The 121,922-nt window shown below is 40.5% G+C and overlaps 3 protein-coding genes and 1 pseudogene across 9 annotated transcripts; 2 read left to right on the forward strand and 2 right to left on the reverse strand.

Annotated features, from left to right (window-relative positions):
• The first annotated feature begins 6,358 nt into the window (after window positions 1–6,358).
• YES1 (YES proto-oncogene 1, Src family tyrosine kinase) lies at window positions 6,359–67,498 on the forward strand. Of its 2 annotated transcripts, none has more exons than XM_082667610.1 (12): window positions 6,359–6,407; window positions 41,175–41,447; window positions 45,824–45,923; window positions 49,573–49,671; window positions 51,708–51,811; window positions 51,899–52,048; window positions 53,015–53,170; window positions 53,339–53,518; window positions 59,373–59,449; window positions 60,613–60,766; window positions 63,942–64,073; window positions 64,911–67,498. In XM_082667610.1, the coding sequence occupies exons 2-12, from the start codon at window positions 41,183–41,185 to the stop codon at window positions 65,117–65,119; spliced, it is 1,626 nt and encodes a 541-aa protein (XP_082523736.1). In that variant the 5' UTR covers window positions 6,359–6,407; window positions 41,175–41,182; the 3' UTR covers window positions 65,120–67,498. The 2 variants fall into 2 exon arrangements, with proteins under 2 accessions (XP_082523736.1, XP_082523737.1); XM_082667611.1 differs by lacking the exon at window positions 6,359–6,407 and adding an exon at window positions 29,257–29,357.
• On the reverse strand, window positions 54,785–55,133 carry LOC309830801 (small ribosomal subunit protein eS26-like; annotated as a pseudogene). Its single transcript has one exon. The product of its transcript is annotated as a small ribosomal subunit protein eS26-like (transcript).
• Window positions 67,499–79,420: 11,922 nt separating the features above from the next.
• ENOSF1 (enolase superfamily member 1) lies at window positions 79,421–101,479 on the forward strand. 3 transcript variants are annotated; one of them, XM_082667525.1, is made up of 16 exons: window positions 79,421–79,545; window positions 83,026–83,134; window positions 87,029–87,144; window positions 89,055–89,141; window positions 89,470–89,496; window positions 91,538–91,610; window positions 91,720–91,758; window positions 92,188–92,270; window positions 93,051–93,085; window positions 94,987–95,074; window positions 96,522–96,656; window positions 97,480–97,521; window positions 98,330–98,459; window positions 98,700–98,799; window positions 100,385–100,466; window positions 101,081–101,479. In XM_082667525.1, the coding sequence occupies exons 1-16, from the start codon at window positions 79,462–79,464 to the stop codon at window positions 101,180–101,182; spliced, it is 1,332 nt and encodes a 443-aa protein (XP_082523651.1). In that variant the 5' UTR covers window positions 79,421–79,461; the 3' UTR covers window positions 101,183–101,479. The 3 variants fall into 3 exon arrangements, with proteins under 3 accessions (XP_082523651.1, XP_082523652.1, XP_082523653.1); XM_082667526.1 differs by lacking the exons at window positions 79,421–79,545; window positions 83,026–83,134; window positions 87,029–87,144 and adding an exon at window positions 87,200–87,685; XM_082667527.1 differs by lacking the exons at window positions 79,421–79,545; window positions 83,026–83,134; window positions 87,029–87,144 and having other exon boundaries at window positions 89,140–89,268.
• An 898-nt stretch (window positions 101,480–102,377) lies between these two features.
• On the reverse strand, window positions 102,378–113,443 carry TYMS (thymidylate synthetase; the record flags this gene model as incomplete). 3 transcript variants are annotated; one of them, XM_082667528.1, is made up of 7 exons in its annotated part: window positions 102,378–102,515; window positions 104,729–104,800; window positions 105,555–105,730; window positions 106,428–106,529; window positions 108,770–108,944; window positions 111,340–111,413; window positions 113,233–113,443. In XM_082667528.1, 7 exons carry the CDS (start codon window positions 113,441–113,443, stop codon window positions 102,378–102,380), a joined length of 948 nt encoding a protein of 315 aa, XP_082523654.1. The 3 variants fall into 3 exon arrangements, with proteins under 3 accessions (XP_082523654.1, XP_082523655.1, XP_082523656.1); XM_082667529.1 differs by lacking the exon at window positions 106,428–106,529; XM_082667530.1 differs by lacking the exons at window positions 108,770–108,944; window positions 111,340–111,413.
• Window positions 113,444–121,922: the final 8,479 nt, after the last annotated feature.

A 121,922-nucleotide genomic window follows, 5' to 3' on the forward strand; every position in this document is an offset into this window, starting at 1 on the left:
TTTAAGGACAGAAGCTTCCCTAGTTCCTCCCACCTGCTTGCTAGGCACTGTGAAACTTGCTTCCTACCCTGACCCGGTGTGAGAAATGGAAACAGGTCAAAAGATTGGGAATGAGAAACAAAAATGAGGGGAGTAGAAGAGGAGAAATGAGAAGTGGATGTAGTATGAAGTTTATAATTTTCTTTTTTGTGTCCTTTTTTCTTTTTCCCACTCCTTCTGTTAGGTATTGGGTAAAGACGGAAGAAAACCTGTTTTATCTTTTATTTTTAGATTTTATTTATTTTCTTTTAAACAATATTTTGGCTGCATCGGGTCTTAGTTGCGGCATGCAGGATCTTTCATTGTGGCGCGGGCTCTTTGTTTTGGCACGTGGGCTTCGCTCTAGTTGTGGCGTGTGGGCTTTAGAGCACGTGGGCTCTGTGGTTTGCGGCACATGGGCTCTCTCGTTGAGGCGCGCGAGCTCAGTAGTTGTGGTGTGGGGACTTAGTTGCCCTGCAGCTTGTGGGATCTTAGTTCCCCGACCAGGGATCGAACCCCGTCCCCTGCATTGGAAGGCGGATTCTTTACCACTGGACCACCAGGGAAGTCCCAAGAAAGCCTGTTTTATGTCAGATGCTTTGCTATACATTCATATACATTTTCACGTTTAACTTAAATCTTTGAAAAGGCATTCCCAAAACACAGAGGAATCATGCATAAGATAGGCTTTTACTACACACAAAGAAACTGAGGACCAGTAAGTATATGTAATTTGCTAAGGTCACATGACTCGTTGATGTGACTGAATAATTGACAGCAAGACTGCTTCCTATAAGACACCTTCCTTAGGGATAAGGAGCAATGATGGAAAGGGAGATTTTTTATCTTTTTCCTTCTTCCTTAAACTGTACATTTGTATCGGGCTGAGAATTTTCAACACTTACACTTTTCTTTTTAATGGAATTAGCTTTGTGGTGCATCTTTCATAATGGGTGTTGAGGTCAACTATTGTATGAGCTAAAAAATTGGGTTATTGCACTAACTAAACTGTAGCTACAGCCCACATTACAGAGACAGTGTTTGCATGTTTTTCCAATCAAGTTTTTTTCCTATCTAAATTTAATTCATCAGGGAATTCCCTGGCAGTCCAGTGGTTAGGAGTCTACGCTTTCACTGTGGAGGGCCTGGGTTCAATCCCTGGTCGGGGAACCAAGATCCCACAAGGCTCCCACAAGCTGTGTGGCGTGGCCAAAAAGAAAAAAATTCATCAAAGGAGCAAAGGAGCATGCAGAAGTGGGTTATTACTCTAACTCAACTGGAGTAAATGTGGTTCATTTGTAAGTTTGGGTTTGTAAAGTATATATATAGTCTGTATGTATATAGTCAGCCTCCCCCCATATATATTTATATATATATATATAGTTTATGGTCAAATCAGTTTTCCTTCTACTGTGCAATATTGCCTTCTTTTCTACTAAGTATATGATTTATTCCTAGATGAGTTAGTAGAAATAGATGGAAGCTCTGTATTGTCTAAATTGTCCTCCATCATGTTTCAGGCACATGCTGCAGAAAGAGAGCACACTTTCTGATTTGTTCTGTCAGTAGGATGGTGGTTTCCTGCACCTTGGTACAAACTTACCAACATTCAAAGCTGCACTTCCTTTTTAAGGAAATCCAGTAGAATTCTTCCAAATTGGCTTGTTCTTTTATTTATTTAAAATTTTTATTATTTTATTTTTTTGGCTGCGTTGGGTCTTCGTTGCTGCGCGCGGGCTTTTCTCTGGTTGCGGCCAGCGGGGGACTCCTCTTCGTTGCGGTGCGCAGGCTTCTCATTGTGGTGGCTTCTCGTTGCAGAGCACGGGCTCTAGGCGTGTGGGCTTCAGTAGTTGTGGCGCGCAGGCTCAGTAGTTGTGGCGCACGGGCCTAGTTGCTCCGTGGCATGTGGGATCTTCCCGGACCAGGGCTCAAACCCTTGTTCCCTGCATTGGCAGGTGGATTCTTAACCACTGCACCACCAGGGAAGCCCTGGCTTGTTCCTTTAAATCTTATTGTTCCATGAATTCCTCACTCTCTGCATGAAGAGTCTCATCTAAAGCTCTAAATGGAAATTTTGTTTGCTACTCTTTTGCCACTGTGTCAAGTTCCATTGACAGTGATTTCCTTCACCACCTTAGAAGCCTTTTCTTCTTTGGCTCCCTTTTATTTCTTCCGTTGTATCTAAGAATGTACCCTTTGTCCTCTCTTATAAGCTGGAGCATTGTTTTCTATGGGAATACAGCTTGATTTTGTTGCATTATTATCCCACATAGAATATCCGCAGTACAACTCCACACATCACTGCCAACAGTTCCATCACTGCCTGTGTTTATTGAGTCTACATAAGGATTAGCAGATAGGTTTAAACTGTTGTGCTAGGGACTCCCCAGTGGTCCAGTGGTGAAGAGTCCACGCTCTCACTGCAGGGAGCACGGGTTCCATCCCTGGTTGGGGGAACTAGAATCCCACATGCCACGCAGCGCAGTCAAAAAATAAATATATAAAATACCCTGTTGTGCCAACTCTATGAGCTTAGAATGGCTTCCACTAGGTAAGCTCCACGAGGGTAGGATCTTTATTTTGTTTACTGAAGTTATCCCAAGTATCTAGAACAACAGCACATAGTAGGCACGTATTAAATAGTTTTAAAATATGGGCAAGTACAGCAGTTCGCTGGCCATATTTGCTTGCCATGGGCATAGGAGAAAGGAGTGTCAGCAGCCAGCTTCTCACTGAAAACTCATGCAGTAAGTAACCTCAAGACTCCTTGGAGTGGCAGGCCCAGTGCTAAACAATGGCATTAATGCTCAGGATGAATTCAGATAAACACTCTACTTGAGTCTGATGAAGAAACTGAGATTTGATTTAGCAGTGACTTGTAAATGTTAAGGAGAAGTAAGAATAAGTGGGTTTCTTTTCTTTATATCATAGTCTCTAACTATATCTCTAGCAGCCATGCTTCTTAAAAACTGTAGCACACATCGGTTCCCCATACACTGATTGAGTCATATGCTTGTATCTGGTTGTAGGTAGAACTGAGACAAATAGTCCTTGGCAGGGCCGCTACCTTCCAGTGACAACTTTACACCATAGAAGGGGAGAAGGCATTTTTAGTGGAAACGTAGCTGTCTCTATCACAGAAGGGAACAGGAAGTAACCTAGTAGTTGAATGAGTTAGGTATATGGAAATACACTATCTAGTTGTATAAACATGATTAGAATATTTATTTGAAAGGTGTGGGCACAGATGGTATTTTCTTAATTTGGGCAACAATATTAGTACAGGAGCGAACTAACGGTGATGGTTTAAGATTCTAGTGGGCAATATACCACCTAAAGGAATGAATTTCCCAGGCTTTTTTATTTTTTATTTTTTTTGCGGTACGCGGGCCTCTCACTGTTGTGGCCTCTCCCGTTGCGGAGCACAGGCTCCGGACGCGCAGGCTCAGCGGCCATGGCTCACGGGCCCAGCCGCTCCACGGCATGTGGGATCTTCCCGGACCGGGGCACGAACCCGTGTCCCCTGCATCGGCAGGCAGACTCTCAACCACTGCGCCACCAGGGAAGCCCCTCCCAGGCTTTTTTATATGAAAAGTTTGAGAAGCACCCTGGTAAGGAAGGGGGTCAGAGTAGAATGGGGCTTTTATCTAAATATATTTAGATAGCACTTTTAGTGATTGAGAAAAGACAGTAATTAGCCGTATCAAAGAATTTGGTGGGGAATAGTGGCAGGTGGAAATTATGATGGAGCTAAACCTCCCTTTCCCCAGTCTCACCTCACACTTCCCCTTCCCCCCACCCCCTTAAGCCACTCCTACTGGGGCTTAGCTTTTGATTTTTTTTTTTTTAATGAATAGAACTTAAGTCAGAAGGAGGAACTCGTAATAAAGGTCAAGTAGAAGAGAGGGTCAAGAACCTCTTAGGTTGTCAGAGGATGAATAGGATTTTTAGGATGATTGATGCTTAGAAGAGGGAAAAACTAATGACAACGTAGACGATTCTTCGAGATAATCACAGCCAGCAGTAAGAAGCCACAGATCCACAACTTCAGAAAGTCGAAATGATAGATCGTAAGAAACAACTAGCACGTCTTCTTTTTAATCTCCTAACTTCTGTAACAAGAGGATGCTCTTTAATGGAAAAGCTAGAAAAAAAGTATAAGAAACTAGATAGCAGATAGTAAGAGGGTATCTAGCTTTGACTGATTTCAGGCTTCTAGGTCCAGAAGAATTCCATCTGAAGGTTCTAAAAGACATTTCTGATATTCCCAGGACCCCACTGATAATAGAAAGAAATCATGGTGGACTTCCCTGGTGACACAGTGGTTAAGAATCTGCCTGCCAGTGCAGGGAACACAGGTTTGATCCCTGGTCTGGGAAGATCCCACATGCCACGGAGCAGCTAAGCCTGTGCGCCACAACTACTGAGCTGCGCTCTAGAGCCTGCAAGCCACAGCTATTGACCCCATGTACTGCAACTACTGAAGCCCGCACGCCTAGAGCCCGTGCTCTGCAACAAAGAGAAGCCACCGCAGTGAGAAGCACGTGCACCGCAACGAAGAGTAGTCCCTGCTTGCCGCAACCAGAGAAAGCCTGCGTGCAGCAACGAAGACCCAACGCAGCCAAAAATAAAAACAAAATTAAAAAGAAAAAGAAAGAAATCATAGAGACAGACATCTCAGAAAGAAAGAAAAATGATTAAATGATGCCTTAAAAGGTGAATTTTAATAAATGCAGACACTGAAAGTTGCCTTTAAATCTGGACAAGATTCTGTAACAGTTTATTAAACAGTTACCATTTATAAACAATTGGAATGTTACAGAGAAGTAATTCTTAACAGTTAGTTGTCCAGCAGTGCTTTCTTGAATTGTTGAACCACCTCTTTGTAGTCTGAGTAAATACTGGCTCTAGATCATCTGTCAGTGGTACTTTCCTGTGTTGGTGAGTGGTCGGACCTGATAAAGCTTAGTTTCCTTCTAACAGCAAGGGTCAGTGATTCCTTTTCCAATTTATTTATTTTTTGGTCTGTTTTATTTTCCCCTTTCTGTAATTAAGTCTTCTAATGGCACTATAGACTTTGCTTTATCTTTTTGATATTCAGTCAGGGATATTAACAGGTTTAAAGCTCTTTTTATGTATTTCTGGATTTTTCTTTTTTAAGGAAAATTAAACTGGAGTATGGGATAAGCATGTGTGTTTATCCCGTAATATCTGTGAACATTGTTTTATTTTTATTATATATATGAACAAAGATACCTCAGAGTTATTTTTATTTGCTTTTTCAGTTGAAGTCTCCTGTGCATTTTTCTGTGCTTGCTCATAACCATTGCCAATCTTGCTCTTGGGTTGTCTTTTTCTTATAGATTTTTACAGATTCTTCGTGTACAATGGATATTAATCCTTTATGTTGCAAACACTTCATATCTCTGCTTGTCTTTGTTTAATGTTTTTCTTTTATCTTAAAGTATTACAAGTAATTTTCCTTTTGTAACTTCTGAATTTTGTGTTCTAAGAATACTTTCCACAGTTGACAATAATTTAAAAAATTCTATTTATAGGTTTTTGTTTTGTTTTATGTTACAAATAATTTAGCTGTTTACTCTGAAACTTATATATGTTGTAAGATAAGGATCCAGTTCCTTTTTTCTTTCCTCAGATGATAGAGCTCACCAATGCTGTTTATTAAATCTAAATCTCTCCTTTTACCACAGATTCAAAATGCCACATTTAGCATTTACAAATTCTTTTACTCTCAGGCTTGTTTTGGGGCACTCTTTGTTTTCCCGATATTTACTTGTTTATTCCTATGCCAGTACCACATAGCTTGATGATGAGGATGATCATGACCCTGATAACAACAGCAGGAGCAGCAGCTAATGCGTATTGAGTATTACCTGTGTACCAGTCACAGTGGTAAATACTTTAACATATTTTACCTGATTCATTTCTCACAAAACCCAGAGTTAGGTATTCTTTTTTCTTTTGAAAATCTGGCTTAAATGTTCTGACCGGTAGCCATCTTATTTAATGAAAGGATTTTCTTTCTTTAAATATGGAACACTTCACAAATGTGCCTGTCCTTGCACAGATGCCATGCTAATCTCTGTATCGTTCAAATTTTAGTTTATGTGCTGCCAAAGCAAGCAATTGAGTTAAGTATTTTCAATATCTTTATTTTTACAGGTGAAGAAGTAGGTTTTGAGAAGTTATATTTATTTAGGTTACAAGCTAGGACTGTCACCAACTCTGACTCTAGAGCCTATACTCTTAACCATGAGATTGTGATTACTAGTGGGACAAATTTCCTCATTTTTCTTTTTTTAAAAATTTCTCAGGCTTCCCTGGTGGCGCAGTGGTTGAGAGTCCGCCTGCCGATGGAGGGGACCCAGGTTCGTGTCCTGGTCCGGGAAGATCCGACATGCCGCCGGAGCGGCTAGGCCCGTGAGCCATGGCCACTGAGCCTGCGCGTCTGGAGCCTGTGCTCCGTAACGGGAGAGGCCACAACAGTGAGAGGCCCGCGTAATGCAAAAAAAAAAAAAAAAAAAAAATTTTCTCAGCTATTCTTATGCATTTACTTTTCCATATGAACATTGTGCTTTTGATCTAGATAATGTTAATTATTTAGATTTATTTAGGGAAGAATGGACACCTTTATAATAATGGATCTTATTATCTAAAAATAAATGGTTTGTTTCATTTATTAAGGTTCTTTATATCCCCCAGTTTTATTTTTTTAATATAGACTCTGAACATTTGTTGTTAAGCTTATTCATAGGTATTATTTCATGTGTGGTTTTAGAAAAACTTGTTATTTGGAAATAATTTCAAAGTTACAGAAGAGTTGCTAACATTTTGGCCACATTTGATTTTGTCATTCCTTTCTTGTATATGTGTGTGGGTATCCTCCCCACATCCCCACCTTGAAAGTTAGTTGCAGACATCATTCTCATCACCCTTAATTACTTCGGTGTACATTTTCTAAATCAGGGACATTTTCTTATACACCGACAGTACAGTCAATCAAATTCAGGAATTTTAACATCACTATGACACAGTTATCTAATAGATAATTGTTGTAGGTTGAATTGTGTTTCCCCCAAAAGTTCTAATCCCCAGTATCTGTGAATGTGACCTTATTTGGAAATAGGGTCTTTGCAGATGTAATCAAGTTAAAATGAAGTCATACTGAATTAGGGTGGGCCCTAATCCAGTATGACTGGTGTACTGATAAGAAGAGGAAAATGCCATGTGACGATAGAGGCAGAGATGGGAGCGACACAGCTGCAAGCCAAGGAGTCCAAGGATTGCCAGCCACAACCAGAAGTTAGCAGGAGGCAAGAAAGATTCTATCCAGAGTTTCAGAGGGAGCGTGGTCCCGCTGGCACCTTGATTTTGGACTTGTGGCCTCCATTACTGTGAGAGAATACATTTCTGTTGTTTTAAGCCTTTTTAAAAAAAAATATTTATTTATTTTTAATTAATTAATTTATTTATTTATTTTGGCTGTGTTGGGTCTTTGTTGCTGTGTGCGGGCTTTCTCTAGTTGCGGCGAGCGGGGGGCTACTCTTCGTTGCGGTGCGCTGGCTTCTCTTGTTGCAGAGCACGGGCTCTAGGCGTGCGGGGTTCAGTAGTTGTGGCACGTGGGCTTAGTAGTTGTGGCTCGCGAGCTCTAGAGTGCAGGCTCAGTAGTTGTGGCGCACAGGCTTAGTTGCTCTGCGGCATGTGGGATCTTCCCGGGCCAGGGCTCGAACCCGTGTCCCCTGCATTGGCAGGCGGATTCTTAACCACTGTGCCACCAGGGAAGCCCATATTTACTTATTTTTAAACAGCAGCCCTAAGGAGTTAATGTCGCAGTCCATAATCAAAATTTTTCTAGTTGTCCTAATAGTGTCCTTTATAACAAAAATCCAGAATGTAACCCACTGCATCTAGTTATGGCTCTTTAGTCTCCTTTAATCTGAATAGTTCTTTAGCCTTTATCTTTCATGATGTTGATATTTTTGAAAAGTCAGAATGCTTGTTTTGTACAGGGTACCTTATTGAGGATTTGTCTGTGCTTTCTCGTGATTAGATTTAGATTATGAATTAGGGCAGGAATACTACTGATATATCAGGGGTATTGTGTCGTTCCTGGTATAGCCCATCAGGAGGCACACCTTGTTAGTCCCATTATTAGCAGTATTAATTCTGCTTAGGTAAGGTGATATCTGTCAGGTTTCTCCACTGTATAGTTAACATTTTTCTCTTTTTCATTAATAAGTGATTTGTAGGAAAATAGTTTTAGATTCCATGAATGAGTCTTGCCTGAATTGATTATTGAAATGATGGCTGCAAAGTAATACTTTTCTAACTGTGTAATTCCTTCTATGTTTATTAGTTGGGATTCTGAAAGAAAATCTTCCCTTCTCACTCATTTATATCAGAGTGATTTTTGGATTTTCTTTTTAGTCAACAGGTTATAATCTATTAGTGTCATTCATTTTGATGCTCAAATTCATCCTGTATTTAGCCAGCAAGAGCCTCTTCAAGATGGTTCCTGTACACTTTCGATATATCCACATCATGTTTTGAGTAGTACTTAATTTTCTTGGTGTAAGATGTCCCAGGCTCTGAAACTGAGCAGAGGGCTTGTGTGTCTGCAGTGCAGAAAGCCAAACTCTGACAGCAGGAGTTTGTAGCAAAGTAAGGATTTGTTACAGGGTGCCATGCAGGGGAGTGGAAGACAAGCCTCAGGCCCACTCCAACTTGGTCTTTGAGTTAGGGATATTCTTAAAGGGGAAGAACAAAGAGGCTGGGATTAACAAAAGAGACATGGTCTTGTGACATTTTTCAGTCATAGTTTTGGGAGTCAGGATGTTTCTGGTTTATGATTCTCCTAGCCAGGTGGTCCATGGCTCGGGGGTCTGTTAGCTCATCTTGCCCTGGAGAAATGACCTGAGTTTGTATATTACTGATGATATCTACATCAGCAGCTTTAGGCATCTGACTCTGGTTGATTAGTGTTCAGTTAGCACGGCATTGAGGTCAGAGGGGACAAGAAAGGGGATAAAGTTTTGGATAGACATATTAACCATAAACTTTGTAATGGAACTTGGTTTCAGTCCCCACTCCTGTTTTAACTTTCCCCAAATCTTTCAGGGAATGGGGCGACAGCTGCTCTGGCTACTTCTTGTTGAAACAGGGTGTATTCTTGCCTCAATTTGGGGAATGGAAATGTTGCATACCAACTTTCAAAACACTTGGTCAAATAGATCATAGGTCACCATGAAACAATACTTATTCACTTAACAAAGTGACAATAAAAGATTTCAAAAGCAAATATATAGAGTTAGAACAAATTACTTAAAAGGTAAAGAAAGTTAGCCGCTCAGTATTCCCCACAAAAAAAATTTGTTTTCTTAACAAAGAAAACATATTCAAGTTTTGTACCATATTGCCTTTAATCTTAAAATTCATTGACTCAATTAAATTCATCCTGATCTTAATCCTGACCACACATAGAATTCCTTTTTTTTTTTGATTTTAATTTTTGTCTGCGTTGGGTCTTCGTTGCTGCATGCAGGCTTTCTCTTGTTGCGGCGAGTGGGAGCTACTCTTCGTTGTGGTGTGCGGGCTTCTCATTGTGGTGGCTTCTCTTGTGGCACGTGGGCTTCAGTAGTTGCAGCACACAGGCTCAGTAGTTGCAGCACATGGGCCCTAGAGCATGTGGGCTTCAGTAGTTGCAGTGCGTGGGCTCAGTAGTTGTGGCACACGGCTTAGTTGCTCCACGGCATGTGGGATCTTCCCGGACCAGGGATCAAACCCGTGTCCCCTGCATTGGCAGGTGGGTTCTTAACCACTTTGCCACCAGGGAAGTCCCATAGAATTCCTTTCTATGGATTCTTTATTTTCTCTTGCAAATCTTCTGCAACTTTCTGTATCCATATTAATTTGTCCCCTACTTTCTTTCCCTTAACAAAATGCATTTCCATTCCTTATACCTTCTTTTTCCTTGCATACAAAGATGTTTTCCATATTAATTTTTAGTTTTAATTACATTAATTAAAATTCTCAACTCTTAAAAACCTTAATTTCTGATGAAAACTAAGAAGTAAGTAATTGTGGACTGTTTGTCATACCACCATTTCCCCATTGGCAAATTTTATGAACATATTCTATAACCTCTAGAAACATACATTTCCTCAGAGCATAATTTTTTAAATTGAAGTATAGTTGATTTACAATATTATGTTAGTTTCTCATAACATAGTTTCTTTCCTCAACGTGGTACAGGATGTGTCTTATAAACCCAAACGTCTTTAGTTTTTCTCTCGTAAGAAGACAAAAGTAGATAGACTTGTTTAGCAGTTAATGTTTCAGTATTTTATCTTATTTGAAATGACCTGGATATTCAATGAATTCCCATCATTTAACTTTATTTAGCAAAACTTTAAAGTTTCAAGTTACCAAAAGTCTGGAGAAACTATTTTTACTTGAAATTTTAATTTATTTTTTTCATTTTTGGCCACGCCACGTGGCATGTGGGATCTTAGTTCCCTGACCAGGGATGGAACCCGGGCCCCCTGCGTTGGAAGCGTGGAGTCTTAACCACGGGGCCACCAGGGAAGTCCTTGGAGAATCTAGTTTTAAATAGACATACCTAAAACATAATTATGCCTTAGGAGTTCACCTAAAATTTCCTATCTCATTTATCTCTATTTCATTACTTATGAAAATACCAAGGTTGCAAATAGTGAGTCTACACATTACCCACAACTTCTGTCCAACTGCTGTAAATTGGGATTTCCCATGACACCTCCTTGGGTTTGATAATTTGCTGTAATGGCTAACAACTCAGGAAAAGTTTATTTACTTGGTTACTGGTTTATTATAAAAGGATACAACTCGGAAACAGGCAATGGAAGAGATGCACAGGGTAATGTATGTGGGAAGGGGTGTGGGGCTTCCAGGTAAGCCACCCTCCCAGAACCTCCAGGTCTCTTCAGCACCTGGAAGGTCTCTGAACCCCTTCAGTTAGGATTTTTATGGAGGCCTCTTTACAGAGGCTTCACTGATTAAACCATTGACTGTTGGTGTTTAGTTCAAGCTCCAGCTCCTCTTCCCTCCCCTGAGGTGGGAGTGTGTGGTGGGGCTGAAAGTTCCAGCCACTGAGTCCACTGGTGGGTTCACCCTAGGGGCTTTCTACTAGTTACCACTAACACAAACTCAGGGACTTGTGAATAACAAAAGGTGTTCCTTCACCTTTATTGCTCTTATCCGTCAGGAAATTCCAAGGGTTTTAGGAGCTCTGGGCTAGGGATAGGGAGGAAAACCAAATACATATTTCTTATTGTTAATCACAATGTGTCAAGTAGCTCCTGGCCACATGGGACAGTTGAGCAGTTGAAATGTGCTGTAAGTGTGAAATACATCCAGATTTTGAAGACTTAATATGATAAAAAGAATGTAAAATAATTCAACTTTTTTGGTTGATACATGTTGAAATTATAATATTTTGGATATATTAGGTTAAGTAAGATATTATTAAAGTTAATCTCACCTGTTTATTTTTCACCTTTTTTTTTTTTCCTGCTATGCAGCTTGTGGGATCCTTGTTCCCCCACCAGGGATCGAACCCCGGTCCTCTGCAGTGAAAGCGCGGAGTCCCAACCGCTGGACCTCCAGGAAATTCCCCTATTTTTAATGCGGCTACTAGAAAATTTAAAGTTATATATGTGACTCACATCATATTTTTGTTGGATAGCATTGCTCTAGATCCAGGCTGCCTGGGAGTTATCTTTGATTTGGAGCAAGTTACATAATCTCTGTGCCTCAGTTTTCTCACCTTAAAAGGAAAAGTAAAAAGAAAAAGCCTTTAACTCACAAGGTTGTTTTAAAGATTGAGTAGGTTGATGTGTGCAAGAGTACTTAGAACAGTGCTTGGCACATAGTAAGTGCCTAATGTTGTCTGTTACTATTCCCAATATGAGTGCAAACTGCATGAGGGCTGGGACTTTGTTTTGTTCACTACTATATCTCCACTTCTTAGATTCTCAGTAATTTTTGAATGAATAAATGAATATGGAGAGTTTTTGAGTAACGTAGGTAGTGATTGGGAAGGTTTCTTGATTATCCAGAATGTCTGTTGAAAAAATATTACAACCAAGAAAATTGCATCCCTAAAAGACAGGTGGCGTGGACTTCTCTCTTAGGAAAAATCTATATCAAAAGGTTAGAAAAATCAAAAGACAAATTAGATATATTTTGAGATTAAAAAGTAGAAAATATATATTATTTGCACTGCATTTTCCAGGCTGTCCGAGACTCTCAATAAAAATTCTCTAAGCCTGCAAAAAAAACCCTAAAAAACAATACTAAGTCAGTGATCAAATATCTGGTGGTGGGCTAGAAGAGCATGCTGCTGCTGGTCCTTGGTGTCTGTGGTATTTTAAGGGCTTTTCAGTGCTGTTGTTTCCTCAGAAAAACTCTTAATTTGCTAGGGACTGATATTTGCTAGCAGTCCAAGAGAGTGCGAAGATTCCCCTGACTTAGGAACTCTTCACTAGATCTTTCCCTTGTTTCCCCACTTCTTGGCTCTGTAGAGACCCCAAACCAACTGTCAGGATTCGGCTGTCAGTAAAAAAATAAGGAAACTTTTTTCTGTATGTTTTGGAAGAGATTAAAGGGCATAGAACTAGTTTATTCTTGACAGGTGTCAGATAATTTACCCATAAAATATTTAACAATTTTTGATGGAATTTTTGACAAGGTTTAAACCCTTTTCATGCTTATTGATTTATTTAGGTCTCCTATCTTTTAACTGAGTTAATTTTATTAACTTCCATTTGCTTAGATAGTCATCCTTTTCATCTGATTGTTAAAACTTTTTTAAAGTTCCCGTTTATAGTTTTTTCAAATCTTCTGTTGCTCTAGCATTCTTTTCACACCTAAAACTGTGTACTCGCCCTTTTCATTTCTTGATTAAGATTAAATCTAGTGATTTATCTATTTCATTGATTTTTATTTGTAAATCACATTGGAAGTTTTTCCATTATAATAATGAAATAAAAGAAAATTAAAAGAAAAATTAATTAGAAACAACAGGAAAAGAAATCTCAGTATGATTTACAAGTAAAAATCCTCTTTTTGAGTTTTTGTTTTTTTCCCTAAATTTTATTTGTATTAATTTCTTTTTAGTAATAGGTGTGTAAGACTATGAATTTTGCTCTGAATACAACCTTTGCTATAGCTCATTGATGTGGTAGGAAGTTGTTATTCTTTTTATTTTATAATTTCAGTTTGCATTTCCTCCTTGACACAAGAGTATTGGATCATGAAAAATCTTATGTATTCATGTTATTTAGGAAAACTTGAAAAAACACTCGTGTGCCATTTCTTTAGGTTTTATAGCATATAGTATTCTGTTGTCAATACTCAAAAATGATAAATAGGAGAAAATTGTTTCCAGTCAGAAATAGTTTATGCATGTATAGGTAACTTGTCTCATGGAATTTTAAATACCCATTCCTCAAATAAATAATACTATAAAATGTGGGCCTAATAATACAACCCACCTTTTTTATATACTTGCTGTAAGCAAGCAAATACTGCTAATACTACTGTAATATTCTGGTAAGAGCACAAAATAGTATCAGTATTGCAAAAAATCTTAACCAATTCTAATACAGTTTTTGTGGCTCTTGTTGGAAACTTGTACTCCTTTATATGATAAACCGTAAAAATCAAATGCAGTCTTTTAACTTTTTAATAAGATGTTTTAAATGTTGACATATATTCACATAGTTATTACATACATGTTTTTAAAAAATGACTTCAGGATTGAAATAGTATAGCACAGAAGTAAGGAACAGTTCAGAAATATTGTACCAAGGTTCTGGCTTTGATTCTTAGGTCATGCTAAGGAACTAAAGACTGTGATCGTTTATAGCCTAGGGTAAAAGGCTTCTCATGTAATATGAAAGTAGAAAGAAAGAAAACATCAACTCTTCTTTGATTAAAAATTTCATGTCTCCCTTTTTTTTTTTTTAAATGAAAGAAGGTTTAATTAGGGAGATACACGCTCCATAGACAGTGTGTGGGCCATCTCGGAAGGTGAGAGGCCAAAAACTTCATGTCTCCTTTTAATATGACAGCTCCATTGGACTATGATAAAACCATTCACACTACTTCCACATTAATTTTTTACTCCCAAGAGCCAAAGCAGGCAAATTGATATTCTTTGGCAATTCAAATGTAAATGGAATGAAGTCCTTCAGAAAATATGTCATGTAGATCTGTTTGATTTTATGATATAGATATGGTCCTTGGAGCTTGACTATATAAAAATTTGATAAGTACCAAATCTTATTTTCCTATAAGTTTTCATTTACTCGTGTCTATAACATTCCTACCTATTTCTAAGTGGAGTAATAGCAGTGGCTAAATAATAATGCAGAAAACCGATATTATCAATTGTTGTTGCCACCTTGAATTGATAAGATGATGTCAGAAATGTCTGGAAATGGTGAACATGCATTTTACCTTTCTCATATAGCTGCTGTTTTCTTGTCACCTACCTTATACTGACATTTTGAGGCTAGAGCAGTTGTTGAGGTCATAAGCATTATCAGTCTTGACAGATTAAAGGAGATGTAGATAACTAGTAAATTAATCTTGTTAATTATTATGGATTAAGTTTATTTTTATTTATTCTTGGCTGCGGTGGGTCTTTGTTGCTGAGCACGGGCTTTCTCTAGTTGTGGTGAGCGGGGGCTACTCCTCGTTGTAGTGCCTGGGCTTCTCATTGCGGTGGCTTCTCTTGTTGCGGAGCACAGGCTCTAGGCGTGCGGGCTTCAGTAGTTGTGGCTCGTGGGCTCTAGAGTGCAGGCTTAGTAGTTGTAGCGCATGGACTTAGTTGCTTCGCGACATGTGGGATCTTCCCAGACCAGGGCTCGAACCCGTGTCCCCTGCATTGGCAGGTGGATTCTTAACCACTGCGCCACCAGGGAAGCCCTAAATTTATTTTTACTTAGGGTGATGTTTTTTTTTTTTTGTGCTACAGTCTTTTTATCTCCATTCCCTTTGGTTAAAGAAGCCAGATTCAAACATTAATTTGTTGACTAATATTTATCTTTTGGGTCACGTCCTAAACATTGATGGGGAAAAGAATCTGTAATTCAATTCAACAAACTTAAAAAAAATTTACATCTACTCCAGGCGAGGCACCATATTAATAAGGCTTTTTAGGAGGTAAAAAGGAAACTCTCCTTTCTGTTTATCAATTAAGTATTCCACTTCTTTAGATAACCTAAGAGAAATATTGTATTGGAGTCTTAAAGTTCAATGGCAGATCAAGAGAAAGGCCCATTCAGGAGACGCCAGGTGAAGGTAAGATTTGAGAAGGTTTTGAAGGATAAATAAAATGGACATTCCATAGGAAGCTGGTAATAGGAACAAAGACACAGAGAAGATGGACAAAGCAAGGTGCTTTCTGGTTATAGTAAATAGGTATGCTTGGAGCATAGGAATAAGGGGTCAATCATATACTTAAAAATGGTGGCTCTCATCATTACTTAAAAATGAGTGCCTGCTCATCACCTGGGATGTCTGTTAATGTGTAGCCTCCTGAGTTCTACTTCCAGAAATTCGAATTCAGTAAACCTGGACTGAGAGCCAGGAATCTTCATTTGTAATAAGTACCTCAGACCCTTATCACGCAGGTGGTATGGAAAAATTGAAAATAGAGACCCATTTATACAACTTGAAGCTTTAAAGATGTTCAGTTTGACAGTGGTAGACCACTGGAGGTCTGGAGTCTTACTGTCTCACTTGCCGTGTGACCTTGGACAAGTTACTTAATCCTCTGTGTATCAGGTTCTGCATCTGTAAATGAGGAAAGTAACAGTAATTATTTTTCAGAGTGTTTTGAGAATTAAATGAGATAATTCATTTTAAGTGGTAAGCACAGTGGCTATAACACACTAACTGTTCAGTAAGTGTTAGCTCTTTTTGAAATCATTGTCATCTAATTAAGAGAAATATATTTGTTACTAGGTTATGATTAAATTCATTAGTTATTTTACCCTACATGCTTAATCAGACTACTTTTTGGTATATTACCTTGTGTATATTACTTTTGCTCATTCATTTATTCAGAAAAACATTTTGAAATGTAGTGGGTGTGCACAATATTAGATATACAAAAAAAAGAATGTCTTAACTACTTGTTCTTGATTTGCTAAATTATTGATTTTTGTTTTAGTAATTGATGACTAAATACATGCCTAGCAAATTCAATACTTTTCTATTTGGAGCAAAACAATATAATGTAACAATTCATTTGAATGAATTTTAATTCACTTAAAAATGCAAAAGTGGCAAAGAAATTGTTGGAGGGCTTTAGTACATTTAAAGATATAATTTTAAAGCAGAACAAAAAGCTATACATTTTAAAAGTACAGCAGTTTAGATTTTTCCTTTAAAAAATTTATTAGAGGGAAATTTAGCAGTATGTAATCAGTTTTCAAAAAGCACAACTTTTGACTCGCTTATGGAAGTCTTTTCTATCAAAGTATTTATATACAGTCAGTTTACATTATTTGCAGTAGTTATGTTCTAGAAAGTCACCTTGAACACTGATTTAGTGAATACTGAACCATTGCTTCTAGAGGAAATACAAGGTTAGGTCCCTGTGAGCCTCTGATTACAACGTTTTGTCAGCTGATAAATGTATAATCTGTTTTATGTGTGCTTCTATTTAAAAACACACCTTATTTATATTTTCTTTTGGAGGAGGCAAATAGTTTATCTAGCAAAACAGAGAAATACAATTAGATTTCACCAAGTTTACAGTTATCTAGCCTTCTTTTTGAGCTCTCCTGAAAGAACTAAGATTCCTTCCAGTAATACATCTTAAGTCTGCCCTAGAAGGCTCAACAAGTAGGGAGAAAACTACTAAAAACACACCTTATTTAATGTGTATTGTTGATTCAATAACACTGAACTAACAAATAGCACTATAACTTGTGTCTGAATGAAGCTTATCCAGCACACATTTTCTCTATAAGGTGCACCACAGCCTTCTTGTGTTTAGAGAGAGGACAGCGCTTCAGCAGCAACACCTGGGATACTATTTTAAACAGTAACATCACCAACAAAAACACAAAAAGAAAAAAGAAAAGAAAGTGGCACTAGTTTACAGTATGAGAGCCTTGCTTGCCCTGAGCTGGGTACGTGTGGATCTCGCAACTCATTTTTCATGGCTCTGCTCATGTCTGCAAGTGTCTGCTAAAACACCATAAATTATCATTGGTTTGGGAGTTACAAATAAATCTTAACAAGCAGGCTATTTTGCAAATATGGAATCCATGATAATGAGGATTTATTAATGATGACATTTTTATAGTAGTGTATGTTGCAGAATATCTTCTGGGCTAACCACAAGAGACAAAGGTCCTATTTCAGATTTCCTTAGCTCTCCTGCATGTGTCACCCAAATTCAGTACTCCTATATTAAGCACCCCTCCCTCTCACTCCATAGAGGGGAAAAAAGGAAAATGCCTCCGTGTTTGGTGTTGTGCTGTCAAGGAAGTCACCCACCCACTTAGTCTCCCGTCTTTGAGTCCTTGTGATTTTGGTAATTGCTATGCTGAGACCAGCTTCCTAACGAATTCCCATTCAGGGGACACTGAAAGAACAGTTGGGTCCAGAGTGTCATCCAGACAGGCTGCTCGTAATGCCAACCACAGCCCTGTTACCAGGACTCGGACCTTCTACAGTGCTTCTCTCTCCTCCAGCCACTTAGAGCCAGGCCAGCTCTGCCCGTTCTTATTTCTTCCACCAAGGCTAGTACTTACTTCCCTTTGTAAGGGAAGAGGCCCGTGGTACTCTTACTGGCTTATTTCCCTTTAAAACCTAGTTAAATGAATGAGTTGTTCATTTGATTGTTTCAACTACTTTGTTCTACTTGGTTAAATTAAACCATTCTCCTAATTTAGCAAAGTTATGTTGCTTAGTACAGAATTAGCTTTAAATCATAATAAACTCTGAACCCTAACAGACCAGTGTGTTTTTTTTTTTTTTTTGGCTGTGTTGGGTCTTCGTTGCTGTGCGTGGGCTTTCTCTGGTTACGGCGAGTGGGGGCTACTCTTCGTTGCAGTGCGCAGGCTTCTCATTGCAGTGGCTTCTCTTGTTGCGGAGCACGGGCTCTAGCTGTGCAGGCTTCAGTAGTTGTGGCACACGGGCTCAGTAGTTGTGGCACGGTCTCTAGCGCGCAGGCTCAGTAGTTTTAGCACACGGGCTTAGTTGCTCCGCGGCACATGAGATCTTCCCAGACCAGGGCTCGAACCCTTTTCCCCTGCATTGTCAGGTGGATTCTTTTTTTTTTTAATAATATTGATGTATTTATTAGTCAAGTACTAATAGTGATTATACAGTTTTTACTCTTCTTTGTACGCGGGCCTCTCACTGTTGTGGCCTCTCCCGCTGCGGAGCACAGGCTCCGGATGCGCAGGCTCAGCGGCCATGGCTCACGGGCCCAGCCGCTCCGCAGCATGTGGGATCTTCCCAGACCGGGGCACGAACCCGTGTCCCCTGCATCGGCAGGCGGACTCTCAACCACTGCGCCACCAGGGAAGCCCTATAATCCTTTTTATATATGCTGTTATCAAGTTTTCCATTCATATAAAATTTAAAATCAAAGAAGTATAACTTAAAACATGACTAATTACTAATATATTCTTATTGTAGCTAATTCACTCGAGTAAAATAATTCTCTCTAAATGTTAATAGCTTTCACTTGGTGGAACAGTAAATGCCAAGTGTTTTGATTGCTCAGACTCCCTTATTTTCTAGGACCTTCTCCACCATCTCATGGTTAAAGTGGGATCTGCCATTTCCGGTGGTGATCCCACCTCTTGGCTTAGAGAGACAGACCCAGAAGCAGGTAGCTGACCCAATATGGGCCAGAGTCCTTTAGGAATTTGGAATTGATACTTAGAATCCTCTGTCTGGCTCTAAAATGAAGATCATAGCTCTGGAACTGTTGATAGCCATAACTCTGGAACTGTTCTACCATGTGACGTCAAGAGCCAAAAAGCCATTCTTCCACAGGAGAAAAGAATAAGACAGATGAACAGAGTAGCAGAGATGAAAGATGGAGAGGGACTGAGACAAATATAGGAAGGGAATGGAGAAGAGAAGGGGATTAAATAGGCAGGGAGACAAGGAGGAAAGAAGAGGGGGTTGGGGAGGGAGTGAGCAGAGAGAGGAGGACTCAGGAGGAAGAGAGAAAAATAAACAAACTAACTTTTTATGGCTTGGGCTCCTGATTCTGGTTTTTTCTTATGACCTTGGATTGGATTCCATGAGACACTGCTGTAACCATTATTTAAAATGCTCTTTTTGCTTAATCTACCTCTAGTTAGTTCTGTCCTTGTAGCCAGAATAGTCTTAACTAAAGCAAACACTTGTTTTTGTTACGGTACTGCTAGCTGCTCTACATACAATATTAGTTAATTCTCACAACCTTTCATGATAGATACCATTCCTCCAGAAAAATGAGGGAACCTGGATTTAGGAGAGATTAACTAATTTGATCAAGAATCCCAGTAGCTATTAAGAAACAAAACCAGAATTGAAATGTGGTCTAATTCCAAGTCAGTTCTTATTCATTCACTCTAAAGACATTTATTGACCATCTTCTGTGGGCTAGCACCGGGCCAAGGTACAACAGAGACCAACAGGCAGTGACAATTTAGTAAATGCTGTGGGGAAGGAATAAAATGGGCTATAAGAGCACGTGAGAGGTCAGGGAAGATGCCTTGAACATTTAAGCTAAGAGCTGAAGATTGAGTAGTCATAAGCCAAGCATAAGGAAAGAGGTAGGTTGTGGTGAGCATTTATGAAAAGAAAATGGTGCAATTGAGAATCTAAAAAAAATTCATATGCGGGGAGCAAGGAGATGGAAGGAAAGAGGTGAGCCAGGAGAGGTAAATAAAGCAAATCATGCAGGGACTCCTATTTCATATTAAGGAATTTAGACCTTATATTGGGAGCAGTATATGGACAGGGCCATTGAAGGCTCCTAATCAGATTTTCTCTTTAGAAAACAAACATCCTTCACACTACACCCAGAAAAGACTGGAGAAATTCTTAACACTAGAGACAGTGAGGGTCAGCGAAGGAAGCTTTTGCAGTAATCCAGACAGTAAATGGTTAGTACCGAGGGAAGTAGTAATTAGTTGAGGGAAAAGTGGAAGAATGTTGGAGATTACAGGGTAGTATTGTCAGTTCCTGTTGACTGACTGGATGTGTGGGAGCGTGGGAGGAGTATGAGTTAAGAATGACTCTCAGGTTTCTGACTGAGACAGCGGGGTGGACTGGAACAGTGTACTCGCCATTCACTGACATCTGGGTGACAGAGAAGGAAGAGTGGATTTTGGTGGGAAAGATGGCAGATTCTATTTCAGACGTGATGAATTTGAGTTCTTGGAAGATAGCTGTCCCAGCTAACAAAGTCTCCTGCAGAGAGTGGATATATTGACAAAATGAGAACTAGTCTTTCATCTTCACCCTTCATGTTTCTGGAGGGCAGTGCCTATAGGTGTCTAATGAATTTTGATATTTTAGAGGATCTGAAAGACTTTTTCCATTAATTTTAAAAAAGTAAAATCACGGTCTCTTCCAGCAAATCGCTAGAAAGTCATTGATTGTCTTTGTCATTCTACTGTGTAATTACCATTATTCTGTAGACTTTTATGTTTAGAAGAAAAAAAAAACCTATTTAAAGGCAAAATTGGTACTCCACGTATCCTTTTACCTAGTAGATATCCAGAGAATTACATTAGCTTTTATTTCCTTCAAAATCAGTGCCAGGAAAGAGAAAAATAAACATTTATTGAGTACATATTGTATGACAAAACCACAGTTTAAAAAAAAAATTATTGCTGACAGGACAGAACTTTCTTCGTGGAAGTTAAAAATTAAAATATCTTTTAACATACTTGGTAATTCAAATTTTGAAGCAAGCATTTTAAAACACTGTATTAACCTCTGACAAAACCAAAGTAAACTGTTTACTTCATGTAGTAATGTAACATCTTGTTTGAGAAGTTGGCAAAGTAAGCTAAAAAGGACAGTGTTTTAAAAAGAAGGTTATAATTCTTCCATACATCTAAAATTATTTCACAATAGTTTTTAAATAAATGATGGTTTTAAACCTATATAATATGCACAAGTTACAATTAAATTCCTGGATACCAATCAAAATGTATTATTGATTGATTGGCTGCGTTGGGTCTTGGTTGCAGTGCGCGGGCTTTCTCTAGTTGCGGCAGGCGGGGGCTACTCGTTGCGTTGCGCGGGCTTCTCATCACGGTGGCTTCTCTTGTCGCAAAGCACGGGCTGTGTAGGCACGTGGGCTTAGTTCCCCCACAGCATGTGGGATCTTCCCGGACCAGGGATTGAACCTGTGTCCCGTGCATTGGCAGGTGGCATCTAAACCACTGCGCCACCAGGGAACTCCCCAAAATGTGTTTTTAAAAACTTCTTTCGTACTAGTAGAAATACTAGCCTGAGTTCGAGAGGCGAGGATACAGTTTCTGCTTATTCCTGATAAAAGGCTAGTGATTTTACAGAATATAAGACCTGCACCAAATGGTATCAAAGGTCCGAAAGGTTCCTGGTCTGTGAGAGTGGTAACAGATTAAACTGATTCGCTTCTTGCCTTGCTTCCCTAAACTCATCTCCAGCCGTGCCCCTCGTCATGTGATTTATTTTGATTTTTGAAATACATCTGACTATTCCTTGCTGTTGCTTCTGTTCCTAAAGCTCCCTTTCCTCAGATCTGCATTAATTTCATGTTTACAGTTGTATATTTTATTTACCAAATAGATGTCTCAGTTTTAAATCTATGGACTAAAACATGCATTGAAACTCAAAATATTGTTACAGCAAAAGCACAGTGGAAAAAAAATATTACAGGAATTTGGAGAAAGCTAAAGAGTTCTGGGTCAGTTTTATAAACTGATGTTTCTAAAATCGTGTGTGTATCTAATTTCTTCTCTTTAGTCTTAAAAAGATAAACAGAAGGGATATATACATTATTATAGAAATAGTTGAATGATATATATATATATATTTTTTTTGCGCGGTACGCGGGCCTCTCACTGTTGTGGCCTCTCCCGTTGCGGAGCACAGGCTCCGGACGCGCAGGCCCAGCGGCCATGGCTCATGGGCGCAGCCACTCCGCGGCATGTGGGATCTTCCCGGACCAGGGCACGAACCCATGTCCCCTGCATCGGCAGGCGGACTCTCAACCACTGCGCTACCAGGGAAGCCCTGAACGATATATTTTTAAGGCTTAAAACTACGACTAAAGAAGAATCCATACAGTGTCTGAGGAGCATTTAATTTCCATAAGGACTTGAAAGTATTAACTAATTGTTTACTATAATTTCTAGGTCAAAAATTTTGACAAAGAACGATAAAAAAATCTTAAGATAGGTATAAAATCAGCTTATTTTTTCAAGAGTTGACTGAATTTGTAGAGAGAATGATGCTTATAAATACTTACAAGTAATAAATATCTTGGGGCTTTACATTAATTTGTAATTTGTTACTATATTTCCTAACACAATAAATTTTAAGTGTTCTTTACAGTTCTTTACATCAGGTCCTTATGGCTGATCCTGTGCCAGACTTCATTAAAGAAACCATGCGGAACAGCCCAGAATTTAGAATGAGTTGGCTTTTTCTTTAAGTTCACTTGTTTGCACATCTAAAGTGCAAAAAAAGAAAAAATTGGTGGTAGAAAATTGCTGTCAGTGAGACTGCAAGCTCAGTTTTCCATTGCTCACATTTTCTATTCTCCTTTGACTCTTGGGAAATTAAGTTCTTTGTTTGCTTTTACTAGACAAAGTGCACGCCCTTTAGTCGTGTGATGTTTCCTCCTCTCCGTCTGTTTTCTATTCTTTCATGGTCCTGCTTATTTTTGTGCTTTATGCTAAAGGGAAGGGATTTAAAAATGAAAGTAAGAGAAAAAATCGTTGACTATGTTTATGATCCATAGAGCACTGTGTCAAACTAGGGCTTTTTACCCCCTTACTGGATACAGCATATAATGTCACAGTTGGTTAACTTGCTAGAGTTAGTTTATAGAAATAATGTACATTTAAATTTTTTTAAGAGTTCAAAAATGTGTTAAGTCATCTGAGAATTTTTAATCACTATTACTAATAATAAAACAACACGGTTATGGTGGAGAGGGGCGGGATGCTGTTTTCAGAGTTAGTAGATTTGTGTTGTGGGTAGAGCAGTGAGGCTGACTGCCAATAGTATTATCATGTTTGTAACATTTTCTAAAGGGCTGATGTTCAGTAACTTATCAAAGAACAGAAAATGTTATACACAAGCTTCCCCAGAGGCTGTATGGGTAGTGGAAAGAGGGCAGCCTAGAACTCAGACCCAGTTCCCCAGTTGTGCTTACTTTTAGCTTCATCTCCTTGAGCAAATGACTTCACCCACCCAGATGTCAGGTTCTTCAAATAAAAGATGTAGAGGTTATACCTACTTTCTTTTTTCCCTAGTAATATTAGGATTATTATGGGGTCAAATTAAATAATAAAAAATACTTTGGAGACATAAAACACTGTTAAAGTGTAAAATATTATTAAGACAGAATACCTTAACATAGAGTACAATGTGAAGTGTTACTTGCTAATGATTGAGCCAGGTGCATTTTAAAAATTATTTCAAATCTGTTCCAGCTCTACTAAACATACTGTTACAAAGCAGGTTCTGATATAGTATAGGCAGTTCTGATATATGACTGCCTGATGGAAATTTGAAAAACTTTTATCTGACTTATGGAATTGATAAGTTAAGGAAATAGTTGAAGAACCTACAAGTATTTCTAGAATGCTTGCTATGCTTGGCCTTTTGGGGAGAAACAAATGTTAGGCAGGTTGTTGGAAAGAATAAGTCAGAATCAAGTTACAATTCAGTGATTTATTCTTTCTTTTTCTAACTATTTATTTGTTTGGCTCCACCAGGGCTTAGTTGCAGCATGTGGGATCTTTAGTTGCAACATGCAGCCTTTTTTAGTTGCGGTGTATGTAGGATCTAGTTCCCTGACCAGGGATCAAACCCAGGCCCCCTGCATTGGGAGCACAGAGTCTTAACCACTGGACCACCAGGGAAGTCCCTGATTTATTCTTTCAACAAAAATTAAATGAATACCCATGCATCTAAAGCAATTTGTATTAAGCAGAAGAAGATCCTTGTAGTATAGGCTCTGTTCCCTGTTGCTGTCTCTTCTGGCCTCATCTTTCCCCTTATTACTCTTCCACATTGTACTTCAGCACCAAACTACTTACGGTTTCAAAATCCCACTTTGTTCTGTCTTGTCTGTGGGCTTTTGTACATCCTGCTAGCTCTGCCTCTAAAAGACAGTCTCTGCTCCCTGATTTACATACTTAAAGTCTAATTGGCTTTTTTGTCTCCCCCAACCCCAGGTCTGTGTTTGGGAAGATTAGCAGGTGGTAGGGAAAGCAGGTTGGGAAGGTAAATTGGGGAAGTAAACGTGGAATACCAGGTTAAGGAGTTGGGTTCTTATTCTGTAGGTACTAGGAAGCCATTGAAAGATTTAATCCTGGATGGTGTTCTAGACAAGGTCTCCTTTATAAAAATTATTAAGCAGTTCACAAGTTAGAACCTCCTTGGATTGGATTAGAGGTTGAGAATCACTATAAATTATCCAATTATGTAGCATAGTTGCAGAAACAGAGATGATTAGGATCTGAAGAAAAACAGAGCAGGCATTCATTCATTTAAAAAATATTATTGATGCTTACTATGTTCCAGGCTCTGTTCTAGGTTCTGGGAATACTACAGAGAATGCCTTATAGATCAATAAGAAAAAGAGACAACCCTATAAGAAACTGAGTGTTTTGAATAGACATTTCACAAAAGAGAATGGCCAATAAACATATGAAAAGGTGCTCACTTCATCAATAATTATGAACATAAAATTTAAAGCACAGTGAGAGACCACTACATACCCACCAGAACAGATAAATTTTAAAAGATTGAAAATGCCAAGTATTGATGAACATGTGAAGCAATGGCAACTCTCATAATCTGCTGATGGGATTATATACTGGTGCAGCCACCCTGGAAAACTGTTCGGCACTGTGTACTCTGTGACCCAGCAATCTCCTGCAAGGTATATTTCCAGTAGGGTGGTTGCTGGCAGTTAAGTATGTTTCTTAATCTGGGTGGTGAGTACATTGGTGTTTGGTTTGTGCTAATTCGTCTAGCTGTACATTTGTTATATTTACTTTTCTGCATATATGTTATACTTCAATAAAATTTAAAAACAAAATTTGCCATTAGATTCTGGAGAGGAGAGCCATCATTATCCTCAAAGTCATTACCATTATAGCAAACATTAGTGGTTATTATATGCTAGGCACTGTTGTAGGCGCATTACATGTATTAACTCATTTAATCCTCACAATAACTCTTGAGTCTTAACTTTTATTTTTCCCATTTTACAGATGAGGAAACAGGCACAGAAAGGTTGAGTAACTTGCCAAAGCTCACGAAGCTGCTGAGCGGTGGACTCAGACTTTTTTTATTTTTTGCGGTACGTGGGCCTCTCACTGTTGTGGCCTCTCCCGTTGCGGAGCGCAGGCTCCGGACGCGCAGGCCCAGCGGCCATGGCTCATGGGCGCAGCCACTCCGCGGCATGTGGGATCTTCCCGGACCGGGGCACGAACCCGTATCCCCTGCATCGGCAGGCAGACTCTCAACCACTGCGCCTCCAGGGAAGCCCTGGACTCAGACTTTGAACCCAGACATTCTGTTTCTAAAATCTGTTCTTAAGTACTGTGCTGTACATCCAATAAGCAAATAACAGAACAGTCTGTGCTGTCAACGCTTATGTTTTATATAGTGATAAGTGCTATCAAGAAAAATAAAGCAGGTTAAAGGGGAATAGGCAGTACTCTAGGGAATGTTGTACTGCTGCTTTATATAGGGTGGTCAGAGAAGTTCTTATTGAGAAGGTGGTAATAGTGCAAAGACCCGAAGAAGCTGAGGGTATGAGCCATGCCAGTATGTAGCAGAAGAGCTTTCCAGGCAGAGAAAAGAAGGGGCAGTGGCCTGAGATGGGAGTTACTTGGCCTGTCTGAAGGACAGCAAGAAGGCCATGGGGCAAATAAGGACACAGTAGTAGGAGATGAGGTAAGAGAAGTAATGGGGGCTCCGTAGTAGGATCTCGAAGGCGATTGTAAGAACTTCGGCTTTTACTCTGAGTGCAGTGAAAGTCTTGGACGGATTGTGGCACAGAGTGATGTGAAATGACTCGTGATTTATTTATTTATTTAATAAATTTATTTATTTATGGCTGCGTTGGGTCTTTGTGGCTGCGCATGGGCTTTTCACTAGTTGTGGCGAGCGGGTGCTACTCTTTGTTGCGGTGCGTGGACTTCTCATTGCAGTGGCTTCTCTTGTTGCAGAGCACAGGCTCTAGGCGCACGGGCTTCAGTAGTTGTGGCATGTGGCCTCAGTAGTTGTGGCACTCGGGCTGTAGAGTGCAGGCTTAGTAGTTGTGGCACAAGGGCTTAGTTGCTCCGTGGCATGTGGGTTCTTTCCAGACCAGGAATCGAACCCATGTCCCCTGCTTTGGCAGGCGGATTCTTAACCACTGCGCCACCAGGGAAGTCCCTGATTCATGTTTTAAAAGGATAGCTCTATTACTTTGAGAAAAGCCCGTGAGGGGGTGCAAAAGCAGGAACAGGGAGACCATCTAGGCTGTTGGGAGTAATTCCATGTTGTGGAATTAGTGAGAGATGGTGTGACTTGGACCAGATTAGCAGTGGAGGTGGAGAAAAGTTTTCAGATTCTGGATATATTTGTAAAATAAAGCCTAGGAATTTGCTGTAGAGTTGGATATAGGATGTGAAATAAAGAGATTAAAGGATACTTCAGAGTTTTTGTCCTGAACAACTGGAGGAACAGCATTAACATTTACTGATATGGGGAAGATTGCAGGAGCTGGTTTGGGGAAAAAGATTAGGAGTCTTGGAAATGTTAAATTTGAGGTGCTTTTAGACATGCAAGTTGGGGATATTGAGTAGATATTTAGAAAACTAATCTGGAGTTCAAGTGAGGAGACTTTGGTAACCGTTGATGTATACTGTTGTACAGGTATTTAAAGATATGAGACTGGGTGTACCAGCAAAGGAGTGAGTGTAGATGGAGAAGGCCTGTGTTTAGATGTCAGGAGGTGAGGAGGGTGTGTCCTAGAAACTAGGTGGAAAAGGGAGGGATCCCTTGTATGGACTGTGGCTGACTGGTTAGGTGAGATGAGGACTGGATTGATTTATCAATGTGCAGTTAATTGGGGACCTTAGTGAGCAGTTTTAATGTAGTGGAAGCAGCAAGCATGGGCAGAAATCAAGAAAATTGCGATTATATTTTAAGTGAGTATGAGAAACATAGGAAAGTTAGAAAAAATTTTTGCCAAAATAAGTGGGATGTGTAGAGAGAAGAGGGAAAGTTGAAATGGACAGGATTATGAAGGCCTGAGGTTTGAAAAGAGAATGCCTGACCATCTTAAATATCTGGTAGCATTTCTTCTTGTTGTCACTACCTTATCAATGCTTTATTTCCTATAGCATTTTGAAACAAAAGGTTTTCGAGTACTATAATTTATGTTCTTTTGGGGGATGACAGGACAGCCATAAGAGAAATAGAAAGGGGCCATTTTACTTCTCTGCTTTTGAGAATTTGCCCCATCAGCAAAGCTCTGTTGATGTTTTTAGTTCCACTCTACCTTCTCTTGCCCTTTATCCAGGGAAGATGAGAAAGTACAATAGTTTAGGTGTGATGAGGGATCAAAGTAAAACTTTGCATTTGTTAACCTGCCTGACTCTACCCTCTGGTAATGGCTGGTGACTTAGTGGGGCTAGATCAGCATTACACATTAATCTTCCATATCTCTGACTTCCTTTCCACTAAAGAAAAAAAATCTAACACAGAAATTTGTTTCAGTTGGAAAAGTTTTTACTTTTAGTACATTTCGCTAAAATATATGTATTTTTAATAGGTACTAAAGCAAGAGCTTATGCGGAACAGACTAATCATCATGGTAACTTCTAGGCCCACAATCTTGTAAGGAGACCATGGGGTGAGCACCTGACGGACAAATCTGGTCAGCAGGTTAGGGCAATGAGATAGCAACTTACATTCTTTTGCTTTTACTCTTCTTCATGCTAGTGCAAACTCAAATAAGTGAATTAGGCAGTGGCTGGGGGAGTTTGAGGAAACCTGGAATAGACCATAAATGAATCAAAATTATGAGTAAATAGGGGTTAGAAGTAGGGAACTGTTATCCCAGTAGAGAGTGAAATAGTTGGTTGAAGCATCGGGGGTATGGAAATAGAGATGCTGAATCCACATTATAGAAGGGAAGCAGTAAGCTCCTAACAATAAAGCAATGATTACCCAGTATCAAGACCTGCATTCAAACTTGAACACTATCAGCTTTTTGGGATTAATCTATATGATTAGATTGTTCTGTAGTTTATGGTTTTTATGAGACTCTTGCCTCTTCCCTATTACCATTTTTATGTTTAGAATAAAAACTTTCTGGAGTCCAAAAGAGCCTAACTCATTAAGCTGAGTATAAATTTTAGACTTAGCAAGTGGGTACATAAATGCTACCTTAAAAATTATTTCTTGAAATTAAAAATACTACAGAGCACTTCAATTATAGTAAAACATTTAAAATGTTAATTTGTTTGAAAGTGATGATGATGATGATTTTTTTGGCCATGTGGAGTGACATGTGGGATCTTAGTTTCCCGACCAGGGATCGAACCCACACCCCCTGCAGTGGAAGCGCAGCGTCTCAACCACTGGACCGCCAGGGAAGTCCCTGAAAGTGGTTATTGTTAAGGAATAAGTCCATTATCTGTTATATAAACTGACTTAATTTTATTTAGAAATAATACTCTCTGCACGTTAATGATATTAAAACCAAGGAATGAAATGTTTTTTTAGGGATTAAATTTAAGAACTTTTTTTTCTTTTTGGCCGTGCCTTGCAGCATGTGGGACCCTAGTTTCCCAACCAGGGATCGAACCCATGCTCCCTGCATTGGAAGCGTGGAGTCTTAACCACTGGACTGCCAGGGAAGTCCCCTTTAAGAACATTTAAAGTGGCCATGATGGATTTACCACTCCGCCCAAAACCAAAAACCGAAAATCTGGACAAAGTATATGAAACAATTGTTTTCAGACATTGAACAACAGCAATACAGGACTGTGATCCCTGAAAGACAGGAAACAAATGAGGTAAGCTGGACAGTCACCTAATCACCCCAGCTTTCTCTAGAGGCATAATTGCAGAGCAGGGATAGGGATCTTGGGCAAAGGAGGGTGGTTCTTTTTTTTTTCTTTTCTTTTTTAAAAAATTAACTTTACTTATTTATTTTTGGCTGCATTGGGTCTTCATTGCTGTGCGTGGGCTTTCTCTAGTTGTGGCGAGCGGGGCGGGGGCTGCTCTTTGTTACGGTGTGCAGGCTTCTCATTGCAGTGGCTTGTCTTGTTTCGGAGCACGGGCTCTAGGCGTGTGGGCTTCAGTAGTTGTGGCACGTGGGCTCAGTAGTTGTGGCTCACAGGCTCTAGAGCGCAGGCTCAGTAGTTGTGGCGCACAGGCTTAGTTGCTCCACAGCACGTGGGATCTTCCCGGACCAGGGCTTGAACCCGTGTCCCCTGCATTGGCAGGCGGTTACTTAACTACTGCGCCACAGGGAAGCCTGAGAGTGGTCTTAATAAGTCGAGGAGATCAGAATTCATGGAGGCCAAGGCAGCTGGAAATTGCAGGGGAGAATTCCAGCAGAAAGACCACTATTTAGAAAAATAACGCTAACAGTCTGCAAAGGAGTCTCTCTGATTTTTTTGCTGAATTCTGGAAGGTACCTGCAGAGTGTGAAACTGTAAAGCCAGGCAAAGAGCAGTTTGTTGTGAGCTGGTGGCCCTTTGAGATCACGGAGGGTTGGGAGGCATTTGAGGTTTTACCAACTGGAGGGGAAAAAGTCCTTGTTGATTACTCTGGACTTCTAATAGAAACCTTGAAAGGGCTGTGGTGCTAGACTAGATTAACAAAGGAATATTATGAACAACTTCATGCTAATATAAATTTAATAACTTGGGTGAATTGGACAAATCTTGAAAAAGTTACCAAAGTAACACAAGAAAAATCAAATATGAGTAGCCCTGTATGTTAAATTTGTAATTGAAAACTCAAGGCCCAGATGGCTTCACTGGTGAATTCTTTTGAATATTTTAGAAGTAATACTAATTTTAACTCTTTAAAATAATAGAGGAGGAAGGGAACATTTCCCAACTTATTTCATGAGGCCAAAATTATCCTGATACCAAACACAGACAAATTACAAGAGAACAAAAGAGCAATATCTCTTTGATTATAGACATAAAAATATTGAACAAAATATTAGCCTTTAGGAATATATTAAAAGGGTAATATATCATAACCAAATGGGTTTTATTCCAAGAATGCAGAGGTGCCAAGGTGGGGTTAACACTCAAAAATCAATTAGTTTAATCCACCATATCAGTTGAGTAAAGGAGAAAACCCATGTGATCATCTGATTAGATATATAAAAATAACTGACAAAATTTAACACCCATTCATGACAAAAACTCTAGGCAAACACAGAATTAGAAGAGAATGTCCCTTAGCCTAATGAAGGTCAGCTACAGTCTTACAGCTAATATACTTAATGGTGATAGACTAAATGCTTTTCCCTTAAGATCAGGAACGAGGCAAAGATGTTCTCTCTCCTCACTTCTATTCAGCATTGTACTAGAGGTGCTAAGGGAGAGTAAAAGTGTTTATTTGTACACATGACCTTTAATATAGAAAATCCTATGGAACTAAAAAAAAAGCTATTAGAATTAAGATGTGAACTTATTATTATTAGGGTCACAGGATATGAGGTCAATATATAAGTATCAAGTATATATATTATTAATATATGTTTATATAAGTGATGAACAATTAGAAATAGAAATAAAGTAATACCATTTATAGTAATAACCAAAAACCATGAAATGCTTAGAGATAAGTTTAACAAAAATTGAAGAAGACCTATCTATCTATACACTGAAAATTGCAGAACATTGCTGAGAGAAATTTTTAAAGTTCTAAATAAATGGAGTACTGTATTCTTGGATCAGGAGATCAATATTTTCAAGATGCCGGTTCTCCCCAAATTGATCTGTAGGTTCAATATCATCTCAGTCAACATTCCAGCAGGCATTTTTTCTAGAGATTGACAAGCTGACTCTACAGTTTGTATGGAAATGAAAGACCCTAGTGCACAGGCAAACTGCAACTTCCAGGCCAAATCTGACCCGCTGCTTGTTTTTGGAAATAGTTTTATTACAACATTGCCACACTTAGCACTTATGTATTGTCTATGCACTAACATGCTTTTGCACTAACATGGTGGAGTCAGGTAGTTGTGACAGAGACCATTTGGTTTGCAAAGTTTAAAATGTCTATTCTTTGACCCCTTCCAGAAAAAGTTTGTTGACCCCCTTCCATAGAGTATCCAAAATAATTTTGGAGAAGATAAAAAAAACCCTGGAGGACTTATTTTATCTAATTTCAAGACTTACTGTAAAGCTATAGTGATGAAGACAGTGTGATAATTGACACTAGCATAGACATATAATATAAAACAATGGAACTAATAGTATAGAAACAGACCCTTGCATTTATGATTAATTGATTTTTTTTTTGTGGTATGCGGGCCTCTCACTGCCGCGGCCTCTCCCACTGCGGAGCACAGGCTCCGGATGTGCAGGCCCAGAGGCCATGGCTCACGGGCCCAGCTGCTCCGTGGCATGCGGGATCCTCCTGGACCGGGGCACGAACCTGTGTCCCCCGCATCGGCAGGCGGACTCTCAACCACTGCGCCACCAGGGAAGCTGTATATGATTAATTGATTTTTGACAAAGGTATCAAGATAATTCAATGGGAAATGGATAGTCTTTTCAACAAATGGCAGTTGAAGAACTGTATATCCAATTTAAAAATATGGGATCGCAGACTTCACAACATACACAAAAATCCACTTAAAATGGCTCAGTAGGCCTGATATAAAGAGCTAAAACTTATGGTGAAAACAGGAGAAATTCTTCTGGTGAAGAATCCTCAATTAGGACACAGCACAAACCATAAAATTAAAACTTCTTAATTGAGCATCAGAATTAAAAATCATGTTCAAGGATACTGCTATAAAAATGCAAAGGCAACCTATAGGCTGGGAAAAAATATTTGACAAAGAACTTGATTCTGGAATATTAAATAATATAATAAATAGTATTATATTAGTAAATATTCTTGTTTCCAGAATATATTAGAAGACAACCCAATTAAAAAATTGAGTTGAACAGATACTTCACCAAAGTAGATATGAGTAGCAAATAAGCACATGAAAAGATGCTTAATATCAGGTGCTTAGTCGTTAGGAAAATATAAATTAAAACCTTAACAATAGCACTACACACCTAAAAAAATCAACTGACCAATAACAAGTGTTGATGAGGATGTAGAGCAACTGGAATTCTCATTTTGATCGGGAGAATGCAGAATGTTAAAGCTGCTTTGGAAAAGTGTTTGCAGTTTTTTATAAAGTTATTCTTCCAATACAGCCCAGCAGTTTCCCTCCTAAGTATTTACTCAAATGAAATGAAAACTTGTGTTCACAGAAAAACCTATGTGTATGTGGTCATAGTGGCTCTATTTGTGATTTTCAAAAACTGGAAACAACCCAGATCAACTGGGGAATGAATAAACAAACTGTGGTATATGCATACCACTCAGCGATAAAAAGGAATGAACTAAAAAAAGGGGGGTGGGGGAGGGGAATGAACTGATACCTGCAAAAACATGGGTGGATCTCAGATGGATTATGCTAACTGAAAAAAGCCAGAATCAAAAAGCTACATGCCGTATGGTATCTGGGGAAAAAAAGGTGAAACTGTAAGAACAGAAAACAGATTAATGGTTGCCTGGGGTTGGAGGGGGAGGTTGACTACAAAAAGTGCATGGAGGTGTCATGGAATGGGGGTGGGGATGGAACTGTTCTTTATCTTCATTGAGGGGGCAGTTGCACGACTGTATGCATGTGTCAAAACTTGCAGACCTGTATACTAATATGAGTGGATTTTACACATTTATGCCTTAATTTTTAAAGATAGGGTTTTAAAAGTGAGAAACTGACCTATTGATGTAGTAAGGTATGAAGGAATCATCATTGCATCTTAGTAACCATGCAGTCTTAGATTGCCATTGGATCTAATCTGAGTGTAGAAATAATACTGGATTTTAGAGGGCAGGCTTGAGATTGAAATGCTCTTGATAGCATTGGCAAATTAAATGGTGGTAAAGGTGTTTGGCAGTTACCTAAGTCCTGACCATTGTTTATATCAGTGAACTAAAATCAGTGGTTAATCAACAGTTCTAATGATTTTGGTAATGCTCATGTTGTAAATGTGTGTAACATCAATTCAGCCATATGCATTTTATATTGTCAGCTACCTTTGGTATCAGTAGATTTCAATTGTCAAAGCTCTTTAGATAGAATAAAAAGTCAAAGAGCTGTGTAGACTATTTGGATCATATCCAAACCCAAGTAAACATGTGATGGGTTTCTGAGAGGGGAAAGAAAGACTTAGAAGTGTTGTTGAGAATGTGGAGAATGGATTCACATTCACTGCTGGTGGGGATGCAAAATGGTACAGTCACTATGGAAACCAGTTTAGCAGCTTATTACAGTAACTTAACTTTATATGACCAAGCAGTTCCATTCCTTAGGTATTTATGGGGAGAGGGGGGAGAGGCACATATCTACCCACCCGAAGACTTGTATGGGGATGTTTGTAGCTGTTTTATTTATAATAGCCCCAAACTGGAACAACCCAAATACCCATCAACAAGTGAATGGCTAAATAATTATGGTATATGATGGGGTTCTACTTAGCAATACAAATTAATGAACTACCTATATATGCAGCAATATGGAAGTATCTCAGGTACACAATGCCTAATTTAAAAATATGGCAGACACGAAAAAGACTATAGTATTATTCTATTTATATGAAACTCTAGAAAAGATAAATGTATAGTTAGAGAAAACAAATCAGTGACTGCTTAGGGCTGGGGTTGGGGATTTTCCCTATTGGGAAAAGGGTACAACAGAATCTTCTGGGGGTGATTGGAATCTTCTATATTGTAATTATAGTATTGGTTGCACAGTTACAGACATTTGCCGAAACTCATTGAACTGTACACTTTAAATGGTGCATTTTATTGTATGTAAATTACACCTCAAAGTTGTGTTTTTGTTTTTGTTTTTTGCGGTACGCGAGCCTCTCACTGTTGTGGCCTCTCCCGTTGTGGAGCACAGGCTCCGGACGCGCAGGCCCAGCGGCCATGGCTCTCGGGCCCAGCCGCTCTGCGGCATGTGGGATCCTCCCGGACCAGGGCACGAACCCATGTCCCCTGCATCGGCAGGTGGACTCTCAACCACTGCGCCACCAGGGAAGCCCAAAGTTGATTTTTTTTTTTCTTTTTTTGGCTGCGTTGGGTCTTCGTTGCTGCATGCAGGCTTTCTCTAGATACAACGCACGTGCTTCTCATTGCGGTGGCTTCTCTTGTTGCCGAGCAGGGGCTCCAGGTGTGCGGGCTTCAGTAGTCGTGGCTCGTGGGCTCTAGAGCGCAGGCTCGGTAGTTGTGGCGCACGAGCTTAGTTGCCTCACGGCATGCAGGATCTTCCTGGGCCAGGGATCGAACCTGTGTCCTCTGTATTGGCAGGCGGATTCTTAACCACTGTGCCACCAGGGAAGTCCCGAAGCTAATTTTGTTAAAAAAGAACATTTTAGGAAAGAATATCTGGTAGTGTCTAAGGGAAGAAGTTTCTGTAATCTAAATTTTAAATTCATATTTCTCAGAAAATCTTAAAGTAACAGTAATATTCAAATTGAGGTAAAGCCTGTTTTTCAGCAAATATTCATGCACCTTATACTCAAGCAAATATCTATGAAATCATTTGCTTAAAAATTGAATTTTACTTTTATAGACTATAAATTTTACAGTCTTAAGGATAGCTCAGATTTATGTAAATACTTTGAGAGAAGATCTATTTTTGTTAAGCTATTGATTCTTGATATGTTGAAAGGGATTTAATATATTAACCATTGTCATGTGATTTGAGTAGTTTATTATTTAAGATCCTTTCAGCTGCAAGTAACTGAAAACCAAACAAGAAAATTGACTTTTACAGTAGATATTTATCTCACATAGTAAGATTTCTGGAGCTAAATTGTGTTCTCGGGTTATTATAGGGTTATATAGTTCAGTAACTGAGCAGCAGCATCAGGGACCCAAGTTCCTTTCATCTTTCTGCCCTCCCCTTTTCAGTATGTTTGTGTCCTCCTTTCACATGGGTGCTTTGTGGTCTCAGATTTAGGCATCAACAACAATAACATCTAGGGAGTGAAATGGAATATTTCTGTCTTGTATTCCTTTTTACAAGTGAGGATAAACTTCCTAGAAGCCCATGCTCATGGCTTACACAGTTAATGGCAAAGGGATAGGACCAAGAGTGGCTTAAATCAGTCATTATTTATTACCTGGGGCTGGACAAATGAAGGAAGGTGAACAAAATCAGGGTTCTTTTATCAAAGCAGGATGGCTGTTGAGTAACCCAAGTGTCTGCCGAATTAGATTACGCCAAGACTGCGAAGGAAAGGATCTGTGAAGTAGACAAAGAAATCATATAAAACGTTTTGATACAAAGTGTATGTTCCCAGCTTATGAAGATGTTGCATTCCAGATTTCACCATATTTTCATGGCCTAGTCATTAATTTATTATTCAACTTAACTGTGCTCTAACTTTTACCTTCATGATGCTAAGAAATGCTCTTGTGAAAGTCATCAGTGAGCTCCTAATTACTAATCAGCTGGCCTTTTAAAATCAGTTTAAATGCCACTTGATTTCATGTTGGTCTTTACCATTATTAGTCATTTTCTTCTTGAAAGTCTATTTCTCTATTCCCACTGTATTATTCTGCTTGTTAAAAATGTATTAAATACTCCAAACTAACAAAAAGAATTATATCTATTACCTACATTTAACACATTAACATTTTTCTCTATTTGCTTCATTTATCTTTTAAGAAAAAAGAAAAAGTGCCACAGATACAGTTGAAACTCTTCCCCAACCCTTTCCACTACCTTGAAGTTAATGATTATCCTTTCCAATTGTGTTTTTGTATTTATGAAAGCACTCCCAACTCTTAATTGCTGCTTCCTAATTTCCTTGCCCGTCTGTCCCTTATCTGTAGGTGTCTTGCAACACTGTATTAATTTTTCACACCTCTCCAAGTCTGTGCCTTGGGTGAGTTTTATTATCTCCAAAAGGTGTGGTAACACTGAAAAAAAATTTAACTTTTCTCTGGTTTCTACCTCTTTCTGAGTTTTACACTTACTGTCATTCCCCACTAGACTTCTTAACATCATGCCCCACAGACCCCTAAAACTAACATCTGAAACTGAACTGGTTGGTCCAGAAAAACCTGTTTCTCTTTTCTCTACCTCATGGTGTTACTTTCCACTCAGTTCAAACTAGAAACTCTTGGCGTCATCCAGCCCCTAGCATGCACATAGTAACTACTTTTAAAGTGTTTGGTAAATTGTAGGGACTGAGTAAATGACTCCTTTTTCATGTCTCCTCCACCCATACTCAGCCGATCACCTAGAGTTGATTATTTTACTTATTTTCATTTCCCCTCATCTTTGGCCCCAGTAATCGTGCTTTTGTCCTGCCTCACATGGGTCATGGCAGTAGTTTTGTAACTTGACTAACTGCCGCCATTTTCTTTCCACTCTATAATTTGTCCTTTTACCACAGTTATTCTAAAACATATTTTCTGCGATTCACCTTTTTTTTTTTTTTTTGCGGTACGCGGGCCTCTCACTCTTGTGGCCTCTCCCGTTGTGGAGCACAGGCTCCGGACACTCAGGCTCAGCGGCCATGGCTCACGGGCCCAGCCACTCCGTGGCATGTGGGATCTTCCCAGACCGGGGCACCAACCCGTGTCCCCTGCATCGGCAGGCGGACTCTCAGCCACTGCACCACCAGGGAAGCCCTATTCATCTTTTTAAGAATCTTAACTTTCCAGTGCTCCCTGGATAAATCTAAAAGTTATTGCTTAGCAAATAATCCTCTTTGTGTGTAAATTCTCCTCGAACAGTAGCCATCTGTCCCACCATTCTCAAAAACACCCCCTTATACTCCTGCCACAGGGTTTTCTGTTCCCCAAATACACCATGCTGTTCCAAACATCTGAACCATTCTTCCCACTTCATTCTTCCTGGAATATCCTAGTGCTTCTTCCCTAAGTCTCCAACTCTTCAAGACCTAGCTCAGATGCCATTGTCTGCAAAATTTTCTTTCCCAAGCACTCAAGGCAGAGCTCATAACTTCTGTTGTATTCCCATGATGTTCTGTATGTACCTCTGCTCTAGTGTTTTTTTTTTCACTCTGGCATTTTTCAAATTTTACAATACTGTGTTTTTTTCCTTCACTTATGTGTGACCTTTTTAAAGAAAAAGAACCATTCTTGCCATCCTTAGCTCCCTTTATAGTGTCTCATAAATATATGTTGTTAATAAATATGTATCTGTAAGTTAGTAGCTTGGAACTTGAAAGAGGCTTTTCCCATGTAAATATTTTAAATAATGTTATGTTTCTAAGACAGTCCATTAAAATCTGTATAACTCATTGCACCTGAAGTTTACTTAAAAATGTAAATCACATCCTACATTTATAATAATGTTTCTAGGGAATTCCCTGGCAGTCCAGTGGTTAGGACTCAGCACTCTCACTGCCAGGGGCCCGGGTTCAATCCCTGGTCGGGGAACTAAGATCCTACAAGCAACGCAGTGTGGCCAATATATATATATTATATATATATATACGCACACACTTATATACATATATACATATATATATATATATAAATGTTTCTAAAGGAGATGGGCAGCCGTGATGGCTCCTGTGTATTGATACTGGGTGCTATTGGAACTGTCCTGGAGCTATTGAAAAGAATAAGTGGGTAGATGTGAGGAGCTGGACCAAAGACTCTATTTAAGAAAAAGAGACTGGAGGACAGTAGTAATGAAAAACTGGTAGAGTGAGGGAAAAAAGATGATACGACTTTTGAAGGAAGAGGAGTTAAGTTAGGAGTGATGTCTTACGGGGCGAAAAGACCTTAGCAAAGATCCTGAGTGAAGAAAAAGGTGAAAATGAGGAATTAAGGAAGCTGGAAATAGAAATGAGGGTGGGTAAATAGTTATAGTAACCTTGGTTATGAATTGATGTATTTCAGTTGGTCTGTTATCAAATTTAAAATGTTAGCACCGTTACTGGCTTTCATAATTTTTTCTCTGTCATACAACTACTGTTCTTTCAAAGTCTATGTAATCGTTAAAATTTTTTTTAATATTTAGACTTTGGATATAGGTAATAGTGAAAGTCTTGTATAGATTTTAAAATATTTTTGCAATTTAACATATTTTGTGGGTATATATTGATTGTTGATTAAAATTCACCCTTCAGCCTTGAGTATTGAGCCAAAATTTGCCAATCTCATAAGCAAAAAGGATACCTTTAAAAATTTGCATTTATTGATTGATTGTCGTGCCGTGCGGCTTTTGGGATTTTACTTCTCCGACCAGGGATCAAACCCAGGCCCTCAGCAGTGAGAGTGTGGAGTCCTAACCACTGGACCCCCAGGGAATTCCCTAAAAATTTGCATTTATTAGAAGACTGGGATGGTTGGACATATCTTCATATGCTAATTGGCCTTTCATATTTCCTTCGTGAATTGCCTGTTGATAGGCTTTCCTATTTTTCTAAGGGGCTTATATATATGTTTTTTAACGTGTAAGAGTTGTCTGTATTAAGAACGTCAACCAGTTTTCATATGAGTACATGTATGTGTTGAGAGAGCAAGTAAGAGCATGAGCAAGTGCAAAGATATTCTCCCTACTTCTCACGTCTTTAGTTTCACTTAAGAGTTTCTGTGTCCACACCTGCCCCCCCAACTTAATCATATATCTCTTAGTCTTTTCCTTTAAGGTTTCTACTTTTACGCTTTAAAGGCTTTTCCAACTCCTAGATTATGAAACAGCTTACCTTTAGTTTTTTCTAACACATTTAGAAGACTGCCTTTTATATATTTAGCTTATTATTCTCTCATAGTGTTTTCAGTAGATATTGTAAGTTTCCAGTCCCAGTCATGTTCCAATCCTGTGCTTTATTGTCACGTCTTCAGAATATACCTGTTTTAAGATAGATGTGAAAACCTTCCAACTTTGAGTTTCTGAGACTGTTTCTCTTTTAATATTTATAGCTACATTTTAAATCAATATTATGTAGTTGAGTTTGTAAAAATGTTCAGTCTTTCAGAATTGATGAAGCAGTCATCTTATCACTCACCTACTTCCTTTTGAATGCTGTAAAAGAAGGGAAATACTGTAAAAAGTAAGTGAATTAGGGGAATTCCCTGGCAGTTCAGTGGTTAGAACTCTGCACTTCCACTGAAGGGGGTGCGGGTTCAGTCCCTGGTTGGGAAACTAAGATCCCGCATGCCACGCGTCACAGCCAGGAAAAAAACAAAGTGAATTAATGAAATCACCATTAGTTCTTCTGCAGGAAGTGAATGGAATAATGCAGATTTTGTCATATCAGTAAACATACTATATGCAAGTCATGTTGGTAGGCTGTACAGTATATAAGAGGTGAGAAACTGTTGCTTTTTAAGAAATGTGTTGCCAGTGACTTGAGGGTAGGCTGGGAATTAGCAGAAAACAAGATGCAAGTGAGTCTCGTACAAAAATCTCTCCAAAAGTACATTAGAAGTTTTAAGGAAGAAGGTATTTTACCAGTTATGGAGACAGCCTGAATGGTAAAGTAACATTTGTAATAACCCTCAGTGAATGGATAAATTTTAGCAGGTAGAGATGTGAGGAGAGTATTAACCGACAGAGGCACTTTTAGGAGGGAAAACACAAAAATGGGAAAGCACAGGGCATGTGTATTGGAGAAACAGGAATTTATTTTTTCTCCATGTGTGCATAAGGTAAGTGAGGAAATGATAAAGTGGGAAAGATAAATTGAAGTCCAATTTGGCAAGCATTGGGAGTGCGTCCATTGGTAGGGAAGGGAAAAGATATAGAGCTGCATTGTCCTGTGTAGTAGCTACTAGCCACATACAGCTGTTGAGCACTTAAAATGTGCTTGGTCCAAATTGAGATGTACTGTAAGTTTAAAATGCACACCAGATTTCTAAGATTTAGTACAGGAGAATATAAAACATCTCATTAAATTTTTTCATATTGATGACATGTTGAAATAATTATATTTTAGATTTATTGAGTCAAATCAAATATATTATTAAAATTAATTTTACCTGTTTTTATTTTTTAAATGTATTTACTAGAAAATTTAGAATTATATGCATGGCTCAGATTATATTTCTGTTACACAGTGCTGGTATAGGTAGAAGGAAAGCAACCAGAATTTGCTAGTACCCACTGTGTAGAACCAGAGATTGTCTAGAAGTTGTAAGAAATTTAATCCTTATAGAAAACCTTACGAAGTAGGTGATATTATTGTTCTCCTTTTTCAAATAACTGAAGTGCAGAGAAGTTAAGCAACATACCTGCAGTCACTGCACTAGGAAGTAAGAAGCTAGGATTCAAACTCTTGCCTCTGGCATCAGAGCCCATGGTTTTCCCAATACACTGTGGCATGTTGGCATTGAACCATTAAAGGAGATTGAGCTGGAGAATGACATGATTGGAATGATACATTAGCAGAATTGTAATAAAGATAAATGATGTGGAGAGACTTTATTTGCAGCTGTCTAGGTTCTTTTTGGTTTGTTTTGTTATTGTTAACTTATTTGCAGGGGAAAAATGCCTCGTTTAAAGTCAACTATTGAATTGCACCTTTTGAAGTATGTTTTATGTTAACTGCTTCTCAAAATTTGTCTTATCACCTTTCTAGATTTGATAATGGGCTGCATTAAAAGTAAAGAGAACAAAAGTCCAGTCGTTAAATACAGACCAGAAAACACTCCAGAACCGGTCAGTACAAGTGTCAGCCATTATGGAGCAGAGCACACTGCAGTGGCACCAACATCCTCCACGAAGAGCACATCTGTTAATTTCAGCAACCTTTCCATGACACCATTTGGAGGATCCTCAGGGGTGACACCTTTTGGAGGAGCATCTTCCTCATTTTCAGTGGTGCCAAGTTCATATCCTGCTGGTTTAACAGGTGAGATTTAAATGGACAATCCTGTTGTTGGTTTGAGAATGTGACCTTGGGCAATACATAAAGTTTGCCTGCTATAACAGAAATAACTTACTGGGGGACTATTAAAATAAGTTTATGTAAAAATTAAAGTCTCCAACATAAATTCAAGTCTTATTGTGTACATCTGGGAAATTTGGTAGTAATCTGATGGTGATTTTATATATATATATATATATATATATATATATATATATATATATATGTACTGGGTTATATAATTATTTCACTAATTCATTTTTCAAATAATTATTGAGTGCTGACTGGCAGGCACTGGAAATATAAAGACTAAAAACGTATACCCCAAAGAGAACCCTCCTGCACTGTTGGTGGGAATGTAAATTGATACAGCCACTATGGAGAACAGTATGGAGGGTCCTTAAAAAACTAAAAATAGAACTACCATATGACCCAGCAATCCCACTGCTGGGCATATACCCTGAGAAAACCATAATTCAAAAAGAGTCATGTACCACAGTGTTCATTGCAGCTCTATTTACAATAGCCAGGACATGGAAGCAACCTAAGTGTCCATCGACAGATGACTGGATAAAGAAGATGTGGCATATATATACAATGGAATATTACTCAGCCATAAAAAGAAATGAAATTGAGTTATTTGTAGTGAGGGGGATGGACCTAGATTCTGTCATATGCAGTGAAGTAGGTCAGAAAGAGAAAAATACTGTATGCTAACGTATATATGGAATCTTAAAGAGAAAAAAATGGTACTGATGAACCTACTTGCAGGGCAGGAATAAAGACATAGACATAGAGAATGGACTTGGGGACCGGTGGGGGAGGGGGAAGCTGGGTCGAGGTGAGAGTAGCATGGACATATATACACTACCAAATGTAAAATAGATAGCTAGTGGGAAGCAGCCTCATAGCACAGGGAGATCAGCTTGGTGCTTTGCAATGACCTAGAGGGGTGGGATAGGGAGGGTGGGAGGGAGGCTCAAGAGGGAGGGGATATGGGGATATATGTATATGTATAGCTGATTCACTTTGTTGTACAACAGAAACGGAGACAGTATTGTGAAGCAGTTATACTCCAATAAAGATCTATTTTAAAAAAAAGTATACCCCTCCCTCCTGTGGACTTCCCTGGCAGTCCAGTGGGCGCAGGTTCGATCCCTGGTTGGGGAACTTAGGATCCCACATGCCGTGCAGCACGGCCAAAAAACAACCACCCTGAAAAATGTATACCCCTCCCTCTAGAATATTACAACTTCTGAGGATTGTAAAGTGCTAGCCATTATTAAAGTATTATAGTAGTTACTTGATAAATGTTAGGTAAGTGGCAGTTTCGTGATAATACAGTTTTTTCGATTAGACACTACTGACTGAAAAAAGAAAAATCCTGAGGCTCAGTGTTTAAATGATTTTTTTTTCAGAGTCACAGATAATAAGCAGGAGGGCACAGATTTAATGCCCTATTCTAGAACTTCATTTTTTACCCTACAGTATCCTTTCAGAGAACAGCAAGAAGTGATGGCCAACAACCTTTCATGGAGTCAGAAATGCTCTAAAAACGTAGTCAGAAATTTCAAAAAGAGAGATGGTTCTTTTGTGAAGGGTCCCCTATCGGGATGCTTTTCCCTTGAGTAACAAAGCACAACTGGCTTTAAAAGGTAGGGTGAGCTCCAGGATTCCTTGATCCAGCAGTTCCTTGATGTCATCAAGGACTCGAGTTTCTTTGGTGTCTCTCTTGGAGCCCTTGGAGTGTCCACTTTATCCTTAGGCTTGGCAAAACAGCTGCCAGCACCAAATTGAGCAACATGAGGGGACAAAAGAAGAATCTCTTCTACAAGCATGGACTATAAATGTGTCCCTTCACTCTGCTCACCTCCAGACCAAAAATAGTGACTAGAGAATGTCATACACAAATTCTGTTAGACTGTTCATTTGAGAAGTTATGGACATCAAAGAGTCAATAATAGTCTTAATTCCAGTCCCCTAACTCTAAATACTTCAGTAATAGTTGGTCATGATGGTATTTCTCAGTCACCAGTAAAAGTTTATTTTCAGGATTATATGTTCTGGAAAGATATTAATCCAAAATGATTAAATGTTGAGAAGACATACTTGAGTTACCTTAAGCAGTTTATTTACAGGAAATAATCCGTTCATGGGTATTAATTTATTGATGAGTGTCTGTGTGCCAGGTATAGAGAGTTGTAAGCAAGAGAAACAAGATTTCTGCCCCAGTGGAGTTTACATTATAATGAGGGTTGGATAATAATTATAGAAACAACTAAACAGGATGATTAATGGTTCATAAATACTATGAAGGAACTAACTAGAATGATTGGCGAAGGCCCTTTTTAAATGATCAAGGAAAGCCATCTTGAGATGAAATCGTTTGAGCTGAGGTTTGATGAGAATGACCTAAATATGTGCATAAATGGGAAAAGAGCTTTCTGGGAAGAGAGAATAACAAATGCACTTTAGGAGGTACAGATGGGCTTGGCAGGTTTGAGGACTAGTATGGGCAGAGGGTAGAGTTACATGATATGCGGTTGAAGAGTCAGGATTTCTCAGGACCTCATAGACTATAGTAAGAAGTATGGGTTTTATTCAAAGCTAGAAGGAAGTTATTGAAGAGATTTCAGTAAAGAATTTGCACGATTGAATTCCCTTTCTAAAAACTTCCCTCTGGCAGCTGCGTGAAGGGTGGATGTAGGGAACCAGATATAGAAGTGAGTTAGGCTATTACTTTCCCAGTAAGAGATAACAGGGACTTGGATTAGGGTGGAAGAGCTGGAAATGAAAAGGAAGTAGATAAGGTACTTTAGAGGTAGAACTGACAGTGCTGGTAATGGACTTGGCTTGAATACCTGACTGGTAATGTTCGCTGAGGTAGGGAAGACTTCAGTAATACTTCAGGTTAGAGGAGAAAAGTCAACACCTTTGTGGGGTTTTTTTGTTTTTTGTTTTTTTTTTTTGCGGTACGTGGGCCTCTCACTGCTGTGGCCTCTCCCTTTGCGGAGCACAGGCTCCGGACGCGCAGGCTCAGCGGCCATGGCTCACGGGCCCAGCCGCTCCGGGGCATGTGGGATCTTCCCGGACCGGGGCACGAACCCATGTCCCCTGCATCGGCAGGCGGACTCTCAACCACTGCAGCACCAGGGAAGCCCAACACCTTTGTTTTGTACCTAATAAATTTTAAGTGCTTGATAGACATTTGAGATGTCAAATAGGTAGTTAATATATGACCGGGCCTCAGGGGAGAAGCCAGATAAATGAGATTCTGTTCTTTCGCTTGCAGATAATAGTTTGGCTATTTAAGTTGCTTATGTCTTAACCAACTACATACAGTGCTTTATATGACAAAATTACTTTTGGAATTTATAATCCATATCAGCCATACCATTTAGTTTCTAAGAAAAGCATGCTGTTTTTATCTTTGTGTTAAATATAATAAATAATCTTAATAAAACCCTAGTTATTACTGTTAGTCTTTTTTTAAATTAATTTTTATTGGAGTATAGTTGATTTATAGTGTTGTGTTCTGCTGTACAGCAAAGTGAATCAGTTATACATATATCCACTCTTTTTTTAAATTCTGTTCCCATATGGGTCATTACAGAGTATTGAGTAGAGTTCCCTGTGCTATACAGTGAATGATTAGTCTTAAGGATGAGAATGTTCACTTACTGTTTTTAAGAAATTGAGATGATCAATGCTAGTAGTTTATAATACTCGTTAATGCTTTTTCTGCCAAAGAATTGATTTGAACTTTGTCTTTTCAAGCTAGAGATGTTGCAGCTGTGAATCAAGATTAAAAATGTCTCTCTGGGTCTATAGAATTTTAGAATTTGTAGAGTACAGTAGTCTCATGGAAGGCCTTAAGATAGCATCTTAATAACTTGAAAACTTCAGCAACCCAAATCTCCAACTTTTTTTTTTTTAATTTTATTTATTTATTTATGGCTGTGTTGGGTCTTCATTTCTGTGCGAGGGCTTTCTCTAGTTACGGCAAGTGGGGGCCACTCTTCATCGCAGTGCACGGGCCTCTCACTATCGTGGCCTCTCTTGTTGCGGAGCAGAGGCTTCAGACGCGCAGCCTCAGTAGTTGTGGCGCACGGGCTTAGTTGCTCCGCGGCATGTGGGATATTCCCAGACCAGGGCTCAAACCCGTGACCCCTGCATTGGCAGGCAGACTCTCAACCACAGCGCCACCAGGGAAGCTCCTCCAACTTTTAAAAATAGATTCTGGAGACCAGGAAAAGAGCTATGTTTAATAAGCTTTTTTTGTTGTTGTTGGCAATGTTTTTAAATTTTTCTGTTGTTAATTTGTCTATATAATTTGCATTGGTCTTTTTTTCCCCCAATAGGTGGTGTTACTGTATTTGTGGCCTTATATGATTATGAAGCTAGAACTACAGAAGACCTTTCATTTAAGAAGGGTGAAAGATTTCAAATAATTAACAATACGTAAGTGTTATGAACATTTTACGGGGGAGAGATACCAACGACAGCCTACTTTACACTGAAACCACTGAGCTGGATGATGATTCAGAGACGAGAGTAGTGGGGCGTGGGTCTCTGCCCACTGGATTGGATGATACATTTGGTTTCTTTAGACATACGGCATAATACTACTGCTGGAGCCAGAAGTTATGATTTCTGCAAATGGTGTTGCTGTGGTTCTGCCATAAACAGTAGAGATTTAAGAGTGAGGATTGAGGGAGTATATGTAAGTAAGTACCTTACTTAAAAAAAACCTTTATAAAGATATTTCTATGATCCCATTTATCTAAGTACTAGATGATTTAAAGATCTTAATCTCTTTCTCTTAAAAAAACAAACTAAAAAGGCTAAGGAACTCCTGCAGTCCCAAACTGACCATGTTACGTTGCTGTTTCCTTATGTGACTCTCAGACTTGTTGTCATTTAGTGGGCCACCATAGAAAATTCAGTGCTTGTTACAGAAAATAGATCCCATAATTTCATTAGCAGGCACAGTGACCACTTTGTAACTTCTCAGAATAGACATTTATGGTCTCTTTGCATCCAGTCATGTTTCCTTCCATCTTTGTTCCCACTTGCTACCAGTTATTTTTTGAGAACATGAAATGTGATTCTGTCTCTCGGCTTTAAAATCCTTCAATAGCTACTGGCTGCTGTCAAGATAAAACAGCAATAAGAGCAGGCGTCATTCATTGAGCTTTTTCCCCTTCCTCACTCCACTGCCCAGCCAGAGTGAATTACTTATTTATGATTCTGAATACACTGGGGGTTCTCCCCTTCTCTGTGCTTTCACACATGCGATTCCTTTTTTCTGGAATGTAACTTCTTGTCCCTCCACTTTTCTTCCTTCATCTGGCCAACCCTGTGCATCCGTCAAAGTGTATATTCCTGTGTCCTTTCTCAAGGAAGCCTTTCTTGATATTTTTTCTACCTTTCCTGCCTGGCCCAGTCCCCACCTCCTGCTGGATTTGGTGGTGTCTCTCTTACATGTTTACATAGCAACCTGTGCAAACCTCAATTATAGCAGTCTTCACAGTTTTGAATTAAAATTTATCACTTGCCTATCATACTTTTAGACCAGTGGTTCTCAGCGTGGGGGCAGAATCAGCCAGGGGACATTTGACCATGTCTGGAGACATTTTTGGTTGTTACATCCATGGTGCTACAACTGGCATCTAGTGGTTGGAGGCTAGGGATGCTGCTCAGCATCCTGCGGTGCACAGGACAGCCCCCCCACCACAAAGCATTGTCCAGCCCAAAGTGTCAGTCGTGCCGAGGTTGAGAAATCCTGCTCTAGATGGAGTTACTTGAGGATAAGGACTTTTTACCTGTTTCTAGCACACTCTGTTGTAAGGTCTGTTACTTAAAAGGTATTCAGTGAATGTTTGAATGAATCAGTGAATGATTATCAGGATCAAAGTTTTCAGTTTGTATATCTGAACGTACTTAATATATACTAGGAAGCTACAAGCCAAGTATATGAGTTTGTAAACATTTGAATTACAAAAGGATTTTCCATTTCATTTTTTAAAGATCAGATTCACCTCAAGAATTTATGAAATTTCAATGTAGACAAAATATTTTCAATACTTATTTCTGGTAAAGCAAAACATGCATTTAATCTATAGTAGCAGAACCCATATGTCTTCCTCATTGCAGATTGATAATATACTCTCCTTTCACATTAATTTTGGAAAAGTCAAGGCTTATCTATTACAAACTACATGTAATTCTCATGTTCTGAATTGACTTTAGTCTTATTTGGATGTTCGTGGATAACATTCTTGTAAATATACTTTATTCCAGGAATTAAATCTTTTTATTATTGCTCATTGCTAATATTTTGGTTACAGTAGTTCTAGGGCATCTGAATTTTTTCTCCTAATACGATAGAAAGAAACATTGTAATTTTATGCATTGTTAAAAAGAAAATCATTGGGACTTCCCTGGTGGCACAGTGGTTAAGAATCCGCCTGCCAGTGCAGGGGACACGGGTTTGATCCCTGGTCTGGGAAGATCCCACATGCCGCAGAGCAGCTAAGCCCGTGAGTCACTACTGAGTCAACTACTGAGCCTGCGTTCTAGAGCCTGCAAGTCACAACTCCTGAGCTCACGAGCCACAACTACTGAAGCCCGTTCACCGCAACAAGAGAGGCCACCGCAACGAGAAGCACGCATACCACAACGAAGAGTAGCCCCTGCTCGCCGCAGCTACCGCTTACCACAACTAGAGAACGCCCTCGCGCAGCAACGAAGACCCAATGCAGCCAAAAAAGAATAGAAAAATTTTTTTTAAAAAAGAAAATCATTTAGCAATAAAAAAAGAATGAGCAACTGATAAATGCTGAAAAAATTATGCTGAGTGAAGGAAGCCAGTCAAAAAGACCAGGTGTTGTATTGTTCCATTTATATGCAATGCCCCACAATGGGCATATCCATAGAAACAGAAAGCAGATTAGTGGTTGGAAATGGTGGGGGAGGGGTGGGATGGGAAGTAACTCTTTTTTTTTTTTTTTTTTTGGTGGTACGAGGGCCTCTCACTGTTGTGGCCTCTCCCGTTGCGGAGCACAGGCTCCAGATGCGCACGCTCATTGGCCATGGCTCACAGGCCCAGCTGCTCCATGGCATGTGGGATCTTCCCGGACCAGGCCACAAACCCGTGTCCCCTGCATCAGCAGGCAGACTCTCAACCACTGTGCCACCAGGGAAACCCAGGAAGTAACTCTTAATGGGTACAGGGTTTCTTTTGGGGGTGATGAAAATGTTCTAAAATTGATAGTGGTAACGGCTGCAAAACTCTTAAAAAATCTTAAATGGGGGAATTTTATGGTATACAAATTATATCTCAGTAAAACTTTTAAATGAGAAAACATTTCATCGAAACTGAGTAATCTGAAAGATTTACTTCCCAAATTGTTTTATTCAGCATAGTTTATTGTCTTAGGTTGAAAGGTTAGGTTATGTAAAAAAGAGATTTTATAACTAAAATTAAAGTGGGTTTTTTTTTTGTTTTTTAGGGTTTTTGTTTTGTTTTTTGGTTTGAAGCAGAAACAGTGCAATTGTGATTTTGCTTGGCCTTATTCCCTTAATTCATGTAACCTATTTTTTTTTTTTTTTTTTTGGCTGCGTTGGATCTTTGTTGCTGCACGCGGGTTTTCTCTAGTTGCGGCGAGCAGGGGCTACCCTTCGTGGTGGTGTGCGGGCTTCACGTTGTGGTGGCTTCTCTTGTTGCCGGGCACAGGCTCTAGGCGCTCAGGCTTCAGTAGTTGCAGCACACGGGCTCAGGAGTTGTGGCTCACGGTTCTAGAGCGCAGGCTCAGTAGTCGTGGTGCAGGGGCTTAGTTGCTCCATGACATGTGGGACCTTCCTGGACCAGGGATTAAACCCATGTCCCCTGGGTTGGCAGGCAGATTCTTAACCACTGCGCCACCAGTGATGTCCTCTAACCTATTTTTTAAATATTATTCTTGGAGTTTAATTCTTGATCAAATGAATGCATAAATAAAAATGGAAGTAATACTTCTTGTCTGTTTCAGATACAAGATGGCACTGCAATAGATCGTGTCCTGAGCTGTGGTCTACCTTGTGGTAATTGTTGTTTTATGTGTTGCAGGGAAGGAGACTGGTGGGAAGCAAGATCAATTGCTACAGGAAAGAATGGCTATATCCCTAGCAATTATGTAGCCCCTGCAGATTCCATTCAGGCAGAAGAGTATGGCACTGCTTCATATTTTATTAATTATTTTGATTTTTAAAATGTCTTAATGCACATTCTACTTAGCCACAACTTTACACACGTGCAATTACATACCAGTCTTAATACAGCTAATGTATCGTATTAATAGGAGATGTTACTTGAAAATTAATAATTAATGCCATAGTATTTGCTTACAGTAGGATCATAAATGAATCTGCATTTATAATACTGTATTATGCCTAGTCCCTAGCCTTTATTTTTTCACTTTAAAATAATTGCATTAACCCTTTTTATATTCTGCAGACTCTTTCACGCCAAAAATTTATCCTCCATTGATGTTATTGTATCAGTGTTAACTTCTTGACTTAGGTGCTTGCTCCATGGCTATGGAGAGAGAGTATCTTTGTCTTTTAGGATGTACACACTGAAGCATTTAGAGGTAACGATTCAGCATGTTTGCAACTATCATTCAGTTCAGAAGGAAATACACACACCCACACAAACACACATACACAGGGAAAAAGAGAATATGACAAAGCAAAATGTTAACAGGAAACCTGGGTGGAGTGTGTATGGGAGTTCTAAGTACCATTCTTACAACTTTCAAAAAGTTAAAGTTCACCTTCAGTGACATATTACAGGCATACTCGGAGATATTGTGGATTTGGTTCTAGACAGCCATAATAAAGCAAATATTGCAGTAAAGTGAGTTGGTTTCCCAGTGCATAAAAGTTATGGTTACACTACACTGTGGTATATTAAGTGTGCAACAGTCTATGTCTAAAAAAACTATGTACATACCTTAATTAAAAATACTTTATTGCTAAAAAATGCTAACCATTGTCTGAACTTTCAGCAGGCCGTAATTGTTTTTCTGTAGAGGGTCCTGCCTCCATGTTGGTGGCTGCTGATCGGAGCGGTGGCTGCTGATGGCTGGAGTGGCTGTGGCAGTTTCTTAAAATAAATCAAAAACAGTTTGCCATGTTGATCGACTCTTCCTTTCACTCAGAGAAAGGAACACTTAGACCATTGTAGGGTTATTACTTGGCCTAATTTCAACATTGTGTATCTCAGGGAGTTGGGAGGCATGAGGAGAGGGAGTTGGGGAAACAGCCAGTTGGTGGAGCAGTCAGATCACACACAACATTTAGCAGTTAAGTTTGCTGTCTTATGTGGAAGAAAATGTTTGAAATACTGCGAGACTTAGCAAAATGTGACACAGAGACGCGAAGTTAGCAAATGCTATTGGAAAAATGACTCTGATAGACTTGCTTGACCGGGTTGCCACAAACCTACAATTTTTTAAAAGACGCAATAAAGCAAAACACAATAAAATGAGGTATGCCTGTACTTTTATGACAAAGCAGGTTTATCTGGGATCCATAAATAATACATCATCTTCATATCATAGCACTTGACCCAGCATCTTGCACATAGTAGGTGCTCTATCAATATTTGTTTGCTTTTTTATTAGTGATGTGTAATTTGTCTCCATAACTCTCTGTTCTGCTTTGGGACTTGTTACTTTCCATTTTGTCCTTTGGTCTTTCTTCTCCATTATTCTGTGGCTCCTCCTCAGCAAAAATTGCATTTTTATTCACAAAACCGTATTAAATGAACCCACAGTAATTTAGAGTCTCCAATAATTTGGACATGGTTTACTTGCATCTTACTGAATACAAATGATCACACTGTTGCCAGAGAACCACTTTTACTCTTCCTACTATAATCTTAATATTTTCATCTGTCATTGACTAAAAGACTGTCATTGTTGCCTTTCCTTCTATATTTACGGTTCCTGTGACTGCCAGGTGGAGTTTAAGAGACTTGTTGAGTAGTTAATACATGAAAATACTATGACAATATATTCTGATAGTAATACTTGTAATATTTAAGAAAGATCTTTCATTCTGTTTTACTGTATTTTAAAGCTGTGTTCTGTTCTTTGTCATCCTCCCTATCCCACTCCATTCTTACTAATATCTATGTATAATTTTTCTGATGCTTATTACACCCTTCTAACTCAGAACACTATTCATTTTTTTTTCCAGATGGTATTTTGGCAAAATGGGGAGAAAAGATGCTGAAAGATTACTTCTGAATCCTGGGAATCAACGAGGTATTTTCTTAGTAAGAGAGAGTGAAACTACTAAAGGTATGAATATTGTTAATATAAGTATAAAAATTTTCTTGGGCAGTATTTTAAGAAAGGTATAGTAGAAGTGTTCATTTTCCCTTCTAGGTGCTTATTCCCTCTCTATTCGTGATTGGGATGAGGTAAGGGGTGACAATGTGAAACACTACAAAATTAGGAAACTTGACAATGGTGGATACTATATCACAACCAGAGCACAATTTGATACTCTGCAGAAATTGGTAAAACACTATACAGGTACGTGAATATTTCAAGGGTGAAAATTATTTCCTCATGTTCAATTTTATGAGGACAGCATCCATGTCTTCATGTCTCTTAAGGTCTAACATGCTACTTTATACACAGTATGTGCCCAATGTATTTTAGTTTTAAAATGAGGAACAGATAATACTATTGAGTTGGGTTCATTTTTTTTTTTTGGCTGCATTGGGTCTTCGTTGCTGCACGTGGGCTTTCTCTAGTTGCGGAGAGCGGGGGCTACTCTTCATTGCAGTGCACAGGTTCCTCATTGCAGGGGCTTCTCTTGTTGTGGACCAAGGGCTCTAGGCGTGCAGCCTTCAGTAGTTGTGGCATGCAGTCTCAGTAGTTGTGGCGCACGGGCTCTAGAGCACAGGCTCAGTAGTTGTGGCGCACAGGCTTAGTTGCTCCGCGGCATGTGGGATCTTCCCAGACCAGGGATCGAACCTGTGTCCCCTGCATTGGCAGGCAGATTCTTAACCACTGCACCACCAGGGAAGTTCCTCACTTGTGGTTTTTAGAAATAACAATTAATGGTAACATTCTCTTTGGGAAGAAATGAAGCACAGTGGTCAAAAGCAGAACTTTGGAGGCAGTCAGATCTAGGGTTTGAAACCCATCTCTATCATGTATTTACTGGGTCACCTTGTGAAAGTTACTTAAGTTTTCTAAGTCTCTTTTATTTATATGAGATATTTGTAAAGGGCTGAATTAGCACAATAGCTGGGACATAATGGGACATAATAAATAATAACTTTTAAAATGTATTTAATAAAATGTTTGACTTCTTGTATGTTTTGCTTCTTTTATGCAACTCCCTTTTTGTGTTTGTGCTTTTGTAATAAAACTGATAGAACATTGTTTTTATTTCCTATAATTTAAACTTTTAAAAACACTGGTACAATTATATGTACCTTAATTTTTGTAAGTTATTCATTTTACAGTGTAGTTTATTCATTTATCTAGAACATGCTGATGGTTTATGCCATAAGTTAACAACTGTGTGTCCAACTGTGAAACCCCAGACTCAAGGTCTAGCAAAAGATGCTTGGGAAATCCCTCGAGAATCTTTGCGACTGGAGGTTAAACTAGGACAAGGATGTTTTGGTGAAGTATGGATGGGTAAGGAGCCTGAACTTTTGTTTTTTGTCATTGTTTAGACATAGATGAAAATGCCCCAATTTATGATAAGATATGTTGAAATATTTGAGGTTACTGCTGCTCATTGAAGTTTGTTGTAAATCTCTTAAAATATAGGTTAAAATAGTGAAATATGGGTTGTTTCTCTAGGAACATGGAATGGAACCACAAAAGTTGCAATCAAAACACTAAAACCAGGTACAATGATGCCAGAAGCTTTTCTTCAAGAGGCTCAGATAATGAAAAAGTTAAGACATGATAAACTTGTTCCACTATATGCTGTTGTTTCTGAAGAGCCAATTTACATTGTCACTGAATTTATGTCAAAAGGTATGTGTATGTTAGTATTTCATGGGGTATTCATGTTGTTAATAAATTTTAAGTCTTCATCTGTTTTTATGCATCCAGATTTTTACTGTATTTTCTAACTTAAGATTTTTTATGTAGACATGTGAAAAGAGAAAACCTGACGTTTTGTTTAATGGAAATTAGCTCCAGTTATTCCAAATGATAGTATGGAGTTTAAAAAGGAAATAAGGCCCTGAATTTATTTTGAAAGTAAATAGTCCTTCATTCCATTTGCCTAAAGTCAGTGGAATAGCTGGGAAGGTGAAAAAGAAAAGAAGTATTCACACTAGTTGATTTAAAATAATGCAATCAGAAAGCTATTTATATTTTTAGTACTAAAGCAAAGAAATCAGGTAAAGTTAAGAAAATTAACTTTATCTAGTTTTAATATAATCTCACTCAGAAATCCTAGAAACTGCTTTTTGCCACTACAGTCAACTGAAATTTCTCCATTTCTCCAAACCCCAGACCCCAAGGTGTGGGATCTTCAGTAACAGCGTTGGTTAGGGCCAGGGAAAGAAGGGAAGGCTGTCGCTCTTCTCTCTTTCCCTTTGCTGATGATGCATTAGAAGAGGAACTAGTAAGTCACCAAATATGCTTGCTGACAGGCCTGCTTTTTATCCTCTTGAATTTTATCTCCTTTTTTTAGTCTTAATGAGTCATTAGTCAGAGCCACTGATGGAGTCATCCCTCACCATTTGTCCATCTTGATCAGTGATGTAGTTCCATCTAGTGGTGACAGGACCAACTACAAGCTACACATTGACCATAAGAAAATATTTCCCCCCAAAAGAAACAGAAAAACCAAAAGTTAAGAATTGACACAGCCTGCTAATTGAGAGCCAAAACATTACCTAAAGCTCCCAAAGCAGATGGCACTTTTGGCAAAGAATCTCTACTTCAAACAACTGCCAAATATCCCATGTCAGAGTACATTAGATGAACTAGAAGGGAGAAAAGGGGCAAGGAGAAAGTTTAAATCAGGATATTGATAGCATAAGAATATAGTGGAGATAAAGCTAATGGTCCGTTTAGCTTTGTATATTGATTTCAAGAAGTATTTAATTGGGGAATATGGTAGAAGTCTATGTTGTCAGATTGCTGGGTTAGGATTATTTCTAGATGGGAGGTTTAGTATACAAGATCACAAATGCCCCTTCTAGTTTTTTAATTTTTTTTAAAATATAATTTCCATTTTATTGTCTTTCCAGAGGACACTATTTCTTTAGTCTTTAAGGACTTAGCGTCTTACATGGGCTTTGGCGGAGGTCATGGGGCAGCACCCGCAGGTCTAAATCGGGGTGGAGGTGTTCGGTCTTTCTCGGCTTCCCGAGAACGATTCCTGACTACCTTGCTGTGAATGGCACAACTCACCCAGTAATGCAGTTTCACATACAGCTTGGGAAGCACACAGGCGTTGAAAACACTCGCTTCGGAAATGTCCCTGACAGCTGCAGCCTCTACGATGTTCCGAATGATGAGCTTCTTAAATGGCCTTGTCCTTGGGCACACATCGGGCACAGTTGGTGCAGCGAATAGGCTGCACGTGGCCGCGGCCCTTTTTGGGGTGACCATTATTCCTTCTTTTCTTGGTCATCTTGGAAGCAGGGAGGCGAGAGAGGCCCTTCTAGTTTTAAACTCTGTAATTCCCCATCTTGCTATTCAGGCACTTAGAACTTGGCCCTCCATAATCTATCCAGACTCATTGCTTCGTGTGTTCTCTTTATAATCAGAATGCTCTAGAAATTGTTAACAATTTAAAATGTATTGAATGCTTCTAATATATAAACAGTGTGCCAGTATTATAAGGTATCAAAGAAATAAAGCCATCTAACCAACTTACATTGAATTAAGAGAGAAAAGACCTAACCCGATAAGTTAATTTTCAGTATAAAAGTAAATAACAGCTCGCTATCAACAAACAAGTTCAAAGCATAATGGATTTCTAGGTGTTTTGACACATTCAGTAAGTAACATAGAAATTGAGGAAGAGATAACATAGGTTGGAATAAAATGAGAAATATCAGTAGAAAAGACAAGTCTTGAAATACCCTTTAAGATTATGAAGGACATGAATAAGTAAAGTGAAGGGTACCAGTATTTTTCTGCAGAGCTATGAGGAAATGGGGAACAAAACCATGGGTAGTGGAAAGTATAGAAGGTAACTGGTTGGAAATAAGGCCAGAGAGGTATATGAGACCGACTTAAGGACTGCTCTGAATTGGTTTCATAATTACTTATCAAATACATGCTCTCTCTGCCATGAATGAGCTTCAGAGGGTCAGTGAACTTCCTCTGAAGTTCTCTGTCAATCTTTGCACAGTTATGTATGTTTTTCTAGAAAGTGAGTCCATAGACTCTCATTCATCAGATTCTCAAAATAACCCATGACCAAAAAAAGGTTAAGGACCCACTGATATGATCCAAAATGTTCTGATAAATGGATATAAGAAACTTTTAAGGGAGGGGGGATTTGTTGTAATTAAAGATCAGAAAAAAAGAATTGTCAAAATAACACACATTCCAGTCCTGGATTTCTGTGCTCTGCAGCCTTTGCACTGTTTTAGCAATTATCATTACACTGAATGATGTTCTACATAGTGGATTGATCATGGCTCCTTATCTAGATTCTAAATCCTGAAACAAAGAACTGTAGCTTTTGCTTCTTTCTGTATATTCAACATTGTCATGCAGTGTATTTATATAACATCAGTCTGTCTTGCAGGCTAAGAAAAAGAAGTGTTCTTTCCTCTGTTTAAGGACAGTTAAATCCTTCCTTTCGTTTAAAAAGAAAACCCTCTCTTGGTCCCAACATCTGCTTTTCACTGACTTCTCTTTACCTTTTGCTTCCCTTCACAGCCAAGATTCTTTTTTTTTTTTAAATTTATTTATTTATTTTGGGCTGCATTGGGTCTTCATTGCTGTGCATGGGCTTTCTCTAGTTGCGGCAAGTGAGGGCTACTCTTTGTTGCGGTGTGTGGGCTTCTCACTGCAGTGGCTTCTCTTGTTGCAGAGCACAGGCTCTAGGCACATGGCCTCCAGTAGTTATGGCTCGCGGGCTCTAGAGCAGGCTCAGTAGTTGTGGCGCACGGGCTTAGTTGCTCTGTGGCATGTGGGATCTTCCGGGATCAGGGCTTGAACCCCTGTCCCCCTTCGTTGGCAGGTGGATTCTCAACCACTGCACCACCAGGGAAGCCCCAGGATTCTTTAAAGAAGACAGTATTACATCTTTACTTCCTAACTAGCCATTTTACTCTTTTTAAATTACAGAATATTTCAAACATACAAAGAATACCATAACCCCCATGTCCCTACCATCCAAATTTAACTAATGTTTACATTTTGCCATATTTGCTTCAGATCTTTCTACTAAGGAAACAACACATAAAAGATCTAACTTAATCCTTGTTTTTACCCCTCCTTGAGCCCATTCCCTTCAGAGGTAACCTCAGTTTTGAAGTTGTTGCTTTTCCCATCTCTGTTTTTCCTGTTGATATACTTTTACTAATATATAGTTAACCTATTAACAGTATTTGTATATTTTTAAATTACATAAATTTAACCAGCTTTATTTTCATTCAGCATCACGTGCTTGAGAGTTATTCATGTGGATAAGGGAAGATCTCATTTGTGTACTTTTAACTATTGAATGAAATTCTGTATGAGTGTTCCATTGTTTATTCATTCCTTTCCCAATGAACATTTAGGTTGCTTTTAGTTTGCACCATCACAGACAGTGCTGCAGTGAATATTCTTGTACTTGCCATTTTTGGAAAGGGGAAAGAGACTCTGGAACATTGGGTGCGGCAGCAGTAGCATCACCTGGACACTTGTTAGAAACACAGACTTTGGCAATGAGGCCCCGCAGTCTTCACTTTCCCACCCCCTTATGTAATAATAGTCCATTGTGGACTGTTAATTCCATTTATTAAGTGCCTCTGGAAATGTTCCTCTTCTCACTCTTTCCTAGACTATTGCAGGAACTTTTAAACTTATTCCTTTTATGCAGTTTTAGTACAATATCATTCATCAAATTGGAGTGATTGCTTTTTCAACATAAATCTGATCATATTGCTTCTCTATAAAACTTCATATAAAAAAGATAAAGTCCATTTATGCATTGCCTTCTGTGTTCTGACTCCTGCAGCCTCTTTCTCATCAGTTCCCATCTTTGTGCCCATGTTCTTGCATAGGAAGGACCGTTTTCAGTTCCTTGAACTTACTGTGCCGTTTCATGAATTACTGCCTTTGTACTTGTTATTCTGTCTTCCTGGAATTCTCTATCTGACCCCATTCTTCTTCAAGATGCATCTCCTCTGTGAAGCCTTTCCTGATTTTTCCATAGAATTAACCAGATCCATCGTGTCTCCACTGTAGTTTTTACAGTAACTTTTATAACACCTACTGGACAATATTTATTTGTGTGCATATAGTTTCTAGATCTATATACTATACTTTCATATAGTATTTTAAGATCTTATTTATCTTTGTATCTTCTATGCCTTTTACAGTGCCTCACATGTAGTAGACCCTCAGTAAATATTTGAAAGGGCAGATAAATGGAGAAACACAGTAACATGTCCTCCCTGCCATAGGCGGACCAGAGGAAGAGAGATATTCCCTGACTTTGAATCTCTATAAATGAAGATACTAAGTCATGACTATGTCTTGCTTCATAGTCCTGTCAACACGGAAAGGGCTTTCTTTGCCTTGCCTTGTTTTTTGTTTTATTTTACTTTTATTTTGAAGTACTTTTAAACTTACAGAAAAGTTGCAAACATAATACAAAGAATTCCCATGTATGTTTCAGCCAGATTCGGCCAGTGCTACATATATGTATGAATAAATGTGAGGGTTTTTTCCCGAACCATTTGAGAGTACGTTGCAGACGTTATGCTTGCTTTACCTCTAAATACTTGAGTTTGTCTTCTGAAGACAAGAACGTTGTCTTACATAACCACAGTACAATGATCAAATTCAAGAAATGTAACATGGTTACAATTTTGTTGCCTAAAATACAGTTCTTATTCAGATTTCACCGATTGTCCCAGTGACGATTATAGCAATCCCCCCCACCCCGCCCACCGATCTGGTATCCAGTCCGTGGTCATGCATTGCTTTTAGTCATCCATCTCTTTAGTCTCCTTTAATCTGGAGCAGTCCTCAGCTTTTCTTGTCTTTCATAACGTTATTTTTTTAAGAGAACAAAGTTGCTTCATAAAATGTGCCTTAATTTGGGTTTGTCTGATATTTTCTCTTGATTAAATTCAGGTACATGGTAAGTTTTTAACCTGTAATAGAATAGCAATTAGACGTTTTCTTTCCAACCTTTATCTCTGCTGTAATGCATAGTACTTTGCTGTTGCATGATATCTTCTGCTAAAATTGAGAGAAGTTGGTTGTACTAACACTTCATATCAACTCATTTATTTAGCCACCTAGCTTTAGTTTCAAGTACCCCAAGATGTCCTCAAGTTGTCTGAGCTCTTGTTACAGATTGACTTAAAAATATAAGTATCTAATACTACTTTTTGACTAAAAATTGGGCTGATTTTGATCAAAGCAAACAAGGAAAGAATGTCTGTAATCTGGTGAGATGATTGCATTTTCCCTTTTTTTTTCATGTTATCAGAAGTTTTAAAAAATTCAGTTTAGGGCCCTCTTCTAGAATCTTAAAGATAATTATTCAGAAATTCCAAAGCTGCAAAAAATATTGAAGAATAAAAAGCTGAAGTTTTGTATTGTGATATGATTTGTTTGGAGGTAGGGGAATGTTTGTTGCAATTCTGATTTAAGATTTGCTTATTTTTTATGAATGTCTTGCTGTCTGTTACAGGGAGCTTATTAGATTTCCTGAAGGAGGGAGATGGAAAGTACTTGAAGCTCCCACAACTGGTTGACATGGCTGCTCAGGTACTTGTGTGTTTATACATGTGTCCATTTGAATTGCAAGTGTACATTAAAAATGTAAACTAATCTTAGTAGATACTATTGTTCAAATAGTGAAATCATGGAATTTTATAGCTGGGAGGAACATTACAGATAATCCAGTCTGAACTTGTATGTTACAGATACTGTAGTATCTTGAGGACCCAGGTATCTAAAAGTCATATAACTTATTAGTATTAGAATCAGGTAAGTAACTCCCAGTACAGTGCTTTCCTGTATCATATGGCCTTTCAGAAACATATGCATCCACAAGTATAAAATCTATATGTATTTATATTTCAGTAGATAGATTTTAAGTCAATGAATGATCGCTATTCCAAAGAAAATATTAGAAATCTAAAGTGTGTGCTGCAAAAGGCCCTGAACAAAGCTGGGAGTGGGATGCCGTAGATAGGCAGATATTAAGCAACATAGAATCATACTGATCCTACCAGGATAGAAGGTTGGAAAGTAATATACCTAAAATAATTAATAATATTGGTCTTTAAATAAATAAATAAAGATAAAGTATATGCTGAATTTCTTATTTAATATAGTCCAAAACAAGAATTAAGATGGCAGTATACAGTTAAAGATGGGATAGTTTTACTATTCTGGATCTGAAAACGATTAAAAGTTATATTCAGGTGTGTGGTAGGTATTCAAGGGGCCTTTTATTGGCTTTGGTTGACACATTGGGTCTAAGACTCTTCTCTCAGCGAGTGTCCAGATGTCCATGGGATCTAACAATTTAGAGAAACTTTATACCAAGAAACCGTACCTGTGAGACTTTAGCATATGTCAAGCCTCGTCCACACACCTGAGCTCAAGGCTCTGAGCCCCTCTATACTAGGGGCCAGCAAACTGTTTCTGGAAAGGGCCAGGTAAATGCTTCAGGCTTTGTGGGCCTTTCTCCTACTCCCCTATCCCCTCTCCTTCTCTCCTTCCCTCTCTCTCCCTCCATATCCTCCTCTCCCTCCCCCCACTCCATTAAAAGGTTTTCTGTTCTTATTATTATCTGCTAGACTATGCCCCGTTACCATCATCTCTTTTGAAGATATATGATTCTTCAGCGATCTGGCTTAACATTAACCAGAATTGTCCTCTCCCTCCTTCCCTTTGTATCATATGTTTTTTTTCTTCCCAAGATTGCTGATGGTATGGCATATATTGAAAGAATGAACTATATTCATCGAGATCTTCGGGCTGCTAACATTCTTGTAGGAGAAAACCTTGTGTGCAAAATAGCAGATTTTGGCTTAGCAAGGTTAATTGAAGACAATGAGTATACAGCTAGACAAGGTAAAATGGCTTTTTAATAAATGCTTGTAACCTCATTTTCGATGGATTTTTCTTACCATTCTTTTGAATATACAGGGTTTTACAGAATAAGAAGAACAGCTCTCGGTCTGCTCAGAAGAGTCATAGAAACATTAGCAACTGTACTCCAATAAAAAAGAAAGGAAAAGAAAAAAAAATCATAAAAACATTGATTTTTATTCATAAAATTATACATGGTGCATAGTACTGTGGCTTTCTGATAGTTATTTCCCCCAAGGAAGAATCTAACTGTGGGTGTTCTTTGCATTATAAATATAGCAAGCAGTATTCTCTTCACACTTCCTTTGGCATGCCAACAAATAAGAAACATTTTAAAATAACTTTTGTAACGAACTTCAGAACCATCCAGTTTTTACTACACTAAGGACTAGGAGTTAATGTATTAAGAAATAGCATACAATTTTATAAAGGCTTTGGAAACCAGTTCCGTGCCAGATTTACAATAATTCTTTATTATATATAAAATTGTAGTAAATAAAAACACTTATAAGATTGACACTGTAAACAGTGAGGGAGGGGAGCTTACAGAAATTACAACAGGTCACTTCTTTTATTTGGTGTCTATCTCTCTGAGCTCTCATTCAGTATACATTTAAAGGACAAAATATATGCATACAGAAAGAGTATGGTTTTTGGTTTTTTTTAAAGTCAAGGTTGTGTCTTTCCTCCCTCTTTATTTTTTTTATTTTTTAAATTTTTTTAACATCTTTATTGGAGTATAATTGCTTTACAATGGTGTGTTAGTTTCTGCTTTACAACAAAATGAATCAGTTATATATATACATATGTTCAAGAGTATGGGTTTTTGAGTTCCAGTTCCATCTCCTGTTAGCCCAGAGATTTCACCCAAGTTACCTAACCTTTTTGACTGGGCCTCAGTCTCCTCACTTATAAATATTAGATGGTAATACTTACTTTTCAAGATTGTTGTGAAACTTAATGCATTAATAGATGTAGAGTGCCTGACATTACCTAACATAGTGGACGCTCAGTCCACTATGAAAAGAAAGAGTGTAACTTTGACAGGCAGAGAGTAAGTAAGGTCGAGTGCAGATCAGCACATAGGTTGTTCATCCTGATGAAACCTTCAGGCCTCCACACCTATAAAAAAGATACCTTGGCATTCATCATCTCCTACTGTCTAGTTCCAGCTTGTCTTTAACAGACATTTGAGTCCTTCCACGTGCTGGACATCAGGGCACAGCTGTAAGAGGCATGATTTCTGCTGTCAGGGAGCTCACTGACTAATGTCTGTCTGCAACTGAATTATAAACAGACTATTTCAATACAAACTAGTAAGACCAACGTAAAGGTTAGCAAAGATTTATTTAGTAGATATACCAAAAAAACCTTTTCTCAGCTATCCACTATTACCATCATTTCATGAAAGAAAGAGCATTTTAACACTACACAAGCAGGAAGAATGTAATCTCAGAATAAAGAATATACCTATAAATTAGTGATTTTAGCTTTATGAATTGATGTGTGATCTTTTTTCTCTTTTTTTCATTGGACTGTATCTTTTTGTCACTGACCATATTGGTACTCAAACCACTGTTTGAGTACCACTGATTTAGGGAACTGTTCCCTAAATCACAGTTCTCAACCAGGGGTGGTGGTACTGCTCGCCGAGGGACATTTGGCAACCTCTTGAGACATTTTTATTTTTATTTTATTACTTATTTTTTTGGCTGCACCACGCACCATGAGGGGTCTTAGTTCTCCGATCAGGGATCGAACCTGTGCCCCCTGCAGTGGAAGTGCAGAGTCTTAACCACTAGACCGCCAGAGAAGTCCCTTTAGACATTTTTAGTTGTTACAACTGGGAGGTTGCTACTGGCATCTACTGGGGGCGGCCCAGCATACCACTAAACACCCTGCAAAGTACAAGCTAGCCCCGACCAAGCAGAGAATTATCCAGCCCCAAATGCCAGTAATCCCCAGGTTGAGAAACCCTGTCTTCAACACAGTGCTTTCTTTTCAATCTCCATACGTTTGTGCTGTTCCTTCCAGCTGAAATATCTTCCTATTGTTCTTTAATCTTTACCTGCAAAAATTCTAAGCATTCTTTAAGACTAAACTTAGCCTCCGCTTTTTAAATGAAACCTTTTGTGATTGTGCTGATGAAAATTGATCTTCTGTTTGAACATCTAAAGAACTGTTTTACAACATTATATACATATATAAGTAACTTCAAGTATTTAAGACACCTATAATCTCATTTTCACTATAAGTGTATAAACGTCACAAAGGCTATGTTTTTGTGTCTCCTATAACAATTAGCATAATGTCTTGTGCATAAAAAGTAAGTATACACTAAATGTTTGACTAAATATTTTTTAGTCTTTTAGGCTTTTAAAAATGATAGTACAATAAAATTTTCCAGAGAGATATCATAAAATATTTAGAAAGGAGATTGTGGTTGAAAACCAGTAGACGTTAGAACCGATAGAATAGGTTCTTGGCAACCAACAGAACTACTAGGAGCTAGACTGACTTAAAAGTTATAGATCCTATAACCCATGTATTTGGTTGCTTCTTACTAGAGTTTTTACCTCTCTTTTCTTTTTTTAAAAAAATTATTTATTTATTTATTTTTGGCTGCATTGGGTCTTTGTTGCTGTGCGCGGGCTACTCTTTGTTGAGGTGCACGGGCTTCTCATTGCAGTGGCTTCTCTTGTCGCGGAGCACGGGCTCTAGGCGCATGGGCTTCAGTAGTTGTGGCCTGCGGGCTCTAGAGCACAGGCTCAGTAGTTGTGGTGCACGGGCTTAGTTGCTCCATGGCATGTGGGATCTTCCTGGACCAGGGCTTGAACTCGTGTCCCCTGCATTGGCAGGCGGATTCTTAACCACTGCGCCACCAGGGACGCCCCCACCTCTATTTTCTTGAATAATTTTCTATCCCCATCAGCCATTCTGTCATTGAATATCTTATCAGGAAGAAATGTGATTTTTATTAATGCAAATTTTAAATAGTATTAAAGAAAATTTTCCCATGTATCTTGTACTTTTGAAGAATTTGACACTGATGACATGTACAGTAGGGATAGTGACAAAAAATTAACCTTGCTTATGTCATATTTACACAAATAGAGAAAAGCAAGTTACTGAAGCAAGCTTGTCAATACTGTTTTAGGTGCAAAATTTCCAATCAAATGGACAGCTCCTGAGGCTGCACTATATGGTCGATTTACAATAAAGTCTGATGTATGGTCATTTGGAATTCTGCAGACGGAACTGGTAACAAAGGGCAGAGTGCCATATCCAGGTAAGTTTGCATTTCATGTAACTGGAGTTTATTATGAGCAAAAGTGTAAGGGGTTGGGGGAGACGTTTATTTTTCTCTCTCTGTCTCATTTTTTTTTTTTTGTCATTGGATGGGGAGCAGTCTATGAGAGCCACAGTCCTTGAGATAGGGTAAGGTGTGCTCAGTTTTCTCCCTTTAGGGCATTTTCTAAAAGGGCCTTTTCGCTCTGCTGTTCTCTTAGGAGATGAGCATAAATATATCCTAGTCCTCTCCTTCCCCAGGTAATTGAGGGTATGCTTACCCTGTGATAACACAGGGTGCACTGCTGATGGGGTTGGTGGGGATTACAGAGGAATACAAGAAAGGAACTGTGTAATAACTTGAGGTAAGTCAAACAGGTGACAGTTGATAAGGAAACTGTTTCAAGGAAGTGACTTGATGTAAAATAACATAATTAGTATATTTGGCAAAACCAGGACTAGCACTCTTTCTTCTGAATTCCTGTTTGAAAGTTCTTGGCCACTGTTCCTCATTAGCCTAAGTTTGGTCATTATTAACTGTTAGTATCAGAAAGTATCAGTACCTCAGAGTAGCACTCTGAATTCTCATTGAAGGCATTAGTATTAAAAGCCAGATTTTAGGTGGAATGAAAAAAGATATGTTGAAACAGATTAGCATTTTCTAAGCTCTTGTTGATGTACTTTGACATTTAAAATTCACTTTCTTTGTTGAAAGAATCGCTTCACTAAATAAACTCACTCGAATATACCTCCAATTAGTTAGTGGTTAGGGGATTTGTTCTTTTTGCTAGTGGAGTTTGGCGTCACTGTTTTTTGGTGTTTGAATCTTGCGTGATAGGTATGGTAAACCGCGAGGTGCTGGAACAGGTGGAACGAGGGTACAGGATGCCGTGCCCGCAGGGCTGTCCAGAGTCCCTACATGAATTGATGAATCTTTGTTGGAAGAAGGACCCTGATGAAAGACCAACGTTTGAATATATCCAGTCCTTCTTGGAAGACTACTTCACTGCTACAGAGCCACAGTACCAGCCAGGAGAAAATTTATAATCCGAGAAGCCAATTTTATATGCACAAATCTGCCAAAATGTAAAGAACTTGTGTAGACTTCCTCACGTACAGGAATCAAAAGAAGAAAATCTTCACCCTGCATGTTTTTGATGGTAAACTGGAATTACAGATGTGGTTGCACAAAACCACTTTTTTTTTCGCTAAGTGTTAAACTCTAAAGTACCAATGATGAATTTTTCAGCTTATTTCAGGGTCCAAAGAAAGTATAGTTAAGATATTGATGACTGTGTGAGTGATAGCATGACAATGAAGAGCAACAAGGCTACTGTTTATGAATCACTACCTTTCTTTTATTCCCCAAACTCATAATTAAGAGAAATTTATCAATCAGTATAGACAAAACTTGGGAGATTAAAAAGTTATACTATAATAAAATCTAGAATTACAGAACTTCACGGGACCAAACAATTCCATTCCAATTTTTTAAAATTTCTTGCATTTATTATTATTAAAAGTTTTTTCTAAGTTGAACAGTTAATATGCAACCTTAATATATGCCTTTGTTTGCATGGAAGTGGGCCAGGTCTTTAGAAGCAAAAAGGAATAGAAACAGCCTCTAAAACTTGATTAAATGTTAGACAACAGCAGTGGAATTTGAAAGTATAATGCACTATGTTAATACTCAGTATACTCATGGAACTGGAAAGTAGAAGAAATTTTTCACTTTAATCATTTCTGAATAGCTCAGTTTAAAACAATGAAGGTAACTAGAATATGGGTTAATCTTTTATAAGGTTGCACTGATTTTTTTTAAAGGCAATATATAATTGAAATCATATTATCCAACCCAAGGGGAAATCTTTTAATCTTTAGATAGCATGAAAAAAAATAAACCCAGCATTTAAATAGTCCTTTTTGAAAAACAGACTGGTACTGTGAGATTGCTAATATGTACTTATGATGATGGGTGCCACAAATATAAAATATCACTAGATCAGGGACTTGAATGCACTTTTGCTCTTATTGAATATAGACTAACAGAGAGGAAAATGTATTTAAAGAAATATGAGAAAAGAAAATGTGAAAGTTTTACAGATAGAGAGATGGAATGTAATGTTTAATGTTGACGTTACAGAGTGACAAAATGGCTTTGCTGGCACTCAAAGCTCCTCACTTATTTTCTGAGATTTTAAGAGTTATAAGGTATGACTATAAAACTAATCTTTCTTAACATAAATACTAAATGAGTGCTATAAGCCTCAAAATAGCTAAGTTAAGGCTTCCCACTAATTCCAGTGATACAGCTTTTATGCAAAACATTTTTAGAACTCCAGGTTTCAAATCCATGTTTGAATCTACATTCACTTTTTAAATATGCTTAATGATGATCATTTTTTCCCTTCGAGAATTTAGTTGATTTGAGGAGGAAAACATATTCGGAATAATAGCAGTGGTGAAAAGAGGGGGACAGATTTTGCCTATTTAAAGTACAGAAGTGAAACGTACAGAATAATACTGATTTTCATGACTAACTCAAAAAGAAAATTCCAAAATACGAATTTGAATAGCAGCATCACTGGTTTAAGTGTCTAGCAAAGGGACTGAATCTGACAAATGAAAGTCTGGTATTTACGTTTTAAAATACTCTCTTTTATAGTCACACTTTAAATAAAGCAACACATCAGTTCCCAGTATTTTAGGAATGTTATTACTGACCACCATCACATACCTGATTTGATCGTTAAATTTAAAATTCTGTGCTGTGGTCTCTCTGTTGAGATTCAAACCATTTTAAAATGTGACAGATGAACTTCATGCAGGTTGGCAACAGTTCTGGTACTAAAAATTGTGGTGGCTTCTTATGTTTACGTAACCTGCTTAGTATTGAATCCCTCTTCCAAGAGGGTTTTCCCAAGAATTCTGCTGTCATCACTTACCTTTAACGTCTACAACCTGTGACATCAGAGTTTTAAAGGGCTTTGTGTGAACTATGATATTACAATTTTTCTAAGCATTTTAAAAAGGATAAAATTATATGTTTATGTACTAATTCTCTTCAGAAAAATAGGCCAGAAAAAGTTGATGGTATTCATTAGGTTTTAACTGAATGGAGCAGTTCTTTATAATATCGATTGTATAGTTAGGAAATAAAACACTAACTTAATGTGTATTCAGTTTAAATGGTTATGTATTTTTAAATTGCTGAGAAAAATAAACAACTTTGTACATTTGAAGATTTTTTCCAACAGCTTTTCTTCTTCAACCTCTTAATGTGTTTTCCTTACCAAAAGAGGAAGTTGGCAAAAACAGCCTTCTAGCACACTTTTTTAAATGAATAATGGTAGCCTAAAACTTAATATTTTTATAAAGTGTTATTATATTGTTTTGTGGATAATTGAAATAAAAATTTTCATTGAATGCACCGATTTATCTTTTTAGCCACTACTAATACTTTCTCATCAGTTTTTTAAGAATTGGTATTTAAAGCAAAGTATATTCTGTTTCTTCTTCCATTGGGGAAAAAAAGTGTTGAGTTATGACTCTTGAGCAGAGTTAAATCAATTCTTTATGAAATTCAGAACATTATTGAACTCATTCTGTGTGGTTAATTTTCCATGTCAGGTGAGTGAGTTACATTATTTTTACAGGTTTTTTTTTTTTTTAATTATATCAGCAACTACAGTTTTAATGTATTATACAGAGAAACCTAAGTGATTTAAGTGAAGCTATTCACAGAAGAATCTGTGTGAAGGGTATAAAATAGAATAACTACTTTTGATCATAAAGGATTCAGTTTTCTAAAAATGAAAAATATGTGAGCTTTATTTCTATGTGTGTTTTATACTTCTATTATAGGTTTAATGAAAATAAGATACTAAATTATGAATGGCCAATCAAAAGCATTTGTTATTTTCAATAAGGTAATAATATTAATTGCCGTTTACTGTTATATTATCAAAATTATTAACTTTGTTTTTCCCTAATGATTTCAGAAAATTAATCAACAAACACATCATTTAGTAAGCATTTATTAAATATTTTTATACAGTACGGTAATAGTTTCTCAACTTAAGAATGTTTTCCTAGTTTGCTGTTTGCCTTTTAAGTTTGCATGTAACTTTTTTGACATTTAAGTTGTACATTTGTATGTTATCAAATCTTTTTTATGCCTAAACAGTTCTTTGCATCCCAAGATTAAATATTCATCTCATCTGTTACATTTTATGCTTTTGTGTTTTACATCACTCTTTAATTCGTTTGGAAGTTATTTGGGTATAAAATGTGACTTATAAGTCTAGCATGATTGTTTCCCATACAGTTAATTTTCCCAGCACCAATTATTGGTTAATCCATGCCCACTGTATTGGTTTTGTCCAGTTAACTAGCCATTCTGACGTCACTACTTTCAATGACTAATCACTTGATAATGCATTTTAATAGTTAAGCAAGTTGCCTTTGCGATTCCTTTTTTTTTCTTCATCTTGGTATTCTGGCAAGTTCTTGATGAAGTTTAGACTTTATTTTTCATACTCCAAAAAAGTTCAGGTGAGATTTTGGTTAGGATTACATTATGTTTATAAGTTAACTTGTAAGAAATAACATCTTTCCAATCAGTCTTCCCATCCTGTCTATTCAAATGTTTATTCATCCCTTGATTTATTCTTTTAATCAAGATTTAAATCTCCTAGTAAAGTCCTCTGAGACTTTTCTCCGTGGAGTTGGAAGATGAATCATCCTTTGTCTGATTATACTGCTCTAAAGATCTACCCCAATGCTCAGTGCTCTTGGAATCCAGGTCCCCACTTGGATACAAAACAAACAAGCATATGCAGAGATGAGGAGGAGAGTGTGTGCCTGAACAGCATTTATTTCCCCAAAATCAGCTCCTCCCCTGCCTTTCTTCCATTTTCTTTCTTTCTTTACTTTTTTTTTTTTTTTTAAGACATCAAGTTGGGTTTCCTTCAACAGCAGAGTCCCGATTAATTAACAAATTGTCGATACAGAAAGGAATATTTCTGATTAAAATAAGCAATGTATGCCCGGTGTCTTCCATTTGTCCTTCCACAGCCATACTCTGCTAGAAGGCTGGCCTGTACTCACCAGTGGGTTCCCTTGCTCTGGATTCCTCTTGGGCTGAGCCAACGAGGAGCTCTAGCAGAAGACCGGAGGACCTGAAAGAGAGGTCAAGGTATTTATTTCCCTGCTTCACTCCCTGTGAGGTTGGGCTGGCTATGTCCTCCAACTGAAGGGACCTCCTCTCCTTTGGGGGACCTCCCATCCCCTATCTTTTCTGCCTTAGGGGTGCTTCTGTTAATGTTGGTTGCTGCATTAATTCTTGTGGTTCCCTTATCCTGCCCTCCCCGTTTGTAAATATCCTTGATTTATCTTAATTCGAGTGTGCCATTTGTTTCCAGCTGGGACCCTGACTGATGCTCATCATGCCACCACTAGATGTATCAGTAGAAAATTGGAAACTCTTATGTTATATGTCAAAGTGAGAGTTACTGCAAAACAGTAACATTTTTGGAACAGTAGCAATATACAATATTCTGTTAAATGTTAAGTTACCATAAGACCTTATTAAATGGAGAGAACACACCAAACGTTGAGCATATTCAAAACTCTTAATTTCTAAATTGGAACTTTTTAAGAATTTTTCAATTAAATTTCTGTTTTTCAAAAATTGGTAGCCATATATGTTAAAACTCCATTGAACAGACTAGTGTTAGATGTAACACTCCAAGAATGAATGAGTCATTCAATTCATGGGTAGAATGAAAAATGAATAGGAATGAGGGGGTGGGAGTGCTGACCTAAGAAAAAGAGGAAATGGAAGAAAAAGGAGGTACCCAGAAAATTAGTAAAACAATAAAAGCCAAGTTAAATGGTGTGAGAACCCCACAGTAGCAGGAAAGGCCGACAGACCTTCAAGAAACAAGATGTCTAAGATGCTTGATCAGCTCTCCTCTGTTACCACAAACTTTCCTTCAGCTCTGCTACACACCCTGGGTGGGTGGCATTTGGGGAAGTAAAGGGATTAGGGGAATGTCCAGAGGGTTGACAAGGTACAAAAAAGGGGAGGGGTGGATTTCACATGTAAGAGTTTAAATGTTGTGACAAAATAAAAGTCCGCCAAGCGCTTCAGAGACCCTGGGAGGGACAGACACTAGGTTTCCCACATACACAGGGGAGCAGTTCAGTACACCTTCAGTCACATCTTAAAGGTCAAGTTAGCATGAGGAAGCTGGAGGACTTCGAGAATCCGAAGTAAAAAATTGCCCCCAGCCCAAGTGGTAATAGGGACAAGAGAAATAAAAAGAAACAACTTTGCAGTTGGCCAGAAGGAGTGACAGTGATCCTAATAGAAAAACTGAATTATTTAAAGTGGTGTGTCCCTTAAATGTTATGAGAGTCCTTTTATTCACTTACAATTGCTATTTATAATCCCTGTTTTCAAGGACAGCCTCAGCCTTGGTCTCCTAAAACATTGAGAGAATATACTGTGGAATTAGCAAACTACATGTATGCTTTTACGTCTCCCGATCCCAAACTCTTTCTTTCTTTTTTTTTTTTATAAAGTTGTTTGTTCCCCCCCCCATAAATTTATTTATTTATTTATTTTTGACTGTGTTGGGTCTTTGTTTCTGCACGCAGGCTTTCTTTAGCTGCATCGAGCGGGGGCTACTCTTCATTGTGGTGCGTGGGCTTCTCATTGCAGTGGCTTCTCTTGTTGCGTAGCAAGGGCTCTAGGCACGCAGGCTTCAGTAGTTGTGGCACGTGGGCTCAGTAGCTGTGGCTCTCGGGCTCTGTAGCTGTGGCTCTTGGGCTCTAGAGCTCAGGCTCAGTAGTTGTGGCGCACTGGCTTAGTTGCTCTGCGGTATGTGGGATCTTCCCGGACCAGGGCTCAAACCCGTGTTCCCTGCATTGGCAGGCGGATTCTTAACCACTGTGCCACCAGGGAAGCCCCCCAAACTCTTTCAAAGGATCAAAGATCTTGGGTTGTTGGTTTGTCTGTTTTCGTAATCCTTACCACTGCTAGAAAATTAGAAAGATGACATCAATCCAGAAATTTTGAGAAACTCCTGGAACCAAAAGAAACCCAGTCCAAAATAAATACAAGAGAAAATTCTTGGAGAGTTTTAAGTGCAATTTCAGAGAATTCAAACTCAAAATTAACAAATAAAAGGAGGAGGGAGCCCCAGCGCAACATTTTTTTGTTTGTTTTATTGAGGTATAATTGCATAAAATAAAATTCACCATTTTAAGTGTACAATTAGATGAGTCTTGACAAACGTGTACAGTCGTGAAACCGCTGCCAGAATCATGATGTAGAACTTTTTCATCTTTCCAAAAAGTTCCTTCATGCCCCCTTACAGTCAGTCCTCTCCATTCACTCCTGACCTGTGGCAACCACTGAGGGCCTTCTGCCACTCCAGTTCTACATTTCTAGGTTTTCACATAAATGGAATCACACAGTATGTAGTCACTTGTGTCTGGCATCTTTCGCTTAGCATATGCTTTTGAGATTCATCTTTTTATGGCTTAGAAATTTCCCCTTGTATGAATATACTGCAATTTGATTGTCCATTTACCAAGTGATGGATGTTTGGGGCTATCATGAATAAGGCTGCTATATTAAAAAAGAGTCTTTTCATAAACTTATTTCAAATTCATATATCTTCTCTGGTGGAGGGTCTGTTTTGCCCATCTTTTGATACCAAGTTGTTTGTTTATTACTGAGTTGTAATTCTTTCAATATTCTGGATACAAGGACTTTACCAGATACATGTTTTACAAATATTTTTCTCCCATTCTGCACCTTGCATTTTCATGTCCTTAATGGTGTCTGTTGAAGAGAAAACATTTTCAATCTTGATGAAGTGCAATTTATCATTTTTTTTCCTTTTATGATTTACGCTCTTTGTATCTTAAGAAAATTTGCCTTACCCAAGTTCACAAAGATTTTCTCCATTGTGTTCTACAGAAGTTTTATAATTTTAGCTCTTATGTTTATGTCTGGATTCCAAGATGACTTTGTATATGATATAAGGTAAAGGCCAAGGGTAGTGTTTTGTTTGTTTTTCCATACAAATATCCATTTGTTCTAGCACTATTTGTTGCAAAGACTTCTACCCATTGAATTTCCTTGGCATCTTTTTCAAATCAGTTTACTGTATATGTGTGGGTCTATTTCAGGACTCTTGTTTCATTGATCTACATGTATCATTATGCCAATATCACATTGTCTTAATTAATGTGGCTTTTATAATAGTTAAGTCTTAAAATCAAGTAGTTTAAATTGTTTGGCTTTGTTCTTCTTTTCAAGATTATTTTGGCTATTCTGGTTCTTTAAATTTCCGTAGGGATTTTAGAATCAAGTCCTTAATAGCTACAAAAAATCCTGCTGGGATTCTGATTAGACTGCATCAAATCAGTAGTTCAGTTTGGGAAGAACTGATATCTTAACAATATTGAATTTTCCAATCCAAGATTATGAACTTTCTGTACATTTAGGTCTTAAGTTTTCAGTGTATAGATCTTGCTTTTTTGTTGTTGTTGTCGTTGTTAAATTTGTGTCTAAGTATTCCAGACTTTTAATACAAAGAGGCATTGTTTTCTAATTTTAATTTCCCATTTTTAGTTATATTGAATGTAATTGATTTTATATTTTTAATAATTAATTAATTTGGCTTCACTGGGTCTTAGTTGCGGCACACGGGATCTTTGTTGTGACATTCAGGCTATTTTAGTTGCGGCATGCAGGCTCTTAGTTGTGGCATATGGGAGCTAGTTCACCGACCAGGGATTGAACCAGGGCCCCCTGCATTGGGAGCATGGAGTTTTAACCGCTGGACCACCAGGGAAATCCCTAATTGATTTTAAATTGACTTTGAATCCTAAAACTTGCTAAACTCGTTAATTCTAGAAGCTTTTTTTGGTAAATTCTACAAAGTTGATTTTCTTTTTTAAAGTTTTATTGGTGTATAGTTGATTTACAATGTTGTGTTAGTTTCTGGTATACAGCAAAGTGATTCAGTTATACACATATATATATATATTCTTTTTCATATTCTTTTTCGTTATAGGTTATTACAAGATATTGAATAGAGTTCCCTGTACTCTACAGTAGGACTTTATTGCTTATCTGTTTTATATATAGTAGTTTGTATCTGCTAATCCCAAACCCCTAATTTATCCCTCCCCCCCACCCCCACTTTCCCCTTTGGTAACCGTAAGTTTGTTCTCTATGTCTGTGAGTCAAAGTTGATTTTCTACAAAAACCATCAATCATGTCATCCAAGAATAAAGAGGCTTACTTTATTCTTTCCAATATGCCTTTTGTTTCTTTTTCTTGCCATATTACACTAACTAGGACTTTCAGAACTATATTGAATAGAAGTGGTGAAAGCAGATATCCTTGCCTTGTTTCTTTTTTTTTTTTGCGGTACGTGGGCCTCTCACTGCTGTGGCCTCTCCCGCCGCGGAGCACAGGCTCCGGACGCGCAGGCCCAGCGGCCATGGCTCACAGACCCAGCCGCTCCGCGGCATGTGGGATCCTCCCAGACTGGAGCACGGAGCACGAACCCGTGTCCCCCGCATCAGCAGGCGGACTCCCAACCACTGCGCTTGTTTCTAATCTTATGGGGAAAGCATTAATTTTTTACTATAATGTCAGATGGTGGCAATAGTTTTTTCCAAATGTCCTTTATCAGGTTGAAGAAGTTTCTTCTTTTGCTACTTTGATAAGAGATTTTTTTTAAATCATGAATCATTGTTGAATTTTGTCAAATACTTCTTCAGTCTGTATGAAGATCATATAGTTTCTCTTTTTTAGTCTATTATTAAGAAGAATAATTACATTAATGATTTTTGAATGCTAAACTAACCTTGCATTACTGGGATAAATCTCACCCAGTCGTGATGTTTTGTCTTTTTTATATAGTGCTAATGTCAGATTTGCTATTTTTTAAAAAGATTTTTGTGAATATGTTCATGAGTGCTATTGTTCTGCAGTTTTGTTTTCTTATAATATCTTTGTTTTAGTATCAGGATAATACTAACCTCTTTATTTAAAAGCTGGGAAATGTTCTCTCATATTTTTTTGAGGAGTTTACATAGAATTGCTATTGTTTCATAAATGTTTGGTAAACAGTGAAGCTGAGATGGCCTGGAATTTACTTTGAGGGAAAAATTTTCACTTTGAATTAAATTATTAAACTTTGTAATAGTTATAGGATTATTTATTTTTTTAACATATTTATTGGAGTATAATTGCTTTACAATGGTGTGTTAGTTTCTGCTTTATAACAAAGTGAATCAGTTATACATATACATATGTTCCCGTATCTCTTCCCTCTTGCGTCTCCCTCCCTCCTACCCTCTATCTATTTCTTCTTGAATGAACTTTGGTGGTTTGTACATAATCTTCCCTTATTATTGTTTAGTGTTTGTAGGATCTGTAGTGCTGCCTCCACTTTTATTTGTAATCTTGGTAATTTGTGTCTTCTCTCCGTTGTTTTTCCTCATTAGTCTGGCTAGTGGTTTATCTATTTTAGTGATTTGTCTCAAAGAACTAGCTTTTGGTTTCATTGATTTGCTCTATATGCGTGTATTTATGTGTGTGTATGTGTGCATGTGTGCACGATCACCCATGTGCATGTGTGTTCTGTTTCACTGATTTCCTATCTTCACTTATTTCATCCTTTTGGGTTTTATTTGCTCTGTCATTTTGGAGTTTACTCTTCTTTTTCTAGCTTTTTTTAAGGTGGAAGTTCAGATCATTGATTTGAGACTTTCCTTCTTTTCTAATACATTTAATGTTATAAATTTCCGTTTAAATACTACTTTAACTGCATTCCACATATTTTGATATGTTCTTACCATATCAAAATATTCTCTAATTTCCCTTCTGAGTTCTTTTTTGACTCGTGGCTTATTTATATGTTTGCTATTTAATTGTTAATTATTTGGGGATTTTCCAGAAATCTCTTATTCTAGTTTATTTCTGTTTTGGCCAGAGAACATATTTTGTATAATTTCAATCCTCTCAAATGTATACCTGTATTAAAACTCTGTTTCATGGCCCAGAATATGTTCTACCTTGATGTATGTTCTGTTTGTACTTGAAAATAATATGCATCCTGCTTTTGTCAGCTAGAGTGTTCTAGAAATGTTAGTTTGGTCAAATTAATTGATAGTATTGCTCAGTCTTCTATATTTTTGTTGCTTTTCTGTTGGCTTTTCCTATCAATTACTGAAAGAGGAATGTTGAAATCCTCAACTATAATTGTAGATTTTTCTGTTTCTCCTTTTAATTCTATCTTTTTTGTTTCATGTGTAACTCTTATTAGGTGCATATACATTTATGATTATTGTGTCACAGGACAAATTGACTCCTTTATCATTATTAAATATTTCCCTTTATCCTTGGTAATATTCCTTTGCATAGATCCAGATTTCTTCTGATATCATTTTCCTTCTCCATGAAGTGCTTCCTTTAATATTTCTTCTTGCACAGGTCTGATAGTACTGCATTTTAAAAGTTTTTATTTGACTTCCTTTTTGAAATGTTTTAGTTCAGTTAAGAATTCTAGGTTGACAGGGTTTTTTTTTTTTCCCTTTAGTACTTTATAGATGTCTCTTCACTGTCTTCTAACTTGCATTATTCCTGACAAAAAGTCTTCTGTTGTCCTCAATTTTATTTCTTTAAATGTAGAGTGTCTTTTTTTTCAGAATGTTTTAAAAATAGTCTTTTTTTTTTTTTTAAAGATTTTTTTTTTGATGACCATTTTTAAAGTCTTTATTGAATTTGTTACAGTATTGCTTCTGCTTTATGTTTTTGGTTTTTTGGCTGCGAGGCATGTGGGATCTTAGCTCCCTGACCAAGGATTGAACCTGCGCCCCCTGCATTGGAAGGCGAAGTCTCAACCACTGGACCGCCAGGGAAGTCCCTAAAAATAGTCTTTTATTCCTGGTTTTCAGCAATTTATTTATGATGTACCTTCACATGACTTTCTTAAAGGTTATTCTACTTAGAGTTTAAGATGCTTGATTCAGTGGATTATAGTTTTCATCAAAGTTGGGAATTTGGGGCCATTATTTTTCAATTTGTTTTCTGTATTCACTTCTGGACCTCTACGTGTCTATTGGGCCATTTACTATTGTCTCACAGGTCAGTGATGCTCTCTTCTATTCTTTTTCTGTTTAATCCTTCTTTTTGCTTCATTATGGATACTTTCTTTTACTCTGTCTTCATATTCACTAATCTTTTCTTTTGAAGTGTCTTTTCTGCTTATAATCCCATACAGTGTATTTTTTTAATCTTAGAAATTGTAGCTTTCATTTTTTTCTTTTTTGTATCTTTCATACCTCTCCTCTTTATGCTTGTAGTTTCCATCTTGAAGGTCCTTGTCTGAATTTTAGGACTGTTGGGTCTGTTTCTATTTATTGACCTTTATCTTGTTCATGGGCTATATATTCCCGCTTTTATTTATGCCTAGTAAATTTGATTGGATGCTGGACACTATAAATTGTAATTTTTGGTTGCTAGAATTTGGAGGGGGGCATTCCTTTAAATAATGTTGAATTTTGATTCATGTACACTTTCTACCCTGGCTCATGGGGACAGGAACTATGTTAAGCCCTGTGGAAACTCCAGGTATTATTTTGTCTAGTCTTAACTTGGAATCAGTTGAATCCTTCCAAGTTTTGCATTCAAGTTCTGTTAGATCCAAAACAATCTTTAGTCTTAGGAGACTTTTTCTGCCAGTAAGGCAATACCCCGTTGAGGGTTCTACCTGATGCCCCATGTATTACTAAATCTTCTCACTCTGGCTGGCAGGAATAGGTACCATTCCCTACCTTGTGCAACCTCCAATAATTTTTTTGCCTATTCCTTTCTGGTGACTTTCCTCAAATTTGAATAATTTCCTCTAATTCGTGTGCATATCCACACTCAGCCAAAGATTAGAAGAGATCCTTCTGTTTTCTGCCTCTAAAATTACAGCCACATTGGCCTCCTCAAACACTAATATTAGTCTTCTCAAGTCAGTAACGCTGCTAGGCTCAGTTTGGGACCCCCCTTTCCAGTAGCCTCCAGCCTCCAGACAGTAAGCTGGTGCAACTGTAGGGTGCTTTGTTGTTCTTCTCTCCAAGATCACAGTTCTGCTCTCCTGTGGTCCAGTGTCTGAAGTCCTTTCTTCCAAATATTTTAACTGGTTTTCTAGCTGTGTAAGATGGGAGTATAAATCCTGTCCCTTTTACTTTATTTTTCCTAGAAGTAATGGGGCTATTAATTATAGGGATTTGGATGGGGGGTGTGGTCAGCATTTGGAATAGCTGGGTAGCCAGGCCTCTCCCTGTATGATAAACTGATCCAGTCAGTAAGCTGGAATATTAAACCAAAGGATATGCCCAGAACTCAACAAAGAGTCAAAAAAATTGTGGATTTTTTGTTTTTGTTTAAGTTAAAGCATGGGTGACAGATTCAGATTTGAACTTAACAAACCAACGTAAGTTCCAGATGAAGAGGAAGAACCAATGAAAGAAACAGTAGAGAAAACTTTCCAGAGCAATACATTGCTTCTGGCTTGAAAGAATCCATCAGTTGTAGAGTAAGATTAATACTTAAGTTCATCCTAAACATATATTAGTAATATTTTTAAACCATAAAGAGAAAATCCAAACATTTTCCAGAGAGTGGGAAAAAAACCCAAAACTCAGCGTATTCTTTAAAGAATGAGACTTAACATTAGTTTAAAAAGTATTCATTTGAACTAAGAATTCTATACAATAAAATCCTTCAGATCTGAAAGAAAAAGACATCTTCAGAACACAAAGTACTCGGAATATATCACCCAGGCCAGAGACCCATTCTGAAAAAAATAAATTGAGCATATATTCCAGCCACATACCCCCAACCCCCAAAATCAAGAAAGCAAAAAATAGGGGTGAACAAATAGGTAACACAATTAAGTGTTAATAAATGTTGATCCATATGTAAAATTATCTCTATCTAAATGGCAAAGTGGGTAGGACAGGGAAAAGAAGGGCTATTTCCTATTAACATCCGAATTTCAGACTTCCCTTGGAAAATGTGAAGATGCAGCAATCCGGGCTCTAATTCCCACAGGGCCACAATCAGCTGGAGCTAACTGGCTGCCCCTTAGCTGCAGTGACTGCCTCTTGCCTCACGCCCCGCCCCCACACACACCTTTGCTTCTTGGTGTCCATGCAGCCTCTGTAGGCGTTTGAGTTAACCATCTCAGTCTTTAGCCAAAGGAATTCATTCAACGGGGTTTGCATCCTTGAGCAGCAGAGGTGACCTGGGTATCCCTGAAAACATCCTTGCCATACCAACAGGAACATATATTAATGGAATATCTATACAGCACTGCTTCCCAAACATTTAATTTTCAAAGCAGTCCCCAGAAGTAGGAACTGAAAGGTGGCCTGCTGTACTACAAGGCAAGGGGTCAGTGACCCCCGCCCCCCCAAAATGGTATAAAAACTTACATGTGCACGTTGGAGGGGGCGGTGTCCATAGCCTTCACCATGCTGTCAGAGGGATCCTATAGCTCTGAACCCCAGAGTCCCTTCAACCCAGAGGACAGAGCCCTGGGTTTGCAGCTAGAACTCTCAGCCACTTAACTAGCTTTGTGGCCTTGGGCAAGTCTCTTAAATCAATCTCTCCAAATCCCCATTCCTTCACCAATAAAATGGACATGACCTGCCTACTTGTAGAGTTGGGCGGATAAGAGGTCATGTATTTAAAGCACTCTGCATCAGCAAGGGTGTAATAAATCGTGAGCCGCCTCTTTATCAGGTGGTAAACAGGCTGAGGTCACTTAAAAGACCCTTAGGATCTTCTAGCCCAAGGCTATCCTGGCTGACCTTCCGACTGAGGGCAGGCGCTGAGCTGACCCGAATCTGCTGCTAGGCGATCTCACTCTGACCGGACACGCACTCTCGGGCTCGCACTCTCGGGCACCGCTCCCGGTAAGGTCACTTTGCGTGTTTCTAGTCTGGGCGGAGCAGGGTCCTGCGGGGTTGCCGACGCGGAGCGAGGTGGGTGGAGAACCCGAACGAGTCCGCCTGTGGTGCAGCTCCCCCAGTACGGGCGGAAACTTGGCGCGAAAAACGTAGGAGTCATGGGACCCTGAACTGGGCTGGCCACTCCAGTCGGGCCAAGTTCACCGAGTTCGCCAAGTTCTCGAGCGCGGCCGTGTGGCCGCGCGGCCAATCAGCGCCCACCGCGCCGGGCTCTGCACACGCGCGCGCGGGCGCGCGCACACACACACACACACACACACACACACGCGCGCGCGCGCCTCGGTGCAGAGGGTGTCCCGCAGAGTTGGCAGCCTCGGGGTGCGGGCGACATGGTGCGCGGCAGGATCTCTCGGCTCTCGGTTCGCGACGTGCGCTTCCCCACGTCGCTCGGGGGCCACGGCTCGGACGCTATGGTAAGCGCTGCCTGACCGCCGGTGCCCTCCCGCCCCTCCGACGCTGGGCCGTTTAGGCTCGGGGCACCCCACAGGCCCCAGGAAGGTTCCCAACCTTGGAACCGTTGCTTTTGTAAGTGGAGAGGTCGGGAAGGGGAATGAAGGTATCTAGAGACTCTCCACCCTCCTAGGTTTTTTTCTCTTTTCTTACTGTTCCTTTCTTTGCTGACATTTAGTATTTCCTGTTTTTACATTTACAATTCTCATTTTGCTGGAAATGCGAATCGTATTTGCAAAACGATGTTGTTAGGTTCCCACCAGTGAAACCCTAAAACACAGCGCTAGCTTCTCAACCAGAAGGAGACCAGGAAGACCCGGGCAGGGTGTTAGGTGGTGATCCTGCTTCCGCCACAGCTTGCTGTGTGACCTGGGAAAGCTCCTAACCCAAGAGGCCCATCTGCGAAGTGAAGGAGTCACAGTCTGGTTGGAAAACCAGACGAACAAACTCGCAGTAACTGGGTCGTGTAAGAGGGGGCTCTCATGAAATTACCTGAAAACATGATTATAGAGGATGTGTCACATAAAGAGTTAAGTAGATGTCAGCCTTTGGAGATGCAGTAAAGTAAGCACTGAAGGGCATTTTTGCTCCCTGAGAGTGTTAGCGGGACAGCCCACGCCACCACCACCTTCTAGTGCAGTGGTTCCCAAATATGAGTCCTGTGCAGGGTCTCCTCCAGGCCTGTCCCCACTGGATCCTCACTGCCCCTCCCGGCCCACTCACACATGGCACACTGGAAAAACAAAGTTGCAGGGTATGTAATGAATGTGTGAAACATCCGTGTTAGGATAATGATTATCTGTTACTTGTATGGAGGGAGGGGAATTGGGTACCCAAGGACTTTCATTCACACTGTAAAGTTTTGCCTCTTAAGCTGGGTGGAGGACACCTTGATGTGTATTACATTCCCTATGCTCTTTGTGTACCTGAAATGACCTTTTGTTAAAAAGTGCTAAAGTTACTTAAAAGAATGTCCTTTATTCTTAGATTAGGTTCTTCCTGCTTTTAAAAACCCTTATTTGTTCTTTCTTATATGATGTTATGGTAAATGACAAAAAACACCCACTGGGCAATCCTTTGTGGATCTCCAAACAAATATTTGAAATTTTACTGACTTGTAAAATTCAAATACCTGATCATGTGCTATCGCCTCTGCCCCTCTGAGGTGTAGCAGCTGTGGGGAAACCACACAATCTCTCCAGGCCTGGGTTTTCTCATCTGTAAAATGGGTATAACAGTGTCTGCTTTATACATGTAAATGAGATGTGTGTAGAGAGCCTGACACAGAGAAGGCTGGCAATAACTGTGGCTGTAATTACTGTTTACATATGAAGAAACTGAAGCAGAAGAGTGCTGACCTCCATTTTTCTCTTCTTTGAATTTGTGAAGTGTTAAGGTTGCTGGCTTACCGTGGAATAACTTAGGAAATGGAATTTGTCTCTGGCCTGAGTGGTTTATGACCTCTGGGTCAGGAGAGATTATTATCTGACAGCTGTATTGCAAAGCTCATAAATACTGAAGTATTATCTCCCAGAGATATGGTGTGTGTTGTATGCTGATTTCCAAGTGCCTTCCTTTTAATTAATTAATTAATTAACTTATTTATTTGGCCACCCCGAGGCATGCAGGATCTTAGGAGATCTAACTCGTGCCCCCTGCAGTGGAAGCGCAGAGTCCTAACCACTGGACCACCAGGGAACTCCCCCCAAGTGCCTTCTTAATCGCAAGTCTGCTTGTCAGTCCTCAGCAGTACTACCATGACTGAGGATTGCTCCCCGCACCCTCACCGCACGCAGCACTCAGCAGTTCAGCTCCCTTAGCACTTAGCAGCAGAGCGAGTCTTCCTGATCACAAGTAGGGTATTTTCATGAAGGAGCCCTGAAACTGTTCCCCATATTTGTTCAAGCAGTGGGTTCCAGTTACGATTTCTTACCAGCCTTTTAAGAAACGTGGAGCCCTCGGGCCTGCAGTGCTCTTACCAGCACTTATGCAGGAGCTAACTACGATTCCAGAGAGCCCAGCTCTAGCTGAGCCTGCCACTTACCAGCCCGACTTTTTTTTTTCTTTTCCATTATAGTTTATATTAGATATTGAATGTAGTTCCTTCTGCTATACAGTAAATACTTCTTGTTTATCTATTTTATATATAGTAGTTTGTATATGTTAATTCTAAACTCCTAATTTATCCTTACCTGCCTTCTCCTTTGGTAAGCATAAGTTTGTTGTCTATGTCTGTGACTCTGTTTCTGTTTTGTAAAGTCCATTTGTGTGTCATATTTTAGATTCCACATATAAGTGATATCATATGGTATTTGTCTTTCTCTGTCTGACTGACTTCACTTAGTGTGATAATCTCTAGGTCCGTCCATGTTGCTGCAAATGACATTACTTCATTCTTTTTTTTACAGCCGAGTAATATTCCATTGTATATATGTACCACATCTTCTTTATCCATTCATCTGTCAATGGACACTTAGGTTGCTTCCATGTCTTGTCCCAGCCATACTTTTCCTCTCCATTCCCCGTTGTCTGCTGAGCTTCCTGGAGCTACTGTCCAGACCACTCTCTCCCGCCTCTGCCACCCAGTCCTGTGCCACTGTGTCGCCACAAAGACTGAAGACTAATGCGCCCTTGGCCCCATCTATGCACATCAGCCTCCAGCCATCCCTCTCATCTTTCCCTTTATTCTGTAAGGCATGTCCTTCTCCAGAACTGATTTATGCCTGTGTCCCCATGCCCACCTTTTCTGACTGCCAGGGCCTGTTCCCTTTTCATTTTAAGTCTCTCCTTTTGTAGTGGCCCCCCTCCATCCCACATGGACAGGGCTTCCCACTTTGGAATAGTCTTTACTTGGCCTCTCCACCCCCTTTCTGTCCCTTCCCCACCGAACCCTAGATTACTGGTCCATGCCTGTTGCCTCCATCCGTTCATCTACTTCCTCCTTAACCTGAAGTCGACCTGTGTCTCCTTCCTTCTCTTGGAACTGCCCTTTCTATTTCTGCTTCCAGTGTCCTTCACCCTGGTCTACATTTCTTGCTGTCTGCTGCCCATCCCTCCCTCGCTGACCACTTGCCTCTCTGGCTGCTCCGTCCTATACTGACCCCCTTCTTCCCTCTCAAGGCTCAGGCCTCAATGCCTTTTCTGTCTCATCACACACTCCCATTAAGACCCCCTCTGTGTTCATGGCTTCAGTGACCACTTTTATGCCAAAGACTCCCAGATCTCATTCCTGGATCTTCACTGTCACCTCAAGTCCAACTGCCATCCTTCAGGAGGACATTCCTTTTGTCCATTCAGAGCTCCTGTGTTTCCTTTGGGGAACATGAACAGTTCCCTCTGATGGGAACTCTTTTTGGTGTTTTCTGTTCTTACGTGGCGTCATTCCCGGGTTTATTTGGGGATTTCTCACGTTTGCGGATTTGGGGGGATCATTTCCCCTCCAGCACACAGACCCTGATTACTCAGCTGCCTATGTTGTCTTGGAGACGGATGCGGAAGATGGACTCAAGGGCTACGGAATCACCTTCACTCTGGGGAAAGGCACTGAAGTTGGTGAGTTGAACATCCCTTGAGGTTCCAGAATGCTTAAGTTTCATTTACATTCCAATTCTGACCTTATTTTCCTCCGTATTTACACTGCTTGAAGTGAGTAAAAACAATGTTTAATGGTTTATTTCATTGGGATAAATTTTTAAATAGCAGATTTTGGCTTCTCTCCTTGTAGTCATCCATAGACTACAGGTGAATCCTTGAATCTCAGCCGATTTCTGTGCAGAGCTTTGAGGACCTGAACTGTGTGAGTGAGTGAGGGACATGACGTAGGCAGGCATGCATTCACAGAACAAGGCTTATTGTTGTGTGCAGAGAGCCTACTTGCTTTTCTGAATATTCCACACTGAGTTGGTTTCAAGTTCACTGCTCTTCTGGGCAGAAAAGGCTGTAGGTCCTGCCCAGTTTCAGAACTCTCATCTGGAAGAGCAGATAGTGAAGAATGCACATTGAGCCGTGAGTAAGCCTGTCTTTTCTCAGAGCTGGACGAGGGCTCAGCAGTCTTGAGAGTCCACATTTTTGGAGATAAGGAAACTGAGGCCCAGACAGCTGCTCGGTTAGTCCTGACTGCCCGAAGTGCTTTCTCTCCGGAATATTTACATACAAATTATTTGCTTGTTTTTTTTTAAATGCATAATTGTTTTTTTTAATGCACGCACAGTGTACAAAATTCAATATGTACAAAAAGAAGACCTCTGACAGATCAATTTCAATGGCTCATTAGGAGCTGAAGCCGAATTATGATAGGTTGAAGGGTGAGGGTCCAGGAAGGGAGGAAATAGATTCTCTAACTTTGGTGGTGATGCGATACCTCCCTCATGGATATTTGTACTGTCAGCCCTTGCCTAGTTGTAGAAGAAAACTCTTGACCCACCGAACGATTTTAGTATCATCGAGCAGATAAAAGGTGTGTGTGTGTGTGTGTATATGTATGTGTGTGTGTGTATGTGTGTGTGTGTGTGTGTGTGTAGGACAAGGGAACCTTTCTTGAGCGTTATGTGGATGCCATCAGGCTCTTCCAGCTCCTCCCAGGGCTGCCGTCCAGTCATCCGTCAGCTGGGCCTTCCGCAGACACCTCCTGTGTGCTAGGCGCTCTGCCAGGCACTGCAGAAATGACTTTACAAACAAAGAGAGAGAAAGGGGACAGAGTCCCACGTACAAGGAGAAGGAAATCACGAACTTCTCAGGGAGACAGACATAAAAGAATCAATAGTGCAGTGCGAGAAGGACTATTTTTTTTTTTTTTTTTTTGAGTACAAGCTACACGGAAAGAAGTTTAGTTCATTGTCCAGGAGGGTCAGGACGGCTTCAGAGCAATGGTGAGGTTTTGAGATGAGCCTTGAGGGGTAACTAGGAATTGGCTGGGCAGAAGGAGGCACCTCGGCAATGATTCCCTGACCCCCTCCCCCTAAGTCAACCATTCACTGTTGATGTTTTCTCCCAGGCAGTGACCGCTGACCCCCACAGGTTGCTGAGCTGTGTATCAGCTTCTCCTGCAACTTTAATTCACTGGTGTAAGTTGAGCACTTTATGAAGCTGCTTTCTCCAGCCATACAGGGCAGCCCCCAAAGTTTGTACAAAACTCAGCAGGCTTACAAGATGTGTTCTGGGACAAGCCATGAGAACCACTCTCTGTTAACAGCCAGGACCTGGAACTGGGCCCGCAGTGGAGGGACGCTGCACTGTCACGTGGTCCCTGGGACAGATGTGTTGCTGAGTTCACTGTGTGGGGACCTCCCTGACCCCTCCCCTCCCCCACACTGTCCCAATGGATGCCTCGAGCAGGAGAAATCAATTTCCATCTCTCTGTGCCTGGAACAAATGGCTCTTTTGTGGTGATGGAGGTGGCTTCCGCCTGTTTCAGACCACAGCATGACGGAACCCATTTTAATTTTAACCTTGTTGCATTTTTCACTGCCACTGCCGTCTCACTGAACGTGTTACGTGGTGTTCAAATTAAAGTTGAAAAAAATTCCATTAGCTCATCACGGTTCTTCTGCAGCCTTTATCAGCCTACTTACCTAATCATCTTTTATGATCCAAGAAAACAGAAAGAAAACAATGCTTTCCTCATTACTGTGAAGAAAGTGCCTATATGTGAGAGAGCGGGGAAGTTATGGTTGATTTTTTATGTATAAATGAGACCAATATAGTTTCTTTTAATAGGAAAAGAAAAAGAGGTGAAAAAAGCATAATTTTTAAAGAGAAAAGATGGCCACAAGCGTTCTTGCCAGCATGAGAGCTCAGACCCACGGTCCTCCATAGCCTTTACTGACTTGTCCCTCCCGGGCAGGAGGTCCCAGGAAGTGAGTCCTGGACAGATGTAGTCACAGGAGAGAACCCTGGCCTCAGTCAGCACGGAGCTGCCTTCAAGGCCGAGTGTTTCCAGACAGATTTCCCACCCATTGCTTCAGATGTGCACACCTGAAGCAGACTGTTCTCCACACTGGAGTCAGACCACCACCGCCCGAATTTCTGTGGAAGGCACCAAATTTTAGTAAGCTTCCTGCAGTGGCCTCAGTTTGAGCAAGGAGAATCCACATCCTCTAGATGAATGTATTAGTGTTGCTTGCGCTTCTCTTAGAGCTGTGAAAGATGAGCCCATCCTTAACATTTGTTAAATGTGTTTGCTTTGTGATGTGAACAGTCCATGGTTTTCAGCAACCATCTCAGTAGAACAGAGGTTTAATGCAGATAATGATACGAGAGTCGCTGACTTACTCTTCAGATGTCTTTAATCCAAGAGCACCAACCATCAAGGACTGAGGAGCACTCTGTCTTCTCACAGTTCTAGGGACTGAGCACCTGAACTGGAATCAGTCTGCATTCCATTAACAAAAGCCCTAGAGAACACAGAAAGTATGGATCAGCCCTAAATGCTGTATGTAAGAGCCAGTGCGAATCATCTGAGGGCTGCGTCACAGAGACCAAGCAGATCCTAAGAACATGTTTTAAATACTTTCAAAACATCTTTCTCCTAAGATCTGACTGATAGTAAAACTGTGCCTCTACAACTATCCTGTGAAATGATGTGAGAATTTTAATATTGAAGCAGTGGCTATACCAAACAAAAGTCGATCAAAATTTTTTATAATAAATTCATTGCTTTAGGGCTAAGTTGATGACTTGGTTTGATTATTTTGGCCTTTTACACATAGACTGAGTGTTTTATAGACTGAGCAAAGGATAGAAGGATCTTTCCCATACAGTTTGTTACTTTACTTGTTCATCTGAAATAACACAATAAAGTCTTTTTTAAGTAGAACACCAAAAATAAGTAATTGATGGTAATGCTGACCCAAATGCAGATTAACTTTGAAATTAGTTATGAAAAATGTAGTCTATCACAAGTCAATGGTAAGAAATTTAATGTTTATGAAAAGTGTTTTCATGTAGTTTAACATTTTACATGTAAGTATTAAGCCATTTGCAAATTCATTTCATTTTTAATAGAGTTATGCTGTGAATTCAAGATACTTTCTATACTTGACAATGATCAAAAGGCATTTTTTAAAAAAATTCTGTAAGTCAGAGTCTTATTCCTTAGGAACAATGAATTAGCAAGGTTTGGTTTTGAAGCTGACATATGGACACTTTACAAAGTGAACAGGAAAATGATTTGGGAACGTGATTTAAACTTTCAGATCTATGGCTCTGTCAATCAAAATGGGTTTGCTCTTTTCAGAAATTAAGCTCAGTATATAGATTAACAGTCATTCTATCGTGTGCTATTAGTTATGACAACCATAGAAGACATATTTGGGGCAATTTTTAAAGGCATGTACCTTTTGTATTTAAAATTATTTTCATTAATGCCCACATTAGATTGTTTGTGGTGCTTGCGTGTCTTAATTTATTTACACCAAAACTAAACAAGAATTAAATCCCCTTTAATAGTTGTCTGTGCTGTGAATGCCCTGGCCCCCCACCTGCTTAACAAGGACCTCGGGGACATTGTTGGTGATTTCAGAGGCTTCTACAGACAGCTCACGAGCGACAGCCAGCTCAGATGGGTAAGGCACCTGTTTTGTAAAACACTTCTATAAATAACTCAGGTCTCATGTCCTTTGATTGCAGCATTTGTGAAAATAGAGACAGGTTTACAATTTTAAGGTAAAACATTTTATTCAGATAAATTAGGGCTTGAACCATTTGGACAATCAGTATTTTGAGGTAATCTGTTCCTTTCTGTAAGACTTGAATCTGGACATATTTGGATCCTGAGAGCTATCTCTGCCCTTATGGACCTCATCTCTGCTCCCTGGATGGGGAGAAGTGGTCTAGACTCTCTAGAGGATAAAGTGCTGAATGGGCAACATTTTTTTTTTTTTTTTTTTTTGTGGTACGCGGGCCTCTCACTGTTGTGGCCTCTCCCGTTGTGGAGCTCCGGACGCGCAGGCTCAGCGGCCATGGCTCACAGGTCCAGCCACTCCGCGGCATGTGGGATCCTCCCGGACCGGGGCACGAACCCGCGTCCCCTGCATCGGCAGGCGGACTCTCAACCATTGCACCACCAGGGAAGCCCATGGGCAACCATTTTAAGGGAGACATAATGTGAGTAGAATTGAAGTTGTGGGAGGCACTTATTAAGGACAAACGTAAGAGAAGAACAAAGGTTAAGAAGAGAAAGACCAGAGCACCTTTATGTGTATAGGGCTATATTTGAACCCTAAGTTCAAAGCATGAAGAAAATGAGGTTCTAGAGAGAGGATTTTATCACAGTAAGGTCAGTCTAGCAGCAGAGACCTTGCCGATGTCTCCTGACATCAGCTCTGTCTTTTCCTAAGTGCTCAGTCTCCTGTCCATACACAGAGAAAGGCTTATTGTCCACATTGCCTCGAATTTCATTCTTAACTTCTGCCAACCAAGTGAAACTTGCTTTTAAAGCATCCCCTCGAAGGAGTTCCCACTGGTCGAATCTGGGACAATTCAAGCATCAAGAGAAATGTGGTGGTGATGTGTACAAGTCACTGAATAACCTAAGACTCCATGAGTCTGTTCAGATAGCAAACAACCAACCAACAAGGGAAACTTTGTCATTACAATCGAATACACACTAATATAACAGGAATGGTAACATTAGAAAACCACCATATTACAACCATACCTGTAATTGACTGAGGCAAGAATCACCAATGGATGGTAAAACTTGGGGGCAATATTAATCTCCTTACTTAGAAAGGGAAATGGTAACCACACAGTGGGGAAGCCTAAAGGATACGCCTTACCCAAGTGCTAAAAGATAATAGCCCTAACAAAAAAATGTGGTGGCAACGTTGCAATCTAATCATGATGGGGCTGCAGACCAACCCAGGTGGAGGAACGTTGTGTAAGTCAACTGGCCTGTACTCTTTGAGAATATTGATATCATTTTTAAAAAGAAGAAAATTTGCTCCAGATAAAGAGAGACTAAAGTGAAATGTCAGCTAAATCTAATATGTGAATACAAGAAAGTACATTATTGGGACAGTTGGTGAAATTTGATTATAGACTGTCTTTGTAGGTAATAGTATTCTATCAATGTTATATTCCCTGAATTTGATCCTTGTTCTATGGTCATGTAAGAGAATGTCCTTGTTTTTAGGAGCTACATTCTGAAGTATTTAGGGTTAAAGGGGCATGATATTTGCAACTTACTCTCAAATGACTCAGTAAAATAAGTTTATATAATATATTTTATTTTTCTGTACATATGTGTATATGTGTATATATGTATATACAAAGAGAGAGACAGAGAAATATATAGGAGTTCTTTGTACTATTCTTGCAAATCTTCTATAGGTTAGAAACTATTGAAAAAGAGCTTATCCTCTAAGTGAGTTTCCATCGCTGCCTTTTAATTCATGAAACATGTCCCTGGCTAGAAGACCTAAATATCTTTTTCTTTTCTAAGAAGTGCTGGTGTGTTTTGCTTCCTAACCAGATCGGTCCCGAGAAGGGTGTGGTGCATCTGGCCACGTCGGCCGTTCTCAACGCCGTGTGGGACCTGTGGGCCAAGCAGGAGGGAAAGGTAATCCTCCAGGCAGCACCTCTGTGACCCTGCAGCACAGACACTTCCTCTATGAGCAAAGGCAAACGCACAGCAGGCTCCCAAGTGACATATGGAGAATTGTTCGATTATTCGTCTCCGCTGAGAGGTACTGGCCACAGTCAGGTTGTTGTTGGAGTAGGTTAGAAAGGGCTGAGCAAGAAGGGGTAGCAGAGGCGAGGGGCTGGGAGGCAGGTGTTAGTCTGATAGTGGGAATTCGCCACTAGTGCATTTACTGTCAGAAAACAAGTGGGTACTTAACACGTTTTGGGTACTTCACACATTTTACAAATCTTTTCTTTTCTTCAAGCCTCTGTGGAAGTTACTTGTTGACATGGTAAGTAAATTCTTTAATATTCTCATTGTTTCTGTAAATGAAATGGATTTCATGGATTACTTGCCTTTTGATAATCAGTAAATACATTCAGCACTGCCTCTGGATCAATCACTATAGTGCTGATCAAACAAAACCCAGTAAAGTCTAATATTCTTTTTTTTTTTTGGCTGCGTCGGGTCTTTAGTTGTGGCACACGGGATCTTTCTTTGCCGCGCGCAGGCTCTTCATTGCGGCATGTGGGCTTCTCTCTAGTTGTGACGTGTGGGTTTTTTCTCTCTCCAGTTGTGGCGTGTGGGTCTTTTCTCTCTCCAGTTGTGGCGCGCGGGCTTCTCTCTAGTTGTGGCTCATGGGCTCCAGAGCGCGTGGGCTCAGTAGTTGTGGCACACAGGCTTAGTTGCCCCGCAGCATGTGGGATCTTAGTTCCCCAACTAGGGATTAAACCCACGTCCCCTGCATTGCAGGATGGATTCTATACCACTGGACCACCAGGGAAGTCCCAAGTCTAATATTCTTTTTCTGGTATTTGAAGTAACAAAGAGCTGTGCTCACACAGGCAGGGAGGTCCGATGGTCCCACCTCCCCCACTGTGGCACTTGTTTCCACATGTAACACAAATTCTTGAGTTTCCGCTTCCTAACTGTGAAAAGGGGATAATCATAACTTCTCTAGAAATTCCATAGAATTGGTTTAAAGACCAATTGAGAAAAGTGCTTTACAAACTCTGACAAGCAAGATGTTATTATTGAAATATTATCTGGTCACTTTGACTCCAAGAGCAAATGGCAGATCAGACTCTTGAGCAAGGAGCCCACAGTGAATTCTAAAGATGTGCCCCTGCCGTTTCCTTTCTCCCTGACCTGTTGATATCAGGGATGAGCACCTGGCTGCCAAGGAGGAAAAAACTCTGGGCAGGTTAAGGGGAGTGAACTTCAGACCCAGGCAGACCTGGCTTTGAATCTGGACTCCACCACTTCCTGGCTGTGTGACCTTGAGCATGCTGCTTAACCTCTCTGAGCATCATCTTGCTTGGGGTAATGCCTTAGATGATTGCTGAAAATCTGGTGGTTAACAAACGAAGGTCCTGGGACTTCCTTGGTGGTGCAATGGTTAAGAATCCGCATGCCAGTACAGGGGACACGGGTTCAAGCCCTAGTCCAGGAAGATCCCACATGCCTCAGAGTAACTAAGCCTGTGTGCCACAACTACTGAGCCTGCACTCTGGAGCCCACGAGCCACAACTACTGAGCCCGTGTGCCCTAGAGCCTGTGCTCTGCAACAAGAGAAACCACCGCAATGAGAAGCCTGCGCACCGCAACGAAGAGTAGCCCCCATTCGCCGCAGGTAGAGAAAGCCCGCGTGCAGCAATGAAGACCCAACGCAGCCAAAAATAAAATAAATAAATAAATTTACTAAAAAAAAAAAAGAAAAAACAAAGAACCATGGCCTTGAAGACTGTTGGGCCGGCAGACGTTGTCTCTTCTCTGGAGGAAAGTGAAAATGAGAGGCTGTAACATCATCTCTCTGACATGGTTGCGGGTGGCATGGGGGCGCCATCTGAAGGGGAAGGACGTGGACCTCTTGAGCCACCTGCAGGCTCAAGGTTGGCCTCTGAGAGGGGTGTTGGAGGTGGCCCCCAGAACTGAATGATTTGGGGCCACTAGGAAGGTGCCTGAAATCCCACCTGTGGACTTTTCATTCTTTTGGATCCTGTTCCGTTTCAATGCCAGTGGTCTTAAAAGAAGCAGAATCTCGGCATTGAGAGCTTTTATGATATTTAAGGGTTCCAGCGGAGTACTATTGGTCACAGTACAACCTGCTTCCAAACTGACTGACTTAGATTGGGGTGGGGAGGTCTCGCCAGAGACCCAGCCTAGAATGTGGGCCTCCCCAGTGAGGCCAAAGCCCCGACTTCGGGGAGGGAGGAGAAGGGGACCCAAAGGTCCTTTCCCGGTCAGAATAAGCCCATGTCCAGCAGATTCTTAGAAACATAATCCACTTGTGAATTGATGTGGGCCTTTCCTACCTGCTCTCTTGCTGCCAGGACCCCAGGAAGCTGGTATCCTGCCTAGATTTTAGGTACATCACTGACGTCCTGACAGAGGAGGAAGCCTATGGTGAGTCATCCCCAGGAGCTGGGAGCTTTCTGGTCCATTCTTATATGGAAGCAACAGGGCCGAGTGCTTTGTTGTCTAAAAGAGTGATAATGCTTTTTATTTTTTCCAGAAATCCTGCAGAAAGGTCAAGTTGGGAAAAAAGAGCGAGGTGGGTTGTGAGGAAATTCTCTTCATTATTTTTGCTATCATTGTGCACTTTTGAGTGTCCCCGTCCTTGAGTGTCCAGGGGTTCGCATCATCCCCCTGCAGCAGGCCCACGGACAGACGGTTGAGTCTAGATGCAGCGGCCTCCTGGTGTGACCTCTTAGGTCAGAGTTCACTTCGGCCACTGCTGGGAGCAAGGCTGTTTTTAGGGTTACACCACACGCCACGGGCAAGGCCTTGGCCAGCAGGGCGTCCCAGAGGGTATCCCGGGACCTGGGTGTGACATCCTTGGGATCCGCACCGCCTCCAGGTGCCTGTGCAGGGCGGGCAGGAGAACAGCTGGATTCTCCATGGGCAGCGCCTTAGCCACGGGCAAGTCTAAAGCTGAAGGTCCCGCAGACACAAAATGTTGACGAGCGTTGTGTTTCCACAGAAGAACAAATGCTGGCGCACGGCTACCCCGCCTACACCACGTCGTGCGCCTGGCTGGGCTACTCGGACACCACGCTGAAGCAGGTGGGCGCTTGAACCTGGTTTTCTAGACAGGCTTTCTGGAGGGACATCATGTTTTCCTCTTAGCCTTTCTGAATCGTTAAGGATCCCAGGCCTTGCCCTGGAGGTCCTTGGATGTGAGCAAAAGGAAAGCCGTTTCCGTTGTGGACGCTGGGCCCGTGAGCTGGTGAGCCCCACCTCGGCCCTGGAGGGGGAAGCTGATTCCCGGCCAGAGGCAGCAGCATAACATGGTGCAATGTGAGCCCTAACCGTGCTCTGCCTCAGTTTCCTCACTGCGAAGTGGGGAAATAATAGCTGTCCGGGGTGGAGGGGGTTGAGGATTCCGATGAATGCTGCCGTGGTGTGATGCTCGCAGCACATGGTGGCACCTGGTGGGTGGTCAGCGCCTGCCTGCTTTACTGCCCTTTCCCATCACCCTGTGCTCACCTGCCGCTGAGAGCGAGAGAGAGGGGAGACTAGCTTCTGTTCGTTACTCTTTTATCCACTCTTCCTGTGGATACCACAGAACATCCTGGCTTTAAAAAGAGGGACAGAAATGCTCCATTCCCCAACCAGGAATGTTGTGACCATTAATGAAATGGTTCCCATAGAGATGAGGAAAGAAAGTCACCAAGCGGTCATGCTCTGTTGGCTAAGCTGTTTCTGCTCTGAATTTCAACACATGGTGGTTCTTCTGGTTCATGGTACAGCCGTAGCATTTGTGAAGCCAAATCAGAGATGGCCAAGGTGCTGCTTAGATCTAGGAGTGTGTGTGTGGTGATGGCTCTGCTCCTCTCCCCACAGCTCTGCAGCAAGGCGCTGGAGGACGGCTGGACCAGGTAACTTATTTGGGTGAACTTGACTCTCCAGTTAGCGAGAGAGGCTGGTCGGTGGAGAGGAGCCAGGATCCAAAAGTACCAAGGAGGCCAGGATTCGCCCGGGGCAGTCTGGTGTGTAAGGACACACCAGGGAAATTTCAGCTGAAGCTCTTTCTCCAAAGACGAGCTATGAGTCTAGTTAGAATCGTGGAACATCAGAGTTGAAAAAGATAATTGATTTCCAGCCCCGATCTAGAAATCTACTCTTTACTATAGTAACAAGCGTTGATTCAGCTTCTATGTGAAAACCTCCAGAGGCAGCGAGCTTGTGTGTTGTTGGAAGGCTCTGAGTGTTGGAAGAGCTTCAATGTAGCAGACCCTTTGCTTCCCTATAACTTCCAGCCACTGGTCGCAATAATTATCTTCGGAGTTCTTCTCCCAAGAGTCTGGCCCCCCTCTTCCCCAGGCCACCTCCTCTCCAGACCAAGCCTCTGCCTTCTCTTCTCCTTCTCTCTCATGGTTATGGACCCCTGGGCATCCTGGGGTTTCCTTGGGGTAAACTACGGTGGGCAGTGGCCCCGAATCCCGAAGCTGTGCAGGACACAGGGACCATCACCTTTTGATCTGGTCACTGAGCCCATCCATGCGGCTCAAGGTGGACATTGTGCCTGTGAGCCGTCACCAGGCTCTCTGCGCGACAGTCTGGCCACCCGCCTCCTGTCGCTCCAGGTGTGGTCTGTGGAGCAGCAGCACTAGCGTGCCCTGCTGCTCGCGGTAGATTTAGAAAACCATTTGTATAGGTTGCTTAATAAGTAAGGACCAAAAACAAGATCTCCCATCAACTTTAAAAAACAAGTGCAGAATCTTGGGCCTCACCCCAGACCTGCTGCATCAGAATCTGCATTCTAACAAGATCCCTGGGTGATCTGCATACCCACTGAACTGTGAGAGGCACTGAGTTATGGTTGAATCCTCAGCTAAGTAAAGGGTTGGGGACTGAGAACTTGATGGAGGCAGCATGAAGCAGTGGAGAGGCTTGGGATGTGGTGGATTTGGAATCAACATCATGCCTTTTCCTTTCATCTCCTGCAGTGCCTGCCTGCTGTGTGACCATGGGCAAATTGTTCAACTTCTCTGAACCTCATTTTCTCTCTATAAAATGGGAATCATAATATCTCATGGTTTTCAAGGTTGCTGTCTCTGAAAAGGACCAGCACAGCCAGGATTGGTAGCAGGTGCTCAGTGAGTGCTGGCACCTTCCCTCCCTCCATGTGCCCAGGAAAGGCTGGAGCAGACACCGCTAGGAGTCAGAGAAGGCCGAGGAGAGATTCCTAGGCCCCTGAGCATGGGAAGCCCAGCATCCAGAAGCTAAGGCTTCCACCCAGGATAGAAAGGTCATCTTAGTGTGTTTGGTGTTGAGCACAGGGGAGAGAACAGCACAGGCTGTGAGAGGGGCTTTTTTGTTAGCACAGCGGTTGGGCGTTGTGGAGAGGAGGACCTTGGGCCATCCTGGCTCCAAAGCGGCAGCCTGATGTCCGTGTGTAGGACAGAGAGGCTGGTGAGTGAGGCAGAGGATGCCAGCTCACCCGCCAAGTCTGACTATGCCTTTTCCGTTCTTAACTCTTCTTCATGGCACAGCAAAAAACTCAGTTAATGTTATTAAAGATCTAGCTGCTCTGTCCATTGCTGGACTTCAGGACAGCAGGTAATTTAGAGTTACTGCCCCGATACTGAGTAAAAAGATACACTTACAGGGTTATTTTTGAGTGGCTTGTCTGAAGATTGATTGGGAAAGGGCAAGAGTTTACTAGAAAATGTGACCTGTGAATTATTGACAGAAACAGTTACTTCTGCAGAAAAGCCACGTGTCTTTGCCAAGTCAGGGGACAGATCTAAATTATGAGACCAAACTTATTTTATAGGTTTAAGGTAAAAGTTGGTGCTGATCTCCAGGATGACATCCGTAGATGCCGACTCATCAGAAACATGATCGGCCCTGAGAAGACGCTGGTAAGTAACCTCCCTGCCACTGAGAAGTAAGCAGCTGTATGTGAGAAGCCTTGTCCAGGGCCAAAATACAACTTGTTTCAAGCAAGGATTAAAGAACATTGGGAACTTTAACACCGTATGTCAGAAGTACAGCTTTGAGCTCTTGGAGTAGGCAAATTGTTTAAAAAAACAAAAAACTGAGGGGGCTGATTGATAGTTTTTTATTCTGCGGAACTAAGTAAGATCAGGTTTAGGGATTGTTCCTTTGTGCTAGGACAGATGCGCCTGAGCAAACAGGTCTCCCATTGGCGCCCCAGGTGTGTCAACCATTCAACCCCCTCCCCTTCTTAAATCCGCCAACCCGCCTTCAGGTAGGTGGGTCTCAGGGAGCCATTGCTCAATAAATGCTGGAACTTTTGCCGAGATAAATGTTAAATATCAGTCATTCCTACCTATTTTTATAAAACATTTCTTCCTATGTGTAAAATATTTTCATAAAATAGTCACAATAAGATGTTTTTATATCTTTTTTGGAGGCATGTTTCATATATTAAAATAGAAGTTTGAGTCCTGGACCTAAGATCAAAAGTCCCACTATTTATACATGAATTAATGTTACTTTTGTCTTGTGAGGTCATGCTCATCTAAATAATTTATGACAGGTATAGATTCTGGGCGCACTATCCTCTGGTTCCCACAGAGTCCCACAAGGGACCTCTTGCCACTCAGCACATTCTACTAAAGAATTCCATCTCTGTGTCTGGCTTCTCCAAGTGTGATGATATCGGGGATGGAGGGGCCCTTTCTTGTCTCTGCACACCCTGGCTTCCTGGCAGTCTCACTGCACACAGAGGGCCCAGGCCTTAGAGTGAGAGGCCTGGATTTGAACTCGCCATTTACTTATCGTCCTTGAGCAAGTTACTTCTCTGCTTATGTTTTCTTGTCTGTAAGATGGGTTAATGTGAACTGCCTCATAGAGTTATTATAAATATTAAATGGAACAAAATCCATTAAATGCCTAGTGGAGTAGATGCCTAATTAATGGTAGAGTTTGGGTTTATTATTGTGCCAAACACATAGTAGGTAATAGCCAATAAGTGACTATTGAACAAACTCGGTATTAACTGTGCATGATTCAGAATGTGATAAAACAGTTCCTACAAATGATGAACCCTGCAAGACAAATGTATTTGGGTGGTTTCTAAATGTAGATCAGGCTGGAGCTCCAGGGCCAGCAAGCACTTCTGGACCTCACAGTGGCTCCCTGAGCAGCTTGCATCTCCTGAGACAGTATCTGGAGCCAGAGTTCGTCTTGGTGGCTGCTCTTGGGCTCCCTTTGTTATGGGTGTGTGCTGGGCCCCAGCAGTCAGGGGCACCAAGTGACAGCGTTTCCTCCCTGGGAGCCACAGCCTGCAGCAAGGTCAGCAGCGGGCACACCTCCCCATGAAGGGTCTCTCCCTCCTTTCAGATGATGGATGCCAACCAGCGCTGGGATGTGCCTGAGGCCGTGGAGTGGATGGCGAAGCTGGCGGAGTTCAAGCCCCTGTGGATTGAGGAGCCCACCTCCCCTGATGACATTCTGGGGCATGCCACCATTTCCAAGGTAAAAAACCTGCTGCTGCTGCTAGAGTGGTGGTCACAGATCCTAAGATTGCTGGGCTTATTCCCTTTCACAGTTCTATTTATTTTAGAGAAACTAAATTGCTACCAGTTGAAAGGCTACCAGCAATCCAAAGGTTAACAGACCTGATTCCCATACTTTATAAATACAGAAATCTGACTGATACTCAAATATTTTACTCACCCAGATTGAAACAAAGTGTAGATTCCTCTGGCTGATTCACAAGCAAAGGTTTGCTTAGCTAATGTCAAGTTCAGGCCTCCCCATGAGAAGGCTGCCTATCCGATTCCACAGAGCCCTTTAATCAGGGCGCTTCCTGGGCAAACTCACCTGAATTTGGGCCGGCTTCTCTCCCTTTCATATGTAAGAATATGTGAGAAATATCCTGTCTCTCAGGGAGTCTCCCATTAGCCGGGTTCACAGCACAGATCTATAAGCCAGAGCGCCAGGTGGGTCACTCATAGGAGAAAGTGTAACTTCTGGGAGCCCTATATTTTTGCATCCTCTGACAGAGCGAGCTTCATGAGCAGCCCTATTTAAACCAAAGGCTGCCAGATGGGTGAGAAATCAGGGAGGTACTGGTTGTGGGATGGAACACGTGCTGGCGGCAGACAGAGATGGCCCAGTGTACCTCCCCCACCCGCTCTACCACTTTCTGTGGCTCCTTAAACTTCACACGGCTCGACGGCAGGGCTGTTTCCTTTTTCAGCTCTAAATAGCTGAACAGCTCTAAATATTTTTAAACATTAGGAGTCTCAGTTCAAAAACTTAGGAAAATAACATCAGGTTGCCTTATATTTTACAGGCACTGGTCCCCCTGGGAATTGGCGTTGCCACCGGAGAACAGGTAAGAGATGTCTCCTCAAGGTCAGCACACACTGGCCACCGACTGGGGACACTGGCATACGCTAGGCTCCATCACCTGTGTTGTTGTTCTGAGTTGGGAGATTTTCTTCCTCTTAGAAATTGGGTCACCTTAGACCACTTCATAGTCTGGAGTAAGACATACATATGGTCGAGTTTGCATGTTCTTCTACAATTCCTATGACTAAGGTCATTTATCTTTTTCAAAGTAGCTCCTCGGAATTTACAAGGCAGCAATTTAAAGCTGCAGGGGCCTAACGTGCACCATGTGGTTTTAAGTAAGCCAGCTTCCAAACTGGGTAAACATGATTGCGTTCCCTTTTTGTGCTTATAAATGAAGCACAAGTGCCTGCCAAAGCCCGCGGCAGGCGGCCCACGAGTAGAGCTCTGTGAGGGAACAGATTCTCGGCTTTCCCAGCAAAAGGAGCAGTGCCGTTCTGCCACGCTTCTGTTTTGTCGCCCGTGCCACCTGCTCATCGCCATCCCCTTATTTCATCCTGATGCTTTATCTCCCACTTAGAGGTGGCGGTTATGCACTGATAGATGGTGAGTGGTGTGACTTTTACATGACACACACGTGGTTCCGCCAGCAAATCTGTAACAAAGTGATCAGAAGGTCCCTGCCTGGCTTGTCAGGGCTCACCTCATGCCAAGTGAGAACAAAAAATGAATACAGTCCGGGCTTCCAGGAGGCCACCAATGAGAGACTTGGAATGGGGGCAGTGCCAGGTATACAGATCCTGAAGGCCGAGGCTGACTCTTCTGTTGGTGTATTTTAATTCTATTTCCAGTGCCACAATAGAGTGATATTTAAGCAACTCCTACAGGCAAAAGCCCTGCAGTTTCTCCAGATCGACAGCTGCAGGCTGGGGAGTGTAAATGAGAACCTCTCAGTGCTGCTGATGGCCAAAAAGTTTGACAGTAAGGGCACCGCGGGGTCGCGGACCAAACACCATTTCCCTGCCTGGTTCCCTCTGGAGTTTCCCATTTTGACTTTTTTCTAACTCTCAGTTAGGCTTAATCAGGGAATCTTTGATGATTTTCATTCCTAACTATTAACGATTTAATCACCTGCAGGCAACAAGAAAAGCCACAGGTTCTCCTTCACTTCTCCCTCGCTGCCCTACTTAGCACTCAGTGGAAATCTGTCTTCACTTTTAGTTCCTGTGTGCCCGCATGCTGGTGGAGTTGGCCTCTGTGAACTGGTGCAGCACCTGATTATATTTGACTTCATATCAGTCTCTGCAAGCCTCAAAGACAGGTCAGTGATGTGGCATTAACTTCAGTACTGTCTCTCACTCCAGGCCAGACCCCTGGCCACTGGCACATCCCATAACTCAAAGGCAGTTTGAGCCCCACTACTGAATAGTCTTTTTTCTTCTAGAGGGTGGTTTCCTGGTAGCTGACTTACTGTTTTCTAGGTACATAAGGGGGATGGGGAGAGTCTGCAACCAAATGGAAACCAGAAACAGCTCCTGTTTCTGATTTTCTAAAGCCCCGCTTTCATATGTATACTCTCTGCTTCTGTCCAATTTCTTCCCAACACTGGAGTCTTCAGGATCTGGCTGCATCTTTTAGTTCCATCTTATTTCTCAGCATGTGCCAGGTGAGCTTTAAATTAGGACAGTCTCCTTCCAGTCACCTGCAGACATACAACTTTATTATGCCTTTCTCTCCTCCAAGAATTAAATGCAATAGTGCAGAAAGATCACTAGGAGTATACAGTGAAAGCACGAGGACATGCACGGGAAAGGTGAACATCAAGTTCAGGATTGAGAAGTGGGACCTGTGAGGGTCTACGGGGACTTCAACTATAAAGTAATGGTTCTTTCTGCAGCTGGGTATTTTAAACCTGAGATATTTTAAACTAGAAAAACGAACACTCCTAGGTTATTCTGCTTTTGCCCCCTCATTTCAGTTCCTTAAAGCAGGACTAAGGGAGGGGCTCCAACCAACCTTGACAGGTCCTGCAAAGTTTTGAGGAATACAAAAGAGGGTCAGCTCTGACCCACTGGGCACTATGCCCGCCCATGAGTGGGTGAGAACCTCATGCCACCCCCTGAAAGCAGACCTCACTGTTTGGGAATGCCACCATGCAGGAGGGACAGCCACCAGACAGAGATGCCGTGTGCTGTCACCTGCTTTGTAACCCTGTGTGTGGAGCACCGCTTCCCTATTCATTCTTCAAGGCCCGCTGTCCTCTCCCAAGCGGCCGGTTCTTCATCTGTAGCCTGTTCTTTATAGATTATACACAGTACATATTATAGTCAACAACTTGGTATCTACGGCCATTGAAACCACAAGGCCCTCTCTTACCAGTTCCTTTGTGTCCCCAGCACTGGACACATGGCCTGCTCATCTCAGCTGTTCATTAACCAATGGCTGAAGTAAGGCAATAGAGTTAGGTCACTTGCCCCAAGTCACAAAACTAGACAGTGGCTGACACCAAATTTGAACAGATTGGTCTGATCCTAAAACCTGTGCTCTTCTAAATCATTTGTGTAGCTGGAAGGGACCTCATTTGGTGACTTTAATCTGTTCACCTTTTGGCTAGAGGCACCCAAATCCCAGATACGTCTAAGTCTAAATTGATGCCTTTTGGTTCCCAAAACCTTAAGTTAAAAGATACTTCACAGTTCATTTCATCCAATCCCCCATACTGCTTTACCTTACAGAGAAGAACCTGAAGTCCAGAGGCTGAGGGACTTACATAGAAATACATGGTATCAGCCAGGCCTTGGCAGAGTCCATCCTTTCTTAGTGGTGCTCGCCCCTTTGCCCTAACAGCACCACATGAACTATCTAACTGAAGGCATTTTTACCCCAACCCGATTCCTTCCTCCCAGGATGTGTGAATACGTCGACCACCTGCACGAGCACTTCAAGTACCCCGTGATAATCAAGAAGGCTTCCTACATGCCTCCTAAGGTGAGTTTGGCCAGGGAGGCCCCACCCCCATCCCCGAGGAGGCACTGCCAGCCCTGCCCTACTCTTCTCAGGAGCTAGACCCCAGAGCACAAAGCTTTGTCTCCTTCAAGTCTGTTTTCAATATCTAGAAACATATCGCTCTTTAGTCAAATTCCCCAGACCTGAAGGTCAGGATGCCCCCGACAAGGCTTCTCTCACGCCAGCCTTTCCTCACCAGCTGGACCTGAAAACATGCACTCCTTGGGTCCTTCCTGCCCCAAACAAAACAAAACTAAAAAAAAACCCCGGCACCATCTAGCAAGTTAGTGAAAGGTTTTGACTGCAGTTGTGTTGTCTGCGCCATTTATCCGTCTATTCAAGAGATCGGGGCTCATTTTCACCAACAGAGGTTGAACTATCAAAGGGTGTGAATAGTTCACTAATCCTGAGAAGCAGCCAATAAAGGACGTCCCTCTCCCCCATTTCAAACAACCTGCAAACTTATTTTTAAAACATTAATTCAGTTGCCTCTGACTTAGATTTAAAAGCATTTCTAGGAACAGCAGAAATAAGTAAAATAAATGACTTTTGTTCTAGGTGGTTATTAACATGATTCCATTTTTTGTCTTTGATAGGATGCTGGTTATTCAACAGAAATGAAGGAGGAGTCTGTAAAGAAACACCAGTATCCAGATGGTGAAGTTTGGGAGAAGCTCCTTGCTGCTCAAGGGAATTAGAGCTGCATGCTTAACAGCTTTTGCTTTAAGTGAAAAGGCTTAAAATTTCTTGGGTATGGTTTTACAAAAATAGAAAAAAAAAATTCATCCTACCAATCAGAACAAGTTCAGCTGAAAGTCATACTAACCTCAGGCATCAGCTTAGTCATCATTACTTGATTCTTTCAGCAAAAAACATTCTCCTCTGTAATCTTTAAACAAAAGTAGATCCAACTGTCTCAAAGTCCAGGAAGATGTTAAAATTTCTATCAAGTGCTGGTACCTAGACATTAAACTTTGAAAATAAGCAGCATGTTGGAATAATTCCTTAATCTTTTTAAAAAACACACTTGTCATAAATTAGCATAATAAAACAGTCGTGCAGCACTATGAGGTATCTGATATGCAGCAAAGGTAAAAACATTCACTGATCAGCCCTGAGGTGGTTTAGCATCTTTCTCTTGCTCAGTCTAAGCACTGTTATTAGAGAATTCACCATGCTGAAGCTAATGAGGGTAAAGGGATATTTCATAGACTATTTTTATAACCCTTAAAGCCTTTATCCCAAATAATCATTGTATTTTAATGATAAAATGCAGCTAGAATTAGATGAATCATAGAAAAATAGGGTGAAATACAGCTTAGTCAGCATTTCTAAAATATACCTTACCCATCTAAGCAGCATCCAAAAGAGAACACAGCACAGGTATGTTTGTTTAGGAGGGTTCAGTTAAATCTGTTTTAGGCAGGAACTGAGCAGATAAATGGCAACATGGAATTAAAAAACAAAACAAAACATGAATGCAGAACATTACAGCAAGATATAAAACAAATACGTTCATAACCACACTAGGCATTATGACTGATGGTGTTATCCAGCTTGCTCCAATTTGGGCAATAGTTATACATAATTCTTGAAATTCACTGACCATTTTCATAAAAACATAAAGTTTGAATTAAGAGTATATATATTTTCTCCTTCCTGTCTGTATTCACAATCTCTACATTTACATACATCCTCAGTGAGTTACCCTAACTCCAGGTCTTTTATTACTAAGAGAACCAGCACAGTTCTATTTGCCAGTGGCAACATCCTTAAAAGTTAATGAATAATAACTGATAGATCACCAACAGGTTTTGACCTAGTTCCTTCTCCTTTAGAGCAAAATGAACTTTCACCTGTAAATATCCTTCAAACAACTCCTTCAAAAGCACTCTAAACAGCCATTTCCATTTTAATGGTCGGGTGAGGATTGTAGCCTTCAATCTGAAAGTCTTCAGCCTTGAAGTCATCAATTTTCTCAACTTTTCGAAGTATTTTGAGCTTGGGGAAAGGCCTTGGTTCTCGCTGAAGCTAAAAACAACATAAGGCCATTATTTTGCCAGATCCATACAACCTGCTTTAATTTTGCTCCCTGTGTCCCTTCATGAAACAAATAACAGTATTTTACCAATAAAGTATCAATATTATTTTTCAGGGGTGGAATACTACAGATACCTTGTCCCTGGTTATTCAATGCTGCTGACCAATTCTTTCACCCACGTGGAGAGTGAAGGGTGTTCAGTAGAATCACATGGTGTCAGGAGCCTTGGTGGCTCACCAGGTTTAAGTTCTTATAATCGACTGCTCTTGGTAAATTTGTTAAAGACAGGGCCTAGTCTTCTACTTTAATAAAAAGTAGCTACAGAATGGTTACTTGAGTCCCTTGAACCCTAGCCCAACTGTCCCTGGCAGAAAGGGCAAAGAAGATGACACGTGTTGACAACAGAAAGGGATGCAAGCCAGGACTCCTGGGATGAACAGACAGTAGCAATGAGGACATGGACACAGGTCACGACCACATAGTATTCCGTCCAGCATGACTGGAGCAGACTGCCAGAGAGGAGCATTTGGATGAGCCCTGGGTCACCCTCTAATCACAGCAGCCAAGCTCCTCAAAGACTTGCCAAACCCAGACCTAATCCATAAGGGGCTAAAGGTTTTTGGTTTGAATTTTTTTCCTTGAGGTTCATTAAGCACACTCATATTTTTATTGCCATCTTAAATCATCCTTTGTTGGAAATACGTAAGACATGACACCATAAAACGCCTAGAAGAGAACATAGGTAAAATATTCTGACATAAATTGTATCAATGTTCTTAGGTCAGTCTCCCAAAGCAATGGAAATAAAAACAAAAATAAACAAATGGGACCTAAACTAACTACAAGCTTTTGCATAGCAAAGGAAACCATAAACACCACCAAAAGACATTTCTCCACAGAAGAAACACAGATAGCCAATAGGCACATGAAAAGATGCTCAACATCGCTGATTATTACAGAAATGCAAATCAAAACTAAAATGAAGTACTATCTCACACCAGTTAGAGTGGCCATCATTAAAAAGTCTACAAATAACAAATGCTGGAGAGGGTGTGGAGAAAAGGGAAACCTCCTACACTGTTGGTGGGAATGTAAGTTGGTGCAGCCACTGTGGAAAATATGGAGGTTCCTCAGAAAATGGAAAATAATATTACCATATAATCCAGCAATCCCACTCCTGGGCATATATCCAGACAAAACTGTAATTCAAGGATACATGCACCTCTATGTTCACAGCAGCACTATTCACAATAGCCAAGACATGGAAACAAGCTAAATGTCGATGGACAGATGAATGGATAAAGAAGATGCAATACATATATACGATGGACTACTACTCAGCCATAAAAAAGAATGAAATAATGCCACTTGCAGCAACATGGATGCAACTGGAGATTATCATACTAAGTGAAGTCAGAAAGGGAAAGGCAAATACCATGAGATATCACTCATGTGAAATCTAAAATATGACAGAAATGAACCTATCTATGAAACAGAAACACGAACAGAGAGAATAGACTGGTGGCTGCCAAGGTGGGGAAGGGGTGGGAGTTCAGGATTAGCAGATGCAAACTAGTATATATAAATGGATAAACAAGGTCCTACTGTATAGTACAGAGAAGTATATTCAATATCCTGTGAAACCATAATGGAAAAGAATATGAAAAAAATGTATATACATGTATAACTGAGTCTGCTGTACAACAGTAATTAATACAACACTGTAAATCAACTATACTTCAATTAACAAAACAACAACAAAAAACATCCAAAAAACAAATCCTTTGTTGGCTGCTGTAAATTATGGAAGTGAACACAGACTTTTCAAAGTTCAGACCTAAATACTGTATGTTAGCATAAAACTAAGGGAAAATATTTGCATTTAAACACTCTTCCAAGTAAAACAATGAATTAAAATGCCACCTCTGGGAAGGTCCTAAACCTTCTGGTCCAAAGATGGCTCCTCCTCTCTGGTACTGGTACTTAATACCTCACAGCACGTGTCATGTAAAGTGTCTGTGGCCATTGAGGCCTGTCTGCCTTGTCCCTGCCTGCCCACCACCACCCGCAAACCTGGAAGCAGGTCCTCTTATCTCTGTCAGAGCACCGAGGAGAACACTTATTACAGGAGGGATGTTTTCCATATCGACCTTTTATCAAGAGAAGGTACCAAACCCCAAAGTGTGACAGATACATTTCTTACCTGAATTTTCAGCGGCTCAATGTGATTCAGGTAAATGTGTGCATCTCCCAAAGTGTGTACAAAGTCACCTGGCTAAACCCCACGGGAGAAAGCAGAACAGTAAATTCTTTAGTTTGAATTCCTTTAAAACACATCATGTAGAAACACATGATACAGAGTATGCAGACATCCCAAAGCTTTTCACAAGGAATTTAACCAGCGTCAATTTTGAGAAAAGTTGATTCATCAAAGTTATAATAAATAACCTATACGATCCTGTTAGTTTATACAGAGCAAAAGGACGGGAAAGCTCCAAGGAGGTTACAGAGTAAGCCAGTTCCTCATTTACATCTATCACATTTAAAGACTAATTGGAGATGAAATTCTCTGCAATTAGTTCTTCCACGTTACAGGATCTAAGAGCTCAGTGCTTGGGACTTCCCTGGTGGCACAGTGGTTAAGAATCTGCCTGCCAATGCAGGGGACACAGGTTTGAGCCCTGGCCTGGGAAGATCCCACATGCTATGGAGCAACTAAGCCCGTGTGCCACAACTACTGAGCCTGCGCTCTAGAGCCCGTGAGCCACAACTACTGAGCCCACGTGCCACAACTACTGAAGCCCATGCGCCTAGAGCCCGCGCTCCGCAAAAGAGAAGCCACCACAATGAGAAGCCCACACACCGCAACAAAGAGTAGTCCCCGCTCGCCACAACTAGAGAAAGCCCGCGCGCAGCAACGCAGACCCAATGCGGCCAAAAATAAATTAATTAATTAAAAAAAAATCATTGAAAATAAGAGCTCAGTGCTTTAGGCTGGCAACAGCCATTCCTCCCCGAGAGGAGCCCACCTTCAGGCCCGTGATGTGTGCGATCATGTAGGTGAGCAGGGCGTAGCTGGCGATGTTAAAGGGCACACCCAGGCCCATGTCTCCTGACCTCTGGTACAGCTGGCAGGACAGCTCACCGTTCACCACGTAGAACTGGCAAAGGGCATGGCACGGGGGTAGGGCCATGAGAGGGACATCTGAGGAGACGGCAGAGGAAAGTCAGGAGGGGCAGTGGTTTTAAAGAACACAGCTCTAGGCAAAGCGAAACAGAACCAACTCATACAGCGGAGATGGTGAGAAAGAGCCACTGGGCCAGCGACCCCCATGACCCTCACAGACCGTTCCAACCCCAGGGATGGCATACGGTCGACAACAGAGACCTGCCCATCAACGTGAGACTTCTATGGATGCATGCTGACAACTGAAGCCATGCTCTTCCACCCGAGCTGAAATGAATTACTTGTGCTACCACCATGGCACCAAACCACAAGTATAGGAGGAATGAATTCATTTGCAGGGGCCACAGGATATTGGCCACTCAGGCACACCTTCCCGTATTCAAAATCTCTATCATAAATGCAAATATTCCACTCTGGGTATTTAGTACACCTTGGTAGAGTTTAGTTTTACAATATAATTGTTTAAAATGTTCATAATAGTGAGGGGGAGGTGATCTGAAATTCCATCTGCCTCAATTTAAAATGTTAAAATTTTCATGTGTAATTTTACAGGCAATTTAAAGCCCATAAAATACAAATTTCATCTGGGCCCAACCTCACCCTCTGAAGGTGAAAATGGGACCACGTGCGACATGGCCAGGGTCACAGGGGCAGCTGGGCAGCCTCTGCAGGAGGTACAGTTAAGACATGGCAGGGTGACTGGGATGCAATCAACCTTTTGGATTCCAAGCACACAGGATGATTCTTCTGTCGTCAGGGTTGGTTTTGATTGTGTCAATCACTTTTTGCAGTTGATCTACTCCTTTATCTGAATAATCTGCAGAATTGGCAAAAAGAGAGAACACCTCACACGTGAATCACAGCATCCCATGAGAGGGTCTCAGAGGTCATCGACCACACTGTCCTCCCACGGCCTCCCCTGGCGCACAGTTACATGATAGCCAATGAACAATACAAATGTCTTATATTTCGTCGGGTTATATTGAGTCTTGGCTCCTAGGTCTGTCCTCTGGAACCGTAACAATGTCTATTTCTTACCTACTTAAGAGTCATTTAAATACTTGGCCGTGGTGCCCCTCCTCCCCCTTCTCCTATCGCTAACCTTCATCAGCCTTAACAATCTGTTTCTTCCAGTGGTCCCCACAGGACGTAGTCTCTATACCATCAACCAATCTTGTCACGCTCCACTGCCAGGCACAGGGCTGGATCTTCACTAATTTACCCTACAATACACGGTCCAACTAACAGAGGATGAGAATTCCTTTTTGTCATCTAGACACTATCCTTCCAACACTCCCACCTAAAATTACAATTTAACAGCTAAATACCTACTGACTGTAAATATCAGGAAACCTCTAATTATTATACCACCTTATACTTTTGTCCCATTTCTGGTCTCTGGACTTTTAAGTCCCTGCCTCCTTCTGAAATGAACTGGAAGCCGAGATGTGCAGAGCTTCACACCCCTCTGGTTAAACTTCCACTTATTGGAGTCAGACTATGCTCAAGTCCAGTAGTTCCAAATTTGGGGAAGAAAGTCCTATCACCATCACAGTTCCAGAAAAGTAACATCAAAGATTTAAAAAAAGATGAACTGTGAAGGAACAGTTCTGTATCTTGATTGTGGTGGTGGTTACCTAAATCTACAGGTGCTAAAACTGCACACAAATCTATAAAGCTGGAGAAATCTGGTAAGTGCTGTGGGTTTTACAAATGTTAATTTATGTGAGAGGTTACATTTTCTTGGGCAATTTCCTGTGAACCTATAATTATTTCAGGGTAAAAATTAAAAACAAAACAAAACAAAAACTCTTGTACTGAAATCCAACAGCTAAGCGTTCATACAACTCTAAACTAAGGCCATAATTTCATCAGGTCCCTCAAGGAAGAATAAATAATTGAACATGAGGCAGGATTTAAGGCACAATTAAGCCAGGGGTGTAGCCTCACATCCTGAGGATGTCCTAGGACGGGGGCTACATTCTAACAACAGAAAGACCATTCACCTGCAGAGAAATTGTTTGGCCCACAGAGCATTTTTTTTGGTGTGTGGCAAAATTTATATAACATTAAGTTGACCATTTTAACCATTTAAAGGTGTGCAGTCGGTGGCATTAAGTACATTCCCAATGTTGTGCAACCATCACCACTATCCATTCTAAATCTTCTTCATTTTCCTAAAATGAAATTCTGTACCCATTAAACAACTCCCCATCCACTTTTGGTCTCTGTGAATTTGCCTGTTTCAGGTTGGCATGGCATTTTGAACTTACCAAAGTTGCCACCATTCCAAAGACTTAGCCATTTATTGAAAAACCCAACAACATCAGGCCCAAATCCCTCCAGCTGGCTAGAGCTGAGGTGTGACTGTCCCCTTTAGATGGCACAGGCTTTCCAGGTAACTGGTTTTTGCCCAGCCAGCAAACTGTTACTTCCTGTGTGTATGCACATGCGTGGCGTGCGCACACACACACACCCACCCCGAGGTAGGCATTTGCTTTTGCAACTCCTGACCTAGGGATGGGGGGACAGGAAGGGTCAAAGGACCGGGACTGGATTCTGTGACAGTCAGCAAGTGGAGCCACCAAGTGACAGAGGAGGGTGGGCGCCCAGGGGTGAGATGTTTCACCTTCCTCCATCCCACCAGGATGGGGAAGAGAGGGTGACCAGAGACCGGTCCCCAGCACCACTACAGTGTGCTGGGCAGCTCAGTCTTTAAAAGGGGAGATCAAGGCCGCCACAGGGCAATCCCTGACACTCTTGTCCCCCAGATGAACTTCCAACCCTACACCCAACACACTGACCAACCACCAACCGGGTCACTATCTGCTGATGAACAAGGTATGGAAGGTGCTAAGACCCAGCAAGTGCTAACCACCCTGCTATGATCTGATCTGATCCTCCACCTGAATCTGAAGCGCCCCTCACAAGGTCCAAGTTATACATCCACTTCCCCATCACCGGTTTCCTATCCCCCAGGCTCCACTTGCAACATTGGAACAAACTCAGGCTGTGAGAGGCACTCAGGAAATTTGAGGCCCCACTCCGTCTCCTCACCTGAATCCATCTCTTTGTATTCGGCCCCAAAATGCCTCCACTGAAAGCCATAAACTGGGCCTAAATCCCCTTCTGCTCTGGTGGAGAATCCCAGGCTGTCCAAGAAGTCTCGGGACCCATTGGCATCCCAGATTTTCACTCCCTTGGAAGACAGCTCCTTAGCGTTTGTGGATCCCTGGAAGAGATGGGAGAGAGCAGCATCCAGTGAATTCTGTGCCATCAGTCGATCCCCCAAAAGCCTCCCCCAAAGTGGGCCTGTGCTGACAGACAGGGGACAGCACCTGACACATCCCATCATTAAGCAGGCTGGTCCCAGTCCAAACTTTCTGAGGGCCCCCAGGATGATCCAATCCTTCTTTGCAATCACGATCTCAAATCTTTTTTCCTATTCCCCTCAACTAAAATTCGAAACACCTCCAAGTCCTTTAATTACTTCCATCTCATCTAACAGTTTTGTGTTTCTTAACTAAATGTGTTCTGTGTCTAAGTGTGATGCCCCAGGATGAATCTAATGCCTCATGTGCAATCTGTTTGGTGTATCTTAGACCTGGTATATCAGATATTTCCACCGATTGGCCTAATCAGTCTTAGCTTTTCTGGCAAATATGTCAGTCACACATCTTACAAATGCCACTATCAAGTTATGTTTACCCCCAACCTGTATTTGCAAAGTTAAGGTGTGAGTTTTGGCGGGTTATTTATTTATTTTTTTGGTGCCAAGTACAAGCTTTATTTTCCTCTTATATATTTTACCTCATTAGATTTGGCCCATGTCATCCTAACCTGTATTCTGATGGTGCATCCAGGTCAAGGACAGACCCCACTGGCCTCTGGGTATGATATGCTGTAAGGTTCCAAGCAAGGCTATGAGGCCACACACACCTGGGCCCCATGCCTCTCTTCCTCCCTTCTCTGACCAGCTTCCTGGCCCCTCTAGCCTCACCATCTGCACCCAAAAAAGAGCACAGCAGTAGTAACCACCACCCATATTACTGTGAGTAGAAAATACAAGCAAAACGCTTGGCACTCGACCCAATATTAACTATTGCACAGACCATACATCTCCATATTGCCCAAAGATCCCAGCTGAAATGCAGGTAAACTCTGACTGCCGTATTTTTTTTTTTTTTTTTTTTGCACCGCACAGTACGTGGAACTTCCTCGACCAAGGGTCAAACCCGTGCCCCCTGCAGTGGAAGCACGGAGTCTTAACCACTGGACTGCCAGAGAAATCCCTAACTCCTGTATTTTTGAGTCACCCATGGAGTGATGATCAGAGGTGAGTCTGATGTGTTCCTGACAAGGATTTATTAGAATCCTGCACTCAAGCTTTAAGATAAAACAAGCGAATACATTTTATTTCTGAGCATCTCAGTTCCTCCCTTTCTGTCACTGAGTTTGTACTAATTTTTTTCACTTCCAACAACTCATTTCTCAACCTTTCGCATGTGCCTTCAAAAGTCTCCCTTCCCATCTATTCAGACTGGGCTCTAGCTGCTTTACAAACGTCCTCTTCTGAGATTTGCGCTGGTGTATTTGGAAGTAGAAGCTCGCTCTCAGTTGAGATAGGCCAATGCAGAAGAAAATACCCCGAGAATACAGAACTAAGGGAGACTGGATTGAATCCAAATCTAAACCTTTACTAAAAGGTGTTAAGAGGCCTTGGGTCTGCTTTGGCCCAAGACAATACAAGCCACATAAGTGCCCTGTAGAAGGGATCCCAACCTCTAGCCCAGCCCAGAACAGAGCCCATTTCCTCAGGTACCCTGTGACCAGCACTGGCCAGAATATCACTGGTCTGAACCAGATGGAGCGAGGGGAAGCCCAGGTGTGGCTGCTGCCCATCATCACTTCACTCTAGCTTGTTACTCAAGAGACCCTTCCAGCTTATCCCAACACAAGAGCACAGTTGGGATCTATATTCAGTGATCACTCCATGTTGAGTGCCTACTGTGTGGCAGGCTGTGTCTCAGGGGATGCAACAGTGGACAAGAGAAATTCTCTGCCCTCATGGAGCTTCTAATACTTTTCTAAATTAAAAAAAAAAATTATTTTTAAATATATTTTCATTTTAAAAAATTTTATTTATTTGATTGTCTGCCTTTACCCTTGAAGGGGGTAAAGGGGGAGGGCAGACCTTATACATAAGGTATTTCTCTGTAGAGAAAACAAAGGAGGGGTGGGAGGAGAGGGTGGGGAGGTATTCACAGTTTTAGATCCGAGGCAGGGAAAGCTCACTGAGCAGAGACTTGAGGGTGAGGGAGCGAGTCATGCTACATGGAGCAGAAGGTTCCAGGGAGCAGGACCAGCGGGTGCCTGGGCCCTAGGTGGGAATGTCCTGGTGTGCTCGAAGATTAGCAAGGAGGCCAGGGTGGGAGGGGCAGAGTGAGCAGGACTCTGGCGGAGGCCAGAGCTGAGACAGGATGGTAAGGACCTTGGCTCCTACTAAGTGAAATTGGAGCCACTAAGGGCTTTAGGCCGAGGAGTGACATGGTGTGACTTTTAAAAGGATCTAGCTGATGCTGTACTGAGAACAGATTATTGATTTCCAATAGCAGCAATTTCTTTACCTTGATAAACCACAGCAACTCCTCCAAAACACCCTTCCAGAAAACACGTTTGGTTGTCAGCAGAGGAAATTCATCTGGAAAACAAAGTTTATCGTATAATTTCAAGATGGGAAAACAGAACATGCCATCCAACTTTCTCTGTAAAAGCAAACTGCTCCAGGACACAAGGCCCTGGAGTGACCACAGAGCAGCTGGAAAACTGCAACCTCTGCCACGTGGGCACCCCCGGATCAGAGTGGAGCTCCCAAGGCTGCAGCCCCAAGTCAGTGACACAATTCAGACAGAGACCACCCTCCTGTGCCCCTTGACCACCAGACACAGGAATTCCACACAGTGATTTGGGGCAGGGAACAGGCAGGGATGCACGTGTACGCAGGGAAAGAGCTACCACCCACTACCTGGTTAGCGTGAACCCTTCATCACAGAGGTGCGAAGACAACACATAGAATGTGACCTAGGACAAAGCCTGAAGGCTCCTATTCCATGATTATCCTGCCAGGGATAACTTGCTCAAGACCACGGGATAGTAGATACTGCCCTGGCCCAAAATGAATAGTTTCTAGATAGTCGCAAAGAAAATTAACCTCTATTCTTTTAAGTGTAATAAAAATAGTTAACTGTTTAAACACTTGATATGCATGATCCTATTTGATCCTCAAAACAGCCTTCCTTGAGGCTCCATTATGACCTCCCTTTTTACAGACACCAGGAGGTAATACGTAAGTTTGCGTCAAGCAACAGAGAAAACTGTAAAAGCTTCTCTCTAAATTTGGTACCTATTCAGTCGACATTATCACTTGTACAGGTGATACTCATGTAACAAGAACAGAGTCTTCAAGCACCTGCTTCCCTCCATTTTGAGGATGATTTCCTCCATTTTGAGCACATGGGGACGCTGAAGATAGGAAAGTTAAGCCACTTGCCAAAGGTCTAAGCAAAGGGGCGGGGGTAGAAACGAGGTCTGTGTTTCCCCGGAGGCCACTGCGCTAGAGCTGCAGGAAGGTGGATCCCTCTGCTCAGACAAAACTCCCTAGGCTGTCCAAGCCACATCGGCCACTGCAGCCCCGTATTTTCCAGTCTCTCCAATGGGTGCGCGGCGGAGGGTTTCTCCGCTGACCTGGGTCAATCTGCTGCACCAACAGTTGGTCTCCCCACTCACAACCGCCCTCCACGCCTGTTTCAACTTTCGTCCGGTGACGACCCCCACCCCGCCCCTCTGTCCCCTGAAAGCCCAACCCTAACAGTCCCCTAGACACACTTCTTCCCAGGAGCCACCCTGTTTTAAAGACAAAGACAAATAAATATGAACTCCTACTCGGACTCTCGCGTTCCTGTTTCAAGGTTTAAGAGGAAAGCTGGTTCGCGGGACCAAATGGCAAAACTGTAGTGAACCACAAGTTCCCGCCCTTGCTTTTCGGCTCGCTCCTCCCAACGCGGCCTCGCCCACGTCATCTTGGCTCCAATTTTTAAAAACTTTGCAAAGCGAAACAGCAGACGCGGAGGGAAGAGGAGGGGCAGAAAAGGGGCCCTCCAGCCAAGGCCCCGGTCAAGCCCGAGCAGATCCTCTCCCACCCTCTAATCTGGGGCAAACGCTGCAGGATCGCGCCCGCTTTGGATAGACAGCATAACTGCGTGATTAAGAGCCAGAGGACCTGGTTTTACCTCCCAGCTCTGTCCCTCCAGTTCGTGTGACCCTACGCAAGTCATCTCTCTAATCCGAGCCTCAGTTTCGGCGTCTGCAAAGTGGTGCCAAGGCCGCTTCCCCTCCTCGCGGGGTTGAGGTTGAATAAACGCCGACCGCGGGGCCCGGCCTGTCCGGAACGCTCTCCCCACCGCAGCTCCGTGCGCACCGGGCGCGCCCGCCTTCCCGCCCCCGTGGCGCGTCCGCCTCACCTCTCAGGCTGTAGCGCGCCTGCATGCCGAACACCGACAGGGTGCCGGTGCCCGTGCGGTCATCCTTCCGAAAGCCGCAGCGGAGAATGTGCTCGATCTGCCCCAAGTACTGCAGCTCCCCGTGCGGCGGCGGCGGCCGCGACTCGGCGCCCTGCTCCTGCGCGGCGGGCGGCGACATCGGGCGCGGCAGCTCGGAGCCGGCGGCGGGCATAGCGCGGCAGCGGGCGAGGCGACCCGCCGCTTTCAACGGTCCTCTTTTCCCGCCGCCGCTCCTGAGACTCCGCCTCTTCCATGACGTCGGCCCCGCCCCGACCCCCTCGGGGCCCCGCCGTTCGCGTCCCTTGAGCGCGCTGGGCCGCCAGCTGGGACCGCGATCGCTTTCCCGAATCGCGTAACCTTTATGGCATTTTAAAAGTCAAGAACCTTTGGCCTAGAAGGAAATCCTAAAGCTGTATCTTGGTGCGTTGCCTGAGACAGGCCGCCCTCGTTGGAAAGATTCAGGGTCGACCGCACGTTTCGGTGGTCAAGGGGACCCTGAAACAATTTACACGTGTTCGCGCAATCGAAAAACAAACAAAACCCTGTTACCTGCGGTGTTTCCTACAACTGAGGGAGGCTGCTGCAAGTGATTTGCATTTCCATTTTCCCCCGTCCTCCCTCAAGGCCGGCAGCTGGAGCAAATAGAATAAGGCAGCTTTTTTACTTGATTAATAACAGCCAGCCGTTTTCAGTTTTGAATACCAAATTTTTCAGTTTTAGCGTAACGTTTATAATATAAACACTGGTGGGTAGAAAATATTTGATAATGAGTTTAAAAGGTACTAATACATGTACATGCAACAGCAGTCTTTTGAATCACCTGTTTATTGAGCACATAGTAGATGCTCAATAAATTTCTTGATGTCGCTGCGTCTAGGGTTACCAAGAAGGAGATGTGGGCTCTCTCCGAAACATACTAAACACTATTTCTTTCCATTCAATAAAGTCGATGGTTTTTCCTTTTTCTCCCCTCTCTTCCCCCATCTCAACTTTATTGTCTGTGGAAGATTCTCGAATCTTTCTGCTAAAGGGCACTTCTCAAACTCAAGGTTAAAATTTTTGTAACAGGAAAACATTCTGGGAGGAGATAAATATCTTTCACCTGCAGCTCTGCCTAATCTGCTCGGCAAAAACAATGTTACATTTGTGTTTTCTTTTGGGTGGAATGTTCTTGCTCTTTGGTTGTATGAGTGCTCACAAAGGGTAAACTGAAATGCACTGGATAGCAGATGTTTTAGATATATTTAATCTATTAAACCTATCTAATCCGTCACCTGCTAGGCTGGCCTTTCCCGGGTCAACTAGATTCATCCTTCCCCTCCCCCAGCACCTTCCTCATCCCACCCCCCACGCCCACACCAGTGTAATAATAGTATTAAAAAGTCACCTGTATCTGCTTTGGGGATGATGGCCGTCCTGTGTTGCGCTGTACTGCTTGGATGGGGTGGACGTGGTGGCTGTCTCCAGACGCGGCGGGCTTTTTTTCTGATGGTCATTTGGGCAGAGACTGCTCTGTGGGAAACCTGAACTCAGAAAACAGGCTTTAGACAGGGATGGGGACTCACGTTGTCTGCCTTAGCTTGAGAGCGCCCCTGGGTGTGAGAAGCTCAAATGCGATGTGGAGGTGCAGTCTTCGCTGCGAGGGATCGTCCCACACATTAATTACCGCAGGGCTGTAGGTACCTGTGCAAGGCCAACTAAATGCAGATAGATATTCCCCCAATCCCACGCCGAGCAAAAGTGTCTCCACACATTTCCAACCATGTGCCTGGTCCCAGGCTGAAAATCTCCCAGATTACCTAGTTGCAGTTACTCTCTGTGTTTATTTCCCTTTTGTTATTTTGAGCTGAGTTTAATTGTTCCAATTGAATATCACTTGTACCACAGGGTTAATCTTGGGACACAAGTGTAGACTCCCCCGCCTGTGTGGAGACTCCTCTTCCATTGTAGTACTTGGAGGACCTTGGTTTGATGATAATGGAGAGAGAACGGTTTCCTTCCCGGTTACTGCTCTATAAACAAATGATCCTCTCAGACAAGCTTATCATTCATTCATTCATTCATTCATTCATCCAACAGCGTTTACATCATAGTGCCTACCACGAGTCACCAAGGAGCAAGATAGACAAAGTCACTCTCACAGCCTAGAGGAGCAATTTCTAAATCTGAGAACAAGACATCTGCAGAGAGCGACAAGTGCTATGATGATTACATAACAGGGTTCAGAGAGAGCACTTTAGATCCCACCATCAGGTGAGGCCTCCCTGAGGAGGTCACATTTGAGCTGAGATCTAAATAGTGAGAAGAAACCAGCAGGGGATGATCTGGGGAAAGAGCATTCTAACCTCAAATGCATTACACCAGCAGCTTTCACAGCACTCACATCTATAAAAACGCAAAATAAGGATGATATTGATGCTGAATCCTATCTCATTCTAGGAAGAAATAATAATTATTAATGGATCCATTAACTTACTGGAGGAAAAAAAGCTTTTTCTTCTCATTAAGAGATCTATTTCTGTTAAAAATTTCACTGTTTATGTTTAATAGCCATAGAAATGTGTAATATATTTATTTTGATCAATTATGTACAAGTAATAAATTACAATGATAACTCAATCCAGAATGAATATTTGATACCTAGATTTTTGTGTCCCAGGAAATTTTTAATTTTCAAAATTTAAAAATATTTATATTTTATTGATCAATAAAGATGTTTAAGCATAAAATATATTACATTAGAATAAAATTCTCTGGAGAAAATAGAATGAAAATATAAGAGTTTAAGGAGAAAATGGAATGAGATAAAATTTCTTACTGATAAAGAAAAACTTGTGTATTTGTTTAAATGGATGATACTGGATATCAAATTGCCATGATATGTAGATTCCATTGGGCACATTTCAAAAAAGGATGAGATATTTTTAAAGATGCTACTATTTACAATACATGGGAAAATTAAAATTCCTTATTCTTTCAACTTATATTGAAAAATCATGTGCAAGAGCATATATACATTTTTCAGTTTCCTTTTCAGTGTGTATGAGAGCAAGAACATTTGAATATTATTGGTCTGGATATTGATTCTTCTTTACACGACAAATTCTCAAAAATGTTGGCACAATTAGGTAAAGGAAAGCAGGAAACTAAAATTTTTGAGAGCCAACTATGAGTCAGATACTAAATAATAGTATTATTTATATAGTCAAAGCTACCATCGATTGATGCTTATCATTATGGATTATTTACTGTAGTTCTCACAACTACCCAATAAAACAAAAACTATTACTTTTTTCATTTTATAGATTAAAAACACAGAGGTTCAGAGAGATTAAGGATCTTGCCTAGTCAAACACCTATGAAATCTGGCAGCCAGGATTAAAATCCAGGTCAGCCTGAACGGGAAGGCTTTTCTCTGCCAGGTGCTTTGAGGCCAGTATCTTCCTTTCCTTCCTTTACTCTACAAGGTTTTGATGGCACATTGGCTATAAAATAGTCAGGTTCCCTTTATAACTTATTTTTTGGCACCTTCTCTGACAAATATATCAAATGTATGGCTGAATAGGCTCTATTTATTTGAGATTTACTGTACATTACGGTATGCAGGATTCTATCAATAGTATCCTTTTTTTTAAATATAGCCTTCAGTTATGATAAAAACAGCTTGTCTTCATTTGGAATTGACTATATTCGATGGGCTGCCTTTGAACTCTAAGTCTCTCTGACAAGCTTTCCTACCAAATAGCTCAACTGGGTGAAAAATGCTTTAAAGGTTTCAAGTTCTCTCTTTATATTTCTTTTTATAATTTGAAAGACTGACTATAAATATATCCCCAGTGTAATCCTTAGTGAGATATACTGGCAAAAGATTCTCCTTTTGTATTGCACCAAGGTCCAAATTCTGAGGTTAAGTAAGAGTCAGTCAAAAACACTTTGTGTTTTATGTAAAATCTGTATGACCTTGTTAAAAAAGAGCACTGTTGTGTTAATTTTTAAAAGAAACTATGCAGTACACCCATATGCATGGCAGCACTCTCCACTATGGGCAAAAGAAGGAAGCCACCCAAGTGTCCAACTCCAGATGAATGGATAAACAAAATGTGATACTCACGTACAATGGAGTAGTATTCAGCCTTAAAAAGAAAAGGAATTCCAGCATATGCTACCACGTGGATGAACCTTGAGGACACTACCCTAAGCCAATTGCAAAAGGACAAATACTGTATGATTCCACTTATCTGAGGTCCCTAAAGTAGTCAGAGTTGGACAGATCGTGGCTGTCAAGGGCTGGGGGACAGGGGAGAAATGGGAGTTATTGCTTAATGGGGACAGAGTTTCAGTTTAGGAAGATGAAAAAAGTTCTGGAGATGGTTAATGGTGATAGTTGCATAACATTGTGAATTTACTTAATGCTACTGAACTGTGCACTTAAAAATGATTAAAATAGTAAATTTTGTTATGCATATTTTACCACAAAAAAAAATCTATGCAGAAGCTATAGATCTTTACTAAACAAAGGAATGAATTACAGATTTTTTTCAAGAAGTCAAATATTTTATATTGTAAAAGCAAATTGAAAAAAAGAATCTTTGTTAATTAGAAAGTGGCACATTTGTAGTAGAAGTGATAGAACACAGACCCCTTGGTGATTTAATATTTAATATACAAACTATGAATATACCATAGAATACAGTAATATTTACATTTGATTTTTTAAAAAGGAATTTTCATTTTAACTCAATTTGAAGTTATTAAACTGCCATTCAGCGTAAGACAATTAACAGTACTTTACAATATATAACTGACATACTCTCCTGCAGCTACATTTCCTGCATTATCTTATGTATTTCTGGATTTTCAGGTCTCAGCTGAAGAGGTAATTCTACTTGCCACATATAGGATGCATCAGTTCTTACCTTAAAAAAGCATCAATAATCAAAATATTAATAAATTACTTATAGACTGAGTGCATTTTTCTTGGAATAAAGTCCAGAATGAGTGACAGAATAAATACCCTTGGCTTTTGAAAAAATTAATACATAGCAAAATAACAGAAAACTCATCTGTATGGATATTTTTAATAACACTATTCAAAGGGATCTTCTCAGTAACCCTGGATTATTAAACCTTTACAATTGCCCCTGCCTCTGATGTGAAGATACTCATTCTGTATTCTACATGCACATAGTACTTGTTCGATAAACTTCTACTGTTTACGACACATTACTTTATTCAAGGTGTTTCTTCCCTTTGTGTGCCCTTCATTCTCATAATGACGGTAAGAACCAATCACCAAATGCTTATTGGATACTTGGGATGTGCAAGACATTCTGTTACAGCCTGTAACTGTGGATCCCAACCACAGTTACAGCTGTGAAAGTCTGGAATAGGGAAATAAACACATCCCAAACCAATCAATAAAGTTAGGCATTTAGGATGCTAGATGACTAGATGAGAATTCCAGAGGGTTCTTAATATATGTTCTACCCTATAAAATTGGGATTCATGTTTTAACGAGCTACATTCTTGGAGTAAGGGCCTAACAAATATTCATATATTTGAATGGAAATGACAGGGTGATTCTTTTCCCCCATCTTTCCTGTTATTTTCCTTAGTATGTTGCTATTTCACTGTTGGCAGGTTTGAGAGCTTGGTATGTTGATCTAATCAAAACACACAAAGTCTTACCCACTGAATTAAATAGGATGCACAAAAGAAGAAATTCAGGTAGTAAGCAAACTTGGAAAAATGTACATTATAATCAAAAACATAAAAGTTGTAATAGTAAGAAAAGTTTTCATTTATTAGTAAAGATTTTTTTAAATTGAAATGTTAGGATATGAGAAAGTAGTACTTTAGACATTGCTGCTATCAAATTTGGCAATATATATCAATAAAATGTTAACCTTTAAACAAATAATTCAATTTTTTGGAATCCATCTAAGAAAATAAGTGGAAAATGTGAATAAGAAAAAATAGTAAGATGATAACAGTTTTGTGAAGATGGTGGGACTGTGGATAATCTTTGCCTTCTAAATTTTGGGGGGAATTCCCTGGCAGTTCAGTGGTTAGGACTCCGTGCTCTCATTGCTGGGGCCTGGGTTTGATCCCTGATGGGGGAACTAAGATCCCGCAAGCCGGGTGGCATGGCAAAAAAAAAAAAAATTAAAAGAAAAATAAATAAAGTTTTGGAATTTGTGATTTTGTTACTTTTAGAATTAAAGAACTATAAATTAAAAAGAAAAAAATTAGTACTGCCTTTATGAAAGATCATTTTGTGAGCCATATTAGTAAATAATTTGTTCACTATCTCAATTTTTCAACATATTTTCCATTGTCATTGCAGCCTCTTCATTCCAAAATCTGTGAAAAGATTTTATTGAAAATATATTTATTATTCAGTCATAAATAAATCATCAATACCCATTTGAACAATAGCACACTGTTTCTTCCCTCAAAATCCTGCAGTGTCTCACTGTGGCCCACTGAGTTTGGGCCCTAGGCACAGCTGCCCAGCTTCCCCACTCATTTTGTGAGGCAGACAGTATCCTTCCATGTCTTTTTTTTTTAATATATATATAGAATATTGGAAGGTGTTTAAGCCCTTCCTATATTCTTTTTTTTAAATAAATTTATTTATGTTTTGTTTATTTATTTGTGGCTGCGTTGTGTCTTCGTTGCTGCACGTGGGCTTTCTCTAGTTGTGGTGAACGGGGGCTACTCTTCATCGCGGTGCGCGGGCTTCTCACTGCAGTGGCTTCTCTTTGTTGCGGAGCATGGGCTCTAGGCACATGGGCTTCAGTAGTTGTGGCTTGCGGGCTCAGTGGTCGTGGCTCGCAGGCTCTAGAGCTCAGGCTCAGTAGTTGTGGTGCATGGGCTTAGTTGCTCTGCGGCATGTGGTATCTTCCCGGACCAGGGCTCGAACCTGTGTCCCCTGCATTGGGAGGCGGATTCTTAACCACTGCGCCACCAGGGAAGCCGCCTTCCATGCTTACAAGTGAAGAAAGAACACAAACTCATATGGGGGAGGTTCCTGGATAGAGGGAGGTGCAAAGGGCCCTGGTGGGAGTAGATTCGTTTAATAGGACTTCTCAGCATCCCTAGTATCTAGACACTCCTGTCTTTCTGGCCCCATTTGCTCACATTTCCCCCTATTTTTGGAATCTTTTTTGGAATATTCTCACCTTTATATTTTGACCATATATATATATGCACATATGATCAAATATATTATTTGATCATATATATATGATCAAACATATATATGATATATATCATATATATTTTGGTGGAGGATGAAGGGAGAAGGGGGGGAGGGAGGGAAGGAGGGAGGGAAAGAGAAAAGAAGAGGAAAATATGAGGGGGATAGAAGACCGATGGAAAACGAAGAGGAAAAAAATGGAAATGTACCACACTGAGAAGTTTCTCCTCCATGGTAAAGTAAAGACACTCCCCTCAACTCCTAGAGGGCCCCCTTGGGCACTCACTAAATGCTGCCTCCTATTACTCTTCTGTGTGTCTTGTATCTCTCAAATTCATCATTTTCTCCTCCACCGTACCTGGGTCTTGTGCCTTCACTTAGCAGATGCTAAAAAGATATTGGTTGATTGATGTAACTTGAAAAGAAACTTCTCTAAAATTCAGAGGTAAAGGGAGAGGCAGCAAATCCAGTAATATCCAGCTTAATTATACACTGATGGTGACCTACTAACAAGATCCCTTATGAATAATAACTTAGAATTAAAAATTATTCTTTTAAGATTGATCATGTTACCAAAGGAGACTATTATGTACAATTTTAATTGTGTCACTAATTTAGATCATCCTAAGTTTAACAGAGATGGTGACTAATGTATGCCTGAAATGTCATTCATTTATTTTCTCTGCAGACTTAATAGATTTACATTTTATCTCAATGTAGGATTATCATGGAATGGAAGTACTTATACTAAGGTTTAGAGATGCGGAACACATTGATACGGTTCGATCTACATTTACCTAGCTATTTTAGCAAAATAACATCTTCTAATTTGAAATCTTAAAATTATTTATTCACTACAGAAAATTGTAAAAATATCAGAAAATGGAAAGTTTTTAAAAGAAATCATCCATTTCCCATTGTAATTCCTGACAATCCTTTTTATTTTTAATGCAGATTTTAGATTTTTTTGATTGTTACATTTATAGAGTTTTGTACTTTTTTTTTTTTTTTGACCAAATGTCCTAACAGGAACCAGTATAATGTGGCAATTTTGAGTCAGAGAGAACTGAGTTAAAATTTGGCTCTACCACCTGCTGACTTGAATAATTCATTTAACCTTGGATCCTGAGTCTCAAGTTCCCTTTCTGGAAAAGGGTAATAATAATATCTACCTCACAGATAGGCTGAGAATAAACCCTTGTTCCAGTAGTTGTCATGTTATGATTTAAATTTTATAAATATCTTTAATGGTTTCATAAGACTTACTGAGCATATTTAGCCATAATCTTTTAACCATTTTCTTATTTTTAGATGTTCAGATTGTTTTTAACATTTTAAATAATTTTGCAGATATAGATCTTGGGGTAGGAACTTTTATTCAAATTTAGATTTATTCCTTCTGATTGATTCCAGAAGTGGAATTAATGTATCAAAAAGAAATTTTATGACT

The sequence above is a fragment of the Grampus griseus genome (assembly GCF_964374135.1).
Source record: "Grampus griseus genome assembly, chromosome: 12".
Lineage (NCBI taxonomy): Eukaryota > Metazoa > Chordata > Mammalia > Artiodactyla > Delphinidae > Grampus > Grampus griseus.

Bases quoted from the DNA above. Each gene is read 5' to 3' on its own strand.
- YES1 (XM_082667610.1), top strand. From the start codon at position 41,183: ATGGGCTGCATTAAAAGTAAAGAGAACAAAAGTCCAGTCGTTAAATAC. The intron at 49,672-51,707 runs GTATGGCACTGC...TTTTTTTTCCAG, and splicing joins GATTCCATTCAGGCAGAAGA to ATGGTATTTTGGCAAAATGG. The intron at 60,767-63,941 runs GTAAAATGGCTT...ATACTGTTTTAG, and splicing joins TGAGTATACAGCTAGACAAG to GTGCAAAATTTCCAATCAAA.
- ENOSF1 (XM_082667525.1), top strand. From the start codon at position 79,462: ATGGTGCGCGGCAGGATCTCTCGGCTCTCGGTTCGCGACGTGCGCTTC. The intron at 91,611-91,719 runs GTGAGTCATCCC...TATTTTTTCCAG, and splicing joins GACAGAGGAGGAAGCCTATG to AAATCCTGCAGAAAGGTCAA. The intron at 97,522-98,329 runs GTAAGAGATGTC...TTCTATTTCCAG, and splicing joins GCGTTGCCACCGGAGAACAG to TGCCACAATAGAGTGATATT.